At 46.0% G+C, this 144,179-nt stretch overlaps 2 protein-coding genes and 1 long non-coding RNA gene across 3 annotated transcripts; all 3 read left to right on the forward strand.

The window, feature by feature from the left end:
* Positions 1-3,203: 3,203 nt before the first annotated feature.
* LOC132585943 (uncharacterized) lies at positions 3,204-7,944 on the forward strand. Its single transcript, XR_009556339.1, has 3 exons — positions 3,204-3,297; positions 5,586-5,675; positions 7,875-7,944. It is a non-coding gene; the product is annotated as an uncharacterized LOC132585943 (long non-coding RNA).
* A 20,194-nt stretch (positions 7,945-28,138) lies between these two features.
* On the forward strand, positions 28,139-91,156 carry LOC132585785 (B-cell receptor CD22-like). The gene is made up of 6 exons (XM_060257666.1): positions 28,139-28,199; positions 60,896-61,306; positions 65,856-66,205; positions 85,753-86,020; positions 88,440-88,730; positions 90,762-91,156. Exons 1-6 carry the CDS (start codon positions 28,154-28,156, stop codon positions 91,154-91,156), a joined length of 1,761 nt encoding a protein of 586 aa, XP_060113649.1. The 5' UTR covers positions 28,139-28,153.
* Positions 91,157-120,249: 29,093 nt separating this feature from the next.
* Positions 120,250-140,627, forward strand: LOC132585786 (B-cell receptor CD22-like). The gene is made up of 10 exons (XM_060257668.1): positions 120,250-120,304; positions 121,756-122,166; positions 123,498-123,788; positions 125,759-126,028; positions 126,786-127,049; positions 130,823-131,089; positions 133,914-134,183; positions 138,166-138,429; positions 138,813-138,912; positions 140,363-140,627. The coding sequence occupies exons 1-10, from the start codon at positions 120,271-120,273 to the stop codon at positions 140,625-140,627; spliced, it is 2,436 nt and encodes an 811-aa protein (XP_060113651.1). The 5' UTR covers positions 120,250-120,270.
* Positions 140,628-144,179: the final 3,552 nt, after the last annotated feature.

Below are 144,179 nucleotides of genomic sequence, written 5' to 3' on the forward strand. Positions count from 1 at the left end.
GTGAGGCGATCCTGGATTTGGTCCTAAGTAATGCCCAAGACTTGGTGAGAGATGTAAAAGTGATCACACCGCTTGGGAGCAGTGACCATAACGTTATTGATTTCACCATTTGTATAAATAGGGAGTTGCCCCAAAAGACCAGCACAACCACGTTTAGCTTTAAAAGGGGTAAATTCTCTGAGATGAGGAGGCATGTGAAGAGGAAACTGAAAGGAAAGGTAAATACAGTCCAAACCCTTGGGGAAGCTTGGAGGCTATTTAAAACTACAATCCTAGAAGTTCAGATAAAATATATACCACAAGTTGGGAAAGGCACAAACAGGTATAAGAAAAGGCCTGCATGGTTAACAAACAAAGTAATGGAAGCTGTAAAAGGTAAGAAGGACTCCTTTAAGCAGTGGAAAGCTAGTCCAAGTGAGATTAATAAAAGGGAACACAGGCTGTGGCAAATCAAATGCAAGACTGTGATCAGGCAGGCAAAAAGGGACTATGAGGAGCATATTGCAAAAAACATAAAGACCAACAATAAAAATTTCTTCAAATATATTAGAAGCAGGAAACCAGCCAGGGAGGAAGTGGGGCCCTTGGATGACCAAGGGGTAAAAGGATTACTGAAGGAGGATAGGGAAATGGCTGAGAAGCTGAATGCATTTTTTGCCTCCGTCTTCACTGTGGAAGACGAGAAGTGTTTGCCTGCTCCAGAACCACTAATTTTGGAAGGGGTGTTGAGAGACCTGAGTCAGTTTGAGGTGACAAGAGAGGAGGTCCTACAACTGATAGATGAATTAAAAACTAATAAGTCACCAGGTTCGGATGGCATACATCCAAGAGTTCTGAAAAAACTCAAAGTTGAACTTGTGGATCTTCTGACAAAAATATGTAATCTTTCATTGATATCTGCCTCCGTTCCTGAGGACTGGAAGGTAGCAAATGTCACCCCCATGTTTAAAAAGGGTTCCAGAGGAGATCCGGGAAATTACAGGCCAGTCAGTCTGACTTCAATACCGGGAAAGTTAGTAGAAACCATTATCAAGGACAGAATGAGTAGGTACATTGATGAACACGGGTTATTGAGGAAGACTCAGCATGGGTTCTGTAAGGGAAGATCTTGCCTCACTAACCTGTTACATTACTTTGAGGGGGTGAACAAACATGTGGACAAAGGAGACCCAATAGATGTTGTTTACCTTGACTTCCAGAAAGCTTTTGATAAAGTTCCTCATCAAAGGCTCCTTAGAAAGCTTGAGAGTCATGGAGTAAAAGCACAGGTCCTCTTGTGGATCAAAAACTGGCTAATTAATAGGAAGCAGAGAGTGAGTATAAATGGGCAGTCTTCGCAGAGGAGGATGGTAAGCAGTGGGGTGCCACAGGGCTCAGTACTGGGTCCCATGCTCTTTAACTTGTTCATAAATAATTTGGAGTTGGGAGTGAGCAGTGAAGTGGCCAAGTTTGCAGATGACACTAAATTGTTCAGGGTGGTGAGAACCAGAGAGGATTGTGAGGAACTCCAAAGGGATCTGTTGAGGCTGGGTGAGTGGGCGTCAATGTAGCAGATGAGGTTCAATGTGGCCAAGTGCAAAGTAATGCACATTGGGGCCAAGAATCCCAGCTACAAATACAAGTTGATGGGGTGTGAACTGGCAGAGACTGACCAAGAGAGAGATCTTGGGGTCATGATAGATAACTCACTGAAAATGTCAAGACAGTGTGCGATTGCAATAAAAAAAGGCCAACGCCATGCTGGGAATTATTAGGAAGGGAATTGAAAACAAATCAGCCATTATCATAATGCCCCTGTATAAATCGATGGTGCGGTCTCATTTGGAATACTGTGTGAAATTCTGGTCACAGCACCTCAAAAAGGATATTATAGCATTGGAAAAAGTCCAGAAAAGGGCAACTAGAATGATTAAAGGTTTGGAACACTTTCCCTATGAAGAAAGGTTAAAAGGCTTGGGGCTCTTTAGCTTAGAGAAATGTCGACTGCGGGGTGACATGATAGAAGTTTACAAGATTATGCATGGGATGGAGAAAGTAGAGAAAGAAGTACTTTTCTCCCTTTCTCACGATACAAGAACTCGTAGGCATTCAATGAAATTGCTGAGCAGTCGGGTTAAAATGGATAAAAGGAATTACTTTTTCAGCCAAAGGGTGATTAACATGTGGAATTCACTGCCACAGGAGGTGGTGGCGGCTACAAGCATAGACAGCTTCAAGAGGGGGTTAGATAAAAATATGAAGCAGAGGTCCATCAGTGGCTATTAGCCACAGTGTGTGTGTGTATAATTTTTTGGGCCACTGTGTGACATAGAGTGTTGGACTGGATGGGCTATTGGCCTAATCCAACATGGCTTCTCTTATGTTCTTATGTTCTAGGAGGTGATGGGAAAGACCTCTGCTAGTATGAATAGACAGTACTGACTTTGATGGTGTTGATGTGACTCAGTAGGCCTGGATGTTGTGTGTGTGGGGGTGCTACATTACTCTAAGGGTGCATAGGGTTTTCCTCCTTGAATGAGATGCCTCTCTTTGTCTTAACCTGGGAGCTCTCCTCTGACCCCTCCTCTCTTCCTTTGTCCTCTCACTCTCTTTTACATGACCTTCCATGGAGACCCTTGTCTATGCAGGTCTCTCCTGTAGAAACAGCGCCTTCATACACCCACACACATGATGCCAGATAAGCTGGCCATTTGTGATAGGGAGAGTTCTCTAAAGATCAGGCTTCTCTTCCTCTTCTTTTGATTGCAACTTCCATGTGAACTGGATCTACTCGAATAAATGCACATTTACCTTTTTTTGCAAGATACTTCTTGGGAGATTTATTTGCTGCACTTGGTCTCAATCTTCTATGAGAGGGCAAACTCTGCTGTATTAACCAAATATCCCAATAGATGGGGCAATGGCTTTATGTGTCCATGTGGATGCAATAAATGAGCTTCAGCACTGAACAGTTCCCCCCCCCCCCCCACCTCCTTCTACCTTTCAAATATACACAGACAGCAGTGTTTCCTCCTCTCTTGATAAACTGAGGAAGGGCAGTGGGACCATTTCTTCCCTCCCCTCCCAGTCTGGCTCTCTGTGCTAGCCCCCTTCTCTGCCCCACCCTGGTGCCACACTGGAAAGAGGCAGGAAAAAACAGAAAGGAGAGGAGGGGAAGAGAACATTATAAATAGCCCAGGATCCCAGAGCCCCCCTTCCAAAGCGCTGGTGCTCAAGCAGGAGGAGTTAAGTTCTGATCCTCACCTGATGTCCAGAAGATGGGACCAGGCAGGCTTCTGAGCATCATATTTGTAGTCGGTAAGGAGAACAAATCAAAGGGTCTTCTTGGGATTCTGGGAGGGGACTTGCAGCCCCTGAATCACTCAATCTGGCCTTAAGCAAATTTTAGGAGGTGAAAATTTGATAGTGAATCTTTTTTTTTGGAGGTGATGTGGGCTTTGGCTAATTCTCTTCATTCAAATTTTCTTACATAAAAACATTTTGTTTATAAGTTTCCAATTGAAACTTGACAATTTGGTAAGCAAGAAGGCTGACAAACAGCCTAATAAATACTAATGGGTTTTTGTTTGAGGACAGCGATGTCTGCTGGGCTGACATCCCCCTTCTCCCCTCTACTTAAGGGGGGAACTGCTCCCAATGCCTGGAAAGCAGAATTACAGCGCACTATAAAGTATGTTCATTGGGTTGCAGCTGTTTTACATTACTGATTTTATTGATCTAATGTGTACCTTTTGTTGTACATTGCCTAGAGCCCGTCATTGGCCGGGATGAGGCGATTCAATAATAATAATAATAATAATAATAATAATAATAATAATAATAATAGTGATAATGATGATGATAGATAATACTAATAATATATTATATTAACAAAGCTTGAATGTATTACAAACAATGAGTGATAAAAATTCCATTAAAACCAAGCGTGTTTCCTTAGTGGTCTAAAGTATTGAAATGCATACAATAAAGTAAAATTATTCAAAATACACAATGCAGCATGTCTGACATCAACTTGAGAATGCAGGGCCAGTTCATTAACTGGATAAATCCCACTTCATAATTGGAACAAATCAGGACTATTAAAAATCATTTTCAAGATTGTGGCTGTTTGTAGTCCAAATATCTCTGTAAGCAAGGTCAGAATGAATTGTAGCTCTGTATCGTATGCATGTCCACATTCAGAAAGCAACGTTCCTGCTTATGGCTAGAACTGGGTTTTTGTTTCAGTGTAGAGATATATTTTATTTGACAAATGAATGCCCAATGGGATTAAAATTCAGTGAGGATTGAGATTCATATTTTGTTTTAAAGTATCCTTCCAATTCAAATTTCAAAACTGAAATCTGATCACCTTTGGAAGGCAGCATATGAACATCTGAAGCTGCCTTATACTGAATCAGACCCTCAGTTCATCAAAGTCAATATTGTCTACTCAGACTGGCAGCGGCTCTCCAGGGTCTCACGCTGAGGTTTTTCATGCCTATTTGCTTGAACCCTTTTTTAGTGGAGATGCTGGGGATTGAACCTGGGACCTTCTGCTTATCAAGCAGATGCTCTACCACTGAACCACCATCCCTCCCCTGTCAAATCAACATTCATTGCCTAACTTAGTGTAGGGAAGGAGATCTGGAAATCAAGTCACAGATGATTTCAAGAGTAATTTATGATTGCTAACTTTGGATTCAGAATTTCTTGGATATTCTGTGGGTGGATCTTGGAGATGGCAGGGATTGTGGAAGAGTGGGATCTTAGTGGGGTAAAATGTCCTACAGGAGCATGGACTCTAAGCTGAAGAACAAAGTTTGATTCCCCACTCCTCCACATGCAGCTGCTGGTGTCACCTTGGCTTGAAGAAGCTAACATGAAACAAGGGCACCAGTACGACCTTGTCACTTTTCTGGACTGCTGGCTGCACATATTAGAAATATCGGACTGATTTGACATCAATTTTCAACTTCATTGGGACTTTCCTGATATGAGTTGGCATTGGGTTGCCAGAAAAGATGGAACTGGTTGCCTGGTAAATACGTATTGTATAAGAGACGGATATAATTCACTGCCTTGAAATTAATAATATATATTTGATTGCTATAATTTTGTGGATTTATTGTTCATTTTGAGGTTGGTTTTCACAGAAGCCTTGCGCTTTGGATTCCTCCACCTGGTGTTTGGCAACTCTATGGTTTTTGATTTTTCACCATTTTTCAAGGCAGGAGATAAATAGAGATGATTTGCCACAGCCTCCCTCTGCATGGCAACCCCAGGCTTTCCTGGTAGTTTACTGACCAAGGCTGATCCTACTTAGCTTCTGAGATATGATGAGGTCAGGCTAGCCTGAGACCTTGAGTAAACCCAGCACTTTTTAGCATCAAGCTATCACATTATATCCTAGAATCTTCTACTGCAAGGGGTTTGAGGGGAAATACATCTAGAATCAATTGCTGCTTCAGTGATGCCTATAAACGTAGTTCCATTACAAGAGGATTGCTTGCATTGTAGGCTAGCCCTGACTGTGTCCACAGATTAGAAGACTTTGCCATCAACGGAGACTAGTTTTACTACCTGATGTATTTCTTCTTTCCTAGGGACTGTCTATGGCTCCAAGGAATCTCTGGAAATTATCCCTAGCAATGGGGAGGTGCAATTGGGCGAAAAGGCCATTTTCTTGTGCAAAGGTGAAATCAGACTTGTGCCCATCCAACCCACAATGCTTCCCTAAAGATTTCTTTTCTCTGTCTCTGTATTCCATGCATGTTTACTAATTAACAATGCTGTTTAGATTTGGCTTTTCAGCTGGAAGGCCTTCAAAGGCAGCCAACATACCAAATGCCATCAAAATCTGCAATTAGCACCCACAATATAAACTGTTAGACAAGATTCTATGGCACAGTCAGATGCTGCTGAGCATCTGGATGGTTGGTTGGGGAGGAGCAAAAATTTAATCTGGCATTTAAAGAGAGTCGTGACACCTGACGAATCTGCATGGGAAATTTTATGGACACTCAGTGAAGTTACAGATAGAAGGAAGTCCTTCACCCAAAGAATAATTAACGTGTGGAATTCACCACTGCAGGAAGTGGTGGCAGCTACAAGCACAGACAGCTTCAAATGGGGATTGGATAAACATATGGAGCAGAGGTCCATCAGTGGCTATTAGCCACAAGCAGGGGTGGAATTCTCGCAGGAGCTCCTTTGCATATTAGGCCACACACCCCTGATGTAGCCAATTCTCCAAGAGCTTACAAGACTCTTTTTTGTAAGCTCTTGAAGGATTGGCTACATCAGCGAGGTATGGCCTAATATTCAAAGGAGCTCCTGCTAGAATTCCACCCCTGGCCACAAGGTATATATGGAACACTTTGTCCAGGGCAGTGATGCTCTGTATTCTTGGCGTTTGTGGGGTGGGGGGTGGGACAGTAGAATGGCTTCTAGAGTTCTGGCACCCCTGGTGGGCTAGCCTGATCTCATCATATCCCACCACTGGTGGGATTTGGCCATTGTGTGACACAGAATGTTGGATTTGGTGGCCCTTTGCCCTGACCCAACATGGCTTCTCTTATGTTCTGATGTTCTTTACAGCTCAATAGCTGTACTTTGAATTGTTCTGGGGTGTGTGTGGAAATGATCACTAGTGAAACATGGTTGTGTTTACTAGTTCCAGGTATCAGCCTAGCTACCATTTTCTGAACTACTCTTATGCCGAGCTTTCACCTTTTACTTCCAATATTTAACCTATTTAAATAACAATTCTACTCTTTTGCATACTAGGCAGACGTAGCCTGATGTGCTGTGTCCATGTGACAAGATGCTTTTAAAAATATGTTGACAAATTAGAACGGGTCCAGCAGAGGATACTGAAGATATTAGAAGTCCAGAAAACAGATTGATGGAAGAACAGGGCATGGTTAGCCTGGAGAAGTAGGGGAAGACATAGCCATGATCTTTAAATACTTGAAGAGCTATCACATAGAAGAGGGCAAGGACATATTCTCTGCTGCTTCTGAGGGCTAAATCTAATGGACATTTCCAATAAGGACATTAGTGGTTGGTCATTTGGAACCTTCCCCTCCCAACAGTAAGAGTGATCCAACAATGGAACCAGACACCTAGGAGAATGATGGCAGTTTGGTGTAGTGGTTAAATGTGTGGACTCTTATCTGGGAGAACCAGGTTTGATTCCCCACTCCTCCACATGCACCTGCTGATATGACCTTGAGTCAGTCACAAGTTGTCGCAGAACTGTTCTTCTCAGTTTCTGTTAGAGCTCTCTCAGCTCCACCTACCTCACAGGGTGTCTGTTGGGGGAAGGGGAAGGATATTGTAAGCTACTCTGAGACTCCTTTGGGTAGTGGTGTGGGGTATAAATCCAATCCCCTCCAGAGAGACAGCCAGCTTGGTGTAGTGGTTAAGTGTGCGGTCTCTTATCTGGGAGAACCGGGTTTGACTCCCTACTCCTCCACTTGCAGCTGCTGGAATGGTCTTGGGTTAGCCATAGCTATCACAGGAGTGGTCCTTGAAATGGCAGCTGCTGTGAAAGCCCTCAGCCCCACCCACCTCACAGGGTGTCTGTTGTGGGGGGAGAAGATATAGGAGATTGTAAGCCGCTCTAAGTCTCTGATTCAGAGAGAAGGGCGGGGTATAAATCTGCAGTCTTCTTCCTCCACCTCCTCCTTTTAGCAAAAGCTGTACCATAGTCTGTTGGGGAAAATCTAGTTTGGATTTCTTACACTGAGCAGGAGGCAGGACTAGATGGTCTCTAAGTTACCTTCCATATCTATGATCTCCTTATCCTTTTTGTTTTAAAACCTCACCTTGCCTCTTCTGCTCCAGTCAGACATCCTATTGTAGTAATTGTTTGCTCCTATACTTTGCAGTGAGAGGAAGCGGGGAAGCTGATTTAGTCTGGATCGACCCCAAGGGGGAAGAAATCTCCGAGGAATCGGATCCAGACAATCCATACAAACAGAAACATATTGACGAAGTGTCCAAGGAGTTGGAGATGACTCTCACAGACCCAAGCAGTGGTGGGATCTTCCAGTGCAAAGGAGAGTTTGATAGCGGAGAGACAGTCACTGTCCCAATCAAAATCCGTGTGCTCCGTAAGTGACATATGGAATACCCAATGAGCCTTCTAGCTTTCAGAGAAAGTTGTGTGCAAACTAACCAAATGTGGATTTGAACTGATGCTCAGCATGTGGCTCAGCTGGACCGTGTGGGAAGGAGAATAAAAGAATTGGGTAAATCGGCAGGGGGCTTCAACTGTCATGGCTTCCACCCAAAGTATCTTGGGTATTGCAGCCTTGAGAATTCTGTTGTGCAGGCCATTAAAAGGTTGTTTGATTGACTGATCGAATGAGAATTCTGTTGGAAGTTCTGTCTGCCTCCTGATAGGACAGCAGTTGTAAAGCTTTCCTAGGTTAAGAGTATGAATGTTAAACCCTTTAATGTCTGCATGTACAGAGGTGTCTTTGGGGAGGGGTCTTGGGACTCTCTGGTTTTCTGCATACTCACCCAAGTGAGAGCAAATGTGGTGTTGTGGTTAGTGTGTTGGAAGGGCACTGGGGAGAGCCAGGACCAACTCCCTACTCAGCTATGGAGTTTCCTGGGGCCAATTAATTTATTCCAGCCTAACCTATCTCATAGGGAGGTTGTGAGGATAAAAATAGATGAAATGGCAGCAATTCTCCAGGGTCTCAAGCAGAGGTCTTTATCACCTCTCCCATGTTCCTTTTAGCTGGAGTTTCTGGGAACTGAGCCATGGACCCTCTGCATGCCAAGCAGATGTTCTACCAATAAGCTACGGCCTCTCCTCATTTTTGTTTGCTGGACATAACCCATCTTTCTACAGAGTGCTTGCACACTGCAGACTGTGGTAGATCTGTGTCAGTCTCTTTCTCTCACTCAGGGTCTTTCCTCACTAGACCTTTAATTCAGTTTAGCTCTGTCCCCAAAATGACATTTTATTTTATTTTATTCAAGTTATATCCTGCCCTTCCCGCAGAGCAGACTCATGGTGGGTTCCATCAGAAAAACACTACACTACACTCAAGTTCATACCTGTTTTTATCTCAATTCCCCTGTCCTGTTTCCGCATTTAATTGAGGTCACCCAGGTTTCACCCCACAGTTGTTCTGGGGTATATGGATGCTATAATAGCCAGAGAGATATGCAAGGTAAATGGCTGAGAGTTGAACTCAGAGAAAACCTGGATTGAGGTCCAAGTGAGGAAAGGACCTCTGACTACATGAATGGGACCCCACTGTGGAGAACAGTGAGGTATTAATCTCAAAATAAGTAAATAATAATCATCCATATGGGCTGAACCCCCCCCCCCCCCCCATTTCTATCTTTTTTCCCTTTCTGGTTTTGGTCCAGAGAGACCCACATTTGTCACGATGATGGACTCTGAGGAAGTAACAGAAGGCTCAATGGTAAATTTCAGCTGCCAGGCCAGGGGCATCCCACCACCAACTGTGAGGTGGCTTTTTGGAAACCAGGACCTCAGGCTTCTTGGAGATGGTGAGTAGAGACATTGGGTGGAAGACCACTGAAATAGATAGTCCACCAGCACCACTGCTGACAGCGCTTTCCTTCTGGCTGGCACAGATCGTATCATTGTGGACAGTGGCGTTCTGGTTATAGAGAACATCCAACCTTCAGATGCAGGGGTCTACAGCTGTGAAGCCAGCACTGAAGACCGGAAGGAAGTGGCTTTCACAAATGTCACTCTCCATGTTAAATGTAAGAGATGTTCTGAGTCTTAACTCTCAGCTGAAGTGAGGAAATTGGCCTGTATAAAAAAGGCAGGATTTCAAACTGGGATTTGGGACATGGATTTATATCTTAATCTAGGGTGAAGCTTGTGAAATGGGGAATGGGTGAGTCTATATATCTCTAAAGGAAGGAAGGATGTAAAAATGTAAATACAATAGGCTGCCTGTTTCCTAGGGCTCCCAAGCTCCCGCCAGGGGTGGGGGATCCCCTGATCTGAAGGGCTTCAACCTGCCTGCAGGGAGCAGGCTGCTGGGGGGATTCCCGCCCCTGAAGAGCCCTGTCACCGTGCACCATCCTCGGTGCAATGACATTACTAGGAAGTGATGTCATCGCACTGGGGACGTCGCACTGGGGATGCTCTAGGACTCACGGTAAAAACTCTATGGTACCACAGAGTTTTACTGCGAGTCCTGGAGCATCCCCAGTATGATGTTCCCAGCATGATGACATCACTTCTGGGTGACATCATTGCACCACGCACGCAAACTGCATGTGAGACAACAGTTCCTCACAGCAGTGGTGGAGGGACTTGGCAACCCTGCTGTTCCCTATTGGTAGGGGGTAGGAGAACCAGGCCTCAAATAGTCTTCTATAGAATTCAAATGCAGGCTTGTGGAAGTTAGGGGGCGCTGTCCAGAAGTCAGGAGGCAGTGCCTCCACAGCCCCCCTGGCTACAGGCCTAGAACAAGCTAAGCTGAGTGGTCTTTGAGATATTACTTTGGCCAATGAAGGGTCTGAACCAACAGGCACTGACAATTACCGTAGCTTGATTTTGGTTGCTTCTAGCCTCCTTCTAGAGCAGCAGCCCACCAGGAAATTTAGCCAGTCCTTCTCTGGTTCTCTGGAACATAGGATGATAACTTTATAACTGAGGTTTATTGAAGCATGTTTCTCCATGCCAGCTTTTCAAAGGGAACATGGCAGCTGGGAGTGGGACTAATAGCAGTATCTTGCACAAGCAGTGGGTGCATGGGGGAGCATTATTTGATACCATCTGGTTTGCTTTCCCAGTTACTCCCAGGATAGAGCTCCCACCTGATGAAACGCTTAGCACTCTCCAGATCGGGAATCCCACCCAATTCAACTTCACCGTTCTGGCCAACCCTATCCCATCCGTTTCCATCTCTTGGAAGGGCCAAGTGTTTGAAGGCAATGAAATTGTGAAGGTGGTGCAGGACCAAAACAGATACATGTACTCCTTTGAGGTGAGGCGTGGCCCCTAGTGGGAGGTAGGCCAGTCCTTCAAGACACTTTTACAGATGGCATCTTGTTTCAGTGGTTGGGAGTCTGTTAACGCCAATGGACGGAATGTTCATTCACACGGCAAACGTCCTTCTTCCGCTGTCTCTTCTGGGTAAAAAAATGATGGGATTGGTCATCAGTGGCTACTTATTTATTTGTTAAGTTTATATCCCAGCCTTCTTGCAAGTAGGCTCAGGGCAGGAAACATCAAAATTCTAAAACATTAAAAACCAGTTATTACATTAGGATTGCCAGGTCCTACCTTGGTCCTGGCGGGGGATCTTCCTTGCATGCTCAAAGCGTGCATGCCAGGCATTTCAAAGTGCGCTGGCACTCTTCTGGGGCAGGGGTCCCCCGGCCAGCCAGTTGTGTGATGGAGGATTGGGCTCCCCAAAATCGGAGGAATCCTTGCCCCCAGCGGGAGACTGGGAACCCTATATTACAGTAGTACTTAAAAACAACTAAAAGATTGTGAAATACAGGCCTCATTTTGAGCAGGAGCTCACAGGAGCAGAGCTCCGGAACCTCTAAATTTTATTGTGCTCTTTCTTTTTTAACACCCCCCCCCCCACACACACACAATACTTGCTTCTGGGCTCCATTGTTCAATCTCCCTGTGAGAATTTTGCTGAACTCTTAAGATTTGACAAACTTTCTCATATTTTTCCTAAAAAAAATGGGAAAATAGCCAAAACATATCAAGCAGACAGATGGAGAACTACATCATGCCACTGTGGCCACAGAGGAAAAAGTAATTTTAAAAGTATGATGGGAGTCAGGTTTTATTATGACAATTATAATTCAAGAAGCGTTTTGAGGTAGATGCTGAGCTGTTATAATTTAGTACACCTTACGGTGATGTCGGGGTGTGTGGCATATGCAACTGAGTTGTGTGAGTTGTGCTAATAAGCTCCGGCACCTCTTTTTCTATGAAATGACCCCTGGTGAAATATATTTACACGATAACCCTAACAGCTGAATAGATGGTAAACAGGAATCACAGTAGATTAATGATTCCAACACTCCACATGGATGGATGTAGTAGGTAGGCTTCCCAATCCCCAGGTCCCAGCGGGGGATCCCCTGGTTTTACAGGCTTCCCCCCTCCCCCAGCCAGCTGGCCGGCGGGGGAAGTTCCACCCCCACAGCTCTTATGCACCTCCATGAACAATTCCCATAGGGAATGATGGGGAATTGATCTGCAGGTATCAGGGGCTCTGGGGGAGCTGTTTTTGGAGGTAGAGGCACCAAATTTTCAGTATAGCATCTAGTGCCTCTCTCCAAAATACCCCCCAAGTTTCAAAAGGATTGGACCACGGGGTCCAATTCTACGAGCCCCAAAAGAAGGTGCCCCTATTCTTCATTATTTCCTATGGAAGGAAGGCATTTCAAAAGGTGTGCTGTCCCTTTAAATGTGATGGCCAGAACTCCCTTTGGAGTTCAGTTTTGCTTATCACACCCTTGCTCCTGGCTCTGCCACCAATGTCTCCTGGCTCCACCCCCAAAGTCTCCTGGCTCCACCCCCAAAGTCCCCAGATATTTCTTGAATTGGACTTGGCAACCCTAGTAGTAGGGCGGCTTTCTGCTTGAGAATGTTAAATTAGATTGAGATTGGTAAATTAGGCCTCCACTGTGAAAATGACCTTCTTGTGTCTTGTGCTAATAGATGAAAACATTTTCTTCTTTTAGTTTACCCCAGGTTCACCAGAGGATATTTCAAACTTCTCAGTCACAGCTATGAATGAAATGGGCAGCGCAGTGAAGGAACTTCCTTTTAGACAAGGTGAGCTATGAACAATCTGCTTTCAGCTGTGGGATGCATCTAGACTACAGACTTCAGCTAGTTTCATCTTACCTCCTCGGCAAGGGAACCAGGAATCTCTGACAATCTATGCCAAATAGGGTCACCAGGTCTGACTCAAGAAATATATGGGGACACTGGGGGTGGAGCCAGGGGATTTTGCGGGTGGAGTCAGGATCAAGGGTGTGACAAGCATTATTGAACTCTGAAGGGAGTTCTGGTCATCACATTTAAAAGGACTGCATGCCTTCCCTCCCTTTGGAAATAATGAAGGATAGGGGCACCTTCTTTTGGGGCTCATAGAACTGGACCCCCTGGACCAATCTTTTGGAAACTTGGGGGATGTTTTGAGGAGAGGCATCAGATACTATGCTGAAAATTTGGTGTCTCCACCTCAAACAGCTCTTCTCCCCCCCCCCCGCCCCCCCTGAGCTCCAGATACCCACGGATCAATTCTCCATTATATCCTATGGGAATCAGTCTCTATAGGGTATAATGAAGTGTCCAGTAGACATTTCCCTCCCTGCCCCCATTTTCTGATAAACTTGAAGTGGGGGGACCGCCTCCAAACTGGGAGATTCTACTGCCCTCAACTGGGGATTGGCAACCTAATACCCAGAATCCTTTGGGAAAAATGTAATATTTAGTGCATTTTTGTTCTCCCCCTCTTCCTAGAAATCAGGGCAACACACACGGTCCTTCCTATACAAGGTTGCTCTTTTTGCCTTAGCAGCAAAGAAAATTTGAGCCAAGTTAGAACCAGTGTAGGCCAGTTAAGATTTTCAGCAGGTGTTTATGGTCGACTTTCCATTTTTATGAATAAGCTCCAAAATGTAATTTTATAGTGTTCTGCTCTAGTTTTACTGTATTTTATTTTATACTATTGTATTTATATTATATTGTATTGTTTGTAACTGCTATTGGCCCTATGCAATAAAACCAAATGGAACCTTCTGGTTTAGACTCACAGCAACCCTGTGAGGTAGGTTTGTCTGAGTCAGCATGGCTGGACCATGCTCACCCGCTCAGTTTATGGCGAGAGTTGTAAACTGGGCCTTCAAGCTGTTCCTGTGATATCATTCGATCCGTGGCAATTAACAGGTGATAGGCTTGCCATTTGGCAACTTGTGGTGGTTAGCCCCCTGTCCCTGGACCCAATCCAATGCCCTCAAGAAGCTGAGGTAAGAGAAAAAATAACCAGAAAATGGCCTCCATGGTGTTGCTGTAGAATAGCTCCATGTCTCTATGTACTCTAACACAGAGATTAGGGGGAATTCCCAGAGTATTATCAGGAAGAGACCAGACATCGCTCTCAAGATATCAAGGCATTTGTTGAGGCATTGCTGGAAATCATATCAGGTGATATTATTTAGCTCCATGCCATGAAAATCTTCAACTTTCAGTTTCTTCATTTTAAACCTTATTCAAAGTGACAGGACACAGTGGAAGGGCTTCTGGTGTCCAGGCCCACTGATGGGACTTCCTGATGGCGCCTGGTTTTTGGGGGGCCGCTGTGTGACAGAGTGTTGGACTGGATAGGCCATTAGCCTGATCCAACATGGTTTTTCTTATGTTCAGATGTACACATGTGCAGGCAGAATGTATGTGAATTCACTGTAATATGTGAACTAGGCTTCTGTGGATTGAATGCTGTCCTCCTTTTCCAGAGGCTCCAGAAAAAGGACTGAGAATTGGCATCATCTTGGCCATTGTCTTGGCGATCCTTCTGCTGGTCTTGCTGGTGGTGGATGCATCCTGCTATTACAAGTGGCGGCGAGGCTTGCTGATGTACTGCCGGACCAACATCCTGCGAAAGGAGCCCCCCGGGGCCATATCAGAAAATAACCAGTAAGTTAGCATAAAATTGCCAACCTCCAGATTCAGCCTGGAGTTCTCCCAGAGCTAGGGCAGGAGGGCCAGGATACAAATCTAATAAAATAAATGAAATAAACGAAACTACAGCTGATCTCCAGACTATCCGAGATCAGATCCCTTTGATGGAAAGGACAGCTTTGGGGACCAGACTGTCAAGTCCCCAGCAGTTCAGCTATCAACACCAGGCCATTCAGAGAATAGACTTTATTGAAATACTGATTTTCACAGGGCAAGATGGCTCTTGCGTAAACTGTTTATGGTGGGCAGTTGTCTCATACTTATACCCAACCGTTATACATTCAAATACATTGGCATGAAGTAAGCCGTCCCTCCTTTCAAAGTTCAGTTCCCAGGCCCCTTGCAGGTGCACACATAATCAACCAGAGACAGCTCGTGACCTTGACTGTCTCTGAGATCAGGCTGAAAGTATCCTTCCTTCATTACTACAGAGATAGGAGCAAATCAAGCAGAGAGCGGAAGCAAAATGCAAAGCAACATAGCAAGAGACACTCTTGACGCAGACTCCGTAACATCCTGACTGACAGGGCTAGCCCTGCCGCTAGGCAAACTAGGCAAATTGAGCACCCCCCATGTGACTCGGTGATGTTATCTGTGCGGGTGGAGAGGCAACAAAAGTTAGCCTTGCCTAGGGTGCCAGATAGTCTATGACTGGCAATGTTCCCTCTAAGCTGAGTTAGTGTGAGCTAGCGCACAGATTTTTAGCCTCCAGCTCACACATTTTTGTCTTAGAAGAAGATATTGGATTTATATCCCGCCCTCCACTCCGAAGAGTCTCAGAGCAGCTCACAATCTCCTTTACCTTCCTCCCCCACAACAGACACCCTGTGAGGTAGGTGGGGCTGGAGAGGGCTCTCACAGCAGCTGCTCTTTCAAGGACAACCTCTGCCAGAGCTATGGCTGACCCAAGGCCATGCTAGCAGGTGCAAGTGGAGGAGTGGAGAATCAAACCCGGTTCTCCCACTTAACCAATGCACCAAACTGGCTCTCCTCAGGAAGGATGATCCCAGAACAGGAAGGATGATCCCAGAACACACTAATTTATGCAGTAGCTCACAATTTTAATGCTAGTAGCTCACAATTTTAATGCTAGTAGCTCACAACTTTAATGCCAGTAACTCATAAAGTAGAATTTTTGCTCACAAGACCCTGCAGCTTAGAGGGAACATATGAACATGAACATATGAAGCTGCCTTATACTGAATCAGACCCTGGGTCCATCAAAGTCAGTATTGTCTTCTCAGACTGGCAGCGGCTCTCCAGGGTCTCAAGCTGAGGTTTTTCACACCTATTTGCCTGGACCCTTTTTTGGAGATGCCAGGGATTGAACCTGGGACCTTCTGCTTCCCAAGCAGATGCTCTACCACTGAGCCACTGTCCCTCCCCATATTGATGCCTGGCCCTGCTGACTGCATTGAGTTTCCTCCTCTCCTCAAATTCTGCCCTTCCAAGACATCACCCCATGCTTGTATTGGAACTCCAAAGCTGGCATGGCTTGGGGGAAGGTGAGACACAGGTGGACCTTTTAAGTCTTTAGAAGAAAGATGTGCATGTCATTCATGGGAATGTCAGTGTGGCCTGACCACACTGGGGTCTCATCTGCCAATTTCACTTTGCATGTCTGGGTTGGTGTCAGAGGGCGTTACACATTGGCCTGATGGGGGATGGTGATCCTATTATCTGATCAAAATCATGTTATGTTGCAGAGCTGTGGCTCAGCAGTAGAACACCTAGGCATGTAAGGTGGGATTTGGGGATTCCCTGGCATTACAGCTCATCTCCAAACTAGAGAGATCAGTTCCCCTGAAAAAAAAAGGCTGCTTTGGAGGGCAGACTCCATGACATCATATCCTACTGAGGTCCCTGTCCTCCCTAGGCTCCATCCCCAAAACACCCCTGAAACATCCCCAAAACATCCTCCTGGAGCTTATGGAGGACCCAGTACTAAGAGCCATGTAAGCTCTTGGAGGATTGGCTACATCAGGGGTGTGTGGCCAGGGCCGGCTCACCCACTAGGCATACTAGGCAGTTGCCTAGGGCGCCAGAAAGTGGGGGGTGCCAAATTGGGCTTCCTCCCTCCCAGTGCCCATGGCAAATGCCTAGTTTGCCTGCCTCTCCTCTGTCCTCCCTCCCTTTATGGTGCTGCAAGACAGTGCTGCTCTCCATTGCCCCCCATGCGAGCCGCGCCTGGTCCTTACTGGCTTTGATGCAGCTGACATGGCTTCTAATCCTTTGAAGAGCAGGCGAGAGGAGACTTCGCTCTCCCTCACTTCCGGTTTTGGGAAGGATGGGGAGCGAAGTCTTCTCCCGAGGGCTCTTCAGAGGATAAGATGCTGTGCCAGCCGCAACGAAGCCAGTAAGGATCAGGCGGTGTGTGTGTGTGTGGGTCACAGAGTGTAGTGCTGCCTGTCACGGCTGGGGCCGGGTCAGGCAAAGTCCAGAGGCAGTCCGAGGTCTGTAGCCAGCAAGCAGGAGTGTCCGAGGTGCCAAATCCAAATCACTGTGCAAGTATCGCAGGTCCGAGGTCCAGAAGCCGAGATCAGGGAGTCCAGAAGTCAAAAGCCAAAGTCAGGGAGTCAGGAACCAAAGTCAAGCTGGTGTGGATGCTAGAACGTCAGGGAGATGACTAGTTGCTTCCACAAAGCCTCCTCCCAAAGCCCACAGCTATATAGCCCTCTGCTGGCTGTTGCCCATTTGGGCTAATTGCCGGCTCTGGGAGGCAGCCAGGATCCTGTTACAACTCAAGCATCCTTGCTCTTAGGAGGGCCAGAATCCTCTCAAAACTCAGGACTCAGGGAGCGTCTTGCTTGTGAGCGTGCCGCCCTCCTCCGATCCCTGAGGTCCTGACGGAGGCGGTCACGCACACGAGCCACCCGAGAGGGCGAGGCAGGGGGGCTGGGATCTTCTTCAGCAGGAGGCAGGGGTACTGGTGCAGGTGGCAGGGGTACAGTTTCCTTGGCAGACTCGTCTTCCTCTGCAGGGTCCCCAGCACCCATGACACTGCCTTGCAGCTCCACAAAGGGAGGGAGGGTGGCTGTGGCGGGGGGGCAGTGGTGGGGGGCAGGTGGGCAGGGAGCCTGCCCGGGGCGCCACAAGTCCTTGGGCTGGCGCTGTGTGTGGCAAAAGAGTTCCTGCTAATATGCAAAAGAGTTCCTGCTACCAAAACAAAACAAAACAAAAAAAAAACTGCTCATTTTTCTCCCTTAAGTTTCTGGTTTTTTTTATTCCCCCTCCCCTGGTGTTCTGAATGTGTATTCCTCCCTCTAGTGGCCAATTTGCTACCACAAAAGTTTATGTCTGGCATAAAAACCAGCAGTTTAAAACTGTAGGGTGATATGCCAGACATAAACCTGTGTGGCTATCAAAGTGATTGCTACAGGGAGAAAAACACCCCCCCACCCCAAGAAACAGGAACTTACAATTGAAGAGAATGAGAATGCAGAAAAAGCTCTATGACAGCTATAGTGATCTTCTTGCCTTGAGAAGCAGCTGGAAACGAAAGATGAATAGAGCGGTCTACTCAGTGGTGCTTATTTCCTGTTAACTTGTTTCCACAGGAAAGTGCTCTCCAAGTCAGAAAAGAGCATGGTGGTGAACGTCTCCGGCCTTGAGGCCTGATTATCCCATGATGATGAACAGAGCTTGTGGAGAGATGGGACTGCTCACGAAAGTTTAGATTCACTTTGTGTGGCAGACATCTTCCCCTTCACCATGATCCTCCAGGGCTTTTTTTTTGTAATAAGAACTCCTTTGCATATTAGGCCACACCTCCTAATGCAGCCAATCTTCCAGGAGCTTACAGGACTCTTCTTACAGGGCCTACTATAAGCTCTTGGAGGATTGGCTACCTCAGGGGTGTGTGGTCTAACATGCAAAGGACCTCCTGCTACAAAAAAAAGCCCTGATCCTCCTATTGTGCTTCTGTATGAGCTCTCTTAAACTCCAGTGTTCTAGAAACAGTCACAGACAGACAAGGATCAAATGTCCTGTGAAACCATAGTTTAATTAAACGAAGTGGGCTGTGTGCTTGCCCAAATGATGTCCACTCTTCTACTTACCATTGCTCGGAATCTATCAAAGCAAGATCCCAAACTATGATTTGAGGCTGGTTGATTAACCAACAGATAGCCTTAGCTATCATTTTGTGTGATTAGAAGAAGCCTATAGAAGGTAATTGCAGGCACCCATTTCAGCATAACAGAGAAACTGGCTGACCCGACAAATGATGAACGTGAAGTCAGTGTTCAAATTTGTGCCATAATAAACCATCAGATGTGTTCAGCCTGTGTGCGGTGTGGTGTTTTCATGCCAGGAGCAGGTGTGAGTTCTCCATAACTGCTCCCCTTATCTGGGGTTACCACCAAGTTATCTGAAATGAGATGGCAATGTAGACTCATGGGGTGAAGCTGTACTTGCTGTTAATTCTGTATAGAAAAATGAGAGGTAGAATCTGAGAGTCACACTGATTTCTCACTTTGTGCTGCTCTGACGTTCCTCTTTTCAGTGTGGCGTCCTTCCAATTTCCCACTATCTGCCCCGGGGCTTCAGCCTGCCTCGCTGGTTTTGCATGGCAAAGAGAAACTGGTTTTTAGCAGTTTCTCTTTGCCATGCAAAAACGGCAACGTAGGCTGAAGCCTCGAGGCACATAATGGGAAATCGGAAGGATGCCGTGCTGAAAAGAGGAACATCAGAGGTGAGTGCGTAATTGGTCTCAGTCTTTTCCCCCTGCTGATGCAGCAATGTTGCTTTTGCCCTGAACCAGGCAGGTGAGGACAAAGAGTAAGAAACTGATGGAGGATGGGATGGGGAGATGCCAGAATTCAACAGCTCAGATTTCTTCCACCAAACTGTAGGTGGCCTCTTTCTATTCTCCCACTAGAGACTGAAAGTCAGTCTGTGCTGGGAGATGATCAGCTTCATACCTAAAGGTGGGCCTGAATTTTTTTAAAAAGGGTAAAAGTAGTTCCCTGTGCAACCACCAGTCGTTTCCAACTCTGGAGTGACGTTGCTTTCACAACGTTTTTATGGCAGACTTTTTATGGAGTGGTTTGCCATTGCCTTTCACAGTCATCTACACTTCCCCCCCAGCAAGCTGGGTACACTCATTTTACCAACCTCAGAGGGATGGAAGGCAGAGTCAACCTGGAACCAGCTACCTGAACCCAGCTTCCTAACTCAGGTCATGAGTAGAGCTTCGGACTGCAGTACTGCAGCTTTACTACTCTGCGTCCCTCAAATTCAAGCTTGCTGCTTTTGCTGATGACTCTTCAGGTGTGTGTTTGTACAGTGTCTTCAACCTGCAGCTGATACATTGGTGACCTCCCTTGGGGTTTTCCAGGCTGGGGTTTTCTAGTGGTTTGCCACTGATAGCCTCTGTGTAGCAATTTCAGGGTTCTTTGGTGGTCTCCCATCCAAGTACTAACCAGGGCTGACCCTGCTTAGCTTCTGAAATCTGATGAGATCAGGCTTGCCTGGGCTATCCAGATCAGGGTCTCTTCAGACATAGCCTTTTATTTATTTATTTATTTTTATTTAATAGGCTTATATTCTGCCTTTTCCCATAAATGGGCTCAAGGTGGATCACAACATATAAAAATAACAATAAAAACCTGCATATCAAAGTTAAAACACCAATTTAAAATTAACAGTAAAAACTATAAATAAAACGCACCACCGGCAGACAGAGCACAGCATATCAATAGCCAGTTGAAGGCCCACCTTAAACAATGGTAATAACAATAGGAAAGCACTGTAATAAAGCATGATGTCACCACAAAGGAGGCCAAATGATGGAATAATAGGACGCCCACTGCCTCAACCATAGGCCCGGCAGAACAGCTCCGTCTTGCAGGCCCTACGAAATGGCAGTAATTCAGTTAGGGCCCGGATCTCCACAGGGAGCTGATTCCACCAGGCAGGGGCCAGGGCTGAAAAGGCCCTGGCCCTGGTTGAGGCAAGTCGGACGTCCTTAGGGCCAGGGGTGGTCAGGTGTTGCGTAGCTGATTGCAACGACCTCTGGGGTGTATATGGGGAAAGGCGATCCCTCAGGTATGTTGGTCCCAGACCGCGTAAGGCTTTAAATGTCAGTACCAAAACCTTGAAGCAGATCCGGTACTCAATAGGTAGCCAGTGCAGTTGGCGCAGCACTGGCTGAATGCTTGCCCATAAAGGCAATGCAGTTAAGAGCCGTGCTGCCGCATTCTGCACTAGCTGGAGTTTCTGGATCAGCCACAAATTTAAAATTATTTTTAAAATAATCGCCATCTCATTGGTATAGAAGTGCTCCTTAGCAAGTAGCATTTTTCCTAGGGTCATAATACTTTTGCAGGTAAGGATGTGCTAGATAAGCCCAAAGCACCATTTGATGGCCCTCCAACCTATTAAATAAGGGAGCGGGGAAGTAAGCATGTGTGGGTATGAATTTTTTTTTTTAAAAGCTTGGCCTGTTTCAAAAACTACTGAATGGTCAATGTGGGCAACTCTCAGAATTAAGCCACTATGTTGGACACTACCAGTTGGAGGGCAGGGGGAGGCCTTGTGCAGCTTTGATCCTCATCCCTAATACCCAAGTAGTGACATCATTTTGAGGAAGCTGGATTCTCAGGGGTTGATGGTGCTGTAGTGGGGAATCCCCAAACCATCATCATTTCCTGGTGAAGTTGTGAAATCATTCCTGGCGACGATGCTCACACCCTGCCACAAATTTTATTAGTCTTTAAGGTAGGGCTGCCAGATCCAAGTGGGGACACTCATGGAGACTTGGGAATGGAGTCTGAAGAGGACAGAGACCTAGGTGGAGGACATTGGCAATGAGTCAGCCTTCCAAAGCATCAGTTTTCACCAGAAAGTCAAGTTGCACCTTTAAGACCAATTCAGAACATAAGCTTTCGTGTGCTAAAGTGTGTTTTTACCTCACTAGGATGCAAAGTAGATTACACAGGGCTTTTTTAGAGCAGGAACGCACAGGAACACAGTTCTGGCTGGGTTGGCATCAGGGGTGTGTGCACTGGCACTCCAATGGAAGGGATAATCACTCTTTCTCAGCTTAATCTAGTTCACAGAGTTGCTGTGAGCATCCATGTCCTCCACTTAAAGATGGCGGATAACAAGTGATAAATGTGGTTGGGGGAAGATGGGGTGACTGACAGCACCAAGAAACATAACAAGAACAGGCCTACTGGATCAGACCAGCACTCTACCTAGTCCAGCATCCTGTCTCACACCTGGTCACTATGGAGGGTCGACAACAGGGCATAGAGGCCTTTCCTGGATGTTGCCTCCAAGCACTGGAGTTCAGGGGTTTTCTGATTCTAACAACAGCAGGTGAGAATTTTCCTGCTGAACCACTGATATAACTAAGGGGATACATGACTGTGTGTGGGGAGGGGGGCAGGGAATCTGAACTTCATCAAGGCCTGTTTCCTCACATCCCCCCCAGCCTGTTTCAGCCAAATATCTTATCAGAAGTAGAAGATATTGGATTTATATCCTGCCCTATGCTCTGAATCTCAGAGCCTCAGAGTGGTCACAATCTCCTTTACCTTCACCCCCCCACAACAGACACCCTGTGAGGTAGGTGGGGCTGAGAGAGATTTCACAGCAGCTGCCCTTTCAAGGACAACTCCTGTGAGAGCTACGGCTGACCCAAGGCCATTCCAGCAGCTGCAAGTGGAGGAGTGGGGAATCAAAACCAAATTTCCCCGATAAGAGTTCCCGCACTTAACCACTACACCAAATTGGCTCTCAGAGGAAGATAATAGGCAGCTGTCATTAAGGGTTGCCAACTCTTGAGAAGTTCCTGGAGATGTGTGAGGGGGCAAGGTTTAGGGAGGGAGGGACCTCAGCAGACTGCAATTCCATAGAGTCCACCAAAGCTGCCATTTTTTCCCCTGGAGTTCTGTAGCAATTCTGGGAGATCTCCATGCTTCACTAGGGAGGTTGGCCACCCTCTTCTCATTGGACTCTGCAGTTCCCAGTTGTGTCTGCCACAGCCCCATGACATGACTTGCCTTGGAGCCTTTAATGAAAGTCTGATGAGGGAGATGCGACTCTTGAAAACTTCTGCCCTGGGAATTTTGTTGGTCTTCAAGGGGTTGGTGGACCAGCATCTTGTTTTTCTGCTGAAAACCTGATTCATGTAATTGGTCAACTACTGAAAGGCTATCCAAAAAGAGAGAACTCTGCTTGGAGACATACATTCTCAATGCTAGTAAGCACAATTCCCCTCCTAAAAATAGCAAAAGGAGAACAATCTCTATTTTTGCCGATTGAGAATTATATTTACTGAAAATTGCAGTTTCAATGGTTTCATTTTCATACTGTGACCAGTACTATCAAAACGATCTTCGGGACATCAGCGCTCACCGGGAAGGTGAGTCCCCCCGATTCTGGGTGGGTTGTCTTTTCTGTTCTCCATTAGAATCAGTGGCGGCAACAAGATCAGAGTTTTAGAATTGCTTTATTGCCTCTCTTTTAGGAGAAACTGTACACTGCAGATACCTCCTTCTGGATCCCCAGTTTTCATTCGAGAAAGTAAGTGCCTTGTCGTCAGGGCCGGTGCCAGGGTTTTTGGTGCCCTAGGCGAGCTGCCCACTAGCCCCACCTCCCCAAATTTAAAAAGCAGAGCAATGTAGGAGAAATGAAGACACTTGAAACTAATTAATTTTTAAGTTACATTTTTTTTTAATTTTAATCTTAAATTTAATTTTTGTTTTTTAAAAAATTGTGAGATTAAGCGATGCAAATTGTGAGAATGCTACTTGATCCTTTAAGCAGGGCCATGACCATTTCTACTTGATCCTTTAGTTGGAGGTGCCAGCGACAGGACCTTGTGCATGTGAGAAAGATGCTCTACCACTGAGCTATGGCTTCCACCCCATGGCTCTGTTAAAGTAGAGTAGGGAGGGTGAGTGGCAGCATACAACTTCAATAGGAGCCAATTTTTAGAAACTGTTATTGGCTCTTCTTCAGTTTTTACAATTGGTTAATTAATCCTGCCAGACTCCAAGGAATGCACTGTGCAGGCGCCATCCGCTTTTGCGTTTCCCAGGTCTGTAACAGACCCAGGGAATGCGAAATCTCTGCTCCATGGAGCCTGCTTTCCATTGGGGAAGGCAGGCTCCAAGGAGCACACACTGTGCATGGGGAGAGGGGGCGCCTAGGCCCGGTGGCACCCTAGGTGGCTGCCTACTTGGCCTACTCCCACACACCGGCCACACTCATCCTGATGATCATAACAAAACAAAGGAACAAACTAACTGAAACATGTGGGGAATGGTAGTAAAGTTCTGCAAGGTTTTGATGAATCCACAGACCAGGAAAGCTGATTTTCCAAGATAGTAAGCAGACCATTGGACGGATTCGTGAATCCCGCTGTTCTTTTAAAATCCAGCTGCAAGAAGAGGAAGAACTGGGGATGTTTCGGCATCTGTTGTGTGCATTCTAAGGAAGATCTGGTGCTGGCAATCTCGAATAGCATAGTGATCTGAGTTTCCAGCGCATCATTCCTTAGCACAGTGCTGCAGGATTGGTTCTTACATTGTCATCTAAGAGTGAACTTGCCTATTCCTTTCCCTATACCCAGGATCCTGGCATTTTTGGGATCTGAGGATATATGGTGTTGGGGAAAGCCTCCATCCTCAGCAAACACAACAACAGCCTTTCCACACCCAAAAGAATATGTAGAACAGCTCCTGCACCAAGCATGTGTTCTAGTGCTGCATTATGAGCTGTCCCCATAATGCAAAAAAAGAAAGGAAAAAAAAATCCCTGCACCAGTTCCTCTCGCATGGGGATGGGAGAATGAGTTTAATGAGAAGCCAACCTTGTGGCAGAACAGGCCTGCAGACCCCGTTCTCCCAAGGTTCTCCCAACACCTCTTCCGTGTAACCCGCTGCCATCACCTGACCTTTGTAGGAATTGTCTGCCGGGAGGGTCAGGACTCTCAGCTTCCCTTCTAAGTGCTTGTCTTTGGGTCTCCCACTGCCCATCATCTGGTCATGGGGACAATTTACTGCCTTGTGCACCCCTGGAGAAATACCCCCTTGCCAACTGCCTGCCTTGCCCCCTGGTGTTCCTTTTAAAATAGCATGTCCAAGTAGGGTTGCCCATCCCCAGGTGGGAGCAGGGGATCCCCCAGTTTGGAGGACCTCCCCCTGCTTCAGGGTCACCAGAAAGTGTGTGTGTGGGGGGGAGGGGAATGTCTGTTGGGCACTCCATGATTCCCTATGGAGACTGATTCCCATACTGTATAATGGAGAATTGATTCATGGGTTTCTGGGGCTCTGGGGGGCTGTTTTTTGAGACAGAGGCACCACATTTTCAGCATAGCATTCAGTGCCACTCCTAGGGTTGCCAAGTCCAATTCAAGAAATACCTGGGGACTTTGGGGGTGGAGCCAGGAGATTTTGGAGGTGGAGCCAGGAGACATTGGGGTGGAGCCAAGATCAAGGCTGTGACAAGCATAATTGAACTCCAAAGGGAGTTCTGGCAATCACATTTAAAGGGACGGCACACCTTTTCAATTCCTTCCTTACATAGGAAATAATGAAGGATAGAGGCACCTTCTTTTGAGGCTCATAGAATTGGACCCCCTGGTCCAATCTTTTTGAAACTTGGGGGGTATTTTGGGGAGAGGCACTAGATACTATACTGAAAATTTGGTGCCTCTACCCCCAAAAATAGCCCCCCCCAGAGCTCCAGATATCAGCGGATCAATTCTCCATGATTTTCTATGGGAATAAATCTCCCTAGGGAATAATAGAGTTCTCAGCAGACATTTCCCTCCCCTCCCCCCGCTTTCTGACGACCCTGAAGCGGGGGGAGGGTCTCCAAACCAAGGGATCCCCTGCCCCCACCTGGGGATTGGCAACCCTAGCCTCTCCCCAAACTACCTTCCAAGTTTCAAAAGGATTGGGCCAGGGGGTTCAATTCTATGAGCCCCAAGAGAAGGTGCTTCTATCCTTCATTATTTCCAATGGAAGGAAGACATTTAAAAGGTGTATGGTCCCTTTCATTGTGGTGGCCAGAACTCCCTTTGGAGTTCAATGATGCTTGTCACAACCTTGCTCCTGGCTCCACCCCAATGTCTCCTGGCTCAAACCTCAAAGTCCCCAAATATTTCTTGAATTGGACTTGGCAGCCCTATGTCCAAGACAGTGGAGGTTTGTGTGGTACAGAGAACCACTACCAGCATCCAGAGTTATAAAGTATTTATTAAAAAGGAAATGTTCACTAGCATATTTTTAGCACAGCACCAGACTGAGCAAAGGGATTCCAAAAGAAATGACTCCTCTGTCCTGCTCTCTGTACATGCCCTATCAGATGTTAACACAGAGGACAGGCTCCTTAGCTTAGGACAGACGTCCTCAAGCTGCGGCCAGAGCTGGCATGTGGGAGTCAGCAAACTAGATGACCACCTGGGGCACCAGCTTGCAGCAGGGGTGGGCGCCCGCTCCCTGCTCGTGCTGTCCCTGAGCCTTTTTCGGCTCTGAGAGGTTGGAGGAGCTCCCCCATTCCCTCAGAACCAAGAAAGAACACGGCTTCCTCTGCCCAGTGCACTCTGAACTTGGAGCCCGCTGGGCAGGGAAGGCGGTGAGTGTTCTTTCTGGGTTTTCAGGGATCAGGGGAGCTCCCCCAATCTGTGAAAGCTCAGAAAGAATCGGCCTTCCCCTGCCCAGCTTGCTCCGAACTTGTAATGCGTTGGGTAGGGGAAGGCGGCGGGTATTCTTTCTGGGATTTCAGGGATTGGAGGAGCTGCCTCAATCCCTGAAAGCCCAGAAAGAACCAGCCTTCCCCTGCCCAGCTTGCTCCGAACTTGGATCATGCTGAGCAGGGGATGCCTCAAGTGCCCAGCGTGATGACATCACCTCTGGGTGATTAGTTTGCTTCCAGGGTTGGGTGCGTGTGCATGCATTGTGGTTCTGCCTCAGGTGCCAGAACCCCAAGTGCCAGGCGTGGCTGTGGCTGCAGCCCCTGAGTTCTTCCTGTACAGCCTTCCAACCTGCTTGTTTGCTGCTGTCACCCTCAAGGGGTTTTCCCTCAGACACTGTCCTTCCTGCCTGAAGAGGCACCAGCTGCTGCTGTTCTTCCTGTCCCTTTCTTGCAAAAACCACAATATTGCTTCTTCTGGTCGCCCCGGTTTCTTCTGCTAGCCCACTCTTGGTCTTATCCTTTATACCAGCATTTTGGCCATATCTGGGGACCTGTACTAGTTAGGTTTCCCAAGCTCCCACTGGGGGCAGGAGGGGTTCCCCCAATTTTGGGGTCTCCAACCCACTGGCACAGGCCAGGCTGCCTTGGGACTCCCTGCCTCCGAAGCGTTCTGTCATGCATGGTGTGCACAATGATGTCAGTTGGAAGTGACACTGTCGCACCAGGCATGTCACATGGGGATGCTCTAGCAATTTGGGGAAAACTCTATGGTTTTCATGTGGGGATGCTCTTGCAATTTTGGGGGAAACTCTATGGTGCCATAGAATTTCTCCCGAATTGTTAGAGCATCCCTATGCGAAAATATATAATTTCCTCTGAATTGCTAGAGCATCTGGCACAGCATGTCACTTCCAGGCAGGGCTTTTCTTGTAGAAAGAGCCCAGTGGGAACTCATTTACATATTAGGCCACACCCCCTGTCATCACCGTTGTTTCTCACAGGGCTCCCCCCCCCCCCTTTGTCTTGTTTGATTCTGCCACTCCTCCTCCACCCACTCTAGCTAGATGTCTTCTTGTGCATCTGTGATTGCAGGAACTGGTGAACGTAAGAACCCACTGTTTAAAGGACGTAAGGACCCACTGTTTAAAGATAACAGTCTGTATGGTAAGTCCCTAAAATGCACCAAGTCTGTATGATAAGTCACTGAAATGCACCAATTGTAGCCTCTGTCCCACATGCAAATAAAGTCATGCTCATGGGAGGGTGCTTATGGGCGTTGCGAGGTCTGTTGAAAGGAAAGGAGCAGGCCTTGAATGCAGCAGGAGCTCACAGGAGCACAGCTCCTTAACTTTTCTGAGGGTTCCCCCTCCTCCTCCCCACCTTGCCCATTGAATAGTAGGAGCAGCTACATAACAATCCTTGGAGTTCCACAACCTATTTTTCTGCAAAACGACCCCTGGAAAGGAGGCCTCTGTTAGGCCTCTTGGGGGGAATTTGGCTAACATCTCCCTCAAGTAAAGCTGGTCAGCTTGCCTAGTGGTAGGTATCTTTCCACCTGCCAGGTGAGAGACAAAGAGGCTGAGGAAGCCCAGGCAGGTGGGAAATTTTTGTAAAAATCGCGGGTTTCCTGAACTGTTCAAAAGGTGTGGTCAGAATTTCTGGGTCTTTGTGACGGGGACGTTCCTTGACCCTCCTGCTGCTTGGTGAAGATCTTGGTAGCCATAAAAACAAGGTGAATGAGAGACAGATAGATATAATAATCAAGTTTTCTTTCCTCAGATTTGACCCTTTATGGAGCTCGAAATGAAGAATTTGGTTTGGCTTCTCTTCCTTCCAGGTAATGATTTGTGTCAATGAGGTGGAAATGTGTTGGATCTGTGGGAAAAATAAGAAAGTATTGGACATCTCATGTGGCAACAAGCTGAAATTTTTCATGGCAGTATATAGTAGGCTGCTGTGGCTGGACCTGCCTGTCCCGCATTGGTCTTGCCAGCCACCAGCGAGCCTGCAGCAGACGTGGACCATTGCACCCTTCTTGAATCTTCGTTCGCGAAGCCAAGCCGAGAGATAGTAGGAATATAGTCAAGCAAACATATACTCCCTAAGACTATACATGACAGTGATCTGGGAAGGGCTTAGCATCAAAATCTAAACTTTTACGTCCTTATTTTGTTCTGGGCATCTTGAGACTTCCATAGTGAGCCTCCGATAAGGAGGAGAGGGGGATTGGCTAGCAACTGTGTCCTCCTTGTTCCCATTTTATCACACATGGAATATCCCACTCCAGGAGTGGTTTGCCTGATATTTAAATAAGCTAACAATGACCCCCAGATGTTTCTGAATAAAGTGTGGTATACATGTAAAACAGAGGGGTGACATGGTAGAGGTTTACAAGATTATGCATGGGATTGAAAAGATAGAGAAAGAAGTACTTTTGAAAAGATAGAGAAAGAAGTACTTTTGAAAAGATAGAGAAAGAAGTACTTTTCTCCCTTTCTCACACTACAAGAACTCGTGGGCACTCAATTAAATTGTTGAGCAGTCAGGTTGGAATGGATAAAAGGAAGTACTTCTTCAACCAAAGGGTGATTAACACTTGGAATTCACTGCTACAGGAAGTGGTGGCGGCTACAAGCATAGATCTCTCAGACATAGCCAGCTTCAAAAGGGGATTGGATAAACATATGGAGCAGAGGCTCATCAGTGGCTATTAGCCACAGCATATTGTTGGAACTCTCTGTGTGGGGAAGTGATGCTCTGTATTCTTGCTGCTTGGGAGTGGCAACAGTGGAAGGACTTCTAGTGCCCTGGCCCAACTGATGGACCTCCTGATGGCACCTGGTATTTTTGGCCACTGTGTGACACAGAGTGTTGGACTGGATGGGCCATTGGCTTGATCCAACATGGCTTCTCTTATGTTCTTATGTTCACTGAGATATATTAGTATTTTGCTTGACTTGTTCATTGCTATGACCATGACATCACTGTAGGGTTAGGATGAATTCTATAAACATTTTAATTCTGGGAGAAGTCCAGGATTTACCTGGAGGTTGGTAGTCCCTTCTCAACTTTAAGTAGGCTGGAACAGGGTACATGAAGACTCACTCAGTGTTCTCTCTAAGCTGAGTTAGTGTGAGCTAGCTCACAGTTTTTTAGCTTCTGGTTCACACATTTTTGTCTTAGCTCAGGAAAAATAGCAAACTAATTTATGCAGTAGCACACTAATTTATGGAATAGCTCACAATTTTAATGCTAGTAGCTCATGAAGTAGAATTTTTGCTCACAACACAGCTTAGAGGGAGTATCCTCACCAAAAAACTGTTAAGGTATCGAGGTCTTTTGCCTGACCTGTCTGTGTTGCTGTTTCCATGACAATTACTATTACAGGGTTGGGATGATAGTGTTGACCTAATGGTACCTCCTTTGTCCTAGCAATGCCTAGGTTGGGGTTCCAGTCAAGATGGTATGTAGTTAGAACTTCCTTGGGGGCTATCTGGGTTCTAGTAAATGTGGGCAAACTGCATGGCCCCACCTAAAGACCAAAGAGAATAACAGAAGAAGTAACACTGACAGGTCAAATTTGAAAGAAATGTGAAGGATATCCTGGGGGGCTAGCCATCACCCTCACTGAATTCATCCCCCCTCCCTGGTGACCATTTTAATTTCCCACATACCCCACTTCACAAGGGTTTCCAGAAGAAGATAAAAAATAAAAATATAGACTGAGGTTGAGGGGACAGGACCAAGACTGATTTTAAAAAAAACTTGCCCTGATGTGGATAGCCCAGGCAAACCTAATCTCTTCAGATCTCAGAAGCTAAGCAGGGTTGACTCTGGCAAGTACTTGGATGGGAGACCTCCTTGGAATACCAGAGCCAGGGGTGCGGAGCAGCGAAAGGCTTTATTCAGCTACCTCACTGATTATTCTCCTGTCACCAGAGGTTACCATGACTTCCAGGCACACATACACTCACATAAAAATACCAGAGATAGAGAGAGAGGGAGGTGGTGGCGGCCACAAGTATAGCTACCTTCAAGAGGGGTTTAGATAAAAAATTGGAGCACAGGTCCATCAGTGGCTATTAGCCACAGTATGTGTGTATATATATATATATATTTGCCACTGTGTGACACAGAGTGTTGGACTGGATGGGCCATTGGCCTGATCCAACATGGCTTCTCTTATGTTCTTATGATATCACATATACTTGGAACATTCTCTGAGGTAAAATGTGACAGGTGCAAGATGATTTCTTTTAAAAAGTGAACAAGAACCAAGTTTGTTTTGAAAAAAAAACCTATACAACTTGAGATAAATATAAGTGCTCTAATGAAATAAATCCTCAAAACCTAACTTTTAAACTCTGACCAATTTCACACTCACCTTACGCCGCTCTCACATTCATCTTCTCAGAGTGGCTTCCTTCTGATTTTCCACTATCTGCCCTGGGGCTGCAGCAAGGATTGGCGTTTTCACACAGCAAACAGAAACTGGTTTTTAGTGGTTTCTGTTTGCTGTGTGAAAATGCTGATCCTTGCTGCAGCCCTGGGGCAGTGGGAAATTGGAAGGAAGCTGCTCTGAGAAGACGAATGTGAGAGTGACATAAGGTGAGTGTGAAACTGGTCTCTATCTTCCCTCACATCTCCTAACTTCCCCAGCTCAATTCCTGTTGGATTCAGAGCATTGCTTTCAATGGCTGCCTTGTCATCTGGGGACATCATTCTTAGCTCTGCCTGTCACAGATGGATACAGGCTAGGATCCAAAGAGGCACTCCAAGAAAGATCCAAGTCTTATATAAGCCTAAATGGATTGTTGGCTTACTCTTTCAGAACAACTGACAGCCTCAATTCAAACCAAAACAAAAACTGGAAAACTCCTCCAGCTTGAAAAATAGCTGGTGGTGCTTTGTTGGGGGATGCTAATTCAAAAATTCATTCCTTAATTGAATGGAACTAACTCTTCAAGGTTCTTTGGTTCCAGCCATTTCTATGTGATATGTTCGTGGAGGTAACATTTTGGAGGCTTAGTTTCCCTTAGAAGAGAGAGCAATGGAGGCTTAGGGCATCTGCAAGGTTTACTTCTCAGAGAACACAGGAAGCTGACCAAATTCTGCCTTGTGTTTCTTCCATTTCAGGTTCCCTTTGCAGTGAAAACCCATTGAAGATAAACCCTGATTCCCTGGTTACCTGGAAAGGATCCTGTATGTTGATTCCCTGCCAGATTAGTACCTATAAGGGGGCTGCTCTTAGAGACATCTCCCTGCTTTGGTATTTTCAGCCTTTTTTTGATACAAGCCTGTCAGAGTACCCTGGTCACTTACTATACAACAGCTCTTCAACACCAAGAAACTACGGGACCCAGTCACAGTCTGCTTCTGCAAGGCGGTTTGAGTTTGTAGGGAATTTAGAGAAGAGAAACTGCAGTTTGAAGATCTCTCAACTTCAACCAAAGGACAGCGGCATCTACGGGGCAAGACTTTTTGCCTCATATTCTTTACCAGTTCAGCGCAATAAGTGGTTTTTCAGTGCTACAGTTCATGTCGCTGGTAAGAATTTAGTAGAGACTTTCCTCTTAACTCCTTGTCCATTACACAAATTTATATTTTTAAGGGACCATTGCTGTGAGATTTGAATGGGAAATCTTCTGGACTAGTGCTAGGGGAGTGATGCTAAGAAATAAACACTTCCCCAGTCCTGGTATGGGAAAATGGCGCTTCCCTTATGAGCACCCCTGCTGATCAGCAGAAAGATATGACTGTAGATGTACAAAAGTCTGGAGCACAGGCTTGTGGTTCAAGAACACAGACAAAGGGGCTTCCTGCTAGCCAGGGCTTTTTTTGTAGAAAAAGCCCAGCAGAAACTCATTCATGTATTAGATCACACTCCTGACACCAAACCAGCTGAAACGGCATTCCTGTGTGTTCCTGCTCAAAAACAAGCCCTGCTGCTAGCAGATGATCAGCTTACTCACAGGGTATCTGTCTGGTTGCAGTAGCATCTTTACAACCCATCCTAGGGTTGCCAAGTCCAGTTCAAGAAATATCTGGGGACTTTGGGGGTGGAGCCAGGAGACATTAGGGGTGGAGCCAAGATCAAGGCTGTGACAAGCATAATTGAACTCCAAAGGGAGTTCTGGCCATTTAAAGGGCCTGCACACCTTTTCAATGCCTTCCTTCCATAGGAAATAATGAAGGATAGGGGCACCTTCTTTTGGGGCTCATAGAATTGGACCCCTTGGTCCAATCTTTTTGAAACTTGGGGAGAATTTTGGGGAGAGGCACTAGATGCTATATTGAAAATTTTGGGGAGAGGCACTAGATGCTATACTGAAAATCATAGAATTGGACCCTCTGGTCCAATCTTTTTGAAACTTGGGGAGAATTTTGGGGAGAGGCACTAGATGCTATACGGAAAATTTGGTGCCTCTACTCCAAAAAACAGCCCCCCCCCAGAGCCCCAGATACCCACGGATCAATTCTCCATGAATTTCTGTGGGAATAAATCTCCATAGGGAATAACAGAGTTCCCAGCAGACATTTCCGTCCCCTCCCCCCGCTTTCTGATGACCCTGAAGCGGGGGGGAGAGCCTCCAAACCGGGGGATCCCCTGCCCCCACCTGGGGATTGGCAACCCTAACCCATCCCCCCTCCCTTTGTTACACCATGATATGACTCTGGAATTGTAAAGTACTGGGGTCGACGCAGTAAGAGACCAGTAAGAGACCAGTAAGAGAGTCGGAGAGTGATTTCAGCAAGCTTTACTTTAGGAACACCAACACAGACTGAGCTCTATTCAAACCTCCCGCTCCTTTATACAATTCTTGCCCCCTTCTGATTGGACCTTAACTATGTACATGGATTGGCTATTTACAGAGGCCTAAGGGCCTATCAGGGTACAGTATGAGCCTAGATGTTGATTGGCTACTTATGTTTCAATCCTTCCCCTGATTGGGCACGCTTAGGCCTTCTCTGGAACCCTGGTGTGGAGTACAAGCTTGGCTTGTTCAGCTTCCCTCCAAAAGTAACAGTTCCCTCCAAAAGTAACAGTTCTCCATTTGAACCTAGGACACAACACCCCTCCCCCCATAGTTCCAGCTATCAGGTGACATAGTCCTGGAGATATGCCGGAGGGCGGCGGTCTCGTGTCGAGCGTCGGAGCTCCGAGGGGACTGGGCGTTCCGACTCGGTTGGTGGTTCCGCGGCTGCAGAGCTGGAGACATCTGGGACAGCGGCCCCGGGAGACCTGGGTTCAGCTGCGCGGTCGGGGGTCTCCTCCTGCTGGGCCGAAGCGGGCTCTACGGAACCCTGTTTTGTGTCAGGCTCACGGGGACTTACGTTGTCCGGATCTGGAGCCTCTGACCTTGGCTCCCTGGCAGGCAGGCGACCACGGAGTTGGTCGATGTGTCGCCTCAGGAGATGTCCACCCTCCAAGGTCACTGCATAGGAGACCGGTCCGGTGACATGGTCCACCTTTCCAGGGAGCCAGGCGGGGCCAGTGGTGGCATAGTTCCGTGCCCACACTGTCTCACCTGAGTAGAACCCTCTGGGGGCTTTAAGGTGTTCCGGCGCCGGTCGCCTGTCTGGGGCTCGGTCAGGGTGCAGCTTGTCCAGCAGGGTGGTGATGCGGCGGCCCATGAGGAGTTCGGCTGGACTGCGACCTGTGGAGGCGGTGGGTGTGGTCTGGTAGGCCATTAGGAAACACGCCAAGTCTTTTGGCCAGTCTGAGGGGCCCAGACGGTTCAAGGCCTCCTTTGCCGTGCGCACCATCCGCTCTGCCTGGCCGTTGGTGGCTGGATGAAACGGGGCAGAGCGAATGTGCCTGTGAGGTTCCTGGCTAAGAAGTCCTGGAACACTGCGGACGTGAATGCTGTGCCGTTGTCGGTGACGATGGTCTCCGGCAACCCGTGGGTTGCAAAGATGGCCCTCAGAGCCGTGATGGTCGCCTGTGATGATGGCGAGGGCACCTGGACCACCTCCAACCACTTGGCGTATGAATCCACTAGTATGAGTAGAGTCCGCCCATGGAAGGGGCCAGCAAAGTCCATATGCAGTCTTGACCAGGGGTTTTTGGTGGATTCCCATGGTTGCACTGGGCCACGTGGGGGGTCAGGCCTTGACACCTGGCATGTCGGGCACCTTTTAACCCAAGCCTCAATTTCTGCATCGAGGCCGGGTCACCAGACATAGCTCCGTGCGAGAGCCTTCATGCGGACTATGCCCGGGTGTGCCTCGTGCAGGGCTCTAAGCACTTGGTCTTGCAAGGGTTTGGGGATGACGACTCTGTTGCCCCATAGTAGGCAGCCTTTGTGGGTGGATAGTTCGTCTTTCCGGGCTGCAAACGGAGTAAATTCTGGCCCAGTCGAGCCCTTGGGCCACCCCCTCCCCACCCAGTCCAAGACACGGGAGAGGACTGGATCACGAGCGGAGCGGGCAGCAACGTCGTGGGCGAGCAATGGCCTGTCCGGAAGCATGTCCGTCATTAGGATCTGATGAGCCGGGGCTGGATCGGGATCCACATCAGGCAAGGGCAAGCGGCTCAGGGCGTCAGCATGGCCCATTGCCTTGCCCGGGCGATGCACTAGGGTGTAAGTGTAGCCGGCTAGAAAAATGGACCAATGGAGGACCCGTGGGGACAACACCTGAGGGGTCTGCCGGTCCGATGCAAAGAGGCCCAAGAGGGGTTTGTGGTCCGTATAGAGGGTAAAGGGCCGGCCGTAGATGTAATCATGAAATTTTTTGACGCCGGCCACGACTGCCAACCCTTCTTTGTCGATTTGGGCGTAGTTCCGTTCCGCCGACGAGAGGGTCCGCGAGTAGTACGCGATAGGGACTTCGGTCCCATCAGGGAGTTGGTGGCCCAGAACTGCCCCCACGCCATAAGGGGATGCGTCGCATGCAAGGACCAAGGGCAGGGTCTCGTCGAAATGGGCAAGGACGGAGTTGGACATCAGGAGTCCCTTGATATCCTGGAAGGCTTTAGCGTGCTGGCGGCCCCACGCCCAGGGTCGGTTCTTGTCTAGAAGCCGGTGCAGGGGTTCGGCCACCGCTGCCTTGTGGGGGAGAAAAGCATGATAAAAGTTTAGGAGGCCGAGGAAGGCCTGGAGTTCTTGCTTGTTGGTGGGCGCTGGAGCATCTCTGATGGCACGCAGCTTGGCGTCGGAGGGGTGGACCCCCTGGGCATCGATGGAGAACCCCAGGAATTCCACCCGATCCACGCCCAGGAGGCACTTCTCCCGTTTGACCTTGAGGCCGGCTGTTTCAAAACGTTGTAGGACTCCTCTAAGGCGGGCGGCGAATTCTTCAGGCGAGGCTGCCGAGATCAGCACATCATCGAAGAATGGAGTGACTCCGGGAAGTCCTTTTAAAAGAGAGTCCATGAGTTCCTGGAACAACCCCGGAGCCACACTCACGCCAAATTGCAACCGCTTTACTCTAAAGGCCCCCCGGTGGGTCACAATTGTTTGGGCGTTGGCCGTGGCCTCATCCACCGGCAGCTGTTGGTAAGCTTGGGCCAAGTCCAACTTGCCAAAAATTTTTGCGCCGGCTAGGGTGGCTAAAACGTGGCTGACGATGGGCACAGGGTATGCGTGGGCCTGAAGAGCCTTGTTGAGGGTGCACTTATAGTCTGCACAAATCCGCACTTCCCCACTGGGCTTGACTGGAGTCACGATGGGAGTTTCCCAGGTTGCGTGGGCGACAGGCTCTAGTATTCCTTGTGCAATCAGTTTATCCAGTTCCATCTCAATTTTAGGCTTGAGCGCGAATGGAACTCGCCGCGCTTTAAGCCTAATAGGCCGCACTGTGGGGTCGAGGTGTAGTGTAACCGGGGGACCCGTGTAGCAGCCCAAGGTGCCATCGAAAACGGCCGGGAACTCTTCACAAACCTTGTTAAAGTCCACTCCGACAGTCTTATTGACCCCCCTGATCTCTATTCCCAGGGGCTTGAACCAGTCGAGACCCAAAAGGTTTATAAGGTGGTTCTTGACCACTAGCACTTGTAGCTGGCCCTTGAACCCCTTGTATTGGACTGGGACCGGGCCCACTCCCAAGATAGGCACCTTATTTTTCTGGAAGTCCACTAAGGTAAACCCCGGGTCCCTGAGACGAGGCCTCAGCCTGGTGGGGATTTTAAAAAATGTCTCTGCCGCTATAATAGATGATGCTGACCCAGAGTCCACCTCCATTTGGCAGGGCACCCCCCCGATCCCTACATTGACCCGGATTTTGGAGGGCCTGACTGGCGAGGGTAGGTACTGTACCGGGTATGGGTGGGCATGGAGAGCGTCGGTCTCGAAGTCTGGCTGGCCTTCGGAGTGCGCAGATCTTTGCGGGACGCGTGCTCGGGATGTGGATCTGCAGGCACAGGCGATGTGGCCTTCCTTGTTGCAGAGTCGACAGGTGGCATTCCGGAATCGGCAGGTCTTTCGCTCGTGCTGGCCCCCGCAGCTTGCACATGCAGGTGGTGTCTTGTGTCTCATGCCCTGTGGGGCATGGGTGGTCTTCCTTCCTGCTGAACGATAGCCGGTTTGTAGAGCTTTGTCCTCGTCTGAGTCCTCTGTAGATGGTTCAGGGTTGATCTGGTGTGCCACAGCCTGTCTTGTCAGCCGTGGCTCTGCTGATCTGCCCTTCTCCCAGCTGGTGGCCACATCGATTGCCTTTGTTAGGTCGCACTCGGAGAGGGACAGGAGTTTCTGTACTAGTTTTTCGTCCCTCAAGCCCCATACAAACTGGTCGAGAAGGGCTTCGTTGAGGTCTGCGAAACTGCATCGGCTTGCCACCCGGCGCAGGCTTGTCAAGAACGCCATCGTGGTTTCGCCTGCCTTCTGTGTCCTTTGTTGGAAGTCCCAGTGCCGGGTGAGCTTGGTTGGCTGGGGCTGGAAATACTTCTCCAGAGCGCTGATGATGTCGTCCACCGGCGTCTCTGAGAGCTTCCTGGGTTGGAGAAGAGCCCTGGCTAAGTCCACAGTCTCTGTGCCACACGTACTGATAAGCAGAGCTCTCTGCATGGTAGTCTCTGTAATCTTCCGGAAGGTCAGGTATGACTGGAAGCCTTCGACCCACGAGTCCCACAGCTCGGGGCGATCAATGTTAAAGGGCTGTAGGAGGTTGGCTGGAGCCTCCATTCTTGGCAGCGTGTCTGGGCGGCTTGCGAGCTGGGGTGTGCGCAGAGCGGAGGTGCGGACCCAGATGGCTTGGATTTAGCCACCTTTCCGTGTTCCTGGTTCTGTTGCTGGTTCTTACTGGCATCCCATCCTCGTCGCCAGTGTAAAGTACTGGGGTCGACGCAGTAAGAGACCAGAGTTGGAGAGTGATTTCAGCAAGCTTTACTTTAGGAACACCAACACAGACTGAGCTCTATTCAAACCTCCCGCTCCTTTATACAATTCTTGCCCCCTTCTGATTGGACCTTAACTATGTACATGGATTGGCTATTTACAGAGGCCTAAGGGCCTATCAGGGTACAGTATGAGCCTAGATGTTGATTGGCTACTTACGTTTCAATCCTTCCCCTGATTGGGCACGCTTAGGCCTTCTCTGGAACCCTGGTGTGGAGTACAAGCTTGGCTTGTTCAGCTTCCCTCCAAAAGTAACAGTTCCCTCCAAAAGTAACAGTTCTCCATTTGAACCTAGGACACAACAGGAATCTTGCCTTGTAGTTCGTTCACACTGGAACTTTCTTTTCTTTTACTGCTCTTGTGTTTTTAGCCTTAGTCTCTCTCTCTCCCCCCCTTCTCCTTTAGCCATAGCGTAACATACAGACATTTATCAGGTAGAGCTAGCATGGGAAACGTGCTTAAGAAAGCCCTTCTTGCAGAAATTGTGCATGCTTCGAGACTTAGAGCAGAAGGAGTAACAACAACAACAATTTCATGCAGAGGCTCAGTGCATGATAATGGAAAATGAATGAGAGATTAATACAATACAATGATAGTCAAGGCCAAGGGCTAAAGAATTCATCTCACCAGATTTTTTTTTTAAATGAGCACAACAATACCTCTCATGCCGTGTATAGGATACAACTTATTCTGATCTGCACAAACGGTAGGCTGTATATGGAGGTTGTTGTCCAGTCGCACAGTCGAGTCCGACTCTTTGTGATCTTGGCACATGCCTAATATGAGAAGTAGGTGGCATTACCAATGGCAGAGCCCTGTGTGTAATATGATAGTGAGCCATAAATTTCATTCCGGAGATTAACAGTGCAGCCCTTAGCAGATTGTGACATCTTCCTGGTGGGGAGGGGAGGAGCAAGTTAGGGGCATCTAATAATCTTGTTTCCCCAACATTTTGAAGACTATCAGAGTCCCAGAGGGCTGCGATTGCTGGTTTAATCAGGGTTTACAACAGGGCAGCCTTCAAGTTGTACCAGCAGGGAGTGCTGGTGCAGTGAAATCATGTCTCCCTAACCCTTACCCTTCTATCAGCCACAGTTCCCTCTGGCCCCTTGCTTCCTGTTTCTCCATGCTAACCTCCATCCTGCTGTCCTCAGAACAATCTGTCTTCCATTCCCACCATCAGTGGAACACCCTTTTGGGCTTCCTACCTGCTCCTTCTCTCTTGGATTGGCTGCCTTGTAGGTGAATCACTTCACATGTAATTGGAGCTATAGTTTTGAAGGAACTGCCAGCAATCTTTGATCATGCCTGGGACTTACGTTGATACATCGGGAAGAAGGGTCAAAACTTTGTTCAAGCAGCACTGCTGGCAACTCTCTCACCCAAGGGGGCTGGTTGCCCAACCTCTGGCAGAATATGACTACCCCTGGGGTGGAATTCTAGCAGGAGCTCCTTTATATATTAGGCCACACACCCATGATGTAGCCAATCCTCCAAGAGCTTACAAAAAAGAGCCTTGTAAGCTCTTGGAGGATTGGCTATATGGGGGTGTGTGGCCTAATATGCAAAGGAGCTCGTGCTAAAACCCCACCCCTGACTACCCCCAAGGCTGTGAAAGTGACCTTCTAAATCCATGCACTTCAATGGACTTAGAAGGTTCTAACTCTGCTTAGATGGCACTGAAAGACTGTGTATGCCCTAGGGCAAACTAGTGCAAGACACAATGCATGTTGGATGTCCAGCAGAGGCACAGCCAATGTGATCTTCTTGCAGATGAGTACAACCGTTGGGGCAATTGAGGTGCTGGAATTTGCATGCTATCTTGAGTACCACTTCATAAAGGTTCGCCTTTCAAAAGTCGTTTCTGCAGTACCAGCAAGAAGGGAAGTAGGCTCCTGGGACTGGAGACCACCAAGGAGGTCCAGGGTTGCTATGCAGAGGCAGGATGTTGTGAATGCGGACTCAAGAGAGGACTGAGTTGAGTGTTCCTGCCTGCTCATTGGAGTCATATGACCAGAGCTTGGGGACTTGGGAACAATGGGCAGCAGGATCCAAATCCCTGCTGCCCTGCACCAATCACTAGCCCCCTGCTGGTTTGAATGATCCAATAGCATGCTTCCGTGGGAACCCTGAGTTGTATAAAGTTGGCCTCAATGGCCCTGTTCGCCAGTCTTACGCTTAGCCCTTACTATGCTGAAATCAATAAAGAGCCGATGTTTCGCTACCACTTCGCCTCATCGATGCATAGAACCCACGATATTATATAGGCAATGGTAAGCCACCTCTTCACTGAGAGCTTCGATTGGTGGCAGAAAGTGTTGTCAAGTCACAGCCCACTTAGGGGGGCCATATAGAGTTTTTAAGGCAAGAGACATCCTGAAATGGTTTGCCATTGCTTTCCTCTTCGTAGCGATCCTGAACTTCCTTGGAGGTCTCCCATCCAAGTTCTAACCAGGGCTGACCCTGCTTAGCTTCCAGCATCTGAGGAGACTGGGCTAGCTTGGGATGTCCAGGCGAAGATGGGACATAAATACTGCAAAGGATACAAACTAATTTTTAAATCACTAACAAGTCAACGTAAACTTCCAAAGTTTCCAGATGTGTGTGTATCATCTGAGCATTATTCCACAGACTCGACACAGCAAAATGGGCCCTATTGCCTGCTGCAATAGTGGGCAACTTTTCTCAGGACTAGTTCCAGTTTGGTGGAGTGCCAGTCTGGTGTAGTGGTTAAGTGCGCGGACTCTTATCTGGGAGAACCGGGTTTGATTCCCCGCTCCTCCACTTACAGCTGCTGGAATGGCCTTGGGTCAGCCATAGCTATTTCAGGAGTTGTCCTCGAAAGGGCAGCTGCTGTGAGAGTCCTCTCAGCCCCACCCACCTCACAGGGTGTCTGTTGTGGGGGAGGAAGGGAAAGGAGATTCAGCGTGGAGGGCGGGATATAAATCCAATATCATCATCATCATCTTCTTCCTCTTCTTCCTCCAGCCTTTTCTATATATGGCTTAAAGTCCTGACAAAGGATCGTATTGGAGAGGGATGGTGGCTCAGTGGTAGAGCATCTGCTTGGGAAGCAGAAGATCCCAGGTTCAATCCCCGGCATCTTCAAAAAAGGGTCCAGGCAAATAGGTGTGAAAAACCTCAGCTTGAGACCCTGGAGAGCCGCTGCCAGTCTGAGAAGACAATACTGACTTTGATGGACCAAGGGTCTGATTCAGTAGAAGGTAGCTTCATATGTTCATATGTATTGGGTCACATAGATACAAGGCTTGTTTCCATTGTCCTGGACGGGCGCTATACAAAGCTGCCTTCAAAGTTCCTGAGAAATTATTTTATGCCAGAAGAGAGATGATATCATAAAAAAGAGAGTTCTGGACAGGAAGACGTTTGTAGCTTATCTTGCAATGGATCAGATAACCACGGTTCTTCCCATGTAATAGGCAACTCATTTCTTACTGAGCATGAGAGGACAGGAAGCAGCTTGGATGTTGCAGCACTTGGAGCATTAGAGGAAGCCCTTAACACTGGGGTGGCCAAAATTGCTTCACACAAGAGCCACATAGAATAAACAGCAGATGTTTGAGAGAAACGGAAGGAAGGAAGGAAGGAAGGAAGGAAGGAAGGAAGGAAGGAAGGAAGGAAGGAAGGAAGGAAGGAAGGAAGGCAAATAGATGGGGGAGGGAGGAGGGAGGGAGAGGTGGAAAGAAAGCAACTTTAAATGCATTCTCCAGGATGCTGGCTGACTTGGCATGGATAAATGATTTAAAGAGAGAAATGCCTTCTCCAAGCCAGCCAATTGGGCAGTGGGGGCTTCAGGAGCCACACAGTACATGTGGAAGAGAAACATGTGGCTCCTGAGCTGCAGTTTGGCCGCCCCTGCCCTAACATGCGCCACTTGGACTGTCAGTGGCCATTGATGTAAGCAGAGGCAAGTGGAGGGGCAGGCAGAAAGCAGGCCAATTTTTCATTACCCCACTAGCAGTTCACTGTGGTCCCTGAAGTCCCTATCTTAACAAGTGTCACCTTTAAAACATGTGGGTTGGGGCGGCATGTGGTAAGTCTAGCTGTTGATTTTTAGATATGCAGCCAAAGCTTTTGTGTCCATGCAAAATCCAGCAGAAGAAGCTTACACATTTCTACAAGGATGTATTTTGTGATTTCCCCCCTAACCATAACTTGGACTTGTCTCAATTTTTTTTCTGGATGTAGGGTCACCTCCAACTCCTAAGATGGACATCAGTCCTAAAGATATCCTAGAAGGGTGGACAACAGTGACCTGCTCTGTAACACACCATTGTCCTGAGGAATCGCTAAGACTGACTATTGCTGGCATAAGAGAGCCTGATTTGTTTCCACAAAATATGACTATAAATAATGGAGTGATCCAAACAGTCGTGAGTTTTCAAGTGACTTGGGAGGACCATATGAATTCTCTCTCCTGCTTCCTGGTTACTCAGGATGGGATATCAATAGCCTATAACACCCTGGAGCTAGATGTGAAATGTGAGTTTTATGTAAGGAAGAGGGATCCAGGCACAGGGGGTGGGGAGAGATTATGAAAAGAAGATATTGCCTGACTTGAAACAAAATATATACCTAATCTGATGAACCACCATGCTAACTGTGAAAGCTGGCTCCAGTAGGGTGTCATAGAACAAGAAGGATATTTTTAATTTAATTCAAACACCAAGTACTTTGCTGGGATAGTAAATACTGCTGTAGGTATAAACAAATAAAAAATATCTACTTGACTACCTTCGTTGTTTTGGACATCTTGAGTAGTACCAAGACAACTTCATCGTGCAGAATGCATTTAGGAAATGTTGTTAAAATGAATGAGGGTTTTTTTTTTTTAAATTGTAGTGATTTCTTTCTGTTTCTAAGGTCATAGTTGTCTCCAAATTTTGGAATTTAAATCAGAAACACCAAATTATAGGTTTATTAGGCATAGGCCTAAACCCAAAGGATTTCTCTAGGGTTGCCAGGTCAAATTCAAGAAATATCTGTGGACTTTGGGGGTGGGGCCAGAAGACTTTGGGGCTGGAGCCACAAGCAAGGGTGTAACAAGCATAATGGAACTCCAAAGGGAGTTCTGGCCATCACATTTAAATTTCTGGAAATGAGTGATTGCCATTGTTTTCAGCAGTGGATTGAAGAGTACCGACAATATATATAGATTTTGCCTATTTGATTACTTTATGTAGAGTGCATGTCTCAGAGATACTGGGACCCCTTACCTTCATTGCCTTCATTGTTGAGGGGAAATTAGGTTCAGAAGTGGGACTTGATCATGAGGTACGGTAGTTCTTATGGCTTGGATTTTATGTAATGCAATTTTCTCAAATGCTACCCCCCAATAGGACAAGGCATGTGTGCCCCTCAAAATACTCAAAGGGCACCGCATTTCAAATCAAAACACTTACTAGTCCAGCCAGGAATAAATCAGACTAGTGCTTCCAATTGTTTTAAAAGGATAGAGGCACAGCAGTATCTTCAAGTGGTGTGCAGATATGCCATGGGGATATTTGCAAATGAGTGCAATATATACCATGAGAATGGAGTTGGTGCATGACCACAGAGGATTGTAAGTGAGTTGTATGATGATGATTTTTTTTCTAGGACTTCAATCCTAGTTTCTTCTATCACATTTTTTATACAGCTTATCTGACTTCTGCGCCTTTCTCCTGATGGTTTCTTATTTCAGATGCGCCTAAAGATGTACGGCTGATAGCTTCACCTGGAACGAGCGTTCGAGAGGGAGAGATGCTTTCTCTGGAGTGCATGATTGAGAGCTGCAACCCGGAGGTTTCTGAGTATCATTGGTATAAGGATGACCAAGTGATGGATGAATGGAAGAATCACGAAAAAATTGAATTTGAAACCAAAGGTGACCAGCATTCTGGGGCTTATAGATGTGAGGCTAAGAACAGCGCTGGGACCCAAAAGTCAGAAGAACTCATCATAGATGTCCAATGTGAGTAGATTCAGCAAGAGGCTGCAAGAGATGCCACACAGAGTATAGGAATCATAAACATATAAAAGGGGTCTCTGTTAAGGCTTCTAATGCCAGCGTCTTCCATTCTCCTTCTTAAGATGTTTAATCAGGGGTCATTTTGTAGAAAAATAGGTGGTGGAGCTCATTAGCATAACTCATTAGCATATGCCACCCCTCCACACCAGCCAAAAGCAACCCGACGCAAGAAAGGAGAGCCCCAGGTGAGCGAGATACAGCCAGCCCAAGCAGGCCTCGCTTACCTGGAGTTTTCCTTGCCCCCCCCCAAAGTCAAAAGGCCAGCAAGCCACCCACCACCCAAAATCACATAAGAAGTGGAGAAAGGGTGGTGTGGGCTTCTCCAAGGGTTCATGAGGGCTGCTGGGGGTGTGGCAAAACTCCTGATGGCTGGCTGCCTGCCTACTCTCCTAATCCAGGGATTGTTATACAGCTGCACCTGCTATTTAATGGACAAGGTAGGTGGAGAGAAGAAGGTGGAACCCTCAAAAATGTTCAGGCGATCCACTCCTGTGAGCTTCTGCTGAATTCAAAGCCTGCATTTAATAATCTATTACACCCCAAAGCTGCTTTATCCTCATGCTAGTTATGGTACTAGTAACTATCATAAATGCTAGCCATGGAATATAGAAAGTGGAAGAAAACCGGTTTGCGGACAATTCTGATCAGCACTGGTTTTAAATTAGCATCACAGAGCACTGAAAGGGTAAAATGATGGGAAAACCCCTTAGGTTTCAAAGGAGACAGGGAGGATTGTGCCATCTGGAAACATTGCTCAGATTGATTCCTTACTAGCAGCTGAGGACTTCCTCACTAGCAATTGAGCTTCCAGATCTCCCAAAAAACTAGAGCCAGGGCTTTTTAGGAGCCACTGTCCAACTGAACGGAGTCAATCCCAATGTCACGGTATCAAGCTGAACAGAAAACCACACTCTTTGAACGTTACAAAGCATCAGTGTATGGTATTTCTGGGCAGGGAAATTAGGGATGCTCAGCCCCACCCACCCACCTGGTTTGCCTCCTGCCCTGCTTGCCAGAGGTTAACAGGGAGCTGTTTTTCAGTAGACTGTTCTTCTGATCAGTTCATGATTTTCTAGCAGATGTATTCACCTCATTCCTTCCTAACAATGCAGTTTGGTGTAACTGGCCACCATTCCACCCCCGCCCCAATCACCCATGCTACTAGAGGGCTTTTAAAGTTTTTTAATTGGCACCAGAAATAGCCAAGGACCTAGAAAGGCAATCTTGGCTCACTGGAAACAATCCTAAACTTCCCCCTGCCTTCTATGATTCCATCCATAGCCGAAGTGGAATTCTAGCAGGAGCTCCTTTGCATATTAGGTCACACCCTGCTGATATAGCCAATCCTCCAAAAGCTTACAAAAAAGAGCCTTGTAAGGCTCTTGGAGGATTGGCTATATCAGCAGGGGGTGGCCTAATATGCAAAGGAACTCCTGCTAGAATTCCACCCCTAAGCAAAAATAGATCAGTCTGGACTTTGAACCAAACTTGATGGAGGCTACATTCCATGGCCAATTTAATTTAATTATCCTGCAAGTGGGCTCAGGGCAGCTCACAACAATAAAACAACAGAGTTAAAACAATACCATAAAAACAGACATTACAGAACAGGAGCAGCACAGTAAACAATCATACAGACATTGGCAGTAAACAGCATGAAGCTGATGGCTAGTAGCATAACATAACACCATAATAGTGAAATGCTGGGGGAAGTGATGACTTACAGAGGATGCCTGCTGGATTAATTAAACCTGGTGGAAGAGCTCCATCTTACAGGCCCTGCAAAACCTTGATAAGCCCCGCAGGGCCCGGATTTTGGCAGAGGTCTAATGTCACAGGTGTACTCTGGAGCATGTACCTTGTCTCTGTAATGAAAAGGCTCTTAAAGGAAGGGGGTAGAATGGAGAATGAAATGATTTCTGTCTTTGTTCCTAGCTCACCTGCACTACCCATCAGCCCCTGCTGCCTCTAGAGCTAAACCCACAACAGCGATTGGTAAGCCTATCAATGTATATAGAACTGAGCGAGTGAGTTAAAGAATTAGATGGGGAATAACTTAGGGTCATAGGGTTGCTAATTTCATATGGGGAAATTCCTGGACATTGGTGGGGTGGAGCCTGAAGAGGGCAGGATTTTGGGAGGACCCTCCCCTGGGATTCTGCGTGGTCTCCAGATCTCACTTGCAGTCTCAGCATGGAGACATCCACATGATAAAGTGGAACAAAAAAACAATACCTTGAATAAATAACAAACACCAATTATCACAATTCCATTCGGTGTCAATTTTCACATAATCAGTAAAGTCCAATGTATAAAGTTAAATTCGTAAGACCAGTGGAGAGATCTAATATACAGTCAGTTGCAATTAATTTCCAAAGTCTCTTAAAGGGCAGATATCTTCTTCGCTCCGTAGCGTGAAAAGAAAGTGATTGTGCAAGTCCTTTATAAATTTAAAAATTTTAAAAAGTACTTTCATGAAGACTTTTCTTTATCACTTCTCTCTGAGTTAACAACTACCCACTTGAAATATTAAGTAGCAAATACCTGACTGAGGGTGTTTAATTATATGATTTCGACATCAGAATATCTTTGTGGGTATGTGAGCTAGGGAACAGGAAAGCTAGGGTGTGAGAGAAAGCTACAGGAAGTGCCTTGGCAGAAAAGGAGAGACAAAAGAGTGCTAAGAAATTCAGGACTTATTTATTGAAGACTTTTCCTTATTCCCCTCTCTCAGTTAAAAACTACCTACTTGAAACAGTAAGTAGCAAATACGTGTCTGAGGGTGTTTTATTATGTGATTTCGACACTGGGACATCTTTCTGGGTATGTGAGCTAATATGTCTTTCTGTCTTCCTTTGCAGAAGGACCGCAATCTTCTTCACCACTTCCCTCCACTCCTGAAGGTGTATCATCCCCCTTGCCTTCAACATTCTGCCCCCCTTCTCTGTCTGAACTGCTCCCATCGCAGTGCACCAACCCTCCTCTCCCATCTTCTCAGACACCCTGTGATGGCAGAACCCTGTGGGAGGAATTCAGTTTCCTCAGTGACCAGGCTGGAAAGGCCAGTAAGTGTTACCTGTACAACAGACACCACCTTCATTTCAATACTGATCATCAAACATTTGCAGAGTGCTTCAGAAGGTTCAGGTTGTTTCACATCTTTGCCTCAGTAAGCGTTATCATAGAGTTCGTCTGTCTTAGGTCTCCCATTTACCCATCAGAAGTAGGGAATTACTGCTCTCAGTTTCCCACCCCTGAGATTTGAAGGAGTCAAAGAAAAAAAATGGCCCCCACATAGTGATGCTCTAGGAATTTCTCCCTAGTTGTTACGGTAAAGACCATAGAGATTAGGGGAGGCAGTTTAGAGGGCCACCCAGAAGTGATACAGCATTCTTCTCAAACCTGCCCTCTCCAGCCACTGCCCACCCAAATCTCCCTACATATTTCGAGACAGTGTTGGACACCCTGGCCTGTATTATCATTACAAATATCATTATTACACGCCTATGGAGACCGGGAGGAAGAGACGGCAGCATGAAGTAAGCTTGATCTTGTCAAATTTTGGAAGCTAACCAGGGTTGGTACTTGGATGAGACACGAGCAAAGGAAGACTCTGCAGAGGAAGGCAATCGCACAGAAGCTCTGATTCTCATCTGTCTTGAAAAGCCCTTGCTGGGTTGCCATAAGTCAGTTTGATGTCATTTGATGGCACTTGTGTTTGTCTGAGGAATTAGGGGGTGGAAATCATTGGGAAATAACCCCTTGATCATTATACTGCTATATTCTATGAGTCTTTAGAGCAGGGTAATTCCCAGCTGCTCCTTTTCCTTTCTTCTCTATCTCCTTTAACTGATCCCCAGTTGTCCTTAGCACCCTTAAGTACTCTAAAAAGGTAAAGGTAGTCCCCTGTGCAAGCACCAGTTGTTTCCAACTCTGGGTTGATGTCGCATCATGACATTTTCACGGCAGACTTTTTATGGGGTGGTTTGCCATTGCCTTCCCCAGTCATCTCCACTCCCCCCCCCCCCCACAGCAAGCTAGGTACTCATTTTACCAACCTTGGGAGGAGGGAAGGCTGAGTCAACCTTGAGCCAGCTACCTGAACCCAGCTTCCGCTGGGATCGAACTCAGGTTGTGAGCAGAGAGCTCGGACCGCAGTACTGCAGCTTTATCACTCTGCGCCAAAGGGCTCTAGGCACTCTACCATCCAGCTTGTTATTGGAAGGAGTGATGAGCATTTCCATTCTAAAGACAGGGGTTGAGGAGGGACTGGCTGAGACTATGACTGATTAAGACTATCTGCTGTGTTTATGGGTGATGTAGAATTTGAACCAGGGACCGCCTGAATCTCTCAGCAACTATGTCCTCCTCAGCAGATGATGCAGACATGTAATTAATAATAGCTGTTACTTCCTTGATTGGCTAGAAGAATGGAAGATGGGGGTGGCCCAAAGCCCAGAGAACCAGCTAATCCTTTCATAACCAAAGAGATGACAATTTGCTGCCCCTCAATAATAAATCTATGGCAGGCTGCCTTAACCTGCCTCAAATTTGGGCCAGTATAAAGACACAATAGATTGTCTCCACTGAGCTACTGCTGTCCAAATGATGAATGTTTTTTCAAACACTATTATTTCTTATGAAACTGATTTCAAATAGAGAACAGTTACAATAACATTCATGAAAGAGCCCGCAGTGAAAGGCTCCAACAGCTGGGTGGTGCACACAGGCGCACAACAAATTACAGCCAATGAAATAATCACCCAATACAGTTCCTTCACAACAACACATCCAGTAATCACCCAAATAAAGTATTCCCTTATGAAAGTTTCTTAAGTTCTTATATTCAAAAGAGGTGAAAATTCCGGATAGAAGCCAACAGTCAAGTTGATGACATGTTCTGGTGATGGTTTGCATTTCAGAGTCTGTCCTTTATCAGATCAGTTTTGGCTACTGAAGTGGGAACCCAATTCTCCAATTATAATCTCTAACCAGCACTAGCTCATTGCTTGCAAATGTGTGCCGCCCAGATGTCAGAGCCTTTCACTGTGGGCTCTTTAATGAATCTTATTGTAACAGTTCTCTATTTAAAACCAGCTTCATAAGAAATAATAGTGTTTGAAAAACCATTCGCTATTTTGACAGTGGTAGCTCGGTGGAAACAATCTGTCGTGTCTTCATACTGGTTTACTTGTTACTGAGGATTTCCTTATCTTGTTTTCAAATTAGGGCCAGGCCTGGCTGCACATGATGTGGAAAGCCACATCGTGTATAATTCTAGGGATGTATGATCAGATCAACTGATACCTGGCCTTAAAAAGCAGCAATTGGGGCAATTTGGATTGGGGGGAAGCACTGGGACAGGAGTGTACAAAGTAAGGGCAAAGGTAATCCCCTGTGTGAGCACCATTCATTTCCAACTCTGAGGTGACGTTGCTTTCACAACGTTTTCATGGCAGACTTTTTTATGGGTTGCTTTGCCGTTCCCCAGTCATTTACCCTTTACCCCCAGCAAGCTGGGTACTCATTTTACCGACCTCGGAAGGATGGAAGGCTGAGTCAATCATGAGCTGGCTACCTGGACCCAGCTTCCGCCGGGATCAAACTCAGGTCATGAGCAGAGCTTGGACTGCAGTACTGCAGCTTACCACACTGCACCACGGGAAATTAATTCTTTCTTCTGCATTATTTTCCAGGTTAAAATATCTCACAAGTTATTGATCTAGGCATGTGTGTGTGGGGTGGGTGGTAGGGGGAGGACATGGATTTATAATATAGCTTTTTTTTTAATGAAAGGGTAATTAGGAGACAAAAAGCATTGTGACTGAGAAACTTGCAAGAAGGTGCCAGTCCAGATGCTTCGGAAGTTTGAAATGCACCTTGGAAAGTTTGATTATGGTACCCCTGGATGACATGAATATCCCCATTTCTTCTTCTTCAGAAACCCAGTTTATCCATAGCTGCAAAGACTTAACATCTGCAGTGGTCCACCTCACCGAACAGTTCCGGAAAGCACTGCTTCAAATAAGGCAGAGGGCTCGCAGGATTCCCCGAGAGAAAAAGAAGCCGTAGAGGAAAAAGCCAGATTTCAACCCCCTTTCCTCATCAGCTTTGATTCTTTGGCATGGTTGCCCAGTCTTGTTTCAAGGGTGACTTCTCGTTAACATTGAAGTTTTAGAAGAAATATTATTCATTCATTAAATTAAATTAAACTAAATTAAATCTCATCTTCAAAAATTAAGTATTCATTTCATCCTGTCTCACACCTGGTTACTATGGAGGGTCAACAACAGGGCTCAGAGGCCCAGGCCTTTCCTGGATGTTGCCTCCAAGCACTACAGTTCAGGGGCTTTCTGATTCTAACAGCAGCAGGTGAGAATTCTACTGCTGAACCACTGATATAACCAAAGGTGTGTGTGGAGGGGGTGGGGAAATCTGAACTTCTGCCAGGCCTGTTTCCTCCACTGCCCCACAACTCTATTTCAGTCAGGATTCCTATCAAGGGACTAGGCACCAGTCATTAAGGGTTGCCAACTCTTGAGAAGTTCCTGGAGATATGTGGGTAGATCCAAGAGAGGGCAAGTTTTAGGGAAGGGAGGGCCCTTCACAGAGTGGAATGCCATAGAGTCCTCCCTCCAAAGCCACCATTTCCCCTCTCTGGAGAACTGATTACCATCTGGAGATGTGTTGCAATTCTGGGAGATCTCCACCCTTCAACTAGATCTCCTCTCATTGGACACAGCAGTACACAGATTCTATCTGCTATGGCCTGTCTTGGGCTAGCACCACATTGAAGTAATTGTTGAAAATTTGATAAAGGGAGCTGTGCCTCTTGAAAACTTCTACTCTGGGAAGCTTGTTGGTCTTCAGGGACTGCTGGATCAGCAAGCATCTTGTTTTCCTGTTGAAAACTTGATTCATGTAATGGATTGGCCAGCCACTAAAGGGCAATCCAAAAAGAGAGAACTTTGCTTGAAGACATATATTCTCGATGCTTTTAACCACAATTCCCCTCCTAAATATAGATAAATATAGAAAAAGGAGAACAATCTCTCCTTCTGCTGAATTACTCAAAGTGGCAGTTTCAATAGTTTCATTTTCATGCTGCGAGTGCCACTATCAAAACCATCTTTGAGACATCAGCATTCACAGGTAAGGTGATCCCCCCGCCATTCTAGGAGGGTGGTCTTTTCTGCTCCCAATTCTGTTCTACACTAGAACCAGCAGCAACAAAAATATCATAGCCTTAGATTTGCTTTATTGCCTCTCTGTTAGGAAATACTCTGCATTGCAGAGTCCACTTGCGGAGAGGGCGGGATAGAAATCTAAAGTAATAAATGATAAATAAATAAATAAATACTTCCTTCTGGGTCCCCGGTTTTCATTAAAGGAAGTGTTAGGGATGCCAATAGCGGCCCCGTGGCGCAGAGTGGTAAAGCAGCAGTACTGCAGTCTGAACTCTCTGCTCACGACCCGAGTTCGATTCCGGTGGAAGCTGGATTCAGGTAGCTGGCCCAAGGTTGACTCAGCCTTCCATCCTTCCAGGGTCGGTAAAATGAGTACCCAGCTTGCTGGGGGGAAAGTGTAAAAGACTGGGGAAGGCAATGGCAAACCACCCCATAAAAAAGTCTGCCGTGAAAACATTGTGAAAGCAACATCACCCCAGAGTCGGAAACGACTGGTGCTTGCACAGGGGACCTTTCCTTTCCTTTCCTTTCCTTTCCTTTCCTTTCCTTGGGATGCCAAGTTCAGTTCAAGAAATATTTGGGGACTTTGGGGGTGGAGCCAGAAGACATTGGGGGTGAAGCCAGGAGCGAGGTTGTGACAAACATCATTGAACTCCAAAGGGAGTTCTGACCATCACATTCAAAGGAATTGCATAGCTTTTAAATGCCTTCCCTCCGTTTGGAAATAATGAAGGATAAGTCCACCTTCTTTGGGGGCTCATAGAATTGGACCCCCTGGTCCAATACTTTTGAAACTTGGGGGGCATTTTGAGGATAGGCAATGAATGCTATGCTGAAAATCTGGCACCTTTACCTCCAAAAACAGCCTCCGCAGAGCCCAGATGCCCGTGGATCAATTCTCCATTATACCTATGGGAATCAGTCTTCATAGGGAATAATGAAGCACCCAGCAGACATTCCCTCCCCCCCCCACTTTCTGATGACCCTGAAGCAGGCGGAGGGCCTCCAAACTGGGAGATCCTTTGCCCCCACCTGGGGATTGACAACCCTAGGAAGTATCTAGTCCCGATGATCACAGCAAAACAAAGAAACAAACTAAACCATGTTGGGAATGGTAGTAGAGTTCTGTAAGGTTTTGATGAATCCATGGCGCAGGAAGTTGATTCTCCAAGATAGTGAGCAGACCATCGGATGGATTTGTGAGTCCTGCTGTTCTTTTAAAATCCAGCTGCAAGAAGGGGAGGGACTGGAGATGTTTCATCAACTGTTCTGTGCATTCGAAGGAAAATCTCATATAGCTTAGTGATCTGAGCATCCATTGTATCATTCCTTAGCACAGTGCTGCAAGATTAGTTCCTACACTGTCATCTGAGCTGGCCTACTCCTTTCCCTATGCCCAGGACCCTGGCATTTTTGGAATCTGGGGATATATGGTGTTAGGGAAAACGTCCATCCCCAGCAAACATAACAACAGCCTTTCCACACCCCAAAAGAATATGTAGAACAGCTCCTGAACCAAGCATGTGTTCTACTGCTGAGCTATTGGCTGTCTGCATAATGCATAAAAAACCTGCACCAGTTCCTCTTGCATGGGAATGGGAGAATGAGTTTAATGAGAAGCCCATCTTGTGGCAGAACAGGCCTTCCCTTCCCTGCAGACCCTGTTCCATCCTGCTCTGCAAGGTTTTCCAGCAGAGTATAGGAGAGCAAGGTTTTCCCAACACCTCTTTCTTGTAACCTGCTGCCATCACTTGATCTTTGTAAGGAATTGCCTACTGGGAGGGTCAGGACTCCCAGCTTCCCTTCTAAGTTCTTAGGCCTTGCCTCTATGGTCCATTCTGCATAGACAGCTTACTTCTGATTTTCACTGAAGTCGAGTCAGTTGGGTTTACTTTGAATGCTGTGCCTGCATTCTACATCTTTCTCTCTCTCTCCGATTTTTATTGAGAGTTGTGGTGTATATATTCTACATACGAATGAGAAAATCTGGGTAGTGTTCTGGGATTGGTTTCTCCTGATTGGTTAGTTTTACACTGGGCATGTCTTTTGAAATAGGAGACTCTTCCAGCTGAATTTACTGTGGGGTAGCTATTAGTGTCCTTCCCCCCCCCCCACTTTTATCAGTAGCCAAGGAGTTTGCTGGAGGGGGAAAAAACACTGCCAGGCACTGCTTTAAAAATTTAGTGACAGTCAATGCTGACCACTTGGCTGGAGAGGAGGCAGAGATGTCAGTGCTTTGCAGCCTGAATTCCCCCCACTGTTATTTAGAAATGAGACAACAAAAGAAGATGTTGAGATGGACCAGACTTTTTTTTTTTAAAGTCTGCCGCTGCCTCAAAATAAGTTCTACAGCATTATTCTCACGTTTGAAATGTTTGTAGTCAGAGTCAATTTAAAAGGAAAACCCCTTCTCCCAATACAAAATAGTCCAGCATCTAAACCGAGCAATTACTTTCCTCATCTCCTATTTTGAAAGACGTACATAGTGTGAAACTGACCAATAAGAACAGACCAGTTAGCCTGCCAGGGTGGGAGGGGGAAGTTCAAGGAAATGTTTCTATTTTAACAACTTGGAAGTGAATTAAGAGGAGGGGGGGAAAATACTGCTCTGAAAAACCACTCCTGGAAACTACGGAGATACAGTGGAGTGACAGCGGAATGTTGGGAGAAGGATGTGGAAGGAATTTCAAAATCCGATGGGAGAGTGAGGTGAGTGCGCATGTGAAAATGGAATCAGGTTTTTAGAGTGTCGGAGGTGGGAGGTGAGAGCTGTAGTAAACACAAAAGCAGAAAGGGCCTATGTCTTCCACTGACCATCACCTGGTCACAGGGACAATTTACTGCCTTGTGCATTCTTGCAGGAATAGCCACTTCCTCCCTGGTGCTCCTTTTAAAATAGCATGTCCAAGATGGCAGAGGTTTGTGTGGTACAGTGAACTGCTACCAGCACCCAAAGTGACAGATTGTGCTGGAAGACGTCCCGTAGGGCACTCTGGTCAGCCCAGCTTCAGCTAGAGTTCTAATGAACACAGACTCACAGACAGCCAGTTCAACAGTTATATTAGGGTTCAGGCAATAAGCAAAGTTAAGTACAGTCCAATAGTCAGTTCACTCACAGTCAGTCCAGCCAGTTCAGAGGTACAATAATCACAGTCCAAAAGAATAATCAGTTAACAGTCCATCAATCCAAGTTCATCCAACAATCCAACAGTGTAACACGCCACTCTCCTCCAATCCTCTCCAAACTCTCCACAGTAGGTAGCAGTGTGGCTACTGCTGTTATACCCCCACCAGCCAATCCCATTGCTCATTTGGCTAATGAGTTGCACATGTTTCTCACATGCTTCTACTTACACCTGTATAGCTGGAGTTACATAATCATATAACCAGTATCAAGAAGCCTTAAAGCGACAGATACTGTCACAAAGTTGTAAGGTATTTCTTAAAAAGAAAATGTTCGTGAGCGTATTTTTAGCATAGCACCAGACAGAGTCAGGGATTTTTTTTAAAAAAAAACCCTCCTCTGTCCTGCTCTCTGTACATGCCCTAACAGATGTTGAAGCAGAGGACAGGCTCCTTAGCTTAGGACGGAAGTCCTCAAGCTGTGGCTGCAGCCCCCGAGCTCCTCCTGTGCAGCCTTCCAACCTGCTTGTTTGCTGCTGCCACCCTCAAGGCATTTTCCCTCTGACCCACACTGTCCTTTCAACCCGAAGAGGCACCAGCTGCTGCTGTCCTTCCTGTCCCTTTCTTGCAAAAACCACAATGACAACATCGCTTCTTCTCATCTCCACGGTTCCTTCTGCTAGCCCACTAGGGTTGTCAATCCCCAGGTGAGGGCAGGGGATCCCCTGGTTTGGAGGCCTTCCCCTCACTTCTGTGGCATCAAAATGTGTGTATGTGTGTGGGAAATGTCTGCGGGGCACTGGAGATCAATTTCTATGGGTATAATAGAGAACTGATCTGTGGATATCTGGGGCTCTGGGGGGGGGGCTGTTTTTTGAGGTAGAGGCACCAGATTTGCCGCATAGTATCCAATGCCTCTCCTCAAAACACCCTCCAAGTTTCAAAAACATTGGACCAGGGGGTCCAATTCTATGAGCCCCCAAATTGGAGTGGCCTAACTAATTATGGGTAGGGGTTGCTTTCAGACAATTACACAGTATAGATAAACCACAGCTCAATGTGATGTTGGGACTGAGCAAATGCGCTTGTTCTTTATGGGATAACTTTTCTATGAGGCAGTGTGTGTATAGGGGAAGCTTTTGGATGCTAATGCAGGGTTGCAAGTATTTCTATATCCCCTCCTAACCAATATATCTGCAAATCAAACAAAGTCTTCTAATGCAGGGGTGGCCAATGGTAGCTCTCCAGGTGTTTTTTGCCTACAACTCCCAACAGCCCCAGCCATTGGCCATGCTGGCTGCGGCTGATGGGAGTTGTAGGCAAAAAACATCTGGAGAGCTACCGTTGGCCACCCCTGCTGTAATGTTTAGCCTCTTTTTTTTGGGCGGGGGGGGGGGGGGGGGAAGCCAGATGGACTTTTTATAACATTTCTCCAAGCAGCAAGTATGGCGTAATGCACAATTTCCTCTTCTTTAGTGACCAGAAGGAAGTTAATCTTAAAATGCTGGTATAACGCTCTTTATTTAGAAACCCACCCTACCCCTCTATTTCTAAGGCACCCTAAGGACCCACTTTTAAAGATAACAGTTTGTATGATAGGTCACTGAAATGCACCAATTGTAGCCTCCGTCCAACATGCAAATAAAGTCATGCTCATGAGAGAGCAGGGATGGGCTTTGCAAGGTCTGGTAAAAGGAAAGGAGGCTTCCCTCAAGGAAAGCTGGTTGGCTTGCCAAGCGGTGGGTGTCTTTGCACCTGCCAGGTGAGAGCAAAGGAGGCCAAGGAAGCCCAGACAGCTGGGAAATTTTGTGAAAATTGTTGGTTTCCTGAAACTGGTCGATAGGTGTGGTCAGAATTTCTGGGTCTTTGCGACAGGGACCAGTTCTTTGCCCCTCCTACCATTTGGTGAAGATCTTGGTAGCCATAAAAACAAGGTGAATGACAGACAGATAGATATAATCAACTTTTCTTTCCTCAGGTTTGGTCTTTTATGGAACTTGAAATGAAGAATTTGGTTTGGCTGCTTTTCCTTCCAGGTAATGGCTGGTGTCAGTGGAGTGGAATGTGTTTGGTCTGTGGGAAAAATAGGAAAGTATTGGACATCACATGGGACAACAAGTTTTTTCCCCGGCAGTATGTAATAGGAATTATGGTCAAGCAAACATATACTCCCTAAGTCTATATATGCCAGTGATCTGTGAAGCGCTTAGAATCAAAATCTAAACTTTTAAGTCCTTGTTCTGTTATGGGCATCTTGAGACTGCTGTAGTGAGCCTCAGATAAGGAGGGGAGGGGATTGGCTAGCAATTATGTCCTCCTCATTCTCATTATTGAGAGAAGTCCTTTCCCAATTTTTCGCACATGGACTATCCCACTCCAGGTGTGGTTTGCCTGATGTTTAAATAAGCTGAGCCGAGTTAACAATGACCCCCAATCTCTTTTTTTGTAGTTTAAATTTTTTATTAGTTTCAAGAAATAAGAAAGAGCAGAAAAAGAAAAAAATAGAGAAATTAGAAGTACAACTAGTATTGTCCAAAATGATCAGAGTATGACATGTGAATACTTCTATAAAAACAAATATTATCATCATATTATTATTCGCTTAAGACTATGTTATCTTGAATTAGGTAACATACTATAAAGATTGTAAGTCTTCAATTATATCATCTGTTTAAATTTGCTTTTCTCATATCTATGATATAACAATTTACATTACATTACAGGAGATAGTAATAGACAAAAAAAGTTCACATCAGAGAATCTTAAGTATCTAGCCAAACATCTAGCTTCTCCCAATATTTTCTTGCTTCTTCCTTAGATTTCCCAGCAAGCAACTGGGATAAGTAGTCCATCTCAGCTGTTTCCAATATTTCCCCCATCAAGTCTGTTCTTGTAGGAATTTCTTATAGTTTCCATCTCTGTGCCAGAAGAATTCTGGCTGCAGTATTCATATGAGTCAATAAATGTCTCATCTCTTTCGTATAATCACTTGGATATATGTCCAATAAAAATAGTTCTGGTTTGAATTGAATCTGTGCCTTCAATATTTTCTGTAATAGTTCATGCACCATCTTCCAGTAGTCTTTCACCACGTCACAGGTCCACCACATGTGGTAAAATTACCCTACATTTTTAGTACATTTCCAACACTTATTAGACATATTAGAGTGCATTTTAGAAAGTTTTTGTGGAGTTACGTACTATCTATAAAACATCTTATACAGGTTTTCCTTAAAAGCTACTGAGTTACTTAGTTTAATATTACAATGCCATAACCTCTCCCATTCTTCTAACATGATATTACGGCCCACATTCTTCGCCCATTGGACCATACAATCTTTTACAATCTCATCTTGCATCTTCATTTGTGGTAGATGTGAGTATAATTTAGAAATTAGTTTTTCATACGGGCCCAGAAAAAGTTTGTCAAATGGATATTGTTCCATATTAAAGTCTATTGTCTTGTCCTTAGCATATCTGGATTCTACTTGAGTTCTCAACCACCAACTCATTTTATTATCCATGTCTTCTAATTCTTGCTTGGTTTTCAGTTGGTTGTCTTTTTTCAACAATTCTTCATATCTATAATTCTGATTTGGTTTTATGAGGTTTGGGGGTGTAAATGCTTCTACTGGTGAGACCCATCTTAGAATTTTTTGATAAATTCTTGGTGTTAACCATGTCCATGTATGGTACAAAGACTTCCTCAACCAATGATTTTTAAAATAAGAATGTCCTTCAAGTCTTTGGTACCATAAGTACGCGTGCCAGCTCATGGTGAGATCATGTCCCTCTAACATTAATTTTCTCCTATCATTCAGTAACACCCAGTCTCTCACCCAGGACAGCACCGAAGCTCTATAATACAATTGCCAGTCCAGAAGACTCAGTCACGCTCTTGTTTTGGAATCTTGTAATATCTTTAATTTAATTCTTGGTTTTTTCTTTCGCCAGATATATTCAGAGACCATTTTATTCAATTCTTGAAAAAACACATTAGTTAATAACACTGGAATGATTTGAAATAGAAATAACAGTCTTTGTAAAATATTCATTTTTGATGCTATTCTTCCCATCAAAGATATATTCAGATCTTGCTATTTTTCCAGGAATGACCCCCAAACTCATTGAGGTATGCTGGTATTTTGCTTGATTTGTCTGTTGCTATGATCATGACATCACTGTAGAATTGGGATGAATTCTATAAACATTTTAATTCTGGGAGAGATTGGTAGCCCCTTCCCAACTTCAAATAGGTTGGAACAGGGCACACAAAACCGCACTCCAAGCATTCCCTCTAAACTAAGTTAGTATGAGCTAGCTCACAATTTTTTAGCCTTTGGCTCACACATTTTTGTCTTAGCTCAGGAAAAATAGCAAGCTAATTTATGCAGTAGCAAACTAATTTATGCGATAGCTCAGAACTTTAATGCTAGTCCTCATGAAGTAGAATTTTTGTTCACGAGACTCCACAGCTTAGAAGGAATATCCCTCCAAAGACCTGTTAAGGTGTCTAGGTCTTTTGCCTGTCCTGTCTGTGTTGCTGTTTCCATGGCAATTAGTCAGCTACAGGACTGGGATGATAGTGTTGACCTAATGGTACCTCCTTTGTCCTAGCTATGCCTAGGTTGGGATTCCAGACAAGATTATATGTAGTTAGCTCTTCCTTGGGGGCTGTCTGGGTTCTAGTCAATGTGGGCAACTGCACAGCTCCGCCTAGAGACCAAAGGGAATAATAAAAGAAGTAACACTGAGAGGTCAAATTTGGGGGAAAAATGCGAAGGATATTCTGAGGGGCTAGCCACCACCCTGCAATGGTGACCATTTTAATTCATCCCCCTGGTAACCATTTTAATTTCCCACCTACCTCACTTTACTGGGGTTCTCAGAAGAAAATAAAAATATAAAAATATAGACTGAGGTTGAGGGGACAGGACCAAGACTTGATTTTTTTTAAACTTGCCCTGACCTGGATAGTTGAGGCAAACTTGATCTCTTCAGATCTTAGAAGAGAAGCAAGGTTGCCCAGGCCTGTAGCTCAGAGAGGCCTGGAGGGGGGGCACTGCCACCTGACTTCCGGGCAGGGCCCCGTTGACTTCCAAGGGGCCCTCTGGGGTGCAGCCTGCTTTTTTTCTTTTTCTGCCAGAAGAATGCTTATGAGAAGTGGCAAACCCCACAGTGCACGGGAAAGGGTGCCCCCTGACTTTTTAAAAAGCTCCCTGACTTTTAAAATCCTGGCTACACCCCTGGGTTTGACTCTGGCAAGTACTTGGATGGGAGACCTCCTTGGAATACCAGAGCCAGGGGTGGGGAGCCAGGGTGGGGAGCTGAACATCCTTCAACTCATGGAATGTTCATTGTTCTTTTACACTGAGTAAACATTCACTTTAGGAGGCAGTCTCTCTCTTTGCTGCATGCATTCACCTTTAGCGGTTTCTTTCAAGCTTGGGGCTAGAGATGCAGGGAAGACACCTCCCTTTTCACTTCACTTGAGACAGCAGCTAGCTGAGATTCCATGAAGGGTCTTACACATCAACTTCTCTTTACTGTGCTGTCCGCTGCCCCGATGTCGCAGGCAGCATCTAGCTGTGTTCAACTCACCAAGCACAGTTAGACAATATAACACCTTTATTGACCTCTCGAGACATACAGAGCAGATGTATTCATGGTCTCTGTCACATCAGGTGCGGGAAATCATGCAAGTTTCTTGTTCAAACGATGCTCAGAGATGAAGAGAAGTGTGAGACCCTGGGTCTCCATGCTTGCTCGCTATCGGACTACTAACAAAGAAAGGAAGAGGGGCAATAAACTAAGTTTTCCCGGACAAAGACTGACCGGAAGCAGTAAACAATAGCCAATTAGGAGAGGTAAATAAACCCCCCTGGTGTGAGGTATCTTTAAACTACAAGTCCCATGATTATCATGCACTTAAAGGTACAGGACTAATTCCTTCTAGCTGAATTAATTCTCTGCCCCCTTGTGCAGGCAGAACAGGCACCGTTCTTAGCTCTGCCTGTCACAGATGGATATAGGCTAAGATCCAAAGAGGCACTCCAAGAAAGATTCCAGTCTTATATAAGCCTAACTGGATTGTTGACTTTGGGTGTGTTCACACAACACTAAAGAATGCATTTTGCAAGTGGATTTTTTTTTTTTTTGCTATTCTTACACAGTAAAAAAATCAGTTGCAAAATGCATTATTTGGTGTGGTGTGAATGCACCCTTACTGTTTCAGAACCGCTGACAACCCAATTCCAACCAATGAAAAGAGTTAGCAAAGACTGTTTGGGAAGCTCCTTCAAAAATAGCTTGTGGTGCATCATGAAGGGATCCTAAGTCCAAAGTTCACTCCTTAATTGAATGGAACTAACCTCTCAAGGTTCTTTGGTTCCAGACATTTCTATTTGGTAAAAGAGTGGAGGTAAGATTTGGGGGGCTTGGTTTCCTTTAGAAGAAGAAGAAGAAGAAGATATTGGATTTATATCCCGCCCTCCACTCCAAAGAGTCTCAGAGCGGCTCACAATCTCCTTTACCTTCCTCCCCCACAACAGACACCCTGTGAGGTGGGTGGGGCTGGAGAGGGCTCTCACAGCAGCTGCCCTTTCAAGGACAACCTCTGCCAGAGCTATGGCTGACCCAAGGCCATTCCAGCAGCTACAAGTGGAGGAGTGGGGAATCAAACCCGGTTCTCTCAGATAAGAGTCCGCACACTTAACCACTACACCAAACTGGCTCTCCTACACCAAACTGGCTCTTTAGAAGGAAGAGCAACGGAGACTTAGAGCATCTGTAAGATTTAGTTCTCATAGAACACTGGAAGCTGACCAAATTCTGCCTTGTATTTCGTCTGTTTCAGGTTTCCTTTGCAATGAAAACCCATTGAAGATAAACCCTGATTCCCTGGTTACCTGGAAAGGATCCTGTGTGTTGATTCCCTGCCAGATTAGTACCTATAAGGGAGCTGTTCTCGTTGACATCTCCCTGCTTTGGTATTTTCAGCCTTTTTACGATGCAAACCTGTCAGACTACTCTGGTTGCTTACTGTACAACAGCTCTTCAACATCAAGAAGCTACGGAACCCGATCGCAATCTGCTTCTGCAAGACGGTTTGAATTTGTAGGGAATTTAGAGAAGAAAAACTGCAGTTTGAAGATCTCTCAAGTCCGGACGGAGGACAGTGGCATCTACGGGGCAAGACTTTCTGCCTCATATTCCATACCAGTTCAGCACAATAAGTGGTTTCTCACTGCTACAGTTAATGTTCCTGGTAAGAATTTCCCGTATGAACACTCCTGCTGATCAGCAGAAAGATATGACTGTTAGATGTACAAAATGTCGGGAGCATAGTCCTGTGGTTCAAGAACATGGACAAAGCTCCTAGCTAGAGCTTTCTTTCGGGGGTTTTTTTGGTAGAAAAAGCCCAGCAGAAACTCATTTGCATGTTAGGTCCCACCCCAACACCAAACCAGCTGGAACTTATGTTCCTGTATGTTCCTGCTAAAAAAAAAAAGCCCTGCTGCTAGCAGATGATAAGCTTACTCACAAGGTATCTGTCTGATTGCAGCATAGGGTTGCCAATCCCCAGGTGGGGGCAGGGGACCCCACGGTTTGGAGGTCTTCCCCCCGCTTCAGGGTCATCAGAAAGCAGGGGTGGGGGGAGGGAAATGTCTGCTGGGAACTCTGTTATTCCCTATGGAGATTTATTCCCATAGAAAATCATGGAGAATTGATCTGCGGATATCTGGAGCTGGGGGGGGGGGGGCTGTTGCTTGAGGTAGAGGCACCAAATTTTCAGTATAGCATCTAGTGCCTCTCCCCAAAATACCCCCAAGTTTTAAAAAGATTGGACTAGGGGGTCCAATTCTATGAGCACCAAAAGAAGGTGCCCCTATCCTTCATTATTTCCTATGGAAGGAAGGAATTGAAAAGGTGTGCTGTCCCTTTAAATGTGATGGCCAGAACTCCCTTTGGAGTTCAATTATGCTTGTCACAGCCTTGATCTTGTCTCCACCTCTAATGTCTCCTGGCTCCACCCCCAAAGTCCCCAGATATTTCTTGAATTGGACTTGGCAACCCTATTGCAGTAGCATCTTTCTAACCCATCCCACCCCCCTTTGCTATGCCATTTTATGGCTCTGGAATCTTGCCTTGTAGTCTTGTTCACACTGGAACCTCCCCCCCCCCCCTCTTTTACTGCTCTTGTGTTTTTAGCCATAGTCTCTCCCCCCCTTCCCCCCTCTCTTTCCTCTTTAGCCATAGTCTAACAGACATTTCACAGGCAAAGCTAGCATGGGGAACACCGTAGAAAAGTCCTTCCTGCAGAAATTGTGCGTGCATTGTGACTCAGAGCAGGAGTCACGAAAAAACACCAACTCCATTTTCATACGAGAGCTCCATGCATGATAATGGAAAATGAATGCGAGATCAGTCCAGCACAATGGTAGTCAAGGCCAAAGGCTAAAGAATTCATCACATCAGATTTTTTTTTTTAGAGCACAACCATACCTATAATGTGTACAGGATACAAATTATTCAGATCTGCGCAGATGGTAGGCTGTCAGTATATGGATGGGACATGCCTAATACGGGAAATAGGCGGCATTACCAATGGCAGAGCCCTGTGTGTAACATGATAGTGAGCCATAAATATTGCATTCTGGAGACTGACAGTGCAATCCTCAGCAGACTGTGACATCTTCCTGGTGGGGAGGAGCAGGTCAGGGACATCTAATAATCTTGTCCTGGCGAGCTGCAATTGTTGGTTTAATCAGGGTTTCCAACAGAGCAGTCCTCAAGTTGTGCCAGCAAGGAATGCTGTTGCAGTGAAATCATGTCTCCCAGCCCTAACTCAAATCCTTCTTTCAGCCACAGTTCCCTCTGGCCCCTTGCTTCCTGCTTCTCCATGCTAACTTCCATCCTGCTGTCCATCCTGTTGTCCTCAGAACAATCTGTCTTCCGTTCCCACCATCAGTGGAATGCCTTTTGGGCTTCCCACCTGCTCCTCCTCTCCTGGATTGGCTGCCTTATAAGTGCATCACCTCACCTGTAATTGGAGCGATAGTTTTAGGGTTGCCAAGTCCAATTAAAGAAAAATCTGGGGACTTTGGGGGCGGAGCCAGGAGACTTTGGGGGTGGAGCCAGGAGACACTGGGGGTGGAGCCAGGAACAAGGGTGTGACAAGCATAATTGAACTCCAAGGGAGTTCTGGCCATCACATTTAAAGGGGCAGCACACCTTTTCAAATGCCTTTCTTCCATAGGAAATAATTAAGGATAGGGGCACCATCTTTCGGGGCTCATAGAATTGGACCCTCTGGTCCAATCGTTTTGAAACTTGGGGGGAATTTTGGGGAGAGGCACTAGATGCTATACTAAAAATCTGGTGCCTCTACCTCAAAAAATAGCCCCCCCAGGGCCCCCAATACCCACGGATCAATTCCCTATTATTCCCTATGGGAATCATTCTCCATAGGGAATAATAGAGTGCCCAGTAGACATTTCCCTCCCCCCCACACTTTCTAAAGGGAGGGAGGGCCTCCATACCAGGGAATCCCCCTCCCTCTCTCACACACACACAAATACTTACTTGGTCTTCTTCCGGAGAACTGTGCCTGCTGAGAAAACGAAAGCAAAGAAGGGAGGGGCCGTTCTCCGAAGCCCTTCCTGTTTCCTCCTTCCTGCCCAGCCTTAAAGGGACAGGGATTTTACAAACTGCTCAGGAGCTCTACAACAGGAGCTCTATAGGTATGTTCTCCACCCCCCCACCCCCCACCCCCCCGCTTCTCAATTTTTGAAGACCGGGAGATTAAGCTGGGAACCCAGAAGTCTCCCGCTAAAGCGGGGGGATTGGGAACCCTAGATAGTTTCGAAGGAACTGTCAGCAATGGCAGAATCTCCCGAGGGGTCAACATTAACCTTGTGAGCTCTTGGAGGATTGGCTACATCAGGGGTGTGTGGCCTAATATGCAAAGGAGCTCCTGCTAAAATTCCACCCCAGACTACTCCCAAGGCTGTGACAAAGTGACCTTCTAAACCCATGCACTTCAATGGACTTACAAGGGTCTAACTCTGCTTAGATGGCACTGAAAGACTGTCCATGCCCTAGGGCAAACTAGTGCAAGGCACAATGCATGTTGGATGTCCAGCAGAGGCACAGCCTATGTAATTTTCTTGCAGATGAGTACAAGGGACAGTTGAAGTGCTGGAATTTGCATGCTATCTTGAGCATCACTTCATACTGCTCCTCTTTCAAAAGTTTTTTCTGTAGTACCAGCAAGAAGGGAAGCAGGGTATGCCCTGGTTATTTGTTGGATTGGAGACCACCAAGGAGGTCCAGGTTTGCTATGCAAAGGTAAACCACCTCTTCACTGAGCGCTTCGTTTGGTGGCAGAAAGTGTTGTCAAGTCACAGCCCACTTAGGGGGGCCTCATAGAGTTTTTAAGGCAAGAGATATTCTGAAGAGGCTTGCCATTGCTTTCCTCTTCGTAGCGATCCTGAACTTCCTTGGAGGTCTCCCATCCAAGTACTAACCCGGGCTGACTCTGCTTAGCTTCCAGCATCTGAGGAGACTGGGCTAGCCTGGACCATCCAGGTAAGAATGGCACATAAATACGTCAAAGGATGCAAACTAATTTTTAAATCACTAACAAGTCAATGTAAACTTATGTGAAATTCCCAAGTTTCCAGATGTGTGTGTATTGTCTGAGATTATCCCACAGACTAGACGTAAGAAAATGTGCCCTATTGCCTGCTGCAATAGTGGGCAACTTTTTCAGGACTAGCTCTAGTCTTTTCTGTATATGGCTCAAAGTCCTGACAAAAGATCATATTGGGTCACTTAGATATGAGGCTTGTTTCCATTGTCCTGGACGGGCGCTATACAAAGCTGCCTTCAAAGTTCCTGAGAAATTATTTTATGCCAGAAGAGAGATGATGTCATAAAAAAGAGAGTTCTGGACAGGAAGACGTTTGTAGCTTATCTTGCAATGGACCAGATAACCACGGTGCTTCCCATGTAATAGGCAACTTGTTTCTTACTGAGCATGAGAGAGGACGGGAAGCAGCTTGGATGTTGCAGCACTTGGAGCATGAGAGGAAGCCCTTAACACTGGGGTGGCCAAAATTGCTTAACGTAATAGCCACATAGAATAAACAGCAGATGTTTGAGAGCAATAAGACAGGAAGGAAGGAAGGAAGGAAGGAAGGAAGGAAGGAAGGAAGGAAGGAAGGAAGGAAGGAAGGAAGGAAGGAAGGAAGGAAGGAAGGAAGGAAGGAAAACATGGGGGAGGAGGGAGGGAGAAGTAGAAAGAAAGCAACTTTAACTTTAAATGTATTCTCCAAGATGCTGGCTGGTTTGGCATGGATAAGTGATTTAAAGAGAGAAATGCTTTCTCCAAGCCAGCCGATTGGGCTTTGGGAGCTTCAAGAGCCATACTGTGTGTGTTGAAGAGCCACATATGGCTCCTGAGCCACAGTTTGGCCACCTCTGCCCTGACATGTGCCACTTGGACAGTCAGTGGCCATTGATGTAAGCAGAGGCAGTGGAGGGGACAGACAGAAAATGGGCCAATTTTTAATTACCCCACTAGCAGGTCACTGTGGCCCCTGAAGTCCCTATCCTATCAGGTGTCACATTTAAAACATGTGGCTTGGAGCTGCATGTGGTGGGTCTAGCTGCTGATTTTTAGATATGCAGCCAAATCTTCTGTGTCCATGCAAAATCCAACAGAAGAAGCTGCACATTTCCACAAGGACATCTTTTGTGATTTCCCTTTAACCAGAACTTGGGTTTATCTCAATTTTTGTTTCTGGATGTAGAGTCACCTCCAACTCCTAAGATAGACATCAACCCTAAAGATGTCCAAGAAGGGTGGACCACAGTGACCTGCTCTGTACCGTATCATTGCCCTGAAGAACCTCTAAGACTGACTATCAGCGGGTTAGAAGAATCTCGTTTGTCTACGCAAAGAACCACTGTCATTGGGTATGGCTCAAGACTTCCATCAAAATCAAGAACCGCTATAAATAATGGAATGATCCAAACAGTCGTGGGTTTTCAAGTGACTGGGAAGGACCATGGGAAGTCTCTCGTCTGCTCCCTGAAAAGACAGAATGGGACAGAAATATCCCAGAGGACCATGAAACTGGATGTGAAATGTGAGTTCTGTGTAAGCAGGAAGGATCTGGGCACTGTAGGTGGGGAGAGACCATGAAAAGAAGACATTTCCTGACTTGAACAAAATATACACCTAATCTGATCAGCCACTATACTAATTGTGAAAGCTGGGTGCAGTAGTGTGCCATAGAACAACAAGGATATTTTTAATTTAATTCAAACACAAAGTAGATTGCTGGGATAGTAAACATTGCTTTAGGTATAAGCAAATAAAGTATATTTTCTTGGCTACTTTCTTATTTTGGACATCTTGAGTAGTACAAAAAACACAACTTCATTGTACAGAATGCATTAAGGAAATGATGTTAATATGAAGGAGGTTTTTTTTTTTTTAAATTGTAGTGATTTCTTTTTGTTTCTAAGGTCACAGTTGTCTCCAAATTTTGGAATTGAAATCAGGAAATACCAAATTATAGCATAGGCCTACACCCATTTTCCTAGGGTTGCCAGGTCCAATTCAAGAAATATCAGGGGACTTTGGGGGTGGAGCCAGGAGCAAGGTTGTGACAAGCATAATTGAACTCCAAAGAGAGTTCTGGCCATCAGATTTAAAGGGACAGCACCCCTTTTAAATGCCTTCGCTCCATTGTCCAATGTTTTTGAGGGTTTGAGGGGAGAGGCATTGGATGCTATGCTGCCAATTTGGTGCCTCTGCCTCAAAAAACAGTCCCCCCAGAGCCCCAGATAACTGCAGTCAATTTTCCATTATACCCTATGGGAATTGGTCCCCATAGGGAATAATGGAGTGTCCAGCAGACATTTCCCTTCCCTCCTGCTTTCTGATGACCCTGAAGCGGGGGAGGGCCTCCAAAGCGGAGGATCCTCTGCCCCCAACTAGGGATTGGCAACCCTAGATTTCCCTTTTGTTTCGTGGTAGCACAATCAATTTTTAATCAAGATGGGCTTTAAAAGGGAAAGGGGGGAGAGGAGAATGTTGAAAGAGATATCTTACACTTGAATGCAACACATCCCTGGGTGTGTGTTTCTGTGTATGGAATGCCCACCGAATATACGTGAATGCATCGACTGTATCATTAGAAGGTCCTTGCAGCTTGAGAGTAACAACTGAGCTTTTGCGATAGTTTCTGTTGCTAATTTTCCTTTGGGCTGGATCTGACATAAATGGGACTTTGTGGGGCCAGGCCATGCCAGGTAGTGGAGATATAAACTTTATAGAGGATACAGAGAAACACAAATATATTATTATTATTTACTTAAAATGCAAACACGCTTAAAACTCTGGCAATGTTTTAAAATGGAAAGGTGAGGGAATAGTGAGATTTAGCAATGCAATTTTAAAAATAAAACATCAAGAAAAAAGCACAAGGAGCACAGCAGAAACTAAAAATATAAACCAAAAATGTTAAATGCTCCATGTCTTAACGCATGGGCCTGATGGGCACTTGCCCGTGGGCCCCATGATCATAGGGGCCCCATACTGATCTGGGTATGATGCAGTACTAATAACCGGGTATTGATAGTTTGTGAATATATGAATGGATAAGCTTTTTATTTGTGCAAGTTGAGAAAATGTTGAATGTAGTCTTGTAGATCCTTTGTATAGGTCGACCATTTATCAACCTTTTACATTTTTATTCCTGTGAGTAGTTGTCGTAGGGGCCCAGTACACTGCTTTGCCCGGGGTCCATAATGCTGTTAAGATGGCTCTGCTCTGGGCTTAGGAAAACATGAAATGGCTGGGCATTACTAGCTTCTCCCCTGCCCCTAGGTCTACTCCGAGGCTGTATTCATTACAACGATTCTGACGGTAGCTGGAGTGGAATTCTAGCAGGAGCTCCTTTGCATATTAGGCTGCATCCCACTAATGTAGCCAATCCTCCAAGAGCTTACAAAAAAGAGCCTTGTAAGTTCTTGGAGGATTGGCTACATCAGGGGGGGTGTGGCCTAATATGCAAAGGAGCTCCTGTTAGAATTCCACCCCTAAGCAAAAATGGATCAATCTGGACATCTTTGAACCAAACTTGATGGAGGCTGCATTTCATGGACAATATTGGCAGAGGTCTAATGTCACAGGTGTACTCTGGAGCATGTACCTTGTTGTCTCTTAAAGGAAGGGGGTAGAATGGAGAATGAAATGATTTGAAAGCTTTCTGTCTTTGTTTCTAGCTCACCTACACCACCTATCAGCCCCTGCTACCTCTGGAGCTAAACCCACAACAGTGAGTGGTAAGCGTATCAATGTATATAGAACTGAGTGAGTGAGTTAGAGAATTAGATGGGGAATAACTTAGGGTCAAAGAGTTGCTAACTTTATATGGGGAAATTCCTGGACATTTAGGGAGAAGAACCTGAGGAGGGTACTATTTTGGGAGGAACCTCCACTGGGATTCTGCGTGGTCTTGTCAAATGGTTTTGCCATAGAGGGTTAAAGTTTTCCTGTGTGTCCTGAAATGCTGCATTTTCTGTCTCATAGGCCGTTATCTCTCTTTCCTCCTTCCGTGTCCTCCCTCTCTCCCTTTCCCATGTGGTATCCATAGTAACACACCTGTTTAGTCTTTAACATGGCAGTAACAAATATGTATTGAAAGTTGCAACCTTGGGTGGAAAGTTCCATTCTAAGAATGGTTTGAGAAAATAGTTGGTGTATTTTGTGTATGCTGAAGAAGGGGGGGGGCGATTGCTTAGTAGTTTACCCTATATTATTGAGAGATCCTCTGGGTCACCCCAGATCTGACTCAGAAAGAATATCTGTACTTGCTAACCTGGATTCTACAATAAAAGGAACTTTATAAAGAATAAAAGACTTTTTATTTGAGAACCAGGAGGGGACTGACAGGTCCCCAGGCCCCACTTGGAGTTTCAGCATGGAGACATCCACACGATAAGGTGGAACCAAAAGTAGTAGTTCTTTATTCACGGTCATCCGACCAGCTTAATACAAACAAAAACAAAATCATAAAAACAAACCCATCACCTCTTACACAAAGGAACCAAAAAAAAAATACCTTGAATAAATAATGAAGACCAAATATCACAATTCCATTCAGTGTCTATTTTCACATAATCCATAAAGTCCAATATATAAAGTTAAATTCATAAGACTAATGGATAGATCCAATATACAGCCAGTAACAATTAATTTCCAAAGTCTTTTAAAGGGCAGACATCTTCTCCTAAGCTCTGTGGAGTGAAATGAAAGTGCTTGTGCAAGTCCTTTATAAATTTAATGAAGTACTTTCTTGAAGACTTTTCCTTATCTCTTCTCTCTGAGTTAACAACTACCCACTTGAAACAGTAAGTAGCAAATACATGTCTGAGGGTGTTTTATTTTGTGATTTCGATACTGGGAAATCTTTCTGGGTATGTGAGCTAATATGTCTTTCTGTCTTCCTTTGCAGAAGGACCACAATCTTCTCCACCTCTTCCCTCCACTCCTGAAGGTGTATCATCCCGCTTGCTTTCAAGATCCTGTCCCTTTTCTCTGTCTGAATTGCCCCCATCACAGGCCCCCAAACCTCTGCCATCTTCTCAGACACCCTGTGATGGCAGAACCCTGTGGGAGGAATTCAGTTTCCTCAGTGAATCACAGAACCGGGCTGTAAAGTCCAGTAAGTGTTACCTATACAGCAGATGCCATCTTTGTTTCAATACTGATCGTTAAACATTTGCATAGTGCTTCAGAAGGTTCAGGTTGTTTCACATCTTAGTCTCAGTAAGCGTTATCATAACCCTGTAGAGTACGTCTATCTTAGGTCTCCCATTTACCCATCAGAAGTAGGGAATTACTGCTCTCAGTTTCCCACTCGTGAGGTTTCAAGGAATCAAAGGAAAAAAAATGTCGGAGCCTTCACTGTGGGCTCTTTAATGAACGTTATTCTAATTGTTCTCTATTTAAAATCAGTTTCATAAGAAAAAATAGTGTTTGAAAAACTGTTCATCATTTCAACAGTGGTATCTTGGTGGAGACAATCCATAGTGTCTTTATACTGGTTTCCTTGTTACTGAGGATTTCCTTATCTTGTTTTCAAACTAGGGCCAGGCCTGGCTGCACATTACATGACAACCCACATCATGGATAATTCTGGGGATGTGTGCTCAGATCTCCTGATGCCTGGCCTTAAAAAGCAGCAAGTGGGGCAATTTGGATCAGGGGGAAGCACTGGGGCAGCAGTGAGGGGAGACTAATTCTTTCCTCTGAGTTATTTTCCAGGTTAAAATATTTCACACTCAGGGCTTTTTTTTTTTAGCAGGAATGTACAGGAACACAGTTCTGGCTGGCTTGGCATCATGGGGTGTGGCCTAGTATGCAAATGAGTTCCTGCTGGGCTTTTTCTATCAAAAAAGCCCTGCTTACACTCAATGTTCCCTTTAAGCTGTGGAGTTCTGTGAGCAAAAATTCTATTTTATAAGCTATTGGCATTACAGTTGTGAGCTACTGTATAAATTAGTTTTTTCTGGGGCCATCCTTCCTGAGCGAAGACAAAAATATGTGAGCTGGAGGCTAAAAAACTGTGAGCTAGCTCACACTAACTCAGCTTAGAGGGAACACTGCTCACACTTGTTATTAATCTAGTCATGTATGTGAGGGGGTGGTTGTAGGGGGAGGTCATGGATTTATAATAAAGCTTTTTTTTTGTGAAAGGATTATTAGGAGCCTGAAGGTATTATGACTGGGCAGCTTGCAAGAAGGTGCCAATCTGGATGCTTTAGAACAGTGGTCCCCAACCTTTTTGGCACCAGAGACCAGTTTCATGGAAGACAATTTTTCATGGACCGGGGGGGGTGGGGGCAATGGTATCCGGATGATACAAGACCCCTGCTTTAGAACCTTGAAGTACACCTTGGAAAGTTTGATTATGGTATCCCTGGGTGACATGTCATTTGGCTCTGAATATCCCCATTTCTTTTTTCTTTTGTCAGAAACCCAGTTTATCCGTAGCTGCAAAGACTTAACATCTGCAGTGGTCCACCTCACCGAAAAGTTCCGGAAAGCATTGCTTCAAATAAGGCAGAGGGCTCACAGGGTTCCCAGCAAGAAAAAGAAGCCGTAGAGGAGAAAGCCAGATTTCAACCCCCTTTCCTCATCAGCTTTGATTCTTTGGCATGGTTGCCCAGTCTTCTTTCAAGGGTGACTTCTCATGAACACTGAAGTTTTAGAAGAAATATTATTCATCAAATCAAATTAATTAAGTAATTAAATATCTTCTTCAGAAATTTAATATTCTTTTCTTCTGTGAGGCTACCAGTTATCTGATAGGGAGCAATGGCTCAGCAAACAATGATTCACTTGGAAAAAATGATCCCCCTACCTCTATGGAATGGTTTCCCTGCTGCTATGCTGAATAAAGAAGACCTTGAATAAGAATGCATAGGAATAGACACCCAAGACATACAGACATCCCAAGATGCCTCTGCTCCTTTTTCTAGCAGGAGCTCCTCTGTATATTAGGCCACACCTCTTTGAAGTAGCCAATTATCTTGGAGTTTACAGTAGGCCCTGTACTAAGAGCCCACTAAGCTCTTGGAGGATTGGCTACATCAGGGGGGCATGGCCTAATATGCAGCGGAGCTCCTGCTAGAAAAAGAGCTCTGTGTGTATGCTCTTGGGAGCAATGATGCCAACAGTCCCTAGAGTAGTGGTTCCCAATCTTTTTTGCCATGGTGACCCTTTAGTCCAAATTTGCTCAGCATGGTGACCCACCAGTCCAAATGTACTTGGTATAGTGACCCAATAAAAAAACAATAACAACAAAGCATGCACAAAGCAATAAAACAGGAAAAGTTTGAGCCCTTCTTTCAAGGCATCGCAACACACCTTTGTATTGGGACCTACAGGCTGGGAAAGGCTATCCTAGAGCACTTCTGGATATGGTCAGACAGTGCAATTGTATGTAGCATTACACCTCACTGAGCCTTTTGACTTCAGTGGATGCTAAAGGGTGTAATTCTGTTTCGGGTTTCTCTGTAAATGGTTCAGGAAGGTTAAAGAGAAAAGGAAGCACTAAATAAAATGAAATAGAAAAGAATGTCAGTCCTTTTGGCTTGCCTCTACCTATGACTCCAGATCTGGATCCAGTTCTGACATATATCGTCCTGCCATATCGCTTTACAAAATCCTGGGCAGGCATACTTGCAGGTTTCATCAGCATATGCAGATTTTGCAAAGTAAAACCAGCTGCATTACCACTCTGCTAGCCACTAGATGGAAGAATGGGTTTGAGTCATACTGGTTAGTCATGCCCAGAAGACACCTAAGGCCTATTGCTAACCGTGCTTTTGCCTTGCTCAGAGGAAGGGATGCAAATCTGCAAAAGCTCCTCCAACTTTGGTGCTGGCTCTGGAAAGCCCGTCGACTCCACAGAAGGGATCAGAGCAAACACAACAGTAGCAGACCTATGTCTATGAAATCAAGTCTGTCCCTGGTTTCAGAGGGGAGCTGTGTTGGTCTGCAGCAGAACAGCTAGTTTTGAGTCAAGCTGGATGTGGTGGAAAAATTTGGAGTTGGCTCCTTTATGAAAGCACTCATATCATACATTGTTTGAAACACTTAACGTCACTTGTTGCCTATAAGCTTTGTAGAAATAGCTGCCAGAAGAGAATCCAGGTCAGTAGGGTTTATCTGAGGAGGATCTCGGATAAGAAAAAAGCAAATCAGTGAAAAAGATGTTTTGCTTACCTGAAGATGGGAAACTTTAGATAGCAAAACCTTCTCCCTGGACTTTATCTGAGCCTAGCCTGAGATCTAAGGAAGATGGACATTAGTCAACATGGGAGTCCATCTGCACCAGCAGGTGGTGAGAAAAATGTCAAAGTGATATTAATAAGCAAGATATTTATCAGAGATAAGCATGTGAAAAGAGAGGGGTCTCATGAGAAGTGAAGAGCTCTTATGGTAGAAACCAACAAGATTTTTAGGGTATAAGTTTTGAAGAGTCAAAGCTTTCTTCATCAGACATGAGTCATAATGGAGATCTCTGAGCCCTTATATCGCAGCCAGGAGGTCAGAGGGGTGTTGCAAAGAAGGAACTCAGGATGCTGAAGTACCATGCACATTGTAATCAACTGGGTTAGAGGAGAGGAAAAATGCTTAGGGGGCATGAAATTAGCACCTGTAGCAAGATAAGGATCCTATGTCCCTATTCAGCCCTGGGGGATGTCCATTGTTCTGAACTTGTGAAAGAACTCCAGTTCAGGAACCTCACATTGTTTGTAACCTCCCCTTGAAGCTTCTTTCTTTGAGGACTGCCACTCTTAGGTCAGCAGTGGAATGACCTGGAAGATTAAAATTTTCTCCTGTTGTTTTTTGAGTGCTATGCTCTTAATGGCAGATATCTAACTGGAATATAAGGGCTCAGAGACCTCCATTCTGGCTCTTATCTGACAAAGAGAGCCTTGATAGCTTATACCCCAAAACTTATGTGTTGGTCTCTAAGGTGCTACTTACTGAGCTTGAATCTAACTCTGTCCCTATCATTGCAAAGGGTCAGTGGGGAGGGCAGTATAGTATGGTGTTTAGTGTTTCAGTCATGGATGAGAAAAAAATCTGGGTTCAAATCTCCCAAGAGTTATGGCGATCCCTTGGCAGGGACAATAACTTTTTCTCCCCTTAATCTACTTCACGGAGTTCCTGTGAGCATTCATGTATGCCACTTAAAGGTGGGAGCAAACAAGTGATAAATGTGGTTGGGGGGAAATAGGGCAATTGACAGCACCAAGAAACATAAGAAGAACAGGCCTACCAGCACTCCATCTAGTCAAGCATGTTGTCTCACACCTGGTTACTATGAAGCATTTACAAAAGGGCATGGAGGTCAAGGCCTTTCCTGGATGTTGCCCTTTAGCATTGGTATCCAGGGGTTTTCTGATTCTGATCATGGCAGGTGAGAACGTCACTGCTGAACCACCAACATAACCACTGAACTAAGGCAACACTTATGTTTGAGTGTGTGTGTGTAGGAATCTGAACTTCACAAGAACATAAGAGAAGCCATCTTGGATCAGGCCAATGGCTCATCCAGTACAACACACTGTGTCACACAGTGGCCAAAACCCAGGTGCCATCAGGAGGTCCACCAGTGCGGCCAGGACACTAGAAGCCCTCCCACTGTTGGCCACTCCTAAACACCAAGAATACAGAGCATCTCTGCCCCAGACAGAGTTCTATCAATACGCTGTGGCTAATAGGCACTGATGGTCCTCTGCTCCATACGTTTATCCAATCCCCTCTTGAAGTTGGCTATGCTTGTAGCCACCACCACCGCCTGTGGCAGTGAATTGAATTCCATGTGTTAATCTCCCTTTGGGTGAAGAAGTACCTTTTATCTGTTCTAACCTCACTGCTCAGCAACTTCATCCAGGTCTGTTTCCTTCCTCCCCAACCCTGTTTCAGCCAGGTTTCCAGCAGGGGAGGACACTAGGCATCTATCATATAGTGTTGTCAACCCTTGTGAAGTTCCTGGAGATGTGTGGGTGGTGCCTAGAGGGGGCAAACTTAAGGGAGGGGAGGAACCTCAGCAGAGTATAACACCAGATAATCTACCCTCCAAGGCAGCCATTTTTTCCTGAGGAACTGCTCTCTATCATCTGGAGAAACGTAGTGATTCTTGGAAATTTCCATGCTTCACTTAGTGGTTGGCCATCCTCCTCTCAATACACAGCTTGTGTCTGCCACAGTCCCTTGACATGACCTGCCTTGAGCTAGAATCCTATTGGAGCATTCCCTCTGTTAAAGAGAGCTGTGACTCTTGAAAACTTCAACCCTGGAAATTTTGTTGGACTTCAGAGGCTGCTGGGCCAGAATCTTGTTCCTCTGCTGAAAAGCTGACTTATGTAATGGGTTGGCCAAGTAGGGAGGCAAGCCTCAAAGTTGGACCTTGGGATCCCCTGGAATCACAGTGCACCCCCAGATTACAGAGATGAGTTCTTGCAGGGAAAGTAGATATTTTGGAGGATGGACTCTGTGGCATTGTACCTCATTGAGGTCCCCGACCTTCACAGAGTCCACACCCAAATCTCCAGGAGTTTCCCAACCTGGATGTGGTCACCCTATCCCTCCACTGCCCTCTGGTGGCCAGGGGAGACCTGGCAACCATAACTGAAAGCAGAGCTTTTTTGAGCAGGTACACACTGGAACGCAGCTCTGGCTGGCTTGGCATCAGGGGATGTGCCCTAATATGCAAATGATTTCCTGCTGAAAGGCAATTTAAAAAGAGAGAACTGTGCTGGAAGATCTAGTAGATGCCAGTAGCCGCAATTCCCCTCCAAAATACAGGAAATGAGACTATAAAAAAAGGAGAACAATCTGCTGACTTAGAATTATATTTACTCCAAGTGGCAGTTTCAATAGTTTCATTTCCAAACTGTGAGCAGTACTATCAAACCTATCTTTGGGGCATCGGCGTTCTGAGGTAAGGTGAGTCCCCCCGATTCTGGATGGGTTGTCTTTTCTGTTCCCAATTCTGTCCTACATTAGAATCAGCGGTAGCGAAAAGATCAAAGTTTTAGAGTTGCTTTATTGCCTCTCTGTTAGGAAATACTCTGCATTGCAGATACTTCCTTCTGGAATCCCAGTCTTCATTAGAGAAAGTTAAGTGTATCATCCTGATGGTCACAGCAAAACAAAGGAACAAACTAGCTAAAGCTGTGAAACGGAGCTGTTCAGCCAGGCTTTTGGTTAACCTGCGGGCAACCACTCATTCTGGCCCCTCCTGCCCAAATTGCCCTTATACTTGTTGGATGGTATAGAGCAGGGGTATTGAACTCATTTGTTATGAGGGCCGGATCTGACAAAAAAGCTACCTCGTTGGGCTGGGCCATATCTGGTTGGGTCGAGCCATGTCGGGCACGGCTGGGCCATGTATGTACCTATTTAAGATTAGGTAGCAGAGGTATTAATTTTATAAAGAACACAGACAAATACAAATATATATATTTTTAAAAAAACTTAAAACATGCTTCAAATGTTAGCACTCATTGGTCCTAAAGATGGTTTCTTTGGATTTCAAACTGCATGTTTGACAACCCTGGTATAGACGGCAATGGTTTCCACTGATTCTAACCAGACTATTATGATGTCTCTGCCCATCTGCCCTTCAATGCACAATGGATTATTCCTGGCAGGGCTTGAATTCAGCAGGAGCTTACAGGAGCACAGCTCCTGAACCTCCAGCCAGGATTTGCATGCAGTGGGGAGTTCTCCCAGGGCATATGCAAATGAGATATGCTACTGAACTCCTGCACCTTTTTCCCTACAAAATGTCCCCCGACTTACTGGCTTGCCATCTGTTTTAAAATTGGATTCAATTGTTTATGCTCTTATAATGTGATTTTACTGTTTATAGTTCTGTTGTGATCCTACCTGAGAATGCTTGTGGGGGAGGGCAGGGTAGAAATAAATGTGGGGAATCCTAGTAAAGTTCTGCAAGGCTCTGACGAAGCCACAAAGAAGGAAAGGTTAGTTTCCAAGATAGTAGGCAGACCATCAGATATATTCCTGAGAATCCCACTATTCTTTAAAACCCAGCTGCAAGAAGGGGAGGAACTGGGCATGTTTTGGCATCTGTTCTGAGCAAAAACAGCTGCATCCTACGGAAGATCTGGTGCTGCCAATCTCATATTGCATAGTGATCTGAGGGTCCGGGGCATACACATCCCTTAGCACAGTGCTGCAGGACTGGTTGCTACATTGTCATCTACGAGTAAGTTGGCCTATTCCTTTCCCTACATCCAGGCATTTTTGAAATCTGGGGATATGTGCTTCCTTCCACCCATAGAAAACAAAATAGCAGCCTTTCTATACACACATGCAAAAATGTGGAGAAGAGCTCATGTACCAAGCATGTGTTCTAGTGCTGAGCTATGAGCTGTCCCCATAATGAACCAACCTTTTGGGTGGGGACAGGAGAATGCATTCAACAAGAAGCCAACCTCTTAGACCAAAATACTTCAGGGACCCAACCAACCTTGAAGAAGCAGAAACAGATGGCCTGAGATCTTATGCTGCTCACTCAGTGTGGCAAAAGGGGCAGTTCCTGCAATAAATACAGGGCCTTGACATGCTGCTTCTCTTGTAGGGGGCTTGCAGAGGGCTGGCCAACAAAGGTTTGCACTCAACAGTGCCAGAGTGTTCTTGCCACAGATACAGTTAGGGTTGCCAGCTTAAGAACATAAGAGAAGCCATGTTGGATCAGGCCAATGGCCCATCCAGTCCAACACTCTGTGTCACACAGTGGCCAAAAAACCCCAGGTGCCATCAGGAGGTCCATCAGTGGGGCCAGGATGCTAGAAGTTCTCACACTGTTGCCCCCCCCCCCCCAAGCAGCAAGAATACAGAACATCACTAGCCCCAGAAAGAGAGTTCCAACAATACGCTGTGGCTAATAGCCACTGATGCACCTCTGCTGCAGATGTTGATCCAATCCCCTCTTGAAGCTGTCTGTGCTTGCAGTCACCACCACCTCCTGTGGCAGTGAATTCCATGTGTTAATCACCCTTTGGGTGAAGAAGTACTTCCTTTTATCCATTCTAACCTGACTGCTCAGCAATTTCATTGAGTGCCCACGAGTTCTCACATTGTAAGAAAGGGAGAAAAGTACTTCTTTCTCTATCTTCTCTATCCCATACATAATCTTGTAAACCTCTATCATGTCACCCCTCCGTTGATGTTTCTCCAAGCTAAAGAGTCCCAAGCGTTTCAACCTTTCTTCATAGGGAAAGTGTTCCAACCCTTTAATCATTCTAGTTGTCCTTTTCTGGACTTTTTCCTTCCACCCTGCTGCAGACACACACGTGGATCACGTGAACTTGCCTTCTACTGCATCCGACTACCAAGGTCAGTATGGCTGGAAAATTCCTGGAGATTTGGGGGATGGGGCCTGGGGAGAGTGGGGTTTGGGGATGGGAGGGACCTCAGCAGGGTTTAAAGCCATAGAATCCGCCCTGCAAAGCAGCCATGTTTATGCTTGTGTTTTCCTTCTCTTTAATGGGGTGTGAGTGTGTTTAGTAAAATGGACATTTTTCTTGGCAAAATGAACTATGGATAGGGGAATTCCTGGAGATTTGAGGGGGGAAGGTGGAGTCTTGTTGAGGAGGTATCATGTTGCAGAGTCCACCCTGCAAACCAGACATTTTCTCCAGGAAACTGAGTACTATAGACTGGAGGCTAGTTGTAAATCCAGGAGATCTCCAGATGCCATCTGGAGGCTGGCAGCCTTAGCCACAGTTAGCTCTCGCTTCTTGCTGGCAACCATCTCACACAGTGTGGCTGGGAAAAGGAATGGCTGATTCCCCTTCAGAAAGGCCACCATTTTGTACAGGAAGCCAAGAACAATTTTACAACTCTACATGACATTGGACTTTGTTTTCTACTAGGTCATACTAAATATTACAATAGTAGGCAGCCAGTAAGGTGTAGTGGTTAGAGCATTGGACTTAGGGTGACCATAATGTCTGAAGGCCAGCCAGGGACACCTGGGGGGGGGTGGGAAGGTGGAAGGTAGGGGTGCGCGCGTGCGAGGCGCGCCGCCGGAAACAGGAAGTGACATCACTTCCAGGAGTCACCTATCACTACCACCTTCCTCTTCCTATAGTGGGGAGCAGAAGCTCCAGGCTTCTTATCCACAGGATCCTGAGAAACTTTGTTCAAGCTTTGTTCAGTGACGTCACACCACCAACGGAAACAGGAAGTGACATCACTTCCTGTGACATCATTTCCCCGTGTCACCTGTCAGAAATGGGAAGTGACATCACTTCCTGTGACATCATTTCCCCCAAATGCCACTGCCGGAAACAGGAAGTGACTTCACAGCACTTCCTGTGACGTCCCCAAAAATCCCCCAAATATCACCGCCGGAAACAATTTTGTTCTCAAATCCTGTATATACTTCATCAGTATATGGGATAAGGCACTTTCTCAACTGTGCTGCATAATGCAGCCTATTTATTTTGTCCTGTTTGCTCTGTTGGCTCTATCTGCGCCACCTTCATCACTTTCGGGGTGTGGATCCCCCAGTGGGGTGGTCTCCCGACTCCCTCTGCCGGCTGTTTCTGATAGCCCTGCGCCCCCTCTTTCATTTGATATGTGTCCCGTGCGGGTGCCACCCTCCCGCCGGGAGATGCCGCAAAATGAGCCCCCTTGAGGCTTATGGCGGCAGGGCTCGGGGGAAGCGAGCTAGACTGCTGTTCTTTTGAGGGGTTATAGAGTGTTTCGAGCCCGTCCCTGTGGCATCGGTCCCATCGTTGTGGGACCCAGGGGGCCGGCGCAGCGGCACGCCGAAGCAGCCTGTCACTAATAACACAGGTCGAGATGCAGGACAGGAACCCGGAAGTGACCGACAGGCTGCTTCAGCTCATGGAGGAAAAACTCGCACCCTACTTTGTGATGATAAATATTCATCTCCTTCATCTTCTTCCTGCAGCCAGGGAAGACACTGCCTGTAAATAAGTTGGGATGTTTGCATTCAGACATCACATGAAATCATAATTAAGACCAACTCAGCTTGATAAACCGATTTCTTATCGTGGACTCAGACTAGGGTGGGAGGTTTTTTGTATTTTATATGCTCGCACACACACCTGGAAGTTATGCTGACCTCTGTGACTGACCCCTACTGAGGGCCTAGAGGATATTCAGGGAGGTGGCTGAATAAAGCCTGCCCAACCATCCCGACTGCTGGTATTCCAAGGAGGTCTCCTATCCAAGTACCTGCCAGATTTGGGCTTGCCTGGGCTATTCAGGTCAGGGTGATTCAGACAAGGTTTTGACATCTCCTCCTCCTCTTCCTCCTCCTCCCAACATTTATTGGCATAACGGCCCAAATCAGGTTTTGACATATCCTTTAACATCAGTAGGACATGGAAAAATTAGCTTGCAAATTTCCTTTCCAAGGGCATCATCTCCAAATTGTAGTAACATTACTAATTAGGGGAAGGAGTTGCATTCAGACAATAACATAGTTTTGCTCCTTCCAAACCGCTTCCCTAGACTTTATGTGCAAATGGCGTTCCTTTATTGATAAAGTCTCGAAGGACAGCAGGAACCCTAATGACTCATACCATGCTATTTTGATGTCATGTCAACTAATGTTGTAATTAGCCTTTAATAGCTAACATTGTATGTTTCCATTTCCCTATTTTATATTGGTACATGCTACACATCTGTTGATGTCTTATCACTATTGTACCTTGAACTTTATATTAATAAATATTTTCAAATTTTTTTTAAAAAATGACATAGTTTAGCAAAACCACAGCTTGATGTGATGTTGGAACTGAGCAAATGTGCTTGTTCTTTATGGGATTCAAGTCAGGTTGATTCAGACAAGGCTTTGACATATCCTCCTCCTCCTCCTCCCAACATTTATTGGCATAACAGCACAAATCAGGTTTTGACATATCCTTTAACATCAGTAGGACATGGAAAAATTAGCTTGCAAATTTCCTTTCCAAGGGCATCATCTCCAAATTGTAGTAACATTACTAATTAGGGGAAGGAGTTGCATTCAGACAAACACATAGTTTAGCAAAACCACAGCTTGATGTGACGTTGGAACTGAGCAAATGTGCTTGTTCTTTATGGGATTACATGTCTATGAATGGGGGAGGGGGAAGCTTTTGGATGCTAATGCTGGGTTGCAAGGATTTCCATATCCCCTGCCGACCAAGATCTCTGCAAATAAAAAAAAAGTCCTCCAGCGTTTAACCTCTCTCTCTTTTTAAAAATAAGACTTTTTATAACAGCAGCAAGCATGGTCTTGGTTATAAAGAATAATTTCCTCTTCTTTAATGACCAGAAGGAAGGTAATCTTAAAATGCTGGTAAACCACCATTAATTCAGAAACCCACACATCTCACCCCCACCCTAACCCTCTATTTCTAAAGCTCCCTAAGGACCCACGGTTTAAAGATAACTTTAAAGGTATCTTTAAAAAGTCTGTATACGGTAAGTCCACTAAAATGCACCAAGTGTTGTTTCCGTCCCATATGCAAACAAAGTCATGCTCAGGGGAGGGCAGGGATGGGCTTTGTAAGATCTGCTGAAAGGAGAGGAGGTCTCCTTCAAGTAAAGCTGGTTGGCCTACCTACTGGTGGGTGCCTTTGCACCTCCCAGGTGAGAACAAGAGAGGCCAAGGAAGCCAAAGCAGGTGGGACAGCAGAAGACCCACCTTATAGTGGGGGGAAGGAGGGCAAAAGATCTTGTCTGGCTGCTGGGTGAGGTGCCCATGCCCTTTGGAGTGTCCGTGCTCTGTCTCCATTTCTGCTACAGTCCAATTGGGTAAAGGAGAAGGAAGGTGCCACCACAAGCAGGAAGGAGCTGGGATCACACAGCAGGTGAGTGATGAACTTTTGTTTTCACTGGTCCAAACTGCCTGAAATGGGGGTCTCCTACCTTTTTTGTTTTTAGTGGGAAAAGAGGATAGAGCTAGGGCTGCTACCTCTGGGTTAGGACATTTATGGAGATTTGGAAGAGGAGCTTGAAGAGGGCACAGTATGTAGAGGAGAAGAACCTCGAAGGGTTATAAAGCCATAGAGCCCACCCTCCAAAGCTGCCACTTTCTCACAGAAACTGATATCTGCAGTCTGGAGATAGGGTTGCCAGGTCCCCCTGGCCACTGGCCAAAGATGGGACAGGAGAGTTGCCAGTTCCATGTTAGGTAACTTCTGCACATTTGAGGGGTGGAGCCTGGGGAGGACAGAGACCTCAGTGGAATATAATGTCATCTAGAATCCACCCTCCAAAGTACCCATTTTCTCCAGAGGAACTGGTCTCTGTAGCCTGCAGATGAGCTGTGATTATGGGACATACCCAGACCACACCTGGAAGTTGGAGATCAGTTGTAATTTTGTGAGCTCTCAAATGTTTGTGTAATCCAGGGGTGGCCAAACTTTCTTAACATAAGAGCCACATAGAATAGATGACAGATGTTCGAGAGCCGCAAAATATGAATGTCAGATCTTTGAGAGCTGCTAGGAAGGAAGGAAGGAAAAAAGATGGGGTGAGGGGTGAGGGAGAGGTAGAAAGAAAGCAATTTTAACTTTAAATGCATTGTCCAACTTGCCAGTTGGCTTGTCTTGGATAAGTGTTTTAAGGAGACAAATGCCTTCTCCAAGCCAGCTGACGGGGCAGTGGGAGCTTCAAGAGCCACATAGTATGTATGAAAGAGCCACATGTGGCTCCCAAGCCGCCCTGAGACACCTAGGTGAGAAGGGCGGGGTATAAATCTTAATATAAATAAATAAATAAATAAATAAGCCACAGTTTGGCCACCTCTGGTGCAATCTTTTCTTCTGAGGTGAAGGTTAACTTGCATTTCTTCCTGGGACTGTGTCTCTTGGTGGGTTTGGAGCAGAAGATGGGGGGAGGGGGGTATGACTTCAACCACTTCCTTAAATGTACCTTGTACATGTTTTTATATGTTTTTCTACTGTTGCTTCCCCATGCTGTTTTCTTAACATGTACCACACCCCCAGGTCCTGTTTGCCTGGTACGGAGGACATTCTGATATGTGCATTGATTATATGGTGTAGTAGTAACAGTATCAGGTTAGGATCTGGGAGACCTAGGTTCAAATCCCTGCTCTGCTATAGAATCTGGTAGATTGCCCTTGGGTGAGTCACACACTCTCATCCTAACTTGCCTCACAGGGTTGTTGTGAAGATAAAATAGAAGAGAGGAAAATGATGTAAGCAGCTATGAGTTCCAGCTGAAGAGGAAAGTGTGCTAATAAATGTGCTAATAAATATATACAGGGCTTTTTTTGTAGGGAAAGCCCAGCAGGAACTCAGGCGTATATTAGGCCACACCCTATGACATCACCATTATTTCACACAGGGACTTTTTTGGTAGAAAAAGCCCAGCAGGAACTCATTTGCATAGTTAGGTATAGTGGTTAAGTGTGCGGACTCTTATCTGGGAGAACTGGGTTTGATTCCCCACTCCTCCACTTGCACCTGCTGGAATGGCCTTGGGTCAGCCATAGCTCTGGCAGAGGTTGTCCTTGAAAGGGCAGCTGCTGTGAGAGTCCTCTCAGTTCCACCCACCTCACAGGATGTCTGTTGTGAGGGAGGAAGGTAAAGGAGATTGTGAGCCGCTCTGAGACTCTTCGGAGTGGAGGGCGGGATATAAATCCAATATCATCATCATCATCATCATCATCATCATCATCATCATCATCATCATCATCATCATCATCATCATCTTCTTCTTCTTCTTCTTCTTCTTCTTCTTCTTCTTCTTCTTCTTCTTCTTCTTCTTCTTCCTCTTCTTCTTCTTCTTCTTCTTCTTCTTCTTCTTCTTCTTCTTCTTCTTCTTCTTCTTCTTCTTCTTCTTCTTCTTCTTCTTCTTCTTCTTCTTCTTCTTCTTCTTCTTCCACACCCCCTGATTCCAAGCCAGCCAAAGCTATGTTCCCGTGCATTCCTGCTTTTAAAAAAAGCCCAGAATATATACATTGGGAAATAAATGAGATAAATCGACAAATAAGCAAATAAATAAAATGTTAGTTCAAGCCTGATACCCTCCTGGCCCGTCAGTAAGCTTGTAAAGTTTTTTTCTAAACAGGGACACTTTGTGAAAATGGCCAGTTTCCTGGACTGGCTGATAGGTGAGGTCAGAATTTCTGGATCTTTGTGAGAAGGGGAAACTGTGGCCAAGTGGTAGGCTCTTTTTTGCCCACCCATTGAGCTCCTGTTTACTTTAATGGGCCCAGTCCCTCTTTACTGCTACCATTTGCTGAGGATCTCAGTAGAGATAACCACAGTGAATGAGAGACAGATATAATCAAATTTTCTTTCCTCAGGTTTGGACCCTTCTGGAGCTCACAATGAAGACAGTGATTTGGCTGCTCTTCCTTCCAGGTAAAAATTTGTGTCAGTGGGATAGAATGTGTCTTTCTTTGGACCGTGGGAGGAATAGGAAAGAAGGATTCATCACACTATTAGACATCTCAAGAGGCAAGAAGTTGAAAATTTTCCAAGGCAGAATATAATAGGACTTACTCCCAAGCTAATGTGTACTCCTTCGAGCTATACATGCCAGTGATCTGGGAAGGGTCTGTAACCAAAATCTAAGCTTTGAAGTAATTATTTTCTGAGCATCCTAAGACAGCCTTAATAAGCCTCCGATCAGGAGGAGGGGAAGGTCCAGCAACCGTGTCTTCCTCATTCTCTTTTTTTAGGTGAATCTTTTTTCATTTTATCTCACAAGAACTGTCTCCAGTTTTGGTTTGCCCAATGTTTACATAGGTTGAGGAGAGCTAACAAAGATCCCCAAACCCATTGAGATATGCTGGTCCTTTGCTTGACTTGTTTGTTGCCATGACAATAACATTTCAGTAGGGTTGGTATGAAGATGTCACTCTGTTCCTCTATGGGAACTGATCTCTGTAGCCTTGGAGATCAGTTGTAATTCTGGGAGAAAATTTGGATTCACCTGGAGTTTGGTAACCCTACCCCAACTTTAAATAGACCAGAACACACAAAGACCCATCAAAACCAATTCAGGTATCTAAGTCTTTTATGTGTCCTGTTTGTGTTGCTGTTGCCATGGCAATGACTCCACTGTAGGGCTGGTATTGCCCTGATGGCTCCTTTGTCCTAGCTGGGCATGCCTAGCTGTTTCACAGGGTCTCGGACAAGATGGTAGGAGATTAGAACTTCCTTGGGGAGCTGTCTGGGTTCTAGCTAACTTGGAAACTTCATGGCCTCATCCAAAGACCAAGAAAAAGAAAAGAAATAACACTAAGAAGTAGCATTTTTTAAAAAAATGCTGTGAGGGATATCTCTGGGGGCTAGCCACCACCCCATACAGGATTCATCTTCCTTGTGACCATTTCAAATTCCCACCTACCCCCCTGCAGTGGGGTTCCCAGCAGGAAGTTAAAAAGAAAAATATAAACTGGATTTGGGGGGACAGGACCTGGGACCAATTGAAAAACAGAACAAAACCACCATTCAGGCCTGGGACATTGAGGTAAAAGTGACAGACACAAGATGATTTTAAAGAAAATAGTGAACGAATGAAGTTTATTTTTTTAAAAAAAACATAAACAACTTAAGACACATATTAATACTTTATGAAATGAACCCTCAGAACCTAATGCCTAACTCCATCTTCCCTCACGTCCTATTTGATTTACTATTTCAGAATCGCTGACAAGCACAACTGGAAAGATAGCAGAAACTGTCATAGAAACTCCTCCATGTGACACAGAGGGATGATAAGTCCAAAGTTCACCCCCCCCCCCCCTGGGTGTATAGAACTAACTCCTCAGGGTTCTTTGGTCCCAGCAATTTCTATGTGATATCAACATGAAGGTAGCACTTTGGGGCTTGGTTTCCTTTGCAAGAGAGAGCAAAGGAGACTTGTATGGTCTTTGTGATATTTGGTTCAAAGAGCACAGGAGAAGCTGCTTAAATTCTACGTGTGCTTCTTCCATTTCAGGTTTCCTTTGCTGGGAAAACGCATTGAAGATAAACCCTGATTCCCTGGTTACCTGGAGAGGATCCTGTGTGTTGATTCCCTGCCAGATTAGTACCTATAAGGGGGCTGCTCTCAGAGACATCTCCCTGCTTTGGTATTTTCAGCCTTTTTATGATATAAGCCAGACAGAGTACTCTGGTGACTTACTATACAACAGCTCTTCAACACCAAGAAACTACCAGACCCGATCACAGACTGCTTCTGCAAGTCGGTTTGAGTTTGTAGGGAATTTAGAGGAAAAAACCTGCAGTTTGATGATCTCTCGAGTCCGGACAGAGGACAGTGGTATCTACGGGGCAAGACTTTTTGCCTCACATTCCAGACCAGTTCAGCGCAATAAGTGGTTTCTCAATGCTACAGTTAATGTTGCTGGTAAGAATTTAGTAGAGACTTTTCTCCTTCCACTTCATCCTTTACAAAAGTTATCAAGTGATTTCGCACACAGCTCACCTCGGAGTCACGTCCCTCTTCACTGCGCAGCGTCTGGTCGGATTTCCCACCATCTGCGCCGGAGGAGCAGGAAGAGCCGCGGCTTCTGCGTCGCAAATGGAAATCGCTAAAACCCAGTTTCCGTTTGCGAGGCAGAAGCCGCGGCTCTTCCTGCTCCTCCGGCGCAGATGGTGGGAAATCCGACCAGACGCTGTGCAGTGAAGAGGGACGTGACTCCAAGGTGAGCTGTGTGCGAAATCGGTCATCCTTTCACGGGATCAATGTAATGAGATTTGAATGAGCAGTATTCTGGAATGATGCTAGGGGGAGCTAAAGAAAGAAGATTGTGGGTGAGCAGGAATGGGAAGTGGCACTTTGTGAAATGGCCAGATTGCTTCAGAAATGGGCCTTTAATTGAAGGTACTTAGCTGTGTGAAAGGCCAGTCCCTGTAGCGCTTTACTCAGAACCGGTCCAATGACTGATACCATCCAGAATATAGAAGTAATGTGGAAAGGACCTATGTCACAGATCAAAACAGAGGCACTTATGTTATACGCAGGGGTGAAATTCTAGCAGGAGTTCCTTTGCATATTAGGCCACACCCCCCTGATGTAGCCAGTCCTCCAAGAGCTTACCAAAAAAGAGCCTTGCAAGCTCTTGGAGGATCGGCTACATCAGGGGTGTGTGGCCTAGAATTCCACCCCTGGTTATGTGTGAAACCAATCAGGAAGAAAACAAAACATTTATTTTATTATACTTATATCCCCCCCAGCCCCTAATGGGCTCAGGGTGGCTAACAACAGTTAAAAGTAACATAGAGGTTAAAAACAAATATACAATAAAATCATATCATATAATTTATCCCTAAAAATTCAAGATGGCGTTGCTATTACTAAATAGCACTACATTCATTAATGTTCTTTGGCACTCTTCACTTATATTGGAGTTGGTTAAAATTGTCGATACTGTGGAATGGTGGTTGCCTCCCCTTAGATGTGAAAAGCCAGCTTAAACAGTTCTTTCTTGCAGGCCCTGCAGAACCATGGCAGGTCTTTCTGACGTTTTCAGGAAGGACATTCCACAAGGCAGGGGCTGCTGCTGAAAGGGCTCTAGCTCTAGAGGTAGACAGCTGAGCTTCTTTTGATCTGGGGATCATGAGGAGCTTTTGAGAGCTTGATCGTAGTGCTGTATGGGGCTCATAGGGGGAAAGGTGGTCCTGAAGGTAGACAGGACTCAGGCCATATAGGGCTTTAAAGGTCATGACCAGCACCTTGAAGTGAATTCGGAACACCACAGGCAACTAGTGCAGAGGCAGTGCGTTTCCATTACGTGGATCCTGGCAACTATGTAACCTCAAGTAACTAGAAGAATAGGTCATTCTGTTTACTGAGAGCTTCATTTGGTGGTGGAAACTGTCAAGTCCTTAGTGGTCTCCAATCCAATGAATAATCAGAGCAGACCCTGCTTAATTTTTGAAATCTGATGAGATTGAGTAGCACGGGCTATCCAGGTCTGGAAACTTAACTACTTAAAAGGATATAAACTCATTTTTAATTCACTGGTGATGAAAATGATGTCAGTTCCAAAGTTTCCAGATCTGCTTAGCAGTGTGTGTATCATCTGAGCATTATCCTATAGGCTAGACTTAACAAAATATGCCCTGTTGCCCGATGGATTACTCAGCAGCACTAGTTCTAGCTTTTTCCATATATGGCTTAATGTTCTATGAACCTGCTGCAGAACACATCTGACAAAAGATCACGTTGGCTCACACAAATATGAGGGTAGTTTCCATTTTCCTGCATTGATGCTACAAAAAACTGTCTCAAAAGTCTCCGAGAGATTGTTTGTATGTCATAAGATAGATGTTATAATAAAAAGAGAATTCTGGACAGGAAGACATCTGTAGCTTACCTTGCAATAGACCAGATAACCACAGTTCATTCCATGTGTTGGGAAACTTGTTCTTTACTGAGCATGATAAAGGAGGGGAGGCAGCTTGGATGTTGCAGCACCTGGAGCATTAGTGGAAGCCCCTGACATGTGCCACATGGACTGTTAGTGGCCACTCATGTGAGCAGAGGCAGTGGAGGGGACAGCTGAAAATGGGCCAATGTTCCTTACTCCACTAGGAGGTCATTGTGGCTCCTGAAGCCCATATCCTTACAGGTGTCATGTGTGAAAGCATGTGGACTGGGGCTGCATGTGGTGGGTCTAGTTGCTGATTTTCAGATATGTGGCTGAAACTTCTGTATCCATGCAAAGTCCAGCAGAAGAAGCCACAAATTTCTACAAGAATATCTTTTGAGATTTCCCCCTAACCATAACTTGGGTTTATCCCAATTTATTTTCTGGATGTAGAGTCACCTCCAGTTCCTAAGATAGACACCAGTCCGAAAATTCTCCAAGAAGTCTGGACCACAGTTACCTGCTCTGTACCGTACCATTGCCCTGAAGAACCTCTAAGACTGATTATCAGTGGGTTAGAAAACTCTCGTTTTTCTTCAAAACCCCCCACTATAACTAATGGAGTGATCCAAACCGTCATGCGTTTTCAAGTGACCTGGAAGGACCATGGGAAGTCTCTGATCTGCTCTCTGAAAAGAGATCGGAAAGAAATATCCCAGAATACCATGCAGCTGGATGTGAAATGTGAGTTTTGTGTAAGAAGGGATCTGGGCACAGTGGGTGGGGAGAGACCCTGAAAAGAAGCTATTGTTGAACCTGAACAAAATGGACATCTAATCTGATCAACCACAACACTAGCTTTGAAAGCTTGGTGCAATAGGGTGTCACAGAACAAGGGTGTTTTTATTTTAATTCAAACACAAAGTACTTTGCTGGGATAGCTAATACTGCTGTAGGTATAAGCAAACAAAGGATATCTTCTTGGCTCTCTCTTGTTCTAGACATCTGGAGTTGTACCAACACAACTTCAGTGTATACAATGCATTGAGGAAATGTGGTTGATATGAAGGGCTTTAAAAAAAATTATAGTGATTTCGTTCTGTTTCCAAGGTCTTCGTTGTCTCCAAATTTTGGAATTTAGATCAGGGAAGGCCCAGTTATAGCCTAGGCCTAAACCCAAAGAGTTTCCCTTTGGTCTATGGTAGTCCAGTTACATTTTAATCAAGATGGGTTAAAATGATTTACCCACCATTTCATTCAAAGGAAAAGTGTGTGTGTGTGAAAAAGTTGAGAAGGATATCCTTTACTCTAGTGCAGGGGTGTCAAACTGATTTGTTATGTGGGCCAGATCTGACATAAATGAGACCTTGTCGGACCAGGCCATGCACGTCATAAAATATAATGCTAGGTAGCAGAAATATATACTTAGCACGTGTTGGTCTTAAAGATGCTTTCTTTGTATCTCTTCTATGCAATTCAGGAAACTGGGCAAAGGAAACTCTGGCTCTTTCCTTCTTTCCCCAGGGGACCAGGAGGGGGAGGAGCTTCAGCCAATAGAAAGGAGAGAGGATTGGCTCAGTAGCTTTTCTGTGCAATTGAGAGATACTATCGCTCCCTCCCTCCTCCCCAAGGGAGGAACCTCAGCCGATGGAGAAAATAGAGGCTTTACTCTGTAGCTCCTGTGTGATTAAGTAAGGCTGGCAAAGCAAGTTGTGATGCAGAAGGAAGCAAGAGAGAAGGAAAAGGAAACAGATGACAGCCAGTTGCTTGGGGGCCTGATAGGAGCCCTCTGGGGGCCTGATTTGGCCTCTGGGCCACATGTTTGACACCCCTGGTCTAGTGTAACACATCTCGGGCAGAGGGCGAAATTTGTGTGCAGTGCCCAGACTATATCTGAATGCATGCACTGTTATCATCGTAAGGGTCTTCCAGCTAGATGATAACAGCTGAGCTTTTGGGAGGGGCTCAGTTTGTAATTTTCTTCAATGGCAACACTGTGTAATTCTTCTGGTTGGATAACATCCCTATGTGATACACCAGCTGCTAATGTCTCTCCTTCCCTCTCCTGCTCTGTCACTTTTCACTCAGTGTTTTCCACTTGATTCTGCTGCCACCTAATCAAAGCTATCAAAAGCAGAACAATGGACTGTATATTTAAACTATATGTACAGTTTGAGAAAGCATTTCTATGAAAGCATTTCTAAGAATTTGAGAAAGCATTTCTAAGAATTTTGGAAATTACTGCTTGCCATTATTTTCAGCAATTGGTTGAATAATACCAAGAAAATGACTTCTTTTGTTAAGTTATTTGGCGAATTAATTTTCAAACACATGTTCTTGGTCCAGGGATTCCCCTGCCCTCCTTGCTGAAGGGCAGCCAGGTTCAGAAGTGGCATTGATCATGAGGCGGTTCTCCATTTGCTTAGAAGCTGCCTCCCTCAAAAGACACTTGTGCTCCCAACATGCCTAAAGGACACCACATTTCAAATTAAAATGCTTGAAAGTCACAGCCCAGAAATCATCAAGCTAGTGCTTTCAATTGCTTTAAAAGGACAGGGTCCTATCAGGGTGCAAGAATTTCTGAAAGTAGCATACAGAGGTTGCATGCAAATATTTGTAAATGAGTGCAGTATATAACCCAAGAATTGAGTTGGTGCTGTAGTCATGCGTGACTGCATAGGACATCATGATAGTTTTATTTCCAGGATCTTCTAACATATTTTCATACAGTTTATCTGACTTCTGCTTCTTTCTTTTGATGGTTGCTAATTTCAGATGCTCCTAAAGATGTTCATGTGAGAGCTTCTCCTGGAACGATCATTCGAGAGGGAGAGACGCTGTCTCTGGAGTGTATGATTAATAGCAGTAACCCAGAGGTTTCTGAGTACCTTTGGTATCAGGATGATCAACCGATGTATGAACAGCCAAAACTCAAAAAAATTGAATTTGTAACCAAAGGAGAACGGCATTCTGGTGCTTATAGATGTGTGGCTAAGAACAGTGTTGGGTCCCAGAAGTCAGAAGAACTCAGCATAGATGTCCAGTGTGAGTTGATTCATTGCGATGGTGCAGTTGATGGAACATTGAATGTGGGAATAATCAACATAATAGCAGGAGTCTCTCTTCAAGCTTGTGATGCCATCGTCTTCCATTCTCGTTCTTTCAGATAAAACCAGTTCTTCTGAGAGAAAATCTGCTTTTTCCTCGTGCAAGTGAAGGAACTTGTCTAGGAGAGCCAGTTTGGTGTAGTGGTTAAGTGTGCGGACTCTTATCTGGGAGAACTGGGTTTGATTCCCTACTCCTCCACTTGCACCTGCTAGCATGGCCTTAGGTCAGCCATAGCTCTGGCAGAGGTTGTCCTTGAAAGGGCAGCTGCTATGAGAGACTCTCCAGTCCCACCCACCTCACAGGGTGTCTGTTGTGGGGGAGGAAGGGAAAGGAGATTGTGAGCCGCTCTGAGACTCTTCGGAGTGGAGGGCGGGATATAAATCCAATATCTTCTTCTTCTTGTCACAATCATGAATGGAGGAGCAAAAATATTAGAAAACCAGTTGTAGGTTGTGGCCAATGTAGGATTTACATTGATATCGCTATGCATTAAAAGCACAAGATGTTATAAGTTGCCCATGGGAACTCTTGTAGCTTGATGCCAGCGAAGGTGCAACATGTTAGAATTTTTAATACAAGGTTTTATTCTTTTATACTCAGCATAAATGTCCAGTGTGAGTTGATTCATTGAGATGGTGGAATTGATGGAACATTGAGTTTGAGAATCATAAACATGCACCAAGAGGTCTCTCGTAAAAGTTGCTAATGCCAGCCTCTTTCATTCTCCTGTTCTTCTCAGAGAAATCAGTTCTTCTGAAAGAAAATCTGTTTTTCAGCTAATTACACTCCTTTCTTGGTATCTCCAGATCAGCTGCTTTGTCTTGTCTCTTGGTAGATCCCTCTCCTGGTTGCATCATTATTTAAACAAATCATTCCTTTCCTTTGGTCCAGCTTCTCTTCTCTCCTATCCCTCAATGGAAATGACAGCAAATACTTGAAACAACATTCCTAATTTCTGCATCTCTATCTCTCCCCCAGATCCACCGAAGGAGACTAAAGTGAATGGGTGGACAGGAGGGGCTATCGAGGAAGGAAAGAGAATGGATTTGCAGTGCTCTTCTAAAGGAAATCCACCAGTTACCCACTATGAATGGTATAAAGAACCTCAGACTGCTATATTCCGAATCAGTGAGCGGCTGCGATTTGATGCGATTCAACTCGGAAATGCTGGCACCTATTATTGTGTAGCCAACAACAGCCTTGGCCATTCGAAATCTTCACCTGTCATCCTGGATGTTCTTTGTAAGTAGCAACGGATTCAAGAAGTGGAGTGTGCAAGAATGGGAAACGCGAGACTCTCCAGCAGTGGAAAACTCTGCAAGAAGGTGTAGGCTCATAGCTAGGAATTTTTCCAGAAGGGGAGAGGTGCCAGGGTATCAGGCACGGTGGGGGCTACATTAATTAATTGAGCTAGTTTGATCAGCTCCATTAATTAGATTAAGACAGCTGCGGCCTGAGAGGGGCAGCCTGTGCAGAATCAAGTTGCTGAAGTCATTAGTCAGTGCCTTCACATGGGAAAGCAAGATTGCTAGGAAAGCAATGTATGATAAAAGCATCCTGAGCACCCAGTTACCAAGATCAGTCCCCATGAGTAGAGAATCATAGAATCATGGAATTATAGAGTTGGAAGGGACCTCTAGGGTCAACTAGTCCAACCCCCTGCACAATGCAGGAAACTCACAAACACTTCCACCTAAATTCACAGGATCTTCATTGCTGTCAGATGGCCATCTAGTCTTTTACAAATTGGAAGAGGAGACACTGAAAAAAAAATCATCTTGTGCTTCCGATTGTTTTAAAAGGACAGGGGCCTATCAGGGTGCAAGAGTTTCTGAAAGTAATATGCAAGTGTTGCATGTGAATATTTCAAAATGAGTGCAGTATATAAAGTGGAATTGAGTTGGTGCTATAGTAATGTGTGACTGCACAGGACACCAGTGAGTTGTATGAAGATTTATTTCCAGGACTTTCTAACATATTTTTATACAGCTTATCTGACTTTCGCTTCTTTCTCCTCACAGGGTGTCTGTTGTGGGGGAGGAAGGTAAAGGAGATTGTAAGCCGCTCTGAGACTCTTCAGAGTGGAGGGCGGGATATAAATCCAATATCATCATCATCTTCTTCTTCTTCTTCCTCTTCCTCTTCCTCTCCTCCTCCTCCTCCTCCTCCTCCTCCTCCTCCTCCTCCTCCTCCTCCTTCTTCTTCTTCTTCTTCTTCTTCTTCTTCTTCTTCTTCTTCTTCTTCTTCTTCTTCTTCTTCTTCTTCTTCTTCTTCTTCTTCTTCTTCTTCTTCTTCTTCTTCTCCTGATGCTTTCTTATTTCAGATACTCCTAAAGATGTTCAGGTGAGAGCTTCTCCTGGAACGATCGTTCAATAGGGAGAGACGCTGTCTCTGGAGTGTATGATTGAGAGCAGCAACCCAGAGGTTTCTGAGTACCTTTGGTATAAGGATGATCAACTGATGTATGAACAGCCAAGGCTCAAAAAAATTGAATTTGAAACCGGAGGAGACCAGCATTCTGGTGCTTATAGATGTGAGGCTAAGAACAGTGTTGGGTCCCAGAAGTCAGAAGAACTCAGCATAGATGTCCAGTGTGAGTTCATTCATTGAGATGGTGCAATTGATTGAACATTGAGTGTGAGAATCATAAACATTCATGAAAGGATCTCTCTTAAAAGCTTCTGATGCCAACCTCTTTCATTCTCCAGTTCTTCTAAGAGAAATAAGTTCTGAGAGAAAATACTGTTTTTCGGCCAGTTACACTCCTTTGATGGTATCTCGGGAGCCACATGAGGCTTTCATACATATTGTGCAGCTCTTGAAGCCTCCACCACCCCATTGGCCAGCTTGGAGAAGGCATTTCTCTCTTTAAAACACTTCTCCAAGCCAAGCCAGCTGGTGGCCTGGAGATTGCATGTAAAGCTAAAGTTGCTTTCTTTTCACCTCTCCCTCCCTCCAATCTTCCTTCCTTCCTGTCTTGTGGCTCTCAGACATCCGATGTTCATCCCTTGTGGCTCTCAAACATCTGATGTCTATTCTATGTGGCTCTTATGTTAAGCAAGTTTGGCCACTCCTGTCATAGACCAGAGAAAGGCTTAAAACTTTGCTGAGTTCTTCCAGTTTTTCACTTTTCCATCATCTTCGCTGTGGTTTATAAAAGTGGTTGAAAATATATATATTTTTAAACATATATCGTGACTGTGCATTTTAATAGTGGCCTGTTGAACGTGGGGAAGGGAATTCCAACCACTTGGACTAACACTTTAACTGGAACAGAACTCTTACATTGACAAGAGATTAATTTCTATGCTTGATCCTGCAGGATCAATATTTTTATATATTCAGTTTTTTAAAGTCACAGAACACAGATGCTAGAGCTACTAAAATGAAAAACAAAGTAAGCCCCAAGATTAAAAACTCATAGGCAAATCCCTTTCTACAAGCAAAAGAAGCAGATACTAATTAACGGCCTGGGTGAAAAGTAGGGACAGGCTGTATTGAAATGATATGACAGTGCCAGGATCAGGGCTTTTTTTGTAGCAGGACCTCCTTTGCATATTAGGGCACATCCTGTGATGTAGCCAATCCTGCAAGAGCTTACAGGGCTCTTCTTACAGGGCCTACTGTAAACTCCAGGAGGATTGGCTACATCAGGGGTGTGTGGCCTAATATGCAAAGGAGTTCCTGCTACAAAAAAGCCCTGGCCAGGATAATCAGATTTCTCTGTGAAAGGAACTCCAAAGCTGGGTTGTCACCAGTGAGCAGGACAATTGGTGCTGTAGCTGCATCAGGTGAAAAGGAGAAGCGGAGCTGAAAGTAATCTGCCTGTTGATAAGCACCTCACTCTGAAATGTTGGACTGCTTCTACTAGAGGTTTACATTTTGGTTGAAGAGCCTTGGGGTAAAAGCTGAGCCCTGTGGCATGCTATAGGATGCAATCATAGGGAAGAAAAAAATAGCTCTCCAGCACCATCTCCTGGAATTGACCTGCCAGGCTGAAGTGGAGATGTTGCCATGCTGTGTCTCTCACGCCCAATCTAAGCTTCACCCACCCATCGTTGGATATGACACTATTGTAGTACTATAGCAATTGCTTGTGGTTAAGCCAGTTCAGTTGTGAATGATTGCTATAGCACAGTAATAGCACAATGTCCAGTGAAGTGTGGATACAGCTTCAAGCAGGTGTCTGGAATGATGCTATAGTCAATGGTAACAAATCCACTGAGAGGTGCAGATAAATCAACAGGTGCATTGCCTTTATATTTCAACCTATGAAGGTTGTCAGTCAAGAGCTATGAAACCTGGTCTGGTTAGTGCCATCAAAGTTGGTATTGCCTACTCTGGCCCCATCTCTCCAGGGTCTCTGGTAGAGGTCTTGCACATTACCTCCCACCTGGTCCTTTCCACTGGCAATATCAAGGACTGAACCTGGGACTTCCTGCATTCAAAGAAGCTCTAGCACTGGGCCAAAGCCCCTCCCCAAACTTAGTATTATTCAGCAACACTTGGAGCGGATCTCCCACTGTTGGCTTGGCCAGGTTCCTCAGAAAGGAGAGATTCGCTACTTGCAGGTAGTTTGGTTGACTGGTGGCCTTGAATGATGACTTCTAAAAGAGTGTGGTCTCATAAATTTTTATGCCCAGTATTTTTGTAGTGGTTCCACCACTGTTGTTGATTTTTAATGTTTTATTTTATCTTGGTTTAGATTTGTGCCATCGCAAGCAGGTTTCTGAAGAAAGAAACATGGCCTTTTCTTTCAAGGCAGGAATAGATAGAGATGTTCAACATTAACTATTTTTGTTGAATCATTACAATGCCTGGTTATTCTCCAATTCACCATAACATCTTTACCATCTGCCTTTTCCATAAAGAAACACTCTGATCTGATTTTCCAGATGCCCCCAAAGACGTCCAATTTGCCATTGAAAATAACCAGCTGTTTGTTCAGTCACAGTAACCCTAGTAATCCTATCTGATGCAGATAATATAATGGTAAATCAGGTCTATCAAATCAAGGAAACCTGGTGATCTCTGCAAAATTAGAACAGGCTGGTGCTTACACATGAGAAGCCTGCAATACCATAAAATGTGTTCCAGCTCAACCAGTCACTAGGGATATATACTGTGAGCAGGGGTGGAATTCTAGCAGGAGCTCCTTTGCATATTAGGTCACACCCCGCTGATGTAGCCAATCCTCCAAGAGCTTGCAAGGCTCTTTTTTGTAAGCTCTTGGAGGATTGGCTGCATCAGGGGTGTGTGGCCTAATATGCAAAGGAGCTTCTGCTAGAATTCCACCCCTGACTGTGAGTAATGCCACTGAATGCACTTCTTGTATTCCCTGAAACAACTTTCACTGGTAAACAGAAAAAGTTGGTGGCAGGTGGGAGGGAGATAACAGAAGGAAGGTGCTTTCATGCCATGAAGATTGCTCTGTATAAGTGCATAGTGGTGGAACCCAAATACCAGAAGATCTCATCATAGATGTCCAAAGTGAGTTGATTTGCCAAGAGGGTGCAAGAGACTCAATGCTGAGCATGGGAGTAATAACCATATAAAAGGTGTCTCTTAAGTGTCAGCCACTTCCATTTTCCTTCTCAAGATGGTTAACTATCTATTACACCCTCAAACTTTTATCTTTATGCTAGCCATGATGTGTAACTGTTCTAAATGCAGGGGTCATTTTGTAGAAAAATAGGTGGTGGAGCTCATCCAGGGTTTCTTATGCAACTGCACCTTCTATTCAATGGACAAGGTGGGAAGGAGGAGGTAGAATTCTCAGAAAGGTTCAGGAGCTGAGCTCCTGTGAGCTCCCGCTGAATCCAAGGCCTGTGTAAATGGAACATAGAAAGGGGAGGAATGCCAGTCAGTGGTCTGTGTAGGATTTAAACTGATACCACAGGGCATTTAAAGGGTAAGATGATATACATTCCCTATAGCAAAACCCCTTAGCAACCAAGTGAGATGCAGAAACTGCTCAACGGTATTTTCAGGGAGGACTGTGCCATCAGGAAAGATTGCTCAGTCATAGACTTCAAATGCCATCACCCAACTGAACGGACTTGTTCCCATAGAACAATAATGTCATGATGTCAAACTGAATTGAGAACGCTTTGAAGATACTACAAAATACCAGAGTGTGTTATTTCAGGGCAGTTAAATTAAGGCCCCCCCTTGCTCTGGTTTGGTTTGCATCCTGTTTGCCAGAGGTGAACAGGGAGCTGATTTTTCAACAGATTGTTCTTCTGACCAGTTCATGACTTTCAGCAGACTGAGTCATGACACTCCTTCCTAACCATGCAATTTGGTACAATTATCCCCCTTGCTATTGAAGGGCTTTTTTGAGTTTTTTTAAAAATAGTAACCAGAAAGAGCCAAAAGTTTAGGCAGGCAACCTCATATCCATGGAAATCCTCCTTAACTTACCTGTTTTCTGTGATTCTATCCATAACAAAAATGGACCAGTTTGATCATCCTTGAACGAAACCTGAAAAATTAAGGAAATAGAGGCTATATTCCATGACAGGACAATTGTGTGGCTGATATGGGCAAAATTCTAACCCCACCGGCTCCAGGCAGAAGTCAAGGGTCTTCTCTGGAGCATGTAACTTCTTTTCTTTATAATTGAAAGATTCTTAAGGAAGGGGATACACTGAAGAATGGGGTCACTTAATGCTTTCATTCTTTATTCTAGCTCACTCCAAGGATGTATCAGTCCCTCCAACCTCTGGACCTACACCCACAGCAGAGAGGGGTAAGTATATCAATGTATATCCAAGGGTGGAATTCTAACAGAGCTTCTTTGCATATTAGGTCACACCCTGCTGATGTAACCAATTCCCCAAGAACTTACAAAAAAGAGCCTTGTGAGCTCTTGGAGGATTGGCTACATCAGGGTTATGTTGCCTAATATGCAAAGGAGCTCCTGCTAGAATTTCACCCCTGGGTATATTGAACAGGATGAGGGAATTAAATGGAGAATAACTTGCTAACTCTATGTGGAGAAATGAATGGAAATGTGGAGATGGATCATGGGGAGGGCAGGTTTTAGGGAGAAGAGGGACCTTAGCAGAGTACAATGCCATTGAGTCCACCCTCCAAAGCAGCCATTTTCTCCAGGGGAACTGATCTCTGTGGTCTGGAGAGCAGCTGGGATTCTGAGGTTGGCAACTTCATTTGGGGGGAATGGGGAAGCTAGAGTATGAGGGAACAGATACAGGAAGTGACTCGGCCGAAAAGGAGAGACAGCGAGAGAGAGCTGTTCAGGACTTATTTAATAAGACTTTTCCTTATTACTCCTCTCTCAGTTAAGAACTACCCACTTGAAATAAATATCCATCTGAGAGTATTTTACTATGTGATTTCGACACTGGGACATCTTTCTGCGTATGTGAGCTAATACATGTATCTGTCTTCCTCTGCAGAAGGACCGCAATCTTCTCCATCACTTCCCTCCGCTCCTGAAGGTGTATCATCCCCCTTGCCTTCAACATCCCGTCCCCCTCCTCTGTCTGAACTGCCCCCATCAAAGGCCACCAACCCTCCTCTCCCATCTTCTCAGACACCCTGTAATGGCAGAACCCTGTGGGAGGAATTCAGTTTCCTCAGTGAATCACTGGACCAGGTTGTAAAGGCTCGTAAGTGTTACCTATACAGCCCACATCAACTTTGCTTCAACACTGATCATTAAACATTTGCATAGTGCTTCAGAAGGTTTAGGTTGTCTCTGTTATAATCTTGTAGAGTAGGTCTGTATTTGGCTGCCAGTTTGCCTATCAGAGGTAGGGGATTACCAGTCCCAATTTCTCACTCCTTCTCACGAAGGAGTTGGAGAAAAAAATGGACTCCACATAGTGACGCTCTAGGAATTTCTCCCTAGTCTTTACGGTAAGGACCATAGAGATTAGGGAAGATAGTTTAGAGTGTCACCCAGAAGTAACACACCATCCTCCTCAAACCTGCTTTATTCAGGCACTGTCTACACAAATCTCCCTGTATTTTTCAAGGCAGTGCTGGGCACCATGACCTGCATTATCATTACAAATATTATTACAAGCCTATGTAGAATAAGAGGAAGGGAAGGTAGCATGGAGTAGCCTGATCTTGTCAAATTTGGAAGCTAAGCAGGTTGGGACTTGGATGGAAGACCACCAAGGAAGACTCTGTGGAGGAAGGGAATGGCACAGAACCCCTGATTCTCATTTGTCTTGAAAGCCTCTTGCTGGTGTTGCCATAAATCGGTTGCCACATGTGGTCACTTATATTTGTATGAGGAATAGGGGTGATGGTGGCACAGATAACTGGGAAATTATCCCTTGATCCTAATACTGCTATATTCCAAGGGTGGCCAACGGTAGCTCTCCAGATGTTTTTTGCCTACATCTCCCATCAGCCCTAGCCAGCATGGCCAATGGCTGGGGCTGATGGGAGTTGTAGGCAAAAAAAAACATCTGGAGAGCTACTGTTGGCCACCCCTGCTATATTCTGTGAGCCTTTAGAACGGAATAATTCCCAGCTGCTCCTTTCCCTTTCTTCTCTGCCTCCTTTGATCCTCAGCTGACCTTAGCACCCTTAGGTAGTCTACCACCCAGTTTGTTACTAGAAGGTAGTGATGAGCATTTCCATTGTGAAGACAGGGAATGAGGAGAGGCTGGCAAAGACTCTGGGTTTGTTCACACTATGACTGTTTGCAAGTGCACTCTTCCATTTAACCTAGTAAAATCTAATAGTGGATTGTGTTAAAACGGAATTTAGTGTGTGTGAACGTACCTTGTGGCTGATGAAGATTATCTCCTGGGTTTATGGATGATGCAGAATTTAAACCAGGAACCTCCTGGTTTATCTTAGGGTTGCCAATCCTCAGGTGAAGGCAGGGTATTCCCCAGTTTGGAGACCCGCCCTCTACTTCAGGGTCATCAGAAAGCGGAGAGAGGGGAGGGGAATGTCTGCTGGGAACTCTATTATTCCCTATGGAGACTTATTCCCATAGGAAATAATGAAGAATTGATCTGTGGGTATCTGGGGCTCTGGGGGGCAAATTTTCTGCATAGCATCCAGTGCCTCTCCCCAAAATACCCCCCAGGCTTCAAAAAGATTGGACCAGGGGGTCTAATTCTATGAGCCTCAAAAGAAGGTGCCCCTATCCTTCATTTTTTCCTGTGGAAGGAAGCCATTTAAAAAGGTGTGCGGTCCCTTTAGATGTGATGGCCAGAACTCCCTTTGGAGTTCAGTTATGCTCATCATACCCTTGCTCTTGGCTCCACCACCACTGTCTGAAAGATAAAGGAGACTCTGGGCTGTTCTGAGACTCTGAGATTTGGAGTGGAGGGCAGGACATAAATCCAATATCATCATCTTCTTCTTGGTTATAGTATCCCTGTGTAAAGTGATTTCGCTTTGAATATCCTCATTTCTTTCTTTTTTCTTCTTCAGAAAACCAGTTTATCCATAGTTTCCAAGAGTTAACATCTGCAGTGGTCCAGCTCAGTGCAAAGTTTCGGGAAGCACTGCTTCAAAAAAGGCAGAAGACTTGCATGGTTCCCAGCGAGATAAAGAAGCAGTAGAGGAGAAAGCCAGATTTCCACCCCTTTACACGTCAGCTTTGATTCTTTGGCATGGTTGCCCATTCTTGTTTCAAGGGTGATTTCTCATTAGCACCCAAATTTTGGAAAACATATTATTCGTTTGTTAAAAAGCACGTCTTCAAAAATGAAAGACTCATTAGTGCCATGAGGCTAACAAGTATTTGTTGGAGAGAAATGGTTCAGCAAACAATTATTATTCAAATCAGTTGGAAAAAGTGACCCCCCCCCCACGAATGGTTTCCCTACTGCTATGCTGAACAAAGATGATCTTGAATAAGGACACATGGCAATAGGCACCCAAGATATATGAGCATTCCAAGATGGCCCTGCTCATAATGTGTATGTTCTAGGGAGCAACAACATCAGCATACCCTAGAGAGGTGGTTCCCAGTCTTTTTGCCACAGTGACCCTCCAGTCCAAATGTACTTGGTATGGTGACCACTTTAAAAACAAAGCATGCACAAAGCAATAAAATGGTAAAAGTCTGAGGCACACTTCCATGGGCATCGTAACACACTTTTGCATTGAAACCTACAGGTTGGGAAAGGCTTCCCTGGAGCATTTCTGAATAGGGCCAGGCTGTGCAATTGTATGCAACATTATACCTTACTGAGCCCTTTGACTTCAATAGATGTTAAAGGGCAGGGCTTTTTTGTAGCAGGAACTGCTTTGCATATTGAGCCACACCCCCTGATGTAGCCAATCTTCCAAGAGCTTACTGTAGGTCCTGTAATAACAGCCCTGTAAGCTCCTGGAGGATTGGCTACATCAGGGGTGTGTGGCCCAATATGCAAAGGAGTTCCTGCTGCCAAGAAAGCCCTGTTAAAGGGTATACATCTGTTTAGGTTTCCCTTGTAAATGATTCCGGAAGTTTAAAGAGAAAAGAAGGCACTGTTTTATCTAAGTAAAATAAAATAGAAAAGAAAGTCATTTTAGCTTACCTCTACCTATGAATCCAGTTCTGGTGAATATCATCTTGTCACATTACTTTACAGAATCCTGGACAGAGTATTTGCAGGTTTCCTAAGTGTACAGAAATGCAGATTTTGCCCAAGTAAAGCCAGCTGCGCTATCCCTCTTATAGATGGAGAAATAGGTTTGATTCATCCTGGTTAGGCATGCCCAGAAGAAGACACCTAAGGGGTTTGCTCATCACTAACCCTTTCTTTGCTTTCTTTGCTTTGAATGAATTCCAGTTCAGCAACCTCACATTGTAATCTCCCCTTGCAGCTTCTCTCTTTGAGGACTGCCACTTTTGGGTCAGCAGTGGAATGAACTGGAAGATTGCAATGTTCTCCCATTGTTTTTTTGAGTGTTGTGGCTCTTAATATCATATATCTAACTGGGATGTAAGGACTCAGAGACCTCCATTCTAGCTCTTATCTGACAAAGGGAGCCTTGATAGGTTATACCCTCAAACTCATGTTGGTCTCTAAGGTGTTACCTACTGGGCTTGAATCTAACTCTGTCCCTGCAAAGAATTTAAAAATCTTCACCGTGTTCCATTGCTGCTGGCTGAAGTAAGACCCTGGACCTACTCCATGGTGTTCTCATGCTCCTGCCCTCCTGACCTCAGATTCTGATTTGGGGTCTGACTCATCATGAGACTGAACATATTCTTTTCTAATATTTATTTGAAATTTCAAATAACATAAAATATAACAAAGACAATATTCTTAACACATAATGCATAAAGCACAAAGGTGAGGTAAGCAGTTAATCTCTCCCATCTCTATTTACGTTTTTCTCTTGATCACCCCTTTTCTTTGCCTTCTTACCTTTCCATTTAGTATAATTTACATTCTCATTTTCATTTACATAACCATTCATAGAACTTTGTCCAATCCTGTACTTTTTTCTTACATGTTTGAGTGCTGAGTCTGCATGTCAGCTCATCTGCTTCTATTATATCCATTATCTTTACAATCAAATCATCTATAGTCAGGATTTCCTTTTTCTTCCAACATTTTTCAAATAAGATTCTGGTGGCTGTTATTATATGGATTATCATATATTTTGTCAATTTATCTAACTGCATTGGGAACATATTTAACAAAAATAACTCCAGTTTGAATGGTATTGACAGCTTTACTATTTTTTGGGGTCATTTCATAGACCTTTATCCAATAACTCTTGGTAACCTTACAGGTCCACCACATATGCTAATATGTTCCAACCTACTCCTCACACTTCCAGCAATGATTGGATAGCCCCTTATACATTTTTGCCAGTTTTTCTGGCATTATATGCCATCTATATGTCATTTTAAAAATGTTTTCTTTATATGACACTGATCTTGTCATTTTGGCATTTGTTTCCAGACCAGGGCAAACTTTTCTAAATCCAAGTTCTGTCCTACATTTTTGACTGAAGATATTCTTGATTCAAAACTGAAATGTGATATTCTACTTCCTTGTCAAATGGACTCATTTCCCTTTTTTTGAGTGTGAATGGGCTGGGAACACTGCCATGAATGCTAAATGTTTAATTAAACGCTTCCATCTTTGTTACCCTAAAAAGCTTGGGGGGAGGATGGATGTGTTTTCGGGGGCGGGGGCGCGGAATGTCAAGGAGTTTCCCTTCCATGAGCACTTCCATATTGGTCCAGACTATTGTAACACTGTGCTATTACTGCTAGAATAGCTGGCTAGCTAATAACATGTTATGTACAAGTGACCTTTCTCACTCTGAAGTATGTGGTACACTTTGATATCAAGGTTTACTACTCTCAGAGACTCTTGCTTGGTTGTGGCTGGTTCTAACTGGAACATGAACTAAGAGGTGGGGGGAGGAAGGGTGTTGTTTCATTGGTAGAAAAAAGGCATTTTTTTGCTCAAATGAGTAACTGTCTGGATCAGCTAATATTTCTGACTTCCTGTACCTGTATCCTTAGTTCTACCAGGATGTAGTCTTGCTATGTAACAGCTTCATTCAGTGAATAAAGCTTTCTATGATTCAGCAAACACAGAGGTCATCATTAATGAAGACTGTGCAGTACTTGACACAGTGGGGAGGGGCAGTGTAGTGTGGTGGTTAGTGTTTTAGCCTCGGGTTCAAATCTGGGTTCAAATCTCCCAAGAGTCAAGGCATTCCTTTGGAGGGAACAATCACTCTTTCTCAGTTTAATCTACTTCACAGGCTTACAGAGAGTTATGGCGATCCCTTGGCAGGGACAATAACCCTTTTCTCCCCTTAATCTACTTCATGGAGTTGCTGTGAGCATTTATGTATGCCACTTAAAGGTGATAAATGTGGTTTGGGGAAAATAGGGCAATTGACAGCACCAAGAAATATAAGAAGCACAGGCCTACTGGATCAGACCAGCACTCCATCTAGTCCAGCATGTTGTCTCACACCTGGTTACTATGGAGCATTTACAAAAGGGCATAGAGGCCAAGGCTTTTCCTGGATGTTGCCCCTTAGCATTGATATCTAGGGGTTTTCTGATTCTGACCATGGCAGGTTAGAATGTTACTGCTGAACCACCAACATAACCACTGAACTAAGGCAACACTTGTGTTTGTGTGTGCGGGAGGTAATCTGAACTTCATGAGAACATAAGAACATAAGAGAAGCCATGTTGGATCAGGCCAATGGTCCATCCAGTCCATATCCCACAGTGGCCAAAAACCAGGTGCCATCAGAAGGTCCACTAGTGGGGCCAGGACACTAGAAGCCCTCCCACTGTTGCCCACCCAAAGCACGAAGAATACAGAGCATCACTGCCCCAGACAGAGTTCCATAAATACCCTGATGGACCCCTGGCTCCATATGTTTATTCAATCCCCTCTTGAAGCTATCTATGCTTGTAGCCACCACCACCTCCTGTGGCAGTGAATTGAATTCCATTTGTTAATCACTCTTTGGGTGAAGAAGTACTTCCTTTTCTCCATTCTAACCTGACTGCTCAGCAACTTCATCCAGGTCTGTTTCCTCCCCCACCCCCAAACCCTGTTTTAGCCAGGTTTCCTATCAGAGAGGACACTAGGCATCTATCATTTAGTGTTGTCAACTCTTGTGAAGTTCCTGGAGATGTGTGGGTGGAGCCTAGAGGGGGCAAGCTTAAGGGAGAGGAGGAACCTCAGCAGAGTATAACACCAGAGTTTCCATCCTCCAAGGCAGCCATTTTTTCCTGAGGAACTGCTCTCTATCATCTGGAGACACATAGTGATTCTTGGAGATTTCCATGCTTCACTTGGTGGTTGGCCACCCTCCTCTCAATACACAGCTTGTGTCTGCCACAGTCCCTTGACATGACCTGCCTTGAGCTAGCATCCTATTGGAGCATTTCCTCTGTTAAAGAGAGCTGTGACTCTTGAAAACGACAACCCTGGAAATTTTGTTGGACTTCAGAGGCTGCTGGACCAGAATCTTGTTCCTCTGCTGAAAAGCTGACTCATGTAATGGGTTGGCCAAGTAGGGAGGCAAGCCTCAAAGTTGGACCTTGGGATCCCCTGGAATCACAGCTCATCTCCAGATTTCAGAGATCAGTTCTTGCAGGGAAAGTAGATATTTTGGAGGATGGACTCTGTGGCATTGTACCTCATTAGGGTTGCCAAGTCCAATTAAAGAAAAATCTGGGGACTTTGGGGGTGGAGCCAGGAGACTTTGGGGGTGGAGCCAGGAGACATTGGGGGTGGAGCCAAGGACAAGGATGTGACAAGCATAATTGAACTCCAAGGGAGTTCTGGCCATCACATTTAAAGGGACAGCACACCTTTTAAAATTCCTTTCTTCCATAGGAAATAATGAAGATTAGGGGCACCATCTTTTGGGGCTCATAGAATTGGACCCTCTGGTCCAATCGTTTTGAAACTTGGGGGGTATTTTGGGGAGAGGCACTAGATGTTATACTAAAAATTTGGTGCCTCTACCTCAAAAAATAGCCCCCCCAGAGCCCCCAATACCAACGGATGAATTCCCTATTATTCCCTATGGGAATCGTTCTCCATAGGGAATAATAGAATGCCCAGTAGACATTTCCCTCCCCCCCCCACGCTTTCTAAAAGGGGGGAGGGCCTCCAAACCAGGGAATCCCCTGCCCCCTCCCTCACACACACACACACACACACACACACACACTTACCAGATCTTCTTCCGGAGAACTCTTGCTGTGAAAGTGAAAGCAAAAGAAAGGGCGGGGCTGTTCTCCCAAGCCCTTCCTGCTCCCTGCCCAGCCTTAAAGCGGCAGACATTTTACAAACGGCTCAGGAGCTCTATAATGAAGCCTACAGGTATGTTCTCCCCCCCTCCACCCCCACCCCCCGCTTCCCACTTCTTGAAGACCGGGAGATGAGGCTGCAAACCCAGGGGACTCCCGCCAGAGCGGGAGGGTTGGGAAGCCTATACCTCATTGAGGTCCCTGACCTTCACAGAGTCCACACCCAAATCTCCAGTAGTTTCCCAACCTGTATGTGGTCACCCTATCCCTCCACCGCCCACTGGTGGCCAGGGGAGACCTGGCAACCATAACTGAAAACAGAGCTTTTTTGAGCAGGTACACACTTGAACGCAGCTCTGGCTGGCTTGGCATCAGGGGATGTGCCCTAATATGCAAATGATTTCCTGCTGGGCTTTTTCTACCAAAAAAGCCCTGACTGAAAGGCAATTAAAAAAGAGAGAACTGTTGTCAGAACTTTAAGAACTCCAGGCAGATCCCATACTTAGTTTCCAAGCTAGGATTTTATTAGAGAGAACTAAGAACTGTTAGATACAAGGTACAAGATAACAGTGATGGCGAGAGCCAGCACTGGCCCAGTTTTATATAGTAAAACAAACAACCCACAAAGCTTTAATTCACACCGTTACAGGCACATCTGTCTTCCCACCAGTGCTATCAGCAAAGACGTTGCCTCCTTACTCTGAAGGCCACACGATTCGGCTTCAAAGGGTGTCAGTGTGAGAAAGTACAGAGATACAACATTATTCAGTCTACAGCCCCCAAATACTTTGGATACCATCGGGGCAGGGTTAACTACTACTCAGGCACTTCAGGTTAAGAAAGGTTACAATATGGGGTCGGTCTGGTTCAACGCTCAGGTCCACTCTATGCATACTTGCCAACCATCAATTATACTGGTTCTACATTAAGCTAGCAATAATAAAGTTACAAGTTCTGACATACTGCCCCCCCTAAGCGCCCTCCCCCGGGGGGTGGCGGCTTGGGCTTGTGCGGGTACAGCAGGTGAAACTTTTTTAACAATTGCGGCGCAGCTACGTTCTGAGATTCGACCCATTCATCACAGCTCGGGGGGAAGTGCTTCCACCTGATTAAGTAATACAGTTTCCCCCGTTTGACTTTGGAGTCCAGGATTTCGTGGACTTCATGGTGACTCTGACCCCTCACTGTCGTCGGAGGGGGCGGCGGAGCCCTGGGATGGAAGGACGTGGCACCAGGGTCTTTCCGGAGTAAGCTGCAATGAAAAACAGGATGGATTTTGCTTAGAGACTTGGGCAGCTCGAGTTCTGCAGTCACCTTATTGATTACTCGTTTGATCCTAAAAGGCCCAAGAAACTTCAACGCAAGTTTGCGGCAGGGCTGAGGAAGGGGGAGGTTTTTTGTGGACAAAAAGACAGTGTCTCCCACTCTCAATTCCCATTCAGGAGAGTGTTTTTTATCAAACTGTTTTTTGTAAACCTTTTTCGCTTCCTCCAGGTTCTCCTGAATTCCCTTCCAGCTCTCCCGAAGGCCTTCCCACCATTGTTGGCACGATGTGGGTTCTGAGGGGGTGGCAGGGAGGGGAAGCGTTGGGAAAGGCTTGCCCTCATAGCCATTTATGATTTGGAAAGGAGAGGTTTTAGTAGAGCTGTGAAGGCTGTTGTTGTAGCCGTATTCAGCGAATGGGAGTAGGTCCACCCAGTTGGACTGTTGGAAGTTAATGAAACAGCGGAGGTACTGTTCTAGAAGGCTATTAACCCTCTCCGTCTGTCCGTCCGACTGGGGGTGGTAGGCTGAGCTGAGGCCCTGCTCAATACCCGCAAGTTTGCAAAACTCCCGCCAGAAGTTGGCAACGAACTGCGTCCCGCGGTCGCTAATGACCTTGTCTGGGAACGAGTGTAGGCGTACAATGTGTGTAAAGAAAAGTTGGGCGAGTTTTTTAGCCGTGGGGAGCTGCTTGCAGGGGATGAAGTGGGCTTGTTTGGAGAATGTATCGACCACTACCAAAACAACAGTTTTGCCCTGCGACGGCGGGAGCTCCACAATGAAATCCATAGACACTACCGACCAAGGCCGGGTGGCTGTTGGGAGGGGCACTAGGTGGCCGGGAGGTTTACCCCCTCTTCGTTTAGCCATCAGACAGGTGGGACATGAGAGGACGAATTCGGAGACGTCTCTTTTGAGCCTAGGCCACCAAAACTGTCGGGTAATGAGGTTGAGGGTTTTGACATAGCCGAAATGGCCCGCCAGGCGGCTGGAATGACAATGCTCTAAAATCTGCTTGCGGAGGGAGGAGGGCACATAGATCTTTTCGTTGTGCAACAGGAGGCCGTCCTCGCTTTTACGGAGGTTCGGTGGTTGGTCTGCTTCCCGAGCAGTCTCCGCAACTAACTGAGACAAGAGGTCCGGCTCCGGGGGGCCGATCCTCTTCCCGGAGCGGGTGGTGACCCCCCCCGCGATGGCCGAAGGGGGGATAAGGGAGTCCACCACCTCCTCGCGGAGGCTCTCGTGCTGTGGCAGGCGGGAGAGGGCGTCCGCCAAGAAATTCTTGGTACCTGGGATGTGTTTCAGTACAAAGTCGAATTTGGCGAAAAACCCAGCCCACCGGATTTGTTTTGCAGTCATTTTGCGGCGCCCGGTCAATGCCTCGAGATTTTTGTGGTCAGTCCAGATTTCAAATGGGACTCTGGCCCCTTCAAGCCAGGAGCGCCAGGTTTTCAAGGCAAACATGACTGCAAAAGCCTCCTTGTCCCACACTGACCAATTTTTCTGCTCGTTCGAGAACTTTCGTGAAATGTAGGCGCAGGGGCGCAGAACCCCGTTGTCCCCCCTTTGCATTAATATGGCTCCGACGGCGGCGTCGGAAGCATCACATTGAACCACGAAAGGTTTTAACTCGTCAGGGTGGGCCAACACGGGCTCCGAGGTGAAGAGGCGTTTCAATTCTGTAAAGGCTTTTTGACACTCGGGCGTCCACGTTAGGCGCGCGCCCGGCTTTTTTGCCTCTGCCCCCTTCCCCTTTGTTTTAAGGAGCTCCGTAAGGGGTAACATGATGGTGGCGAACCCCTTTATGAAGTCGCGGTAAAAATTTGCGAACCCGAGAAAACTTTGGAGCTGTTTGCGGGTTCGTGGGGGCTCCCAGTCTAGCACCGCTTGAACCTTTGCTGGGTCCATTGACAACCCTTCCCCCGATACTCGGAAGCCTAGATAGTCTAGTTCAGTCTTGTGAAATTCACATTTTGATAGTTTGGCATACAACTTGTGCTTGCACAGGGTGTTCAACACTTTTCTGACTAGTGGTACATGTGACTTGAGATCTGGCGAATAGATAATGATGTCATCAAGGTACACCACCACCCCCTTAAACAGGAACTCTCGCAGAACCTCGTTGATAAAGTTCATGAATACCCCAGGGGCCCCCTGTAGCCCGAAAGGCATAACCAAGTACTCAAATTGTCCTAGCGGGGTATTGAACGCGGTCTTCCACTCGTCCCCCTCCCTGATGCGGACTCGGAAGTACGCGTCTCGGAGGTCGAGTTTTGTGAATATTTTCCCTGTGGCCACAGTATTCAATAGGTCCTTAATCAATGGGATCGGGTAGGCATTAGACATCGAAATCCCGTTTATCGAGCGAAAATCTGTGCAAAGTCTAAGCGACCCATCCTTTTTCTTTCTGAAGAGGACGGGGGCGGCATGGGGGGCTGTTGCCGGTCGTATGAACCCCCGCTTCAGGTTTTTGTCCAAAAATTTGCGGAGTTCCGCTTTCTCCGCCCAACCCATGGAGTACAGTTTCGCTTTTGGCAGTTGCTGCCCCGGGATCAGTTCGATTGCACAGTCCGTGGGGCGGTGAGGTGGTAACTCATCCGCCTCCTTCTCACTAAAGGCCAGTTTTAAGTCCCGGTATTCTTTGGGGATCGAGGCGACCTCCTCGAGGGTGAGGCAGGCTCGCTCATTCCGGGGAGGCGGATGCGGCCCCCATTCGGGGCGCCAATGGTGGTGTTCGCACCTCCAGTCCGGGAATCGGACGATCTGCTCCTCCCACCTTATGTCTGGCTGGTGGCGGGCGAGCCAACCCGAGCCCATCACCACATCAAACGAGCAAGAGGGGGCAATTACAAAAGTTTCGATCCCCCAATGCTCTTCGGTCCCAACGGGGACCGCCTGCGTTTCTAGCTTGCATGGCTCTCCCCTCATGGGCCCCCCGTCCATCTGCTGGAAAAGCATGGGTAGCGGGAGGGGGGACGTGGCTAATCCTAGCGCCTCTACTAGGCGGGGGGTGATTAAGTCCCGGTTGCACCCCGAGTCGATTAGTGCTCGGGCATGCATGAACCGTTTTAGGTTCGGGTTGAGAAGGGTTACGGCCATAAACAATAAACCCCCAGTGGCTCTCACCGTGAGGAGTGCCGGCTGTTGCTGGACCTGCTTCGCGGCACCCATTAAAGCAGGTCGTTGTCGTTTCCCGCCGACTCGGTGTCGTCCGACTCCCCGGTCGATTCTTCCACGGTTTCTGGTTCGGCGGTAAAATCCTCGTCAGTCGCCAAGGTGGTGGCGACGGAGCCCCGTCCGGGCTCTTTCGGCCGATTACTCTTTTTCTTCTTGGGTCCCGATGCGGTTGGCCTGGCTGTCGGCGGGGTGGACCCCGCTTTGGCTGGGCAGTTGGAGGCGAGGTGGTCCGGGTCGCCGCACCGGTAACACTTTCGGGCAGTGGTGGGGGTCACGGTTGTCGGGGCCCGTCGCCCCTCCGCCTTGGTGGGTGTGGATTTCAACCCCTTCTTCGCCAGTTGCTGTCGGCGAAGCCCCACGTGCTGGATGTTGGTCTCGACCTCTCCGGCTAGCTGGATCCACCCGACCAAGGTGTCGGGTCGCCCGTGGCTGTAGCAGCGGTCGAGGACGTTCGGGTTCAGCCCGTTACAAAAAGCAGTATATTTCATAATCTCGTTCCACCCTCTCACTGCCGCGCAGTAGCCCAGGAACTCCGTGGCATACTCGCGAATGGATCGGTTGCCTTGTTCGATGCGCTGGAGGGCTGCGATGGCTTTCTCCTCGCGGAGCGGGTCGCCGTACTGGCGGAGCATGGCGTGCAGGAACCCCGCTACGGTTGCTAGCTCGGGCTTCCTCGCGGTGAACAGCCCGACGTACCATTTGCGGGCTGGACCTCTCAGTCGGGATGCAATGTGGTACACTCGGCTGGCTTCGGTCGGGTAGTCCGCACCCCAGTGGGTAAAGAACGTGTCGCACTGTATGGTGAAGTACTCCACGTCCTCTGGGCTCCCGTCGAATGTAATTTTCAGCTCTCTCCCCCCCCCTGCGGCCGGGGGTGCCGCGGGTTGGGGCACCGGGGCCGGCAGGGCCGGTAGGGCTGGTGCAGCTGGGGCCGGCGGCGCCGGCGGTGCGGGCACGGGGACCGCCGGGGGCGCCGGAACTGGCGGCGCCGGAGGTGCTGGGACCGGCGGCGCGGGGGCCCCCGGGGCCGGAGGCGCCACTGGTTGTGGGGCCGGTGGGGCTGGAGCGGGCACCACCGGCGGCGCGGGAGCCAGCGGGGCCGGTGGGGCCACGGGCGGTTGCCCCAGCGGCAGCCCTCCCACGGGGATCCCCAGGACCGCCGTCTGCAAGGTGCGGAGCTGGTCGTAGATCGCGCCTAGGTTCTGTTGCATCTCCTCGGCCATCATAACTCGGGAGGCGTGTACGTCGTTGTGAATTTCCCGTACATAGTCGAACAGGTCGTTGCGGAGGCTCCGGACCGGGTCGTCCCCGCCTCGCGGTTCTGGACCTTCGCCCTGGTCGTCGTCTCCGTCTCCGCTTGCCCCGTCGCCCAGCATACTTCTGTACCGCTGCTCCGCCGCGTCGATCGCCGCCGTGGACTTCCGCGGGCTCCAGGATCGGGGTGCGGCGAACGCGTCCACCGAGAAAGGTGCGGGCACCTTAATCTTGCGCCTCACCCCCGTCACCTTCGGGTCGAGCGGCGGGTCCTCCGTTGGAGTGGTGGGCTCTCCGTTGTCTGGAACCTTTGCAGCCATCGGGCCGGGTTTCCAGTTCAGATAAGCTCCGAAACAATGGGATCACTGTTATAATGTCAGAACTTTAAGAACTCCAGGCAGATCCCATACTTAGTTTCCAAGCTAGGATTTTATTAGAGAGAACTAAGAACTGTTAGATACAAGGTACAAGATAACAGTGATGGCGAGAGCCAGCACTGGCCCAGTTTTATATAGTAAAACAAACAACCCACAAAGCTTTAATTCACACCGTTACAGGCACATCTGTCTTCCCACCAGTGCTATCAGCAAAGACGTTGCCTCCTTACTCTGAAGGCCACACGATTCGGCTTCAAAGGGTGTCAGTGTGAGAAAGTACAGAGATACAACATTATTCAGTCTACAGCCCCCAAATACTTTGGATACCATCGGGGCAGGGTTAACTACTACTCAGGCACTTCAGGTTAAGAAAGGTTACAATATGGGGTCGGTCTGGTTCAACGCTCAGGTCCACTCTATGCATACTTGCCAACCATCAATTATACTGGTTCTACATTAAGCTAGCAATAATAAAGTTACAAGTTCTGACAACTGTGCTGGAAGATCTAGTAGATGCCAGTAGCCGCAATTCCCCTCCAAAATACAGGAAATGAGACTATAAAAAAAGGAGAACAATCTGCTGACTTAGAATTATATTTACTCCAAGTGGCAGTTTCAATAGTTTCATTTCCAAACTGTGAGCAGTACTCTCAAACCTATCTTTGGGGCATCGGCGTTCCCAGGTAAGGTGAGTCCCCCCGATTCTGGATGGGTTGTCTTTTCTGTTCCCAATTCTGTTCTACATTAGAATCAGCGGCAGCGAAAAGATCAAAGTTTTAGAGTTGCTTTATTGCCTCTCTGTTAGGAAATACTCTGCATTGCAGATACTTCCTTCTGGAACCCCAGTCTTCATTAGAGAAAGTTAAGTGTATCATCCTGATGGTCACAGCAGAACAAAGGAACAAACTAGCTAAAGCTGTGAAACGGAGCTGTTCAGCCAGGCTTTTGGTTAACCTGCGGGCAACCACTCATTCTGGCCCCTTCTGCCCAAATTGCCCTTATACTTGTTGGATGGTATAGAGCAGGGGTATTGAACTCATTTGTTATGAGGGCCGGATCTGACAAAAAAGCTATCTTGTTGGGCTGAGCCATATCTGGTTGAGTCGAGCCATGTCGGGCCCGGCTGGGCCATGTATGTACCTATTTAAGATTAGGTAGCAGAGGTATAAATTTTATAAAGAACACAGAAAAACACAAATATATATTTTTAAAAAAGCTTAAAACATGCTTAAAACGTTAGCACTCATTGGTCTTAAAGGTGGTTCCTTTGGATTTCTCCCATGGGATCCTGGGAACTGGGCAAAGGAAGCTCTGGCTCTTTCCTTCCTTCCCCAGGGGACTTGTGGTGGTGGTGGGGAAGCTCTGTGCAATTTGCTCAGTAGCTCTGCTGTGCAATTGAGAGAGCCTGGCAAAACAAGCTATTCCTGCCCAAGGGAGGAGCCTCAACCAATGGAGAAAATTGATGGTTTTTATTGTAGCTCCTGTGTGATTGAACAAGCCTTGCAAAGCAAGCTGTTATGCAAAAGGAAGTAAGATATAGGAAGAAAGAAGCAGATGACAGCCAGTTGCTCGGGGGCCTGATAGGAGCCCTCTGGGGGCCTGATTCGGCCCCCGAACTTCATGTTTGACAACCCTGGTATAGAGGGCAATGGTTTCCACTGATTCTAACCAGACTATTATGATGTCTCTGCCCATCTGCCCTTCAATGCACAATGGATGATTACTGGCAGGGCTTGAATTCAGCAGGAGCTCACAGGAGCACAGCTCCTGAACCTCCAGCCAGGATCTGCATTCAGTGGGGAGTTCCCTCCCCACTGCGCACAGATCCCAGGGCAGATGCAAATGAGATATGCTACTGAGCTCCTGCACCTCTTTCCCTACAAAATGTCCCCCGACTTACTGGCTTGCCATCTGTTTTAAAATTGGATTCAATTGTTTATGTTCTTATAATGTGATTTTACTGTTTATAGTTCTGTTGTGATCCTACCTGAGAATGCTTGCGGGGAAATAAATGTGGGGAATCGTAGTAAAGTTCTGCAAGGTTCTGACGAAGCCACAAAGAAGGAAAGTTTAGTTTCCAAGATAGTAGGCAGACCATCAGATATATTCCTGAGAATCCCACTATTCTTTAAAACCCAGCTGCAAGAAGGGGAGGAACTGGGCATGTTTTGGCATCTGTTCTGAGCAAAAACAGCTGCATCCTACGGAAGATCTGGTGCTGCCAATCTCATATTGCATAGTGATCTGAGGGTCCGGGGCATACACATCCCTTAGCACAGTGCTGCAGGACTGGTTGCTACATTGTCATCTACGAGTAAGTTGGCCTATTCCTTTCCCTACATCCAGGCATTTTTGAAATCTGGGGATATGTGCTTCCTTCCACCCATAGAAAACAAAATAGCAGCCTTTCTATACACACATGCAAAAATGTGGAGAAGAGCTCATGTACCAAGCATGTGTTCTAGTGCTGAGCTATGAGCTGTCCCCATAATGAACCAACCTTTTGGGTGGGGACAGGAGAATGCATTCAACAAGAAGCCAACCTCTTAGACCAAAATACTTCAGGGACCCAACCAACCTTGAAGAAGCAGAAACAGATGGCCTGAGATCTTATGCTGCTCACTCAGTGTGGCAGAAGGGGAAGTTCCTGCAATAAATACAGGGCCTTGACATGCTGCTTCTCTGGTAGGGGGCTTGCAGAGGGTTGGCCAACAAAGGTTTGCACTCAACAGTGAAAGAGTGTTCTTGCCACAGATACAGTTAGGGTTGCCAGCTTAAGAACGTAAGAGAAGCCATGTTGGATCAGGCCAATGGCCCATCCAGGCCAACACTCTGTGTCACACAGTGGCCAAAAAAACCCAGGTGCCATCAGGAGGTCCATCAGTGGGGCCAGGACACTAGAAGTCCTCACACTGTTGCCCCCCCCCCCCAAGAATACAGAACATCACTAGCCCCAGACAGAGAGTTCCAACAATACGCTGTGGCTAATAGTCACTGATGCACCTCTGCTGCAGATGTTGATCCAATCTCCTCTTGAAGCTGTCTATGCTTGCAGTCACCACCACCTCCTGTGGCAGTGAATTCCATGTGTTAATCACCCTTTGAGTGAAGAAGTACTTCCTTTTATCCATTCTAACCTGACTGCTCAGCAATTTCATTGAGTGCCCACGAGTTCTCACATTGTGAGAAAGGGAGAAAAGTACTTCTTTCTCTATCTTCTCTATCCCATACATAATCTTGTAAACCTCTGTCATGTCACCCCTCCGTTGATGTTTCTCCAAGCTAAAGAGCCCCAAGCGTTTCAACATTTCTTCATAGGGAAAGTGTTCCAACCCTTTAATCATTCTAGTTGTCCTTTTCTGGACTTTTTCCTTCCACCCTGCTGTAGATATACGTGTGGATCCCGTGAACTTGCCTTCTACTGCATCCGTCTACCAAGGTCAGTATGGCTGGAAAATTTCTGGAGATTTGGGGGATGGGGCCTGGGGAGAGTGGGGTTTGGGGATGGGAGGGACCTCAGCAGGGTTTAAAGCCATAGAATCCGCCCTGCAAAGCAGCCATGTTTATGCTTGTGTTTTCCTTCTCTTTAATGGGGTGTGAGTGTGTTTCGTAAAATGGACATTTTTCTTGGCAAAATGAACTATGGATAGGGGAATTCCTGGAGATTTGAGGGTGGAAGGTGGAGTCTTGTTGAGGAGGTATCATGTTGCAGAGTCCACCCTGCAAACCAGACATTTTCTCCAGGAAACTGAGTGCTATAGACTGGAGGCTAGTTGTAAATCCAGGAGATCTCCAGATGCCATCTGGAGGCTGGCAGCCTTAGCCACAGTTAGCTCTCGCTTCTTGCTAGCAACCATCTCACACAGTGTGGCTGGGAAAAGGAATGGCTGATTCCCCTTCAGAAAGGCCACCATTTTGTACAGGAAGCCAAGAACAATTTTACAACTCTACATGACGTTGGACTTTGTTTTCTACTAGGTCAAACTAAATATTACAATGGTAGGCAGCCAGTAAGGTGTAGTGGTTAGAGCATTGGACTATGAATGACTGCAATCATAGTTTACTATGATTTGATGTAAGCTGCCCTGAGCCTGCCTTGGTGGGGAGAGTGGGATATAAATCGAATTAAACATAGACATGAAGGGAGACCCTGGTACAAACGTATATTCAGGGTCTAGCCACATCATATGGTGTTTCGGACTCCATTCCAGGATCTTCCCAGGTTCTCATCAGATAGATGCATGGTAGGAATACGCAGCTGAAACGTAGGCCCTCTGATGAACGGGGGCCAATTTGGCTAAGGGGCCATGATGAATATGGAGAGAGGACTTAACCCTTTCCCAACTTGAAACTTCCACTGGAGAAACGCATGTGTATCCTGTCAGTACCTGTAAATTTCCCCAGTGGGGCAAAAAGCAGCTCCCATTCTGAACCAGCCCTGTTGTTTATGAGAAACTGAAACTTGGAAAAATCTTTGCACACTTCTGCTTGACAGCAGCTGGCTACATATCCACTAAATGAAAGTGAACATGCATACACACATCCACACAAAACAGCCAAAATAAGACAGTTAGCATGCACACATTTTTGTAATCTCACTGGGCAATTTACTCATAGGAGATGCTGACTGTAACCATCTGCTGTATTTCAACATGCTTCTTCAGACTAAGAGGAAAATGAAAGCAGAGCAGCCTAGGAGTGGAGTTTTCCTCCAAGGAAACAGAAGGACTCTTCAGGGTTATTTTCCTTCTTCCCATTCTTCACGTACACCCTGGGAAGACCCACGTGGCTCTGCTTACTCGCCCCGTCCATTCAGCTTTCCTCTTGCTCAGATTTAAAGGCACATGCAGAGTCCAAAACACAAACAGTTTGCAGACTTCTTTTAAGCCTGCACAGATTTTAAGGTTCACGGTGGCTGTTGGGGTGGGGCATCTTCCTGCCAGCCAGCTGGCTGGTGGTGGGGAGGAGCCTGCAAAATTGAGGGATCTTCCGCTGAGACCTGGGTATAGCAAGCCGAAAATCTGCTCATGGAGGAAAAACTCGCACCCTACTTTGTGATGATAAATATTCCTCTCCTTCATCTTCTTCCTGCGGCCAGGGAAGACACTGCTTGTAAATAAGTTGGAATGTTTGCATTCAGACATCACATGAAATCATAATTAAGACTAACTCAGCTTGATAAACCGATTTCTTATCGTGGATTCAGAATAGGGTGGGAGGTTTTTTGTATTTTTATATGCTTGCACAGACACCTGGAAGTTATGCTGACCTCTGTGACTGACCCCTACTGAGGGCCTAGAGGATATTCAGGGAGGTGGCTGAATAAAGCCTGCCCCAGCCCTCCCGACTGCTGGTATTCCAAGGAGGTCTCCCATCCAAGTACCTGCCAGATTTGGGCTTGCCTGGGTTATTCAAGTCAGGTTGATTCAGACAAGGCTTTGACATATCCTCCTCCTCCTCCTCCCAACATTTATTGGCATAACGGCACAAATCAGGTTTTGACATATCCTTTAACATCAGTAGGACATGGAAAAATTAGCTTGCAAATTTCCTTTCCAAGGGCATCATCTCCAAATTGTAGTAACATTACTAATTAGGGGAAGGAGTTGCATTCAGACAAACACATAGTTTAGCAAAACCACAGCTTGATGTGATGTTGGAACTGAGCAAATGTGCTTGTTCTTTATGGGATTACATGTCTATGAATGGGGGAGGGGGAAGCTTTTGGATGCTAATGCTGGGTTGCAAGGATTTCCATATCCCCTGCCGACCAAGATCTCTGCAAATAAAAAAAAAGTCCTCCTGCGTTTAACCTCTCTCTCTTTTTAAAAATCAGACTTTTTATAACAGCAGCAAGCATGGTCTTGGTTATAAAGAATAATTTCCTCTTCTTTAATGACCAGAAGGAAGGTAATCTTAAAATGCTGGTAAACCACCATTAATTCAGAAACCCACACATCTCACCCCCACCCTAACCCTCTATTTCTAAAGCTCCCTAAGGACCCACGGTTTAAAGATAACTTTAAAGGTATCTTTAAAAAGTCTGTATACGGTAAGTCCACTAAAATGCACCAAGTGTTGTTTCCGTCCCATATGCAAACAAAGTCATGCTCAGGGGAGGGCAGGGATGGGCTTTGCAAGGTCTGCTGAAAGGAGAGGAGGCCTCCTTCAAGTAAAGCTGGTTGGCCTACCTACTGGTGGGTGTCTTTGCACCTCCCAGGTGAGAACAAGAGAGGCCAAAGAAGCCCAGGCAGGTGGGACAGCAGAAGACCCACCTTATAGTGGGGGGAAGGAGGGCAAAAGATCTTGTCTGGCTGCTGGGTGAGGTGCCCATGCCCTTTGGCGTGTCCATGCTCTGTCTCCATTTCTGCTGCAGTCCAATTGGGTAAAGGAGAAGGAAGGTGCCACCACAAGCAGGAAGGAGCTGGGATCACACAGCAGGTGAGTGATGAACTTTTGTTTTCACGGGTCCAAACTGCCTGAAATGGGGGTCTCCTACCTTTTTTGTTTTTAGTGGGAAAAGAGGATAGAGCTAGGGCTGCTACCTCTGGGTTAGGACATTTATGGAGATTTGGAAGAGGAGCTTGAAGAGGGCACAGTATGTAGAGGAGAAGAACCTCGAAGGGTTATAAAGCCATAGAGCCCACCCTCCAAAGCTGCCACTTTCTCACAGAAACTGATATCTGCAGTCTGGAGATAGGGTTGCCAGGACCCCCTGGCCACTGGCCAAAGATGGGACAGGAGAGTTGCCAGTTCCATGTTAGGTAACTTCTGCACATTTGAGGGGTGGAGCCTGGGGAGGACAGAGACCTCAGTGGAATATAATGTCATCTAGAATCCACCCTCCAAAGTACCCATTTTCTCCAGAGGAACTGGTCTCTGTAGCCTGCAGATGAGCTGTGATTATGGGACATACCCAGACCACACCTGGAAGTTGGAGATCAGTTGTAATTTTGTGAGCTCTCAAATGTTTGTGTAATCCAGGGGTGGCCAAACTTTCTTAACATAAGAGCCACATAGAATAGATGACAGATGTTCGAGAGCCGCAAAATATGAATGTCAGATCTTTGAGAGCTGCTAGGAAGGAAGGAAGGAAAACAGATGGGGTGAGGGGTGAGGGAGAGGTAGAAAGAAAGCAATTTTAACTTTAAATGCATTGTCCAACTTGCCAGTTGGCTTGTCTTGGATAAGTGATTTAAGGAGACAAATGCCTTCTTCAAGCCAGCTGACGGGGCAGTGGGAGCTTCAAGAGCCACATAGTATGTATGAAAGAGCCACATGTGGCTCCCAAGCCATAGTTTGGCCACCTCTCGTGTAATCTTTTCTTCTGAGGTGAAGTTGACTTGCATTTCTTCCTGGGACTGTGTCTCTTGGTGGGTTTGGAGCAGAAGATGGGGGGAGGGGGGTATGACTTCAACCACTTCCTTAAATGTACCTTGTACATGTTTATATATGTTTTTCTACTGTTGCTTCCCCATGCTGTTTTCTTAACATGTATCACACCCCCAGGTCCTGTTTGCCTGGTACGGAGGACATTCTGATATGTGCACTGATTGTATGGTGTAGTAGTAACAGTATCAGGTTAGGATCTGGGAGACCTAGGTTCGAATCCCTGCTCTGCTATAGAAACTGGTTGATTGCCCTTGGGTGAGTCACACACTCTCATCCTAACTTGCCTCACAGGGTTGTTGTGAAGATAAAATAGAAGAGAGGAAAATGATGTAAACAGCTATGAGTTCCAGCTGGGGAGGAAAGTGGAATATAAATGTGCTAATAAATATATACCGGGCTTTTTTTGTAGGGAAAGCCCAGCAGGAACTCAGGCGCATATTAGGCCACACCCTGTGACATCACTGTTATTTCACACAGGGACTTTTTTGGTAGAAAAAGCCCAGCAGGAACTCATTTGCATGTAAATCCACACCCCCTGATTCCGAGCCAGCCAAAGCTATGTTCCCGTGCATTCCTGCTTTTAAAAAAAGCCCTGAATTTGGGACATAAATGAGCTAAATCAACAAATAAGCTAATAAATAAAATGTTAGTTCAAGCCTGATGCCCTCCTGGCCCGTCAGTAAGCTTGTAAAGTTTTTTTCTAAACAGGGACACTTTGTGAAAATGGCCAGTTTCCTGGACTGGCTGATAGGTGAGGTCAGAATTTCTGAATCTTTGTGAGAAGGGGGAACTGTGGCCGAGTGGTAGGCTCTTTCTTGCCCACCCATTGATCTCCTGTTTACTTTAATAGGCCCAGTCCCTCTTTACTGCTACCATTTGCTAAGGATCTCAGTAGGGATAACCACAGTGAATGAGAGACAGATATAGTCAAATTTTCTTTCCTCAGGTTTGGACCCTTCTGGAGCTCACAATGAAGACATTGATTTGGCTGCTCTTCCTTCCAGGTAAAATTTTGTGTCAGTGGGATAGAATGTGTCTTTCTTTGGACTGTGGGAAGAATAGGAAAGAAGGATTCATGACACTATTAGACATCTCATGGGGCAAGAAGCTGAAAATTTTCCTAGGCAGAATATAATAGGACTTACTCCCAAGCTAATGAGCACTCCTTCAAGCTATACATGCCAGTGATCTGGGAAAGGTCTGTAACCAAAATCTAAGCTTTGATGTCCTAATTATTTTATAAGCATCCTGAGACAGCCTTAATAAGCCTCCGGTCAAGAGGGGGGGAAGGTCCAGCAACCTTGTCTTCCTCATTCTCCATGACAATAACATTTCAGTAGAGTTGATATGAGGATGTCACTCTGTTCATCTATGAGAACTGATCTCTGTAGCCTTGGAGATCAGTTGTAATTCTGGGAGAAACCTAGGATTCACTTGGAGTTTGGTAACCCTACCCCAACTTTAAATAGACCAGAACACACAAAGACCCATCAAAACCAATTCAGGTATCTAGGTCTTTTATGTGTCCTGTTTGTGTTGCTGTTGCCATGGCAATGACTCCACTGTAGGGCTGATATTGCCCTGATGGCAACTCCTTTGTCCTAGCTGGGCATGCTTAGCTCTTTCACAGGGTCTCGGACAAGATGGTAGGAGATTAGAACTTCCTTGGGGAGCTGTCTGGGTTCTAGCTAACTTGGAAACTTCATGGCCTCATCCAAAGACCAAAAAAGAAGAAAAGAAAAAAAGAAATAACACTAAAAAGTAGCATTTTAAAAAAAATGCTGTGAGGGATATCTCCGGGGGCTAGCCACCACCCCATACAGGATTTATCTTTCTTGCGACCATTTCAAATTCCCACGTACCCCCCTGCAGTGAGGTTCCCAGCAGGAAGTTAAAAAGAAAAATATAAACTGGATTTTGGGGGACAGGACCTGGGACCAATTAAAAAACAGAACAAAACCACCACTCAGGCCTGGGACATTGAGGTAAAAGTGACAGACACAAGATGATTTTAAAGAAAATAGTGAACAAGAATGAAGTTTATTTTTTTAAAAAAACACAAACAACTCGAGACACATATTAATACTTTATGAAATGAACCCTCAAAACCTAATGCCTAACTCCATCTTCCCTCAAGTCCTCTTTGATTTACTATTTCAGAATCACTGACAAGGACAACTGGAAAGATAGCAGAAACTGTCATGGAAACTCCTCCATGTGGCACAGAGGGATGATAAGTCCAAAGTTCACCCCCCCCCCCCCGCTGTATAGAACTAACTCCTCAGGGTTCTTTGGTCCCAGCCATTTCTATGTGATATCAACATGAAGGTAGCACTTTGGGGCTTGGTTTCCTTTGCAAGAGAGAGCAAAGGAGACTTGTATGGTCTTTGTAATGTTTGGTTCAAAGAGCACAGGAGAAGCTGTTTAAATTCTACGTGTGCTTCTTCCATTTCAGGTTTCCTTTGCAGTGAAAACACATTGAAGATAAACCCTGATTCCCTGGTTACCTGGAGAGGATCCTGTGTGTTGATTCCCTGCCAGATTAGTACCTATAAGGGGGCTGCTCTCAGAGACATCTCCCTGCTTTGGTATTTTCAGCCTTTTTATGATACAGACCAGTCAGAGTACTCTGGTTACTTACTATACAACAGCTCTTCAACACCAAGAAACTACAAGACCCGATCACAGACTGCTTCTGCAAGTCGGTTTGAGTTTGTAGGGAATGTAGAGAAAAAAACCTGCAGTTTGAAGATCTCTCGAGTCCGGACAGAGGACAGTGGTATCTATGGGGCAAGACTTACTGCCTCATATTCCAGACCATTTCAGTACAATAAGTGGTTTCTCAATGCTACAGTTAATGTTGCTGGTAAGAATTTAGTAGAGACTTTTCTCTTTCCACTCCATCCTTTACAAAAGTTATCAACTGATTTCACACACAGCTCACCTCGGAGTCACGTCCCTCTTCACTGCGCAGTGTCTGGTCGGATTTCCCACCGTCTGTGCTGGAGGAGCAGGAAGAGCTGCGGCTTCTGCGTCACAAACGGAAATCGCTAAAACCCAGTTTCCGTTTGCGAGGCAGAAGCCGCGGCTCTTCCTGCTCCTCCGGCGCAGATGGTGGGAAATCCGACCAGGCGCTGCGCAGTGAAGAGGGACGTGACTCTGAGGTGAGCTGTGTGCGAAATCGGTCATCCTTTCATGGGATCAATGTAATGAGATCTGAATGAGCAGTATCCTGGAATGATGCTAGCGGGAGCTAAAGAAAGAAGATTGTGGGTGAGCAGGAATGGGAAGTGGCACTTTGTGAAATGGCCAGATCGCTTCAGAAATGGGCCTTTAATGGAAGGTAATTAGCTGTGTGAAAGACCAGTCCCTGTAGCGCTTTACTCAGAACCGGTCCAATGACTGATACCATCCAGAATATAGAAGTAATGTGAAAAGGACCTATGTCACAGATCAAAACAGAGGCACTTATGTTATACGCAGGGGTGAAATTCTAGCAGGAGTTCCTTTGCATATTAGGCCACACACCCCTGATTTAGCCAGTCTTCCAAGAGCTTACCAAAAAAGAGCCTTGCAAGCTCTTGGAGGATCGGCTACATCAGGGGGGTGTGGCCTAGAATTCCACCCCTGGTTATGTGTGAAACCAATCAGGAAGAAAACAAAACATTTATTTTATTATATTTATATCCCACCTAGCCCCTAATGGAGTCAGGGTGGCTAACAGTTAAAAGTAACATAGAGGTTAAAAACAAATATACAATAAAATCATATCATATAATTTAACCCCTAAAAATTCAAGATGGCGTTGCTATTACTAATTAGCGCTACATTCATTAATGTTGTTTGGCGCTCTTCACTTATATTGGAGTTGGTTAAAATTGTCGATACTGTGGAATGGTGGTTGCCTCCCCTTAGATGTGAAAAGCCAGTTTAAACAGTTCTTTCTTGCAGGCCCTGCAGAACCATGGCAGGTCATTTTGGCTCCTAAAGTCCATATCCTTACAGGTGTCATGTGTGAAAGCATGTTGGCTGGGGCTGCATGTGGTGGGTCTAGTTGCTGATTTTTAGATATGTGGCTGAAACTTCTGTATCCATGCAAAGTCCAGCAGAAGAAGCCACAAATTTCTACAAGAATATCTTTTGAGATTTCCCCCTAACCATAACTTGGGTTTATTCCAATTTATTTTCTGGATGTAGAGTCACCTCCAGCTCCTAAGATAGACATCAACCCTAAAGATGTCCAAGAAGGGTGGACCACAGTGACCTGCTCTGTACCGTACCATTGCCCTGAAGAACCTCTAAGACTGACTATCAGTGGGTTAGAAAACTCTCGTTTTTCTTCACAACCCCCCACTATAACTAATGGAGTGATCCAAACCATCATGGGTTTTCAAGGGACCTGGAAGGACCATGGGAAGTCTCTGGTCTGCTCTCTGAAAAGAGATTGGAAAGAAATATCCCAGAATACCATGAAGCTGGATGTGAAATGTGAGTATTGTGTAAGAAGGGATCTGGGCACAGTGGGTGGGTAGAGACCCTGAAAAGAAGCTATTGTTGAACCTGAACAAAATGGACATCTAATCTGATCAACCACAACACTAGCTTTGAAAGCTTGGTGCAATAGGGTGTCACAGAACAAGGGTGTTTTTATTTTAATTCATACACACAGTACTTTGCTGGGATAGCTAATACTGCTGTAGGTGTAAGCAAACAAAGGATATCTTCTTGGCTCTCTCTTGTTCTAGACATCTGGGGTTGTACCAACACAACTTCAGTGTATAGAATGCATTGAGGAAATGTGGTTGATATGAAGGGCTTTAAAAAAAATTATAGCGATTTTGTTCTGTTTCCAAGGTCTTCGTTGTCTCCAAATTTTGGAATTTAGATCAGGGAAGGCCCAGTTATAGCCTAGGCCTAAACCCAGAGTTTCCCTTTGGTCTATGGTAGTCCAATTACATTTTAATCAAGATGGGTTAAAATAATTTACCCACCATTTCATTCAAAGGAAAAGTGTGTGTATGTGTGTGTGCAGGGGTGTCAAACTGATTTGTTATGTGGGCCAGATCTGACATAAATGAGACCTTGCTGGATCAGGCCATGCGCGTCATAAAATATAATGCCAGGTAGCAGAAATATATACTTAGCACTTGTTGGTCTTAAAGATGCTTTCTTTGTATCTTTTCTATGCAATTCAGGAAACTGGGCAAAGGAAACTCTGGCTCTTTCCTTCTTTCCCCAGGGGACCAGGAGGGGGAGGAGCTTCAGCCAATAGAAAGGAGAGAGGATTGGCTCAGTAGCTTTGCTGTGCAATTGAGAGATACTATCCCTCCCTCCTCCCCAAGGGAGGAATCTCAGCCGATGGAGAAAATAGAGGCTTTACTCCGTAGCTCCTGTGTGATTAAGTAAGCCTGGCAAAGCAAGCTGTGATGCAGAAGGAAGCAAGAGAGAGATAGAAGGAAACAGATGACAGCCAGTTGCTTGGGGGCCTGATAGGAGCCCTCTGGGGGTCTGATTTGGCCTCTGGGCCACATGTTTGACACCCCTGGTCTAGTGTAACACATCTCGGGGAGGGGGCGGAATTTGTGTGCAATACCCCGACTATATCGGAATGCATACCCTGTTATCATTGTAAGGGTCTTCCAGCTAGATGATAACAGCTGAGCTTTTGGTAGGGGCTCAGTTTGTGATTTTCTTCAATGGCAACACTGTGTAATTCTTCTGGTTGGATAACATCCCTATGTGATACACCAGCTGCTAATGTCCCTCCTTCCCTCTCCTGCTCTGTCACTTTTTACTCAGTGTCTTCCACTTGATTCTGCTGCCACCTAATCAAAGCTATCAAAAGCAGAACAATGGACTGTATATTTAAATTATATGTACAGTTTGAGAAAGCATTTCTAAGAATTTTTGGAAATTACTGCTTGCCATTATTTTCAGCAATTGGTTGAATAATACCAACACTAATGAAAATGACTTCTTTTCTTAAGTTATTTGGCGAATTAATTTTCAAACACATGTTCTTGGTCCAGGGATTCCCCTGCCCTCCTTGCTGAAGGGCAACCAGGTTCAGAAGTGGCATTGATCATGAGGCGGTTCTCCATTTGCTTAGAAGCTGCCTCCCTCAAAAGACACTTGTGCTCCCAACATGCCTAAAGGACACCACATTTCAAATTAAAATGCTTGAAAGTCCCAGCCCGGAAATCATCAAGCTAGTGCTTTCAATTGTTTTAAAAGGACAGGGGCCTATCAGGGTGCAAGAATTTCTGAAAGTAGCATACAGAGGTTGCATGCAAATATTTGTAAATGAGTGCAGTATATAACCCAAGAATTGAGTTGGTGCTGTAGTCATGCGTGACTGCACAGGGCATCATGATGGTTTTATTTCCAGGATCTTCTAACACATTTTCATACAGTTTATCTGACTTCTGCTTCTTTCTCCTGATGGTTGCTAATTTCAGATGCTCCTAAAGATGTTCAGGTGAGAGCTTCTCCTGGAACGATCGTTCGAGAGGGAGAGACGCTGTCTCTGGAGTGTATGATTAATAGCAGTAACCCAGAGGTTTCTGAGTACCTTTGGTATCAGGATGATCAACCGATGTATGAACAGCCAAGGCTCAAAAAAATTGAATTTGAAACCAGAGGAGACCGGCATTCTGGTGCTTATAGATGTGTGGCTAAGAACAGTGTTGGGTCCCAGAAGTCAGAAGAACTCAGCATAGATGTCCAATGTGAGTTGATTCATTGCGATGGTGCAGTTGATGGAACATTGGATGTGGGAATAATCAACATAATAGCAGGAGTCTCTCTTCAAGCTTGTGATGCCATCGTCTTCCATTCTCGTTCTTTCAGATAAAACCAGTTCTTCTGAGAGAAAATCTGCTTTTCCCTCGTGCAAGTGAAGGAACTTGTCACAATCATGAATGGAGGAGCAAAAATATTAGAAAACCAGTTGTAGGTTGTGGCCAATGTAGGATTTACATTGATATCGCTATGCATTAAAAGCACAAGATGTTATAAGTTGCCCATGGGAACTCTTGTAGCTTGATGCCAGCGGAGGTGCAACATGTTAGAATTTTTAATACAAGGTTTTATTCTTTTATACTCAGCATAAATGTCCAGTGTGAGTTGATTCATTGAGATGGTAGAATTGATGGAACATTGAGTTTGAGAATCATAAACATGCACCAAGAGGTCTCTCTTAAAAGCTGCTAATGCCAGCCTCTTTCATTCTCCTGTCCTTCTCAGAGAAATCAGTTCTTCTGAGAGAAAATCTGTTTTTCAGCTAGTTACACTCCTTTCATGGTATCTCCAGATCAGCTGCCTTTTCTTATCTCTTGGTAGATCCCTCTACTGATTGCAATCATCATTAAAGCAAATCATTCTTTTCCTTTGGTCCAGCTTCTCTTCTCTCCTATCCCTCAATAGAAATGACAGCAAATACTTGAAACAACATTCCTAATTTCTGCATCTCTATCTCTCCCCCAGATCCACCGAAGGAGACTAAAGTGAATGGGTGGACAGGAGGGGCTATCGAGGAAGGAAAGAGAATGGATTTGCAGTGCTCTTCTAATGGAAATCCACCAGTTACCCATTATGAATGGTATAAAGAACCTCAGACTGCTATATTCCGAATCAGTAAGCGGCTGCGATTTGATGCGATTCAACTCGGAAATGCTGGAACCTATTATTGTGTAGCCAACAATAGCCTCGGCCATTTGAAATCTTCGTCCATCACCCTGGATGTTCATTGTAAGTAGCAACGGATTCAAGAAGTGGAGTGTGCATGAATGGGAAACGTGGGGTTCTCCAGCAGTGGGAAACTCTACAGGGGTGTCAAACATGCAGCTTGGGGGCTTAATCGGGCCCCCAGAAGGCTCCTATCAGGCCCCCAAGCAACTGGCTGTCATTTGCTTCCTTCTCCCTCTCTTTTTATTCTTTCTGTATCACAGCTTGCTTTGCAAGGCTTGCTCAATCACACAGGAGCTACTGAGCAAAACCTCTATTTTCTCCATGGGCTGAGGTATCTCCTTGGGAAAGTAGGGGGAGGGACAGCTTGCTTTGCCAGACTCGCTCAATCGCCCAGCAGAGCTACTGAGCCAAGCTTCTCTTCCTTCTGTTGGTTGAGGCTCCTCCCTCTCTGGTCCCCTGGGGAAGGAAGGAAAGAGCTTCCTTTGCCCAGTTCCCTAGATCCCACGGGAGAGATGTAAAGAAAGCACCCTTAAGACCAACGAGTGCTAATGTTTTAAGCATGTTTTGGTTTCAGTTAAAAAAACCCTTTAGTTGTGTTTGTCTGTGTCCTTTATAAAGTTTATATCTCCGATACCTGACATTACATTTTATGACACATATGGCCGGGCCCAACAAGGTCTCATTTATATCAGATCTGGCCCTCATAACTTCAACACCCCTGATCTGCATAACAGTAAATCCCATAGCTAAGCATTTTTTTGGGGAGGGAGGGAGGTGCCGGGGTGATGGGTGGGGTGGGAGGTAAATTAATTAACAGAGCTAATTTGATCAGGTCCGTTAATTAAATTAAGACAGGTGTGGACTGAGAGGGGCAGCCTATGCAGAGTTAGGTTGCTGTTGTCATTAGTCAATGCTTTTGCTTGGGAAAGCAAGATTTCTAGGGAAGCAATGTATGATAAAAGCAGCCTAAGCACTCGATTACCAAGGTCAGTCCCCATGAGTAGAGGAGACACTGGAAAAAAAGAAAAGAAATCTCTTGGTCTAGTTTTGGATGAAAATTCTTTGGTTACAAGCTCCCCCCCCCCTTCAAAACTGGAATGAGAAATGACATGTGAATATGGGAAGGTTTTTACAGAATGTAAATGAGAGCCAGTTTTGTGTAGTTGTTAAGTGTGCAGACTTTTATCTGGGAGAACCAGGTTTGATTCCCCACTCCTTCACTTGCAGCTGCTAGAATGGCCTTGGGTCAGCCATAGCTCTCAAAGAATTATCCTGGAAAGGGCAGCTTCTGGGAGAGCTCTCTCAGCCCCACCCACCTCACAGGGTATCTATTGTGGGGGAAGAAGATGAGATTGTAAACTGCTCTGAGACTCTGATTCGGAGAGAAGAGCGGGGTATAGATCTATGGTCTTCTTCTAAATCAGAAGTACCACTGAGATTCTTATGACATCATCTATTTCCAAGTATTGCTTTCCTTTTCCTATCAGTGAAGTCTGTGTTACTGTCTATACTCACCACATATATAACACATCATGCTTACAGGGTAAGACAGTTGATCAGTCTAGGAAAGTAGGCCTATATCCTACCAGCTTTCCAGCAAAGTTTGAAGTTTTCCTTGAAGCCAAGGAGGCTCTTTCCAACTTCAATAACTCTTCCTGTACTATAAGAACCACCCCCACCAGAGAGACATACCATAGGCTGAAGAAAGCAAAATGAAAGGATACGAGGTGTGGCTTTCTCCTGCTGACAGTGGCTCTATGGTAGCAGGCAGAGGTGTTTCCCTCCTCTGCTTCTTGAAGACCTTTCAGCTGGAGATACTGGGTGGAAGCTGATGCCTGGCATTTTTGCAAGCCTGGAATTTTGCGCATCATATTATAGTGTAGAAAATCTAGCTCCCCAGCACCATCTTCTGGAATTGACCTGCCAGGCAGGAGTGGAAATCACTCCCAAGCTGCACCCACCCTCCCCTGGATATGTCCCTATTGTGGCACTATAGCAATTGCTTGTGGTTTAAGCCACTTGTGAATGATTGCTATAGCACAACAATAGGGTAATAGCCAGTGATGTGTGGATACAACTCCAGGCAGGTGCTCTGAGATGGTGCTATAGTTGATGGTCTCAGATCCAGTGAGAGGTGCAGGTAAATCAGCAGGTCCATTGCTTTTGTCTTTCAACCTGTGAAGGTTGTCAATCAAGAGCCATCCAACCTGATTTAGTTACCCAACACACGAAGCTGTCTTATACTATGCCATTGAGGTCAGTATTGCCCACTCTGACTGGCAGCATCTGGTAGAGGTCTTCAACATCACATCCCACCTTGTCCTTTCGATTGGAGATGTCATAGATTAAACTTGGGATATTCTGCATTCAAAAGAGATGCTCTATTGCTGAGCCAAACGGAGTGTAGTTATTATAATTCAGCAATGATTGGAGCAGATCTGCCTCTGTTGGCTTGGACAGCTTCCCCGGAAAGGAGAGATTTGCCACCAGCTGATAGTTTGAGCGATAGTTGGCCTTGAATGATGGCTCTTAGAAGAGTGTGGCCTTATGAATTTTTATGCTAGGTATTTTTTTAGTGGCTCCACCACTGTTGCTAATTTTTTAAGGTTTTAAAGATTTTATCTTGGTATATGTTACTCTGGTTAGGAGCTTCAATGTTCACAGAAATGGCAAGAAAATAATTTGCAAGGTCCAGACTGATTCCTCAATGACAGTTGTTCTGCCCCTGGGCTTCTGCTTGTGCTGGCTCAAGTGATCGATTCCCCACCGGTTGCTACGCAGGTGCCTTTTTGATCTGCAGCTACCTCCCATTCCCCTTGCAGCGACCGGATCTGCTTTGTTGGATATCCGGTCCCTGTGAGGGGAATGGGAGGTAGCTGTGGATCAAAAGGCACCTGCGCAGCAACTGGTGAGGAACTGATTGTTTGAGCCAGTTCAAGCAGAAGCCTGGGGGCAGAGCAACTGCTCGTGAGGAATCAGTCCCAGGTTTGCTTACAAGGAGATTTAATACAGCACAAAATTTTCAGAATTAATAGGTTTCAATCTGCTGAGCCTCGAACATACACAGCGAAGCCAGGTGGAACTTGAGACAACATGTCTAACTGAAACTGCACATCTTATATTCTAAGTGCCGACTGTGAGTCAAAAACTTTTAAATTAAGCTAGCCCAAACACTAGCACCGATTTCTCACTAGGCTTGTTCCGGTTTCAGAGCCCTCCCCACCCCCCGGTGCTTCTGTCCAATTTTGCACAAGCTGCAACTTGCCTTGCCTCTTTCCCACGGCAAGCAGAAACTAGGTTTCAGAGGATCTTGCTTGCCATGGGAAAGAGGCGGGGTAAGTCACAGCTTTACGGCAGCTTGTGTGAATTGGACAGAAGTGCCAGGGGCAAAAGAGCTCTGAGACTGGAACAAGTCAAGTGAGAACTTAGTCTAGGATGAGCCAGGCCATCCTGCACCTGGTGCTTAGTGATGAGAAGAAACAACTTAGGCTTTGAAGAGAATGGTTGCTAACAAGCATGAGAGAGAGAAAAATATTCTCTCGGGAGTGGCCGAACACTGTTCTCTCACTGGACTCGGGGCAACTAAGCACCAGCATGGAACAGTGAGGGAGTTACTGAGGCTTTACACTTGGTTTAGACTGTGCACCATCTCAAGTAGGTTTCTGAAGAAACAAAGCTGGCCCTTTCAAGGCAGTATGTAATAGGTACCAATGTTCAACATTAACTATTTTTGTTGAATCTTTACAATGACTATTCTCAAACTCTGCACATTGACTGTAACATCTTCACCATCTGCCTTTTTGATAAAGAAGCACTCTGATCTGATTTTCCAGATGGTCCTAAAGATGTCCGGCTTGCCATTGAAAATGCCCAGCTGCCCATAAAGGAGAATGACACCATTACGCTAAACTGTTCATTCAGTCACAGCAACCCTAGTAATTCTATCCGGTACAAGTGGTATAAGAATAAATTGAGTCTGCCAGAGCAAAGAAACCCGCGGATCATGCATGCAGTATTGGAACGGGCTGGGGATTACACATGTGACGCGTGCAATGATGTAAAATGTGGTTCATCTCAACCAGTCACTGTGGATATACACTGTGAGTAATGCCATTGAAGGTACTTGTTATAATCCCTGAAACAACTTTCACTGGTTAGTAGAAAATGTGGGAGGGAAAGAACAGGAGGAAGGTGCTTTCAATGCAGTGAAGATTGACCTGCATAACTGCACAGCTGCTTATTCATGTGGCAAGTGCAAGGAATCACAGGCTGAGCCTGTGGCAAAGCCATTGTGGGAGATGAAGCCCTGTCTTTTGAAGTAACATTAGCAACATTAGACCTGTGGTAACTAGGTAGTGCATGAAGGGGGGAAGAGTGAATTGTGAATGAGCCAAGTAAAGAACTGGGCGGAACATTTGACCTGGTGATGATCCAGCACTGTTATCTGTGCTTTTATTTGAAGTCTTCTTACGCAAGGGTCCCCAACACCTGGGCTGTGGATTGGTACTGGTCTGTGGCCTGTTAACAACCGGGCCATGAGTTGTATAATTATTTCATTATATATTACAGTGCAGTAATAATAAGAAGAAGACTACATTGGATTTATATCCTGCCCTCCACTCAAAATTTCCGAGTCTCAGAGCAGCTCACAATCTCCTTTACCTTCCTCTCCCACAACAGACACCCTGTGAGGTGGGTGGGGCTCAGAGAATTCTCCCCAGAAGCTGCCCTTTCAAGGGCAACTCTGTGAGCGCTATGGCTGACCCAAGGCCATTCCAGCAGCTGCAAGTGGAGGAGTGGGAAATCAAAGCCAGTTCTCCCAGATAAGAGTCTGCACACTTTATCACCGTGCCACACTGGCTCTGATAGCATCTGGAGATCTCCTGCTATTACAACTGCTCACCAGATGACCACCATGCCAAACTAGGCTTCCCAATCCCCAGGTCCCAGCGGGGGATCCCCTGGTTTTACAGGCTTCCCCCGGCCCCCAGCCAGCTGGCCGGTGGAGGAAGCCCCTCCCTAGGCTTGCCAGTCCCCAGGTCCCAGCGGGAGTTCTTCCGTTTTCCCAGGCTCCTTCCCGCCCCCAGTCAGCTGGCTGGCGGGGGGAACCCCCACCCCCAGAGGACCATGTGCTTTTGTACCTCCAGAGGCTTCAGTCTCTGATTGAGAGGCTTCCTCTTGGGATGGGGTGTCTGTGTTGCTGTGAAGAAGTTGGCAGCAACTCGTGAGTAGAGAGGCCAATCCCCTGCTTCAGACTCACCAGAAACGGGGTGGCAGGGGGGAGGGAAACGTCTGCTGAGCACTTCATTATTCCCTATGTGGAGATCGATTCTCATAGGGTATAATGGGGAATTGATCTGGAGGTTTCGGGGGCTCTGGGGGAGCTGTTTTTAGAGATAGAGGCACCAAATTTTCAGTATAGTATCTAGTGCCTCTCCCCAAAGTACCCCCCAAGTTTCAAAATGATTGGACCAGGGGGTCTAATTCTATGAGCTCCAAATAAGGTGCCCCTATCCTTCATTATTTCCTATAGAAGGAAGACATTTAAAAAGGTGTGTGGTCCCTTTAAATGAGATGGCCAGAACTCTCTTGGAGTTCAGTTATGCTTGTCACACCCTTGTTCCTGGCTCCGCCCCCAATGTCTCCTGGCTCTACCCCCAAAGTCCCCAGGTATTTTTGAATTGGACTTGGCAACCCTCCCCCTCCCCCACAGCCACCATGTACCTCTAGATCTCCGGCAGGACCTGCAAACAGGTCCAGTTTTAAAATGTGTGTGTTCCTTTAAATTGGAGCAGGAAGCAGGAAGTACTTCATGGGGAAGGGTTAGCAACAGCAGACCTCCTCAGAGTGCAGCCCCCCCATTTGTTTTGCTTTCGTTTCGGACAAGTGTGTGTGTAAAAGAGCAGCGTAGCCCCTGTACTTTCCAGACCTCATTGTGGAGGCACCAGAGACAGTTAAGTGTGTGTGTGAATGAGAGAGAGAAAGCAGGCGGAGGGGAGGGAACTCTATTATTTCCTATGGAGACTTATTTGCATATTAGACCATGCCCCCTGATGTCACCATTGTTTCACACAGGGCTTTTTTGTAGAAAAACCCAGCAGGAACTCATATTGAACATATGAACATATGAAGCTGCCTTATACTGAATCAGACCCTCAGTCCATCAAAGTCAGTATTTACTCAGAGTGGCAGCAGCTCTCCATGGTCTCAAGCTGAGGTTTTTCACACCCATCTGCCTGGACCCTTTTCAGTTGGAGATGCCGGGGATTGAACCTGGGACCTTCTGCTTACCAAGCAGATGCTCTACCACTGAGCCACTGTCCCTCCCCTATTAGGCCACACCTCCTGATGCCAAGCCAGCTGGAAATGTGTTCCTGTGCATTCCTGCTCAATAAAAGCCCTGAGATGAATGATGTTATAGTGCCCGTGTCTTGAACTTTCTTAGGATGCTTTCCTTGATCATTGTCAATTAATTAAGAAAATAGTTTCTACTCTAGTTGTTAGTAGTGATTTGGACTCCTTTCAATCCAGCTAAACTTTGTAATTTCCTCCATCACATAGTGTAGAAGTCAAATGTTTCATACCAGTGCATTTCATAAAGGACTTAGGAGAAAAATTGAGGTCTGTTGTCTGGTACAACTTACACAGGGAGACCATTCAAATTGACTGATTTTGGAGAACTTTATGGTGGTTATAGAAACTGATGATGATGTAAGTAGAAAGGATCCACTCTTGGCACACAAAAAGGGGGGGCATACTTAGGGCAGAGATCTTGAATGAAGCATTAAGCAAAATGTTAAGCCACAAATGTGTTGTGGAATCAGCATGCAGGAAATCCACAGTGGACCTTTTTACTGAATTCATGTGCCCAGGTAGGTCCAGTGTCCTCACAGAGTACTTTGCTTTTGTTCCCTCTCCTTGCAGATGCTCCCAAAGAGGTCAAAGTCTTGCAGGAGCCAAAAAATCCAATTCATGAAGGCAAGCAGGTTAATTTGAGATGTTATGTGACAAAGGCAAATCCCAAAACTGACAGCTACAGATGGTATAAAGATGGAGTACAGCAACATCCGGATTCTGCAGCTGACCATCTGACCATTGATCCTGTGACTTCTGCACATTCTGGAAGATACTGGTGCGAGGCCACTAACATCGTGGCTACTTCCCATTCCCAACAAATTATACTGAATGTCTATTGTGAGTAAGAGAATGAAAGAAGCTTAGAAATAGGCTGATGACAAACTTTGGGTGATTACGGACTGGCACTTTGGGCTGACTCAAAGATGGCTCTGAAATTGACCCCAAAAATCTTTCCACACACAAACATCTGCCACCTGTCTCTGTCCCATACTCACCCCATCCTTCATCCTCAAAAAGCTACTACTTCCAAAGTGGTAGCAAATTTCTGAGCTGACGGCCAGTCGCCCCATCTGCGTCTGGAAGCAGAAGGGCGCAAGGGAGGTCATGAAGCCACCCCAAGCCGTTTCCGGCTTTTTTTTGTTTGTAAAACCTAACCAGAGCGCTTGAGCTCATGAGCGTACTAGCACTTGATTCTTCAGGGGAGAAAAAGAGCAGGCTGGCTTCTGAGGTGCCTTCCCGTCTGAACGTGTCAAGTCGCCTTGCAGATGGGATGGAGCCGCCTTGCCGGGAAGCATGTGGAAGCTTCAGAGTGACTCTTTTTGAGCAGGCCCAATTTGGAATGCCTCCCAATTGCCCCAAACTGCCCGTCTGTTATCACCCCTTGAGCATCTGATTCTTTTGCTCTAGGAATTAGTCCTATCCTATCTCACACTTAAGGACAACCCCCCCCCCTCCATTTTGGTGTCTCTGGACTGGCTGTAGCCTCCAATGGTACATGTATTGTTCAAATGAGAGCTGGCAGGGCTTTTTTCATCATCATTTTATTTGTATCCCGCCCTCCCCGCCGAAGCAGGCTCAGGGCGGCTTTTTGTGGCAGTAACTCCTTTGCATATTAACATATGAAACATATGAAGCTGTCTTATATTGAATCAGACCTTCGGTCCATCAAAGTCAATATTGTCTACTCAGACTGGCAGCAGCTCTCCAGGGTTTTTCATGCCTATTTAGCTGGACCCTTTTTAGTTGGAGATGCTGAGGATTGAACCTGGGACCTTCTGCTTACCAAGCAGATGCTCTACCACTGAGCCACCATCCCTCCCCGACAGTCACACACCCCTGATGTAGCCAATCCTCCTGCCCTTGCAATTAAAGCACTTTGTGAACAAATGAGATCCAGTGGTTAAATTGTTAGATTAGGAGGAGGAGGCGGGACTTAAAATTCCCACGCTGACACATAGCATTGGCTCATCATTGTCTCTCTGTCTAGCTAACATTCACAGGATGGTTGTAAGAAAATAATAGGGAAGGGGAAAGCCATTGATATTCCCTGTCATGAGTAACACAAGCTAATTGACACTTGGTTTATTCATAGAAAAGCTAACAGATTTCTTTAGAAGAAGGAATCACGTCTGTTTCACATGAATATAGCAAAAGTGTTTAAGGACTGCACTGTTTCAGACTGTATGTGGAGGATTCCACATAACAAAAAATAAATAAATTCCACGCATAAATCCTGCACACAGAAAACCAGCATATCATGCTAAAACTCCTCCCTATTGCTTCTGTACAAGAGGCTATTTTTTCTTTTTGTGTGGGGAATTCCACACACAATACCAAAGCCTAGGGTCATGGAGAAGCTATATTCTGGGAGACAGGTCTCCTGGGGTCTCAGTGAGTACTATCCTGAAGGCTGAGTTTCACCGAGGGAGGTTCATGGCTCAGTGATAGACCCTCTGCATTTTATACAGAAGGCCTTAGGTTCAAGCCCTGGAATCTTCAGTTTTTTAAAAAATCAAGAAGTAGGTGATGTGAAAGACCTCTCCTTGAGATCTCTGCCAGTCACAGTTGACAATATTCATTTATGTATTAAAACATTTATTTCCCATCTTTCTTTGTGGTTCAAAGGTGGCTTACCATACCGTGTACAATTTGGAATACTGTGTATAATTCTGGTCCCCGCAGCTAAAAAAAGATATTATAGCACTGGAAAAAGTGCAGAAAAGGGCAACTAGAATGATTAAAGGTTGGAATGCTTTCCCTATGAAGAAAGGTTAAAATGCTTGGGGCTCTTTAGCTTGGAGAAACATCGACTGAGGGGTGACATGATAGAGGTTTACAAGATTATGCATGGGCCAGAGAAGGTAGAGAAAGAAGTACTTTTCTCCCTTTCTCACACAATGGGCGTTTTCGCACTCACCTTCAAGTGGCGCGACCACCCTCTTCACAGCGGAGGATCTGCGCGGATTTCGCACAAGAAGCGCCGGCGCAGCCAAAAGAGCCGGAAAGTTCCGTCGCAAAAGCCGCTCATCCGTTTTCCTGCTTCTTGGCGGTTTCCGTTTGAGCGGCTTTCGCGACGGAACTTTCCAGCTCTTTTGGCTGCGCCGGCGCTTCTTGTGCGAAATCGGCGCAGATCCTCCGCTGTGAAGAGGGTGGTCGCGCCACTTGAAGGTGAGTGCGAAAACGCCCTATGAGAACTCGTGGGCATTCAATGGAATTGCTGAGCAGTCGGGATAGAACTGATAAAAGGAAGTACTTCTTCACCCAAAGGGTGATTAACACATGGAATTCACTGCCACAGGAGGTGGCAGCGGCTACAAGCATAAACAGCTTCAAGAGGGGATTGGATAAGCATATGGAGCAGAAGTCCATCAGTAGCTATTAGCCACAGCTTATCGTTGGAACTCTCTGTCTGGGGCAGTGATGCTCTGTATTCTTGGTGCTTGTGGGGGCCACAGTGGGAGGGTTTCTAGCCCTACTGGTGGACCTCCTGATGGCACCAGGGTATTTTTGGCCAATGTGTGACACAGAGTGTTGGTCTGGATGGTCCATTGGCCTGATCCAACATGGCCTCTCTTATGTACAATAATAGTTAAAAACACTGGACACTGAAATAACACTGTCATTTCTGTATCTATCTTTTCTGTATCTGATATATGCCAGTGAAGGCTTTTTTGAAAAAAAAAAAACAGGTTTAAGAACCAAAAATAAAATTACAAACCTCAACTCTCCCACTTGTTTAAAAGACGCCTGCCAATTCAACCCCTCTCAAAAGCTCAACCAAACAGGCAAAACTTGCTTTGCCTCCAGCTGATCTGCAAGGAGGAGCCCCACTCACCTCTTCAGGGAGCCCATTCCACAGAACCAGAGCCATGATGGAAAAGATCCAGACTTTGGTTGGGAACTGGAAACAGAGAACTTGGGGGGATGGGAGAGCTAGAGTATGAAGGAACAGCTAAATGAGGAAGTCACTTGGCAGAGAAGTTGAGAGAGAGAAGAAGAAGAAGAAGAAGAAGAAGAAGAAGAAGAAGAAGAAGAAGAAGAAGAAGAAGAAGAAGAAGAAGAAGAAGAAGAAGAAGAAGAAGAAGAAGAAGGATTTATATCCCGCCCTCCATTCCGAATCTCAGAGCTACTCAAAATCCCCTTTATCTTCCTCCCCACAACAGACACCCTGTGAGGTAAGTGGGGCTGAGAGGGCTCTCACAGCAGCTGCCCTTTCAAGGACAACTCCTATGAAAACTATGGCTGACCCAAGGCCATTCCGGCAGCTGCAAGTGGAGGAGTGGGGAATCAAACCTGAATCTCCCAGATAAGAGTCCGCACACTACACCAAACAGAGAGAGTGTGAGAGAGAACTAAAGAGTTCAGGATTTATTTAATGAAGACTTTTTGTTATTACTCCTCTCTCAGTGAGAACTATCCACTTGACCAGACCTGGACCTTTTCCATGACCTTGATGGACCAATGGTGTCATTCGGTAGAGGGCAGCTTCCTATATTTATATGTGGATTCATGCAATGATGCTGATTTGCAGGGCTTTTTTGTCACAGGAACTCCTTTGCATATTAGGCCACACACCCCTGAAGTAGCCAATTCTCTTGGAGCTTACAGTAGGCCCTGTACTGAGAGCCCTGTAAGCTCTTGGAGGATTGGCTACATCAGGAGTGTGTAGCCTAATATGCAAAGTAGTTCCTGCTACAAAAAAAGTCCTGCTGATTTGAATTCAGTCTTCCTTCCATTCAGCTTGCCGTGCAACCATGTTGAAAGCCCAAGGGTCAAATGATGGGTTTCATTGAATAGTTGCTTCTCTTCTTTTGGGCAGATGGACCCCGTAATGTCCGTCTGTCTCTGGAGAGGCAGGTGGCTGTGATAGAGGGAATGGATGTCTCACTGCTGTGTGCTGCTGATGCCAACCCATCCCCTCATGCTTTTGAGTTGTACCGAGATGAAGAAAAGCTGATGGCAAGAAATGACCGAATCCTGCTTCTTCGAAAAGTTCAGGTTGAAGATTCGGGAGACTATCACTGCAAAGCATACAACAGCCTCTCTGCAGGAGAATCACAAACCCTAATGCTCTCTGTGTCCTGTGAGTAATTAACAGCATCTGAGTTCCACACTGAGATATTGACATAGCTCAGGGCTTTTTTTTTTTTATAACAGGAACTCCTTTGCATTTTGGGTCACACACCCTTGATGAAGCCAATCCTCCTGGAGCTTACAGTAGGCTCTGTGTTAAGAGCCCTGTAAGCTCTTGGAGGATTGGTTACATCAGGGAGGTGTGTCCTAATATGCAAAGGAGCTCCTGCTACAAAAAAAAGCTCTGATATGGCTGTTGAATGAATATCTGTAATTAAGCTGGTTGCCAGCTTACATAGTTGACTGGAGCCGGCATGAGCTTGCATTGCATAGAACCAAAGGTGCCTCTGGATCTAGTCCTTGTACCCCTGTTCTCTTTCTTACGTTGTGTAGACAGCAGAGCTACTAAGCTGAAGCATGGCATGAAGGGCCTTGGCATCATTCTAAGCGTTATTTTCATTTTGGGCATGCTCATCTTTGCTCTGAAGACATGGTAAGCAGTATTCTCTCCATGTGTGTGTGTAATGGGAGGGATGTTGATTGATGATGATGATCAGGGGTTGTTTTGCAGAAAAATCGGTGGCAGAGCTCATCCAGGGATTGTTATGCAGCTGCACCTACTATTCAATGGACAAGGTGGGAAGGAGGAGGTGGAACTCTCAGAAAGGTTCAGGAGCTGTGCTCCTGTGAGCTCCTGCTGAATCCGAGGCCTGATGATGATGATATTGGATTTATATCCCTCCTTCCACTGGAAATCTCAGAGTCTCAGAGTGGTCACAATCACCTTTATCTTCTTCTCCCACAACAGACACCCTGTGAGATGGGTGGGGCTGAGAGAGCTCACCCAGAAGCTGCCCTTTCAAGGACAACTCTGTGAGAGCTATGGCTAACCTAAGGCCATTCCAGCAGCTGGAAGTGGAGGAGTGGAGAATCAAACCTGGTTCTTCCAAATAAGAGTCCGCACACTTAACCACTACAGCAAACTGGCTCTCTGGGAGGGAGATCGTTCTCTGTTTAAAGTACCACCAGGTCACAGCTGATTTCTGACAATCCCATAGGGTCTTTAAGGCAAGAGAAGTTCAGAGGTGGTTCGCCATTGACTGCCTCTGTGTAACAACCCTAAACCTCCTAGGTGGTTTTCTGCCCAAGTAAATAAGATCCTCTTAAGTCTCTGTTGAGGAGCACGACATTTTTTTTCTTCAGTTGGTTGGCAACTTTACTTGACAGAAATGTCAAGTTTTCAGGCTTTTCAATGTACATAGCGTTGATGGCTCTAAGTTGCCTCACAGGGTTGTTGTGAGGATAAAATGGAAGGGAGATGAGAATGATGGAAGCTGCTTTGGTTTCTATTCAGGGGAAAGGCAAGGCATGCTCTTCTGTAGCCGAATTCAAGTCACAGAAGCCAGTGTGACTAGCTAGAGTGTTGAATTATGGGTAGGCAGGCCAAGTTCCAGTTTTCACTGAGCCATAATGCTTTCCCCAAGTCTAACCTACCTCACTAGGGTGTTGTGAGAACTAAAGGATAGAATCTGTGTGTACTTCTCTAATGTAATATTATATACAAATGCATTATGGAGTGGGGCTATGGCTCAGTTGTATAGTATCTGTTTTACATGCAGAAAGTTCACTCCCTGGCATCTCCAGTCAAAAAGGATCAGGTAGGAGGTGATGTGATAGACCTTTCCTTGGAGAGCTGCTGCCAGAGTGCTCAATACTTGATGGACCAAGGGTCTGACCCAATATAAGTGAGTAAATAAATAAAAGTTGGCAGCTCTCCACCTAGGTCAGTCCCCATCCCGCAGCATGGTACTCTTTGGTAGGGTCACTGAATACTGCAGATCTGTCCCGCTAGTAGAGGACCTTTTTGCTGGTGGGGGTCTGTTCAGCCATCCTTGGAATTTCTTACAAGACAATAGAAGGCTTTCCTCTTTCAAAACATACAGGAAGAAAAAGAGGGGCCCAGGAGCTTCCAGGACAACGCGCTCTGGCTCGTTTTTTGTAAGGAAGGTGAAGTATCATGTTACATTGACTTCATGTACAGCTTGGAGGGGGAGTGGCTGTGCTGGATTACAAATCACAGAGCATGCAGTGGCACCCCAGCTTGCTAGCTCTGGTTTGGATAATTCCCAGAGATTTCCGACCATTGCCCAGGGAGGGCGGAGTCTGGGGAGGGGCACAAAACTCAGTGAGGATGTGATGTCATTCTAGGACCTTGGTTTCTCCTAGACTCTATGGTATACCATAAAGTCTGCCCTCCAGAGCTGTCGTTTACTCTGAGGAACTGATCTCTGTCATATGGAGATCAGTTATAGTTCCAGGAGAACGTCAGGTCTGTCTTGAGGTTGGTAACCCTCATTCTCTGTGACATGGCCACTGGTAGTAGCAGTATTGATTTGCTGAAGCTCACCAAAATTAGACTGGCATTTCCCCCTATCAGTCCCTGAAGTTAAGCTGAATTGTAGACAAGATAGTAAGACCAACTTTTCCCCATACACTAACCTTTTCCTGCTGATATCCTCCCTTCTCCATATCTGCTAAAAGGGACAGCAGTCTGCCCTTTCTGTGATGATTTGGCAAATGGGGCCAGTGGTTGATCTTTTTGCAGTAAACGGAGACCTCCCATGCAAAAGGGTAAACATTGTGTCTCATCATGATTTAGCCCAAGCCGCAACAGCTAAGCAACAACCAAGCCCCTGAAGGAGCTGTCAACTCCCCTGCATTCGTGAATGAGGATGAAGCCATCAGTTACGCGACACTCCGCTTCCCCCCTGGTGGCATTTCTGAGGAGCAAGATGATTATGCCAGGTATGGGAGAGGGGACACTGCAGTATCTGCAGCAAGGTGGTTGATATAAGGCTGTGAGAAAATGCTGAATGGCTGGACAGAGGGCAGGATGCCAACAGAGAATTACAGTTCCTAGCAAGCATGGCTTCTCTCAGCTTGCCAAAATCCCCTTTTCCGTAGCAGAATTCAAGTTACAGAAGCCAGCGTGATTGACTAGCTAGAGTGTCGAATAATGAGTAGGTAGGCCCTGCCCTGGATAGCCCAGGCAAGCCTGATCGCATCATATCTTGGAAGCTAAGCACAACCAACCCTGGCAAGTACTTGGATGGGAAACCTCCAAAGAATACTAGGTCTGGGATGCAGAGGCAGGCAATAGCATTCCACCTCTCTGAATGTTCAAGCCCCACTGGGGGTTGCCAAAAGTCAGCCATGATTTCTAGATGCACACACACGCATGTACATACATAAATACCAACACACACACAAAAATATGAGCAGGTAGGCCAGGTTCCGATGTTCACTGAGCCATGGTGTTCTCTGCAAGTCTAACCTACCTCCTGGAGATGTTGTGAGAACTGGTCTGTATGTACCACCATAATGTAATATTACATACAAATGCATTATGGAGCAGCACTGTGGCCCAGTTGTGTAGAGCAATTGCTTTGCATGCAGAGCAGTTCCCTAGTTCACTCCTTGGCGTCTCCAGTTAAAAGATGGTTTTTGGGTAGAAAAAGCCCAGCAGGAACTCATTTGCAAATTAGGCCACATCTAATGATGCCAAGTCAGCCAGAACTGCATTCCTGTACATTCCTGCTGAAAAAAAAAGCCCTGTCTTTGATTTGAAAGACCTCTGCCTTAGAGCCTGGAGAGCTGCTGCCAGTCAGAGCTGACAACACTGACCCAGGTAGATCAAGGGTCTGGCTTAGCATAAAGCAGCTTGTTGTGTTTGTGTGTGTGCAAGTATGAAAATAAAGGTGGGACAAGAATGTTGACGTTAATAAGAGTCTTTTTTCCCCTTTCATGGTTTCTTTGTAACCAAAAATCTATGATTCCTTACAGGGTCAATGCCCCAAGAGTTGCAGTGGATCCCTCAAATGAAGAAGCGGTTTACAGTGTGGTAAAGAAAACGAAACCTGGAACAACCTCAGAGGTGCATGTTAAACTTAAGCCAGAGTGCTCTTGATTGCCACAGAGAATTGTTACTTCGTTACCTGTTCTTTCCTCCTCCTTTTGTAGCAGATAGAGACAAAGAGAGAGTCCAACACAAGTGAAAGGGACAGATGGTTGACTGTGAAGAAGTTTAATATCAATGTAGTCCAGACACTTACTTCTGGTACAACATGGAATTCAGTTGCCACCTTATATATAGTTCATGTCTGGAGACATAAAGGTTGGAGCAGGGGTGTGAAATATGCAGCCTGGGGGCTGGATCAGGCCCCCGTAGAGTTCCAATCAGCCCTGCAAACAAGTATGCTTCCTTCTCCCTCTGTCTTGCTTCGTTCTGTTTCACAGCTTGCTTTGCCAGGCTTGCTCAATCACACAGGAGCTACAGTGCAAAGTCTTACTTTTCTCCATTGGCTGAGGCTTCTCCCTTGGGGAGGAAGGAGGGGAGGGAGAGCTTGCTTTGCCAGGCTCTCTCAATTGCACAACAAAGATACTGAGCCAAGCCTCTTTTCCTTCTGTTGGCTGGGACTCTGCCCCCTCATCATCCTCCAGGGAGAGTGGGAAAGAGCCAAACCCAAGTCAGGATCAGTGGGTCTTTATGAGGATGAAATGGAGGACATTACTTGGGAAGGGGCTGTGGCTCAGTGGTAGATCATTTGCCTGGTTTGCAGGTCTAATCCCCTTGAAAGGATCAGGCAGGAGGTGATGTGAAAGACCTCTGTTTGAGACCCTGGAGAGCCACTGACAGTTTGAATAGACCGAACTGATGTTCAGGGCTAGTTTCAGGGCAATTGCCTAGGGTGCCAGCTCCCAGCAGGGGCAGGGGCGGGTGCCCCCTCCTTGCTCATGCTGTCCCTGAGCCTCCCACTCATTTTTTCTTGGCTCTAAGGGATCAGAGGAACTTCCCTGATCCCTCAGAGCCGAAAGAGTGGTGCTTCCCTTCCCCAACGTCCTCCAAAGGGAGGTTCCACTTGGCCTTCTCGTGCTGTGGGAAGGTCGAGCAGGAGGGGCGTTTGCACAGAAGGCTCCTCAAGAGGAGCCCTCCATGCAAACGGAGTCTGATTTGGGTCGGTGCTGGTGGCCCTCCCCTACTGGAGGGCGGGGGGTGGTGGAGCCCTGCCTGTGGCAGCAGAAACCCCAGCGGCGGCCCTGCAGATGTTATCGGGTCTGACTCAGCATAAGGAGGCTTCGTACACCACTTTGAGTACCCCTGAAGAAGGGTGAGATAACAATGTGGCAGATAGATCCAGGTGGGCAGCTGTGTTGCTCTGTAGCCATAGAACCAATTTTCAGTCCAGTGGCACCTTTAAGACCAACAAAGTTTTATTCAAGGTATGAGCATTTGTGCGCAAGCACACTTCTTCAGACACAATGTAATGGGAACATAAATAAAAACCGTACATATAGAAGATGGGCAGTAAATTAACATACAGAATAATGACGATGCTGTTAACAGACTGAAAGTGTAGTTCCACGGCTATTATCTCTTTGGGTTCAATTCATGGGGCAGACAGTCATGCTACTGAAAGCAGGACACTTCTCTGGGTTACAGTCTGGCAAGCTTTGCAAGATTTTTTTTTAAATTCTCTTCTTGACTGGTTGTGCCACAGAGCACATTTTCAAGCCCAATGTATGACTATAGGCAGGGCTTGTTTCGTAGCAGGAACTCCTTTGCATATTAGGCCATACCCCTCTGATGTAGCCAATCCTCCCAGAGCTTACAGAACTCTTAGTACAAGGCCTACTGTAAGCTCAGTGCTCAGGAGAATTAGATGAATTATCGAACAGAGAGATTCAGAGTGACAAGCAAAC

The sequence above is a fragment of the Heteronotia binoei genome, chromosome 17 (genome assembly GCF_032191835.1).
Source record: "Heteronotia binoei isolate CCM8104 ecotype False Entrance Well chromosome 17, APGP_CSIRO_Hbin_v1, whole genome shotgun sequence".
NCBI lineage: Eukaryota > Metazoa > Chordata > Lepidosauria > Squamata > Gekkonidae > Heteronotia > Heteronotia binoei.

Bases quoted from the DNA above. Each gene is read 5' to 3' on its own strand.
- LOC132585786 (XM_060257668.1), top strand. From the start codon at position 120,271: ATGAAGACATTGATTTGGCTGCTCTTCCTTCCAG. The intron at 127,050-130,822 runs GTAAGTAGCAAC...CTGATTTTCCAG, and splicing joins CATCACCCTGGATGTTCATT to ATGGTCCTAAAGATGTCCGG. The intron at 138,430-138,812 runs GTGAGTAATTAA...TACGTTGTGTAG, and splicing joins CCTAATGCTCTCTGTGTCCT to ACAGCAGAGCTACTAAGCTG.
- LOC132585785 (XM_060257666.1), top strand. From the start codon at position 28,154: ATGGAGCTCGAAATGAAGAATTTGGTTTGGCTTCTCTTCCTTCCAG. The intron at 61,307-65,855 runs GTAAGAATTTCC...TTCTGGATGTAG, and splicing joins TGCTACAGTTAATGTTCCTG to AGTCACCTCCAACTCCTAAG. The intron at 88,731-90,761 runs GTGAGTTTTGTG...TGCTAATTTCAG, and splicing joins CATGCAGCTGGATGTGAAAT to ATGCTCCTAAAGATGTTCAT.